At 40.4% G+C, this 121,079-nt stretch overlaps 3 protein-coding genes across 8 annotated transcripts; 1 reads left to right on the top strand and 2 right to left on the bottom strand.

The window, feature by feature from the left end:
* The first annotated feature begins 709 nt into the window (after window positions 1-709).
* On the top strand, window positions 710-29,912 carry gldc (glycine dehydrogenase (decarboxylating)). Its single transcript, XM_057831484.1, has 25 exons — window positions 710-2,123; window positions 2,235-2,313; window positions 10,961-11,096; window positions 13,017-13,181; window positions 13,249-13,326; window positions 13,398-13,545; window positions 14,720-14,916; window positions 15,030-15,126; window positions 15,210-15,315; window positions 15,381-15,520; window positions 15,954-16,034; window positions 16,128-16,225; window positions 17,491-17,575; window positions 17,720-17,761; window positions 17,849-17,991; window positions 18,447-18,522; window positions 19,864-19,989; window positions 20,048-20,197; window positions 21,592-21,704; window positions 21,781-21,922; window positions 22,933-23,044; window positions 25,551-25,646; window positions 25,710-25,882; window positions 25,952-26,032; window positions 28,477-29,912. The coding sequence occupies exons 1-25, from the start codon at window positions 1,869-1,871 to the stop codon at window positions 28,615-28,617; spliced, it is 3,060 nt and encodes a 1,019-aa protein (XP_057687467.1). The 5' UTR covers window positions 710-1,868; the 3' UTR covers window positions 28,618-29,912.
* On the bottom strand, window positions 28,922-86,157 carry jak2b (Janus kinase 2b). 2 transcript variants are annotated; one of them, XM_057831482.1, is made up of 23 exons: window positions 85,504-86,157; window positions 84,336-84,599; window positions 75,991-76,114; window positions 75,802-75,919; window positions 73,114-73,259; window positions 59,602-59,893; window positions 59,414-59,533; window positions 55,811-55,968; window positions 55,628-55,739; window positions 52,981-53,167; window positions 48,888-49,012; window positions 48,651-48,785; window positions 48,467-48,554; window positions 48,189-48,316; window positions 46,002-46,140; window positions 45,199-45,350; window positions 43,508-43,658; window positions 43,298-43,431; window positions 38,447-38,636; window positions 35,704-35,828; window positions 35,338-35,628; window positions 35,147-35,260; window positions 28,922-33,002 (listed from the first exon to the last, which is right to left on the bottom strand). In XM_057831482.1, exons 2-23 carry the CDS (start codon window positions 84,580-84,582, stop codon window positions 32,901-32,903), a joined length of 3,378 nt encoding a protein of 1,125 aa, XP_057687465.1. In that variant the 5' UTR covers window positions 84,583-84,599; window positions 85,504-86,157; the 3' UTR covers window positions 28,922-32,900. The 2 variants fall into 2 exon arrangements, with proteins under 2 accessions (XP_057687465.1, XP_057687466.1); XM_057831483.1 differs by lacking the exon at window positions 85,504-86,157 and adding an exon at window positions 83,201-83,400 and having other exon boundaries at window positions 84,336-84,445.
* An 11,168-nt stretch (window positions 86,158-97,325) lies between these two features.
* On the bottom strand, window positions 97,326-119,682 carry mfsd10 (major facilitator superfamily domain containing 10). 5 transcript variants are annotated; one of them, XR_009062831.1, is made up of 13 exons: window positions 119,267-119,679; window positions 118,183-118,324; window positions 116,953-117,049; window positions 115,608-115,711; window positions 114,134-114,292; window positions 113,710-114,067; window positions 113,216-113,327; window positions 113,033-113,141; window positions 111,962-112,052; window positions 108,210-108,257; window positions 101,054-101,143; window positions 98,113-100,983; window positions 97,326-97,991 (listed from the first exon to the last, which is right to left on the bottom strand). XR_009062831.1 is itself a non-coding variant. In XM_057832918.1 (13 exons), exons 2-13 carry the CDS (start codon window positions 118,321-118,323, stop codon window positions 100,898-100,900), a joined length of 1,332 nt encoding a protein of 443 aa, XP_057688901.1. In that variant the 5' UTR covers window position 118,324; window positions 119,267-119,673; the 3' UTR covers window positions 97,327-100,897. The 5 variants fall into 5 exon arrangements, 4 of the variants coding, with proteins under 4 accessions (XP_057688900.1, XP_057688903.1, XP_057688901.1 ...); XM_057832918.1 differs by having other exon boundaries at window positions 97,327-100,983; window positions 113,710-113,812; window positions 113,876-114,067; window positions 119,267-119,673; XM_057832917.1 differs by having other exon boundaries at window positions 97,326-100,983.
* Between the last annotated feature and the right edge of the window lie 1,397 nt (window positions 119,683-121,079).

Here is a 121,079-nt window from a genome sequence, read left to right on the forward strand (position 1 = left end):
GCCATTTATAGACCCTACTCACGTGACGTCACAGCCACGCCCCCGCGCCATGTTGTCCGTATACTCGTCATGTTAATGCATTAGCGCTTCGGAAATTCCTCCTATTATGGCGTGTTTTTCTGCTCGTTAACATTAATAATCAAAATGGTGAAGTCGTGTGTGGCGCTCGGTTGCAAAAACAGAGAAGATAGACGGAGAGACTTGAAGTTTTACCGTATTCCGAGAGACCCGGCGAGGAGAGCGAGATTGACTGCTGCAATTCGACGAGAAAACTGGGCTCCAAACGACTACCACAGATTATGTAGTAGTCATTTTATATCTGGTAAGATGCATTTAATATATATTTAGAGGGTTTTGGGCTGACAACCACAATTAAGATAATTGCTAGGCTAATCGCCGACAACATACACTCAGACGTTGTGAATGAACTACCTGAAAATATATAATTATAAGGGGATAATCAGACAGTTGTCATACAATTAATTTACAATTTCACTATTGAGGTCAAAAGCCAAAAAATAAATTCAACTAGGGACAATCTGGAGTACTGCTATCGCACTTCATATTTATTACATATTACATATGTATGTAGTGAGAGTGCTATCGCTAAACCATATAAACATTAAAAGCCCTAGCTCCATTGACAAATGACATGAAATACATTAGACTTGACAGTGGATGCAAGAACAAAACATTTTGAATTGAAAATTTTGTAACTCACCTTCCCGAGCACAAGATTCCTGCCGAATTTTCGTGTACGAGGACCTGTTTCACCCAACCAGCAACGTAGCATTTATAAGCCTCCAAGCTCTTAAAGTTTTTCAAACTTTCGTGAGAATAGGCTGATTTTGTGTGGACAAGATAGTTGTAAATATCAGGGTCAGGCAAAGACGGCGAAGACAGCGGGTCGAAAAACATCGATTTAGGCATCAAATATGGATCTGGCGAATGGATGAACTGAAGCTTTTCCACATAACGCCTTTTATGCAACGCATCCAATGAGTTTACGGCGTCAGATAACACCGGGGCTTCCATGAATTGCTCTATAACTTGCACGACTAATTGAAAACAATGAGAATAGGTCTAAAAAATACGGACAATATGGCGGCCGGATACAGCGACACGTCATTTTGTGACGTAGGTGAGTAGGGTCTATATCGTTATTGGGGAAAATACGTGGATAAAAAGAATATCCTGTAAAAATATTGGAGTCGAGAGACTGAAACAATGACATTTTGCGGCTCTCTTCGTCGCGTTTTCCTCGTTCTGAATAATTCCCCCTCAACGGGCTGAATAGTAAAACCGATGAGCCCAGTCTACCGCTGACGTCATCCACCTGTTGGGGACGCTAAAGCCCTATAATGGTAGGCGTGGCTAACCGGCAGATTAAAAAACTAATTTCTCGTCATCTTCTCTTTGCTAAATTGTTGTATATAGTCGAATCGTCTCAAAATATGATTGTAATTCACATAATAATGCCATTTAAGACTTTTTTCTCCTGTCGTATGCTCTTTAAGTGTGTTGGAATAATGCAAACAGTTAGACGGTGCCTACGAGAAAAGGTATTATGTCCTTCAAAATGAATATCACTTTGCTGCCCCAAACTTTCTGAAAAATCCAGTGGCAGAATTCTGTCCATCACGTGAGGAAGTCGAGCAGCTGTTTAACTTGGGCTGGCGGTGACGTCACTTCGCCGTTCCGCGCTTTGATTGGCTCGCTCTTGTGCAACTGCGTGCACTTGTATCAACTCTGGAGTCCGCCAGCAGTACAAGCAGCGGCGGCGGCAGCAGCGGCAGCTCCTCTATCTTCTTCTCCTCTTCGCATCGCACCACGCCGTCCTTCTCCAACTTTTCTTCCACAAACAAAAGATGCAACGCTGCGCCAGGTCGTGGGCCGTCTTTTCGGCCAAAGCCGTGCGGGCGGCCAACCGGAGCCGCGCCGAGTTGGACCGGGGCCGCTCCGGACTCGGAGCGTCCCTGGCAACGCGCGAAGTCCGGACCACGGCGGCCGGCTGCTCTCGGCGCATCGAGCGGATCCTACCCCGGCACGACGACTTCGCCGAGCGGCACATCGGGCCAGGTGAGCGGGAGAAACGGGACATGCTGGACGCGCTCGGACTGGAGGTAAAAAAAAAAAAAAAAAAAAAAGACGCGACGAGAAAAGCTCGTCCGCCACTTTTTTTCACGTCTTTTGAGAATTCCTTGCCATTTTTGATTGTTTGTTGTTTTTTTCAGTCTATCGAGCAGCTGATCGAGAACACGGTGCCGTCGTCCATCCGCATGAGGCAGAGCATGAGGCTGGACGACCCCGTCTGTAAGTTGCTTCTTGCTTATTGGGGGACTTGCATGATGACGGTAATAAGAGAGAGCAAAGTTTCTCGCCCGGTCCCAAGTCCAGTTTAATCTGGTTCCAGCGGTCACATTACATCACAGCCGAGGGGGCTCCTAATAAGGTGACATGGATGAAAGGATGGATGGATGAATGTCATCTGCCCCGTTGTCACTCTGCATGCGCAAAAACAACACTAAAAACAAGCAATTCAAACCAGTTGGAACCAGTTTCACACCGCCAATGAATAAATTAAATGCCCTTTCAAAGATCATAAGAATAGTGATGATGTTTTTTTTTTTTAAATTTATTTATTTTAGTCATGATTGCGGTTGTAGTAGAATTGAAGCTGTGTGTCTGGGGTTTTAAAAAATGGAGATCAATTTGTGTAAACGTAAATTATAAAGGTAAAAAAATGTTTACTGTTGTACATTTATTTTGTTTATTTTTAACCCTCCTCCAAAAAAAAAAAGAATACATAACTAGAAAATTGATGCTTTGCCCCTCCATGGGTGGCATAAGGGGCGCCGTATAGGGGTGAAAAGTGATACTGATTCTAAGGGCCCATGCCCTGATGGGGGCCCACAGAAAATTAGAACATTAGGTAATCGTCTGCAAATTAAAATTCTTTTTTAAAATCGGCTTGACTCCAGTTTGACATCAATTTATTTAATTTAGTTTGCCATCAATTGAATTTAGTTTGTTAACAAGAGACCTCGCTTCGGAAATGTAGCCTATAGTTGAGATCGCGAGTTTCCAGATGAGGCTAAACCTACTCCATAATGAAATACTGTAATTGTTTGCTAACTCGTGTTTGCTCCACTTTTAGCTTACATTTAATCAGTACAGCAGGCAAACCCTTAGCAATCTCTTCATACTAAAACAGTTGTATACTGTATACTGCAATGTGTATTGTAGTATAGTTAAGTTAAAACATTTATTCTAAGTCATTCATTATGGTGTTTGCTTTGAGAATATTCCTAATAAAAATACATTTAGATTGTAAAAGATGGCCCTCAGTACATTTCTTATAGATGATATCAGTCTATTCATTATTGCTCTAAACGCTGTATGTTTACATAAGCATATTTTCATCCTAAATTAATGCAGAAAATGCCAAAATTATTGTGTAAAGATTCCCCAGAATGCAGGAAATTACATAGTTGATACTCTAAATGTGTGTGTGTGTGTGTGTGTGTGTGTGTGTGTGTGTGTGTGTGTGTGTGTGTGTGTGTGTGTGTGTGTGTGTGTGTGTGTGTGTGTCCCGGCATTGGTGGTGGGGCCCAAACTGATATCTTTTCATGGGGTCCAAAATCCCTGGCAGCACCCCTGGGTGGCAATCTATTAATTTTGGAGAATTTTCAGGTCATTTTCAAAGCATTCTACTTCACGAGTTTAGGCAGCAATAAGCAATTGTTGAACACGCTACACATTTGGAAAGATCCCAATGACGTCATCACTGCAAGCCCGCAAACCATGGCGCCAACTAACGGTCAAAATATGGACTAAGTATTATAAAATATTGCCATTGATTTATCATTTTATGCGTTTTAGTACATATTTTAGTACAAGAGAACAATTGTGGTTTATTAGGGCCTACATGTATTTAAGTTAGAGGATCATTTTAACTTATGGGCTGCCATTGACTGCGCTATACATTCAATCCCTATGGTCAAAAAGGATTGGACATCTAGTGCTGTCAATGGCACTGAAAAATGAGCATTGACAGCCAGTCCACCCTGTTTAAAATGAATTGGATGTTTAGCAATCTCAATGACAGGCAAATAGTTCATTTAGTTTTTTGGGGGTAATTGTGGGCGACTTACTGTTGATTTTGTGTCAATTCCTAGACGTTTTGGATCATTTCCCATTGACTTTAGGTCACTGCCTTTTGATTTGGTGCATTTACAGGTCACTTTCTGTTAATTATGGTCACTTCCTGTCACTGTATTTTGGGGCATTCAAGGGTCACTTCCTGTACATTTTGGAATATTTTCCAATTCCATTGATTTTTTTGTTACTGCCTCTTGAGTTTGGTGCATTTACAGGTCACTTTCTGTTAATTATGGGTCACTTCCTTGTTAATTTTGGTGTACTGTACTTATGGCTAAATTCTTGTTGATTTTGCGTCACTTCCTCTGTATTTTGGGGCATTCAAGGGTTACTTCCTGTTCATTTTGGGACCTACCGGGGTCACTTTCCAATCCATGCATTTTGGAGCATTCAAGGGTCATTTCGTGTACATTTTGGATCATTTTTATTGATTTTTTTTGTCCCTGCATGCAGATTTTAGATTCCTTTCCGAGTCAACTTCTGTCAATTATGTGTCATTTCCTTGTTAAATGTACGGTTCTTATGGCTCATTTCCTGTTGATTTTGGGTCACTCTATTTAGAATGGGCCACTGTTTTGTTTCATAATAGGGTAGTGTACTTGGGTCACTTCCTGTTGATTTTGGGGCATTCAAGGGTCATTTCCTGTACATTTTGGGGCTTTCTGGGCCAAAACATTTTTGCCAACAGAAAGTGAGCCTAAATCAATAGGAAGTGATTGGGAAATACCCAACATCAACAGGAAGTGACCAGAAATTAACAGAAAGTAACCCCAAATTAACAGAAAGTGACCCAAAATCCACAGGAAGTGACTTAAATGCCCCGAAATCAACAGGAATGTGGATTTTTGCACCGGATGTGTTTTTGGCCCTACCGTAAACGTTAAAACGTTTGCAACGCTTGACCTGCATGAAACGGTGAAAGAGGCGTGTTTGAGGGCTAAGCGGTAGCACCATTGTTGTCCTCTCATTTTGCTTCTTTACAAAGCCTAAAAAAAAACAGCTGAAGCAGCAAAAAGACCGGCAGTAGCACCGCGCCTCCCCTGGCCCGACCAATAGAATATAGCCTATCGCCAGGTGACTCCGACAAACTTAGTTAATCATTCCCACTTTTGTATTTATGGTCCATACAAAAAAAAAAAAGGGCTACTTGTTGTGTCAGCACTCGTGCGAGCTCATCAGTAAATCATCAAGCGGTGACTTGTTAAGTACACAATTGCGCAAACAATGAGGCGATGATAAAACGTGCTGAACTAGCAACGTACCATTCATGTCAAGGAAAAATCATCATTACGCGGAAAGTATACAACTAAAAAATTGATCCATGTACCGCTTGAAAATAGCCTTTTTGTGTAGATACTTTGTATTGCTGCACAGAAACGTTTGAAAAATTACCATTTTTATTATTTCGGACAAAAACACTGCCTTATAGGGCTGAACGATATTGGGAAAAAAAACTGCCATTGCGACTTATGGGTTGTTTGCAATTTATATTGCGATATCAAAACTAGAAGAATTTTCACCAGATGACTTGAATAGTTCTGTTTGGGAAGACTTTGGTCTACTCACTATGACCACATTATTTTAATTTGAGATGTCCCGATACGACCACGTGATTGAAAATCAGGGTGATCAACCTGTTTTTCAGAGGATCGGAATCGGGTGAAAAGGATCGGGTTTTATGTTTTTTCTGCTTCTTAGTTGTGCAGCACGGCACGGTTGGCCGAGTGGTTAGCACATCCGCCTGAAGGGTTCAATCCCGGGCTACGGCCTTCCTGTGTGAAGTTTGCATGTTCTCCCCGTGCCTGCGTGGGTTTCCTCTGGGTACTCCGGTTTCCCCCCACATCCCAAAAACATACATTGGTATGCTGGTCGAACACTCTAAATTGTAAATAGGTATGGGTGTGTGCGTGAATGGTTGTTTGTCTCATTGTGCCCTGCGATTGGCTGGCAACTAATTCAGGGTGAACCCTGCTTACTGCCCGTTGTTGGCTGGGATAGGCTCCAGCAGCTCCGCGACCCTCGTGAGGATAAGCGGCATGGAGACTGAATGAATGAATAGTTGTGCAGCCTCTCAAACTTCCTCCTGTTAAGCAGTACGACCAAACAGTTTTTCTTGGAGGCAGTTTACATGGCGACTCTGCGACACCAAGGTGCGATGACTGTGTTGCGGAATGGCCTCACCTTCATATAGTGTCGGTGAAAACAGAGGGCGAAGATGCAAACCATTGAATCCGGGCTCCAAAGTGGAAGGATTCCATTGCGGGGGATTGCTCCTCATGCATATCAATGGAAAGCTCCCGTGCCGATTACGTCAGCACTTGCACACGTCACATTAGTAGCACCGCTGCGCACGCCCAAACATTAAAAACGGCAAATGGCGAAACATCAGCTTTAATTTACTGTTTTTATAATATTTTAAATTTAAATATGTTGAATGTTTCCATTTTTGTGCCTTTTGGAGCAAAAGAAAAATGCCATTGCTAGGAGTGGGCGGGTATGTTGTCTTCCTGGCTGAGGAGGTTGTTAAGGTCAAAGTGCATCATTGGCTGTCGCCTTGTAAATCTGCACTGCCCCCTGGGGCCTGGTATGAATACTGCATTGTTTTCATGCGGAATTGGGACATTGTTCGAATGGAGACAGAACCATATAAATGCAAATTTGAAATTTTTCGTATTCGTCACCATGTAAACGGCCCCTTGATCACCAGTGCAGCTGGCGGTTGGTATTTAAAGTTATCGATGACTGACAGGTTTGTAGCTTTGATCTGGCCAGTGACACCTCGGTAGCTCTACGGTCAAAGGCACAAATGTGTTAATCATCATTAAGCTTGGTAGACAGTCTGAAGTGTGCTGTAGCAACTTATTCAATGTGTATGTGAGCGGCTGTTCTCAGCAGCGTCAGCGTCAAGGCAAAAAAATCTAACTTTTTTTCAGTATCGGATCGGGACTCTGTATCGGCAGATTCTCAAAATCAGGTGACTCGGACTCTGGTGCAAAAATATGTGATCGGTACATCCCTATTATTCATATAATACCGTATAATCAAGGCTAAGGAGGTTTATCTATGAATGATGAGGATTGTTGTATGTAAAAGGGATCCAGGAAGCCATGTCTTTGCACAGTTGCTGCTTTTATGAAGAAAAATTAAAGTTTACATTAAAAAAAAAAAAAAAAACTACAATCGCAGATCCTACGATGGGACTATTGCGCATGTGACCATTGCGATGGCGATGTTCAAACGATATATTGTGCAGGCCTACTGCCTTAACTCGGAAATCTACAGGAAGTGACTCGGAAATGCCTAGAATCGACACAAAGTGACCAAAAATCAACACAAAGTGACCTGTAAATGCCCAATAATGAACAAGGATAATGAACAGTATGTGACCTAAAAATCAAAAAGCAGTTACCCAAAATCAACAGGAAGTGACACAGAATGGCCCTAAAACAGGATATCACCTATGAATGCCCCCAAATCCTGGAAATGACACAGAAATGCCCAGAATCAACTGGAAGTGGCTGAAAAAACAACAGGAAGTGTTCTGTAAATACTCCATAATTAACAAGGGACCAAAAATGAATAGTAAGTCACCGCAAGATCAATAAGCCCTGACCCAAAATCGACAGGAAGTGACCCTGGGATACCCCCAAATCAACAGGAAGTGACCCAGAAGGGCCCCCAAATCAACAAGAAGCGACAAATAAATGCACAGAACTAAAACAGAAGTGACCAAACATCAACCGAGTGATCCAAAATCAACAGGAAGTGACCCCGAAACACCCCAAAATCAACAGGAAGTGAAGTGTAAATTCCCTTAACATCAACAAAGTGACCCAAAATCAATAGGAAACGACCGGGAATGCCCCATAATCAACAGGAAGTGATTCAAAATCCACCGCAAGTGACATGTAAATGCCCCATAATGAACAAGGGACCCAAAATGGACAGAAATTGATCAAAAAATGCCCCAAAAATCATCAGGAATTAACCATAAATGCCCCAAAACTGACCTGTAAACACCCTAAAAGTTTACAGACCAGGAGAGCGCGATTTCTCCAGAAATGACATTTTGTAGTTCCCTGTAGAATCCTATTGGAATTTACTCCACTTGGTTGATGAGGCAATGAATCATCACGTTTCATCAGACGTCCCATCCATTTGAAGTGGTTTGGACGTCTATCGCTGTCAAATGCAGCCCGTCAGCTTTAAAGTGGGCTATTTTTGCATTTCTAAGGCGCCCCCAAATGATTCCACATAATGGGGGAATGTGGAAAGACCCCCTGCAGCCTGCTGATTGGCCAGCAGAGAATAATAGAATACAACCGCCTCGCACGGTGTGACATCAGCCTATTTATCGCGGCGGCCTAAAGTGAACCCTTTGAGGACAAACTCTCCGAAGCGAGTTTGATCCACTTTGTTTATCACGAGTCGACACGCGGCCGCTTAACCGTCGCGACGGGTGATGTTCGGAGCCGCGGAACAAATGGGATTTTCATAGAACTAGAGATTAGAACGTGGGCGAGAGCGAGGAAAGCGGGACATATTTTGTTTGCAAACATCTAGAGAAGAGCCCCCTCCTCATTTGACGAGAGCCGTGCCAAAGCCAGCGCCGAGATTCCTCCGGTAGCTTAGCAACGGACAGGAATGGGACAATAGCACCCCATCTCAACTACTACTACTGGGGAAAGGAAAGACGCTACAAAAAGTGGACATCTGTAGTTCATTTATCGTCGCTTCGGGTTTGTCTGAGCAATACATTGATTTCATGAATGAATTTAAGTTTGTTTTTAAATGGGGATGATTTACTTGGCTAGTCACTTGCCCTATAAAGGGTTAAATTCGGAAGACTATCTGAATGCTGATGTATCAGTGCTAAATTAACAGAAAGTGACCTGGGATTCAATTCAATTCAATTTTATTTGTATAGCCCTCAATTGCACTGAAATCATTAGAAAGTGACTCAAGATCATCAGAAAGTGACCCTTAAGTAGCCCAAAATGTAAAAGAAGTGACCCTGTCCTGGAAATGCCCGAAAATCAATCGGAAATTACCAAAAACGTATAGGAAATGACCCGGGAAAGCCCATAAATGTACAGAAAATAAACCGGGAATGGCCCAAAAATCATCAGAAAGTGTCCCATAAAGTGACGTTAAGTGCCCTGAAACCAACAGGAGGTGAAATGCCCCGAAGTCCACAGAAAGCGAAAATACTCTAAAATGCTTGAGAATTTACCAAAATCTTCAGAAAGGGTCCCTAAAAGTAAAAAGAAAGTGTCCTTAAGTGCCTCAAAACCAACAGGAAATGCCTCAAAATCAACACAAAGTTGTCCAGAAATGCCTCGAAATCAATAGGAAGTGGCCTGGAAATGCCCTAAAATCAACAGGAAGCAAGTAATGAACAGGAAATGACCTGATAATGCACTAAAATTAATAGGACATGACCCTAAGTGTGTAGGAAATGACCCCGCCATAGACAAAATGTACAGGCATGCCCAGCAAGTGACTCAGGGATGCCCCAAAATCACTAGAAAAAGATTCATTATTGCACCAAAACCAATTGAAAGTGACTCATTATCAACAGGAAGTGAACCAAAATCATCAAAAAGTGAAAGTGACCTTAATTGGCCCGAAACCAAAAGGAAATGACTAATGAACAGGATGTGACACACAAATGCCTCCAAAATCAACAGGAAGTGATTAAAAATCAACATGAATTAACTCAGGAATGCCCCCAAATGGAGAGAGAGTGAGAACGAAAAGTGGTAATTGGTATGTGGCAAAATTGATTTTGCCATGTGGCATTTTTTTTGGCCATGTGGCATTTTTTCATGGTATGTGGCAAAATTGTTTTGGCCATGTGGCATTTTTTTGCCATGTAGCGAAATGTATTTTGGCATGTGGCATTTTTTTGGTATGTGGCAAAATGGATTTGGGTATGTGGCATTTTTTTGGTATGTGTATTTATATATATATATATACACATACCAAAAAAATGCCACAAATAAATGTGTATTTATTTTATATATATATATATATATATATATATATATATATACACATACCAAAAAAATGCCACATACCCCCCAAAAAATGCCACATACCAAAATCCATTTTGCCTCATGGCAAAAAATGCGACATGGCAAAATCAATTTTGCCACGTACCAAAAAAATGCGACATGCCAAAAAATTGCCACATGGCAAAACATGCCACATGCCAAAATACATTTTGCCTCATGGCAAAAAACTGCCACATGGCAAAATCCATTTTGTCACATACCCAAAAAAATGCCACCTGCCAAAATACATTTTGCCACATGGCAAAAAAAAATGCCACCTGCCAAAATACATTTTGCCACAAACCAAAAAATGCCACATGCCGAAATACATTTTGCCACATGGCAAAAAAATGCCACATGGCAAAATCAGTTTTGCCACATACCAAATAACACTTTTAGTTCTCGGCCCTGCTGCCAAAATGTAGAAGAAGTGACCCAGGAATGACCCCAAATCAATAAACAATTTGGGGCATTTCCAGGTTATTTCCTGTTGATTTCAGTGCACTTCCTCTTGGTTTTGGGGCACTTTTGAGTCAAGTCCTTGTTAGCTCATTGATGGCATTAGACTTTAAATCCATTTTGACTGGAAGGGGGCTATAAAACATTGACACCAATAGACATTTAGTTCATTTAAATTGGGAGGACTGGCATTGAATGCTCATCTTTCTGTGCCATTGATGGCGCTAGACGTCCAATCCGTTTTGACTAAATGACCCTACGTACTTTTCTGTGATGGTCTCCAGGCGAGAACGAAGTGCTGGAGTCACTGCACAAGATCGCATCCAAGAACAAGGTCTGGCGTTCCTACATCGGCATGGGCTACTACAACTGCTCGGTCCCCCCGCCCATCCAGCGCAACCTCTTGGAGAATGCCGGATGGTGAGTGGCCGAACTCGCGTGACCTCAGATTATCAGATGACTGACCGCGAGTTGATTGGTTTTAACGTGACTTGTGTGACTCCCACTCGTGCTGCGCATTCATTAAAAAGGACATTATGTCTCACGCATGATTGCATCAAACTCCCGAGATTTTTGACATTTTACCAGGGAAGTGAAAATGTCAAAACAAAACAAAATTAGAAATGTTTTGCACGCTCACAGATCACTTAATTTTGGGGAACCTGCTTTAAATTGGAGCATTTTTGGGTCACTTCCGTGGCTGAAATTTATTGGCTCCAATTTACATTCCAAGTCACACATTTAAAACATGAAAAAAAAAAGTTGTAAGCCAGTTTTTGGCAAAGAAATACAAATTTAGTAAAATTTGACAAAAACATCCCAATACATTTTCAATGGCATGTTAAAATTACCCCAAAAATTTTCCAGTTAGTCCCATTAAGTTTTTAAAAATCTCCATTGGTGGTCACACCTTCCTCTAATTGCCCCCAAATTAACAGGAAGTGACACAAAAAGTACAGGAAGCGACCAGGGAATGCCTCAAAATCATCAGAAAGTGACCCAAAATCAACAGGGAGTGACCAAAGAACAGGAAATGACCTGGAAATGACCCAAAATCAACAGAGAGTGACTTATAGCTTCCCTAAAATCAATAGGAAATGACTTGAAGTGCCCCGAAACCAACAGGAAGTGATTCAAAATCAACAGGAAATGACTGAAATGCCCTGAAATAAACAAGAGATGACACAAAATGTACAGGAAGTGACCTTGTAGTTTAAAGTGACCCAAAATTCACTCAATACCTGCATTGACAACAATAGACATCTAATTTATTGCTCCAAATTCCCCAAAATCAACAGGCAGTGACAGAGAAATACCCTAAAATAAAAATGAAATGATCCAAAATGTACTGGAAGTAGCCTAAGAACAGCCTGAAATTAATAAGTAACCAAAAACTACAGGAAGAGACCCATGAGTGCCCCAAAATCGAAAGAAAGACCCCAAAATCAACAGCATGAAGTTTTGGCAAAATATTTTGTGGACTGATGAAACCAAAGTTGAATTGTTTGGGAGTAACACAAAACGTCATGTGTGGAGGAAAAATGGAACAGCTCACCATCAACACCTTATCCCCACCGTGAAGCATTGTGGAGGGAGCATCAAGATTTGGGGCTGTTTTGCTACCTCAAGGCCTGGACAACTTGCAATCCTTAATGGAAGAATGAATTAAAAGTTTATCAGGATGTTTTGCAGGAAAACCTGAGGCCGTCTGTCAGGCAGTTGAAGCTAAAAATAGGACGGATGCTACAACAAGACAATGATCCAAAACACAGAAGTAAATCAACTTTAAAATGGTTTCAGAAGAAGAAAATACACATTCTGGAGTGGCCAAGTCAAAGTTTAGACTTGAAACCCATTAAGATGCTGTGGCATGACCTAAATACAGCGATTCATGCCAGACATCTCCGGAATCTGACTGAATTACATCAGTTTTGTCAAGAAGAATGGGCCAAGATTAGTCCTGTGCCAGACTGATCTGCAGCTACAGGAAGCGTCTGGTTGAAGTTATTGCTGCCAAAGGGGGTGGGGGGGCACAAAATATTAAATGTGATGGTTCACTTATTTTTCCCCCCTTCTGTCATTGTTTGCATACTATCCTCATTAAAATGAAAATGTTTGGGTGGTTTTAGTTCAAGCAGACACTGTTTTTTCATCTGTGTGATTTTGACAAAAATCAGATCACATTTGATGGTGATTTTATGCAGAAATGTAAGAAATTCCAAAAGGTTCAGATAACTTTTATACCACTGTATGCCGCAACTAATCTCATGCTATTAAATTGTGACTCAAATTTGGACGGTCGCCCAAGTTCTTTCTTCATTGCAAGTGGTGTCCTTGCAGGGTAACTCAGTACACACCCTATCAGCCCGAGGTTTCCCAAGGCCGTTTGGAATCGCTCCTCAACTACCAGACCTTAATCTGCGACCTTACGGGCCTGCCCATGGCTAACGCCTCGCTGCTGGATGAGGGCACGGCGGCCGCCGAGGCCATGCAACTCTGCCACAGGTACTGCCGAACCGCGGCGACGCTCATCTCGTAGACTCCGCGGAACCGTCTGGCGTTCTTCTCCCAGACAGAACAAAAGAAGGATCTTCTACGTGGACCCTCGATGTCACCCTCAGACCATTGCGGTGGTGCAGACCAGAGCCAAGTAGGGAGACGCGCAAATCTCCTAACGGCGCCGGTCCGATATTGGCGCCCCGCTTGACTGTGATCTTCCAGCTACATCGGGGTCAAGACGGTGCTGAAGCTGCCCCACGAGATGGACTTCAGCAAGAAAGATATCAGTGGCGTTCTCTTCCAGTATCCAGACACTGACGGCCGGGTGGAAGACTTCACCGCCCTTGTGGATAAGGCGCACAAAGGAGGGGTAAGACCGCCACTGTCACCCAGTTTACTTTCATTGGGAAGACTGGGAGGGATCAGGGATATAATGTACATTTCTAGTCACTTTCTGGTCACTTGCTGTTGATCTGGGCACATTTGTGTCACTTCTTGTTCATTTTGTGTCACATCGTTTATGAGCATTTCTGGGTCACTTCCTATTGTTTATTAGATTCACTTCTTGTTGATTTGTTGACATTTCTAGCTCTCTTCCTGTTCATTTTGTGTCACTTCCTTTTGATTTGGGGACACATCATGGTGACTTGGTGTTCATTTGGTGTCACTTCCTTTTGATATGGGGACACTTCAAGGTGACTTCCTGTTCATGTTTTGTCACTTACTATTGATTGTGGGACCCTTTCCGGGTCACTTCCTGCTGATTTGGGACACTTCCCATTGATTTGGGAAACAGATCCAGACGTCAACGTCGCCACTTTTTGTTATGTATTTTCCCAATCTGAGTACATTTAATGCTGAGGCTTGAGTGGAACAACACTTTTTTATTCAGTGTGCTTCTCATCACACGTGCACACGACTCATCACTTAGGTTACTTTTTACCGTAATACCACAACAAAGGGGAGCGTACAACTATGGCAACAGCAGTGTGACATAAATATGATACAACATGCTGTTCATGTTTTGTCACTTCCTGTTTATTTTGTAGCCTTTCCGGGTCACTTCCTGTTCATTTAGTTTCACATCATGATTTTGGGCGTTTCTGGATCACTTGCTGTTGATTTTGGGTCACTTCCTATTAATTTGAGGACTTTTTTTGGGTTACGTACTGTTCATTTTGTGCCACACCATGTTTTTGGGCATTGCTTGGTCACTTCCTATTTTTTGTTGTTGTGTCAGTCCTATTTTTTTGTTGTTGTGTCAGGCTGAATTTGAAGGCCATGTTGGTAGGGGCGATGAAAGGTGTTTTCATGCTTCTGCTGTAAATTGAAATGACTTTGTCCATTTTAAGTGGGAGGTCTGGCAGCAAATGAACCAATGATAACAGGAAGTGACCTGAAATTGAACCAAAAATGATAGGGAATGATCATTCAATTGCTGTTAGTCCTCCCACTTCAACGGATTAGAAATCTATCAATCCTCCTTGCATCAAAAGCGAGGAGTTTCTTTGTCATTTCGTTTGTCTTCAATTGATCTGCTCTAGGCCCTTGCCTGCTGCGCGACGGACCTGCTGGCCTTGTGCGTGCTGCGCCCCCCTGGCGAGTTCGGTGTGGACATTGCGCTGGGAAGCTCCCAGAGGTTCGGGGTGCCTCTGTGCTATGGGGGTCCTCACGCCGCTTTCTTCTCCGTCAAGGAGAACCTGGTCCGGATGATGCCTGGCAGAATGGTCGGTGTCACTAGGTAGGATCAAGGATAAGTCAATTTTCTTTTTCACGCTGTTGTTATAGATACGTAAGTTATACCAGAACCTTTGTTTAGGTTTGATTTGAGTAAGTCCAAGTTTGATTATCTAGGGACGCCGCAGGAAAGGAAGTCTTTCGTCTGGCGCTGCAGACCAGGGAGCAGCACATCCGCCGAGACAAAGCCACCAGCAACATCTGCACAGCTCAGGCATGACCACACGTACCAAACGGCTCACGAGATTTGCTCTCAAGCAGTCTTCTGATCGGGCTCCTTTACCTCTCCGCCGTCAGGCTCTGCTGGCCAACATGGCCGCCATGTTTGCGCTCTACCACGGCCCTCAAGGACTCAAACACATCGCAGAGAGGACGCACAACGCCGCTCTGATCCTCGCCGAGGGTAAGTCTCTCGCGCCGCCTCGCGCCAGAAAAAACTAGACTGGTGAAGTCACGGTCGCGTTCCAGGTCTGAAGAGGGCGGGACATAGGCTGCACAGTGAAATGTTCTTCGACACGCTCAAAATCAGCTGCGGCGTGGCTGCCAAAGATATCCTGGAGAGAGCCGCCCAGAGGAATATCAACCTCAGGATCTACACTGACGGGGTGGTGAGGACTTTTTTTTGCTTCTAACAGGAACAGTTAATATAAGGACATCTGAAATCTAGAAAATGCCATTTCCAGAGAGATTGCTTCCTATTCTGCTCTGTAAACTCCTGTGAGTTACTTCCTGGAGATATTGGGCATATACAGCTCACTTGTTGTTGATTTTGGGTCACAATCTCTTCATTTTGGAGCATTTATGGGTCATTTCATATTGATTTTGGTTCACTTCCTGATGATTTTGACATATTTAAAGCCCATTCCTAGTTGATTATGGTTGACTCCTTAATTTTGGGGTGTTTATTTGTATTCCTGGGTCACTTCCAATTGACTTTGGGTCACTTTTTGTTGATTCACTTCCTTTCAAGTCATTTTATAATAATTTTCAATCACTTCATCACACAAGTTTGCCTCATTTTAATTTCTTTGCACTTTGCAGTTGGGCGTCTCGTTGGATGAGACTGTAACCGAAAGGGACCTGGACGACCTGCTGTGGGTCTTTGGTTGCGAGTCCTCTGCCGTACGTTGACACAAGGCTTTGGACCCATCTTGTTTTTGTTTTTTTAATTATTTTTCTCTCATCCCTGGTCTTGGCGCTTGATTTCCTTCTTAGGAACTTATAGCTGAGAAAATGGGCGAGCGGATGAAAGGCATCATGGGGAGTCCTTTCAAGAGGACTAGCAAGTACCTGGCGCACCAGGTCTTCAACAGGTGAGGTTAACTAACAATCTATGTTATATTTAGAATGGAATGCTAGCAAGATGCGTTAGCCGCCAATATTGATCCTAAACCATTGGAGATGATTCTTTTCATCCTTCTGCTGATAAATAAAATGACTGCCACCAGATGGACAGCCAGTCCATATGATTCAGACGTACAGTATATTGCTGTCAATGGGGGAATCTTGTTCAGTGTCACTTGTTTTTACATCAGTCAAATAGTGATCTTAAATTCCATTCAAAGCCAAAGTCAACTTTTATCAGTCCTGTTCACGATGAATTATTAGCAGTAGTTCAGTGAGTGAGTTCTTTCACGCTAGCAGTTAGCGTTTATTGACATTTATCTTTACGAGGGCCATAAATAATCTAGTCTTGGCCTCTAATATCTTTGGGTTGCTCGGGTTGCAACGTGCAATCACGTGTCTGTCAGCTTTTACTAAGGTGCTAGCATTAGCATGTTGCTAACTGTCCTGTAGCACAATAACACGTGTCTGTCAGCTTTTACTAAGATGCAAGCATTAGCATGCTGCTAAGTGAAGTGTCCATCATCACCGTTTTATAAAAGCATTAACAGTAGCGTGTTGCGTGTCCTGGCACGCAATGCCACATCTGTCAGCTTTTACAATGGTACTAACATTAGCATGTTGCTAAATGTCCTACAACATGATATATCTGTCAGCTTTTACTAAAGTGCCAACAGTAGCATGTTGCTAAGTGTCCTGGAACACAATACCACATCTGTCAGCTTTTACTAAGGTGCTAGCATTAGCATGTTGCTAAGTGACCTGCAACACGATTCAATTCAATTTTATTTGTATAGCCCTAAATCACAACAAGGTTGTCTCAAAGCGCTTTGCAGAGGCAATATGATACACAATCAGAAACAGCAAATGAAGCAACAAAGATGAACAAATAAAGTTCAAGTCCTGGGCATACCCCATCCTTAGACCCTCCATGTCGGCAAGGAAAAACTCCAAAAACTCCAGTTTTTGAAGCGACACGATATCATGTGCTAACAGTAGCATGTTGCTAAGTGTGCTGGAACACAAAATCACTTTTCTGTCAACTTTACCTATCACACTAACATTAGCATGTTGCTAAATGTCCTGTTACGAGATATTGTGTGTCTGTCACCTTTTACTAAAGCGCTAACAGTAGCATGTTGCTAAGTGTCCTTGCACTCAATACCACGTCTGTCAGCTTTTACAATGGTGCTAGCATTGACATGTTGCTAAGTCTTCTACCGATCTTCCGCAGTTACCACTCGGAGACAAATATTGTGCGCTACATGAAAAGATTGGAAAACAAAGACATCTCGCTGGTCCACAGTATGATCCCACTGGTGAGGAGTCTATTTAACTCATTGCCTGCCATTGACATTGCCAGACGGTGAATCCATTTGACCCTCCCAGTCAAAATGGATCGGACGTCTAGCACCGTTAATATCATTCGTGAAGTTTCATGAAAATCATGGCGACTGTTTTAGGGTTCCTGCACTATGAAGCTAAACAGCTCCTCGGAGCTAATGGTAGGTCATTTGCTTCTAAACGTATCAAACATGTTTCCTTTTTTAAATGTAGGATAATTAAAATATTTAATCGGGGGGGATTTTTAGCCAATCACGTGGAGAGAGTTTGCCAACATTCACCCGTTCGTGCCTCTGGAGCAAGCTGAGGGCTACCAGAAGCTCTTCAGGCAGCTGGAGAACGACCTCTGTGAGGTGACTGGCTACGACAAGATTTCCTTCCAACCCAACAGGTCAGCTGCTTCAATAAAAAAAAAAAAACATATTTTTTTTCATAGTCCAGTCAGGTCCGGAAACAAGCCTGGTGTTGGGCTCCGTTCAATGTCAACTCTCCCACTTCCAATGGATTGGATGTCTAGCGCCATCAATGGCCGTATTTCACCAAGTCAAAATAGCAGTTTTAATGTTCAGGCACTGACTTTGATGGCAATGTCACCTCAAGACGGCCATGTTGGTACGGGTATGATAGGTCTTTTCATGCTTCTGCCATCAATTGAAATTACTTAATCACTAGTTTGTCCAATCCATTTGAAGTGGCAGGCTGGCAGCGAATGAACTTATTTGTATTTATTTATTTTTTAAGAATTAGTACTGGGACCCAAAAAATGGTGCAACAATGATCACAATGATGAATGTTAGCTATTCGCGCAAACACTGTTTGAATGTGAATTGTCTATTTGTGTTCCAGTGGCGCTCAGGGAGAATACGCCGGCTTGGCGGCCATTAAGGCCTACCTCAACTCAAAGGGGGAGAGCTCAAGAAGCGTAAGTGGCACAAGACATGATGTCACAACTTTGACATTATTCTCCTACTATTAAAAAAGTACATTCAATGGCTGCCAATTAGTTTGTGTCATTTACTAGAAACTAGATAATTAATCTTGGCAAGACTTACTTTTTGCTGTGTACTCTAATTCTTTGAGTCATTTCTTTTTTGTGAGTGAGTATGTGAGGTGTTCAATCCTTATCTCTCCTAGTTTTTGATCGCACAATGGGTCACTGTGACATCACGCTTGCAGATTGGTTACAACGTCCCAGATAAGACGTCCCGGACTGGGACTGGTTTGCAACTTTACGCATGCCGGTTTTAGTCTTTGTGTTTGCGCGTCTTAGATAGGGAAGAGCTTGAAAGTGTCAAAGTCCAAATGGAGAAGATTCCATATTTGGCATTTACATTTGTTGTTTGCAGACATCAGGTACGAGTGCCCCCGGCACTCTTGTGCAATGTCATGTGTGCCACCCTAATAAGGCAGTGGATCAACACTCAGGTCATATTTGTGTCATTGGAAACTCTGGGGGGGAGGGAACAAAAAATTCCCTGCGGCTATGAATTGACATGATTTTGTCACTTGTGTACGTCCAGTCCATTTTAAAGGTGGTGCCCTATCATCTTCATGCTGTGAATTGAAACTATTTTGTCACTAGTGGACACCCAATCTATTTGGACGGTGTAGTCCAACCAATCCTCTGCTGTAAATTGATATGATTTTGTCACTAGTGAACATCCAATCCATTGTGAAGGTGGTGTCCAATCATATTCATGCTGTGAATTGAAACAAGTTTGTTACTAGTGGACGTCCAATCTGACGGCTATTTTATTTTTGCATGAGCAAGAAACAGAATCTCTTCTTTTTAATGTAACAATGAAAATAAAAGCTATTCTATTCTGCTGTGAATTGAAGAGTTTGTCATCTGTAGACATCCAATCCATTTTGACTATGGTGTCCAAAACCAATAGGAAGTAAACAAATACACAGTAACTGAACTGCAAATGCCTTAGAATCAACAGGAAATGACCCGAATGTACAGGAAGTGACCAAAGTCGAGTGACCCATAATTAACTCATTGCCTGCCATTGACAATATGACATCCAATTAATTTAAACAGGAGGGCTTTCTATGAATGCTCATCATCCAGTCCCACTGACACCACTAAAGGTCCAATCCATTTTGACTGGGAGAGTACGAATGAATGTTTAATCATTCGCACCCTCCCGGTCAAAATGGTGTGGATGTCTCCGGCGGTCAATGATTTATAAAAGGTCTACACTGACCTTCCACAAAACAATAGAAGGATAGGAATTGAATTTATTATGTGTTTTATTAGGTGTGTTTGATCCCTAAGTCTGCGCACGGCACAAACCCGGCCAGCGCTCAGATGGCAGGCATGAAGGTGCAGGTGGTGGAGGTGGACAAAGACGGCAACATCGACCTGGCTCATCTCAAAGCCCTGGTGAGTCCCGCACATGCGACGTTATTCTAAAGCAATCTAAATAATGGCATGACTCCAGGTGGACAAGCACAAGACCAACCTGGCGGCCATGATGATCACGTATCCTTCCACGTTTGGCGTCTTCGAGGAGCAAATCCAGGACGTGTGCGAGCTCATCCATCGGCACGGTGGCCAGGTCTACTTGGACGGCGCCAACATGAATGCCCAGGTGTGTATACACTACCTTCATGTGCGCCAGGAAGGATGATCCTTGCTAATTGTTCATTACGAGCGCATCCTGTTCATGTGCTGTGGTTATTGTAGCAATTTTTTAATTTTACTTTATTTTGTTTGTTGTTGTTTTTTTTTTTACGTGGGCAAAACTGCTCTAAGTAATTTACTACAACAAGAAGAGGATGCATCAAAATGCAACAGTAAAGTTAACAGTAAGTTTTTGCTTGTACAGTGGTACCTCTACTTACAAAATTATTTGGTTCTGGAAGTAGTTTCTTAACTTGAAAATTCTGTAAGTAGAGATGTGTTTTCCATGTAAATGCCCTAATCTGTTCCAAGCCCCTCAAAATTCAGACATCTGATATCAGAAATCTTTTATAATGCATCAAACCATGTAACAAATACATGTTACAATTAGATTATTGAACAATAAGCATAAAATCTGAGTTGTGCGTAATGTTAAAAAAAACAAGAATAGAGTAAAGAATAAAAGTTTATACACTCATGTAAAGCTGTCGGAACACTAGGAGCAAATGAAGAGGACGCTGGGATAAACACATACACATACAGTAGAGGTCCCTCTTAACCAATTGGATGCCAGGAATGCTAGGCAATAGCCAATCGCAGAGCAGCTATAAGTATGTTATGTTCAGTAAACTCTGGGATACTGTAATTTTGCCTTTTGTATCCTGAAATTTCTTTCTTAACAAGAGGCAATATTTTCCTGTTGAGGCATGTCTTAAACTGAAAATTCTGTATGTAGAGACGTTCTTAAGTAGAGGTACCATTGTATTTTCAATGAATTAGCATGACTAAAAATGCTCACATTTTTCAAAAACTGTGGACACTATGTTATGTGAGCGTCAAAACAGCGGGCAAATTGACCTCTTTAATAAAGCAACAACAACCTATATTTCTTTCTGTTACTAACCGATAGTGACGGGCTACCGGATTGCAGTGGATTACTAACACACATTCTTGAACGGATGTCCAAACAAAAAATTATGATACTGCATTGAAAATGTGTCAAACCCAGGCTGGCTCACCGGGATTTGTCCTGATCCTCCCGATTAGCCACTCCGGAAATATCAGCGAAAAGTAGTGACTGTTTTCATCGTGGGGCTGCCAGTATTCTATTGCCCTCTAGTGGCATCAGAAGGAGTGGCGCAAAGAGGGGTTTTGAAAACTCTGATTAAATTCCTTCTATTGTAAATTGTTGAAATTAAATTGTCTACAACACCTCATTTAAAATATTTTCTGGTAAAAAAAAAAAAAAAAAAATCATTGACAACGACAGACTGGCTGCGAAGGCTCATGTAGAGATCAAGATGGGATTGGATGTCTATACACGGTAACCTAAACAACTGTACCTGTGAAAATGCATTCCAGGTGGGTCTGTGTCGTCCCGGAGATTACGGCTCAGACGTGTCTCACCTCAACCTTCACAAGACATTCTGCATCCCTCACGGCGGCGGAGGACCAGGCATGGGGCCCATCGGAGTGTAAGCCTCGTGCCGCCTACTGACACATCCAGAGTCCTCTCAGTAAAAGCATTTTCCTCTTTTCTCGCGCTTCCAGGAAAGCCCACCTTGCCCCGTTCCTGCCCAGCCACCCGGTGGTCTCCATGGGTTCAGTGGACAGCGGTAGCTCCCTGGGCACCATTAGCGCCGCGCCCTGGGGGTCCAGCGCCATTTTGCCCATCTCCTGGGCCTATATCAAGGTTGCCCCAAGCAAAAAGCAAACAGCTCCACACTACAACAATTTTTTACAAATGTACAGGAAGTGATCCAAGGTCAATAGAAATTGAGCTGTAAATGCCCCAAAACCAACAGGAAGTGAACCAAAAGTGTCCCAATATCAACAGGAAGTGACAGGGGAATGCCAAAAATCCTAGGAAGATATAGAGAAGTGACCCAAAATCGTCAGAGTGACAAAAAAAAAAAAAAAAATCAATAGAAAGTGACCCGTAAGATCTCCTAAATCAACAGGATGTGACGTAACCTGGAAATGCCCCAAAAATCAAGAGGAAGTGACCTATAATTGCCCCCCAAATTAACAGGAAGGGACCCAAAATCAACAAAAAGCCACTCCTAAGCGCCCCCAAACAAATAGGAATGTAAAAAAAAAAAAACTCCAATAAACAGGGACTGACCATTGTACAGATAGTACACATGGTAACGCTCCAAAATAGACAGAAAGTGACCCAAAATCAACAGAAAATTACTTGTAACTCCCCCAAAACAAAAAGTAACTTGTAAGTGCCCCCCAAAAAATGGGAAGTTGACCCAAATCAACAGCAAGTGATCCAGAAATGCCCCAAAATCAACAAGAAGTGACATGGGAATGCTACAAAATCATCAGGAAATGACCACAAAAAAAAATCAGCAGAGTAACGCGTAAATGCCCCAAACCCAAAAGGAAGTGTACTGAAACCAATAGAAGTAGGCCAAAAATTTAGAGGAAGTGACCAATAAATGCACCAAAATCAACGGGAAGTTACAGTACCTGATATCACCAGAGGGTGACCAATAGGAAGTCAACCAAAATCGACAAGAAGAGACCCAGCAATGCCCCAAAATAAGCAGAAAGTGACCTATTATAGCCCAAAAATCATTTGAAACTAATCAGTGCAACACCATTAAAAAGTCTTGAAGGGAGCATGTCTGTATAGGCTGGCTTGACATTTTACTATAGCTGGAAATGTTGACAGGGAATTTTTTTCCCCGAAAGATGATGGGCGCCAAGGGACTGCTTCACGCCACAGAGGTGGCCATCCTTAACGCCAACTACATGGCCAAGAGGCTGGAGGGACACTACAAGATTCTCTTCAGAGGAGCCAAAGGTACCTTTGTTGCTTTGGTGCCCATGAAAACTCCATCATGCCTAAATTTACATATAACAAATATACATCAAAAAGCATTGGGCAATACATCACACACCCTAAATCAATTGCCAGCCAATCTCAGGGCAGAAGGATCAAAACAACGATACACACGTACACCCATATCCAGAGAAAAGCCATGCAGGCAACCTGCAAATTCCACACACCTTGACCCCGGAACTGTGAGGCAGATATGCTCAACACTTGTCCACCGTGCCACCTACATAAATACTATCCTATAGAAAATTAAATGAACAAAAATACAGAATTAGATGAAAATCCTGAACTAAAAAAATCATGAAAGAATAAAATACAGAAAATTAATTTTAAAAAGTATACAAATTTTGTAACAATAGGTATCTATTTTGGGGGGAGGGGGTGTCTGAATTAAAAAAAAAAAAAAAAATTGTATTTCATATTCTGGGTCGTTTTTATTTATTAGACTCTAACAGAGTGGACACTAACAGACATTTGATGGTAAAGTTAGCCCACAGCCTAGCTTTGCTAACATAATGACTAGCTAACATGACTTGATGAGAAATCTATAATTTTACAAGTAAACCTTTTGAAATTATTCATTTCCTTGATATATAGCTTCAACAGAGTGGACACGTTAGGATCTACCACACTGAATGTATTTCATAAACTTGCAAGATCAGATTTTTAAAGGAGGTAAAAAACAAAATTGCTTACCACAGTTGAATTTCCCGGCACTGGTGTGATGTCATCGCAGAAGAGTGATGTCATTTATAAATGAGGACATTTCTTAAATGGACACGAAAACAAATTAACAGAGTGGACAGTGACACTGGGGACGAACAGAAACCCTTTTTTTTTTTTTTTTTTTAATTAAATAATATATTCTAATTCAAAAACAACACATGATTAAATATAGTTTACCCAGGAAAATAAAATCATCACAACTATTTGGGACTTTTTTCCCCCTACTTTTTCTACTTTTTTCTATATTAGTTATTTTATGGACTGAATTTGAATGAAACACACTGTGGACACAGCGAAATTTAATAACCTTTTACCAGAAAAAAATATAAAAAAATAGAATTAAGGAGCCTTTGAATTTATAATGGATGACAATTGATAATATATATATTAGAGGTGTCAAACGATTAAAATTTTTAATCGAGTTAATTACAGCTTAAAAATGAATCGCAATTCAAACCATCTATAAAATATGCCATATTTTTCTGTAAATTATTGTTGGAATGGAAAGATAAGACACAAGATGGATATATACATTCAACATACGGTACATAAGGACTGTATTTGTTTATTATAACAATAAATCAACAAGATGGCATTAACATTATTAACATTCTGTTAAAGCGATCCATGGATTGAAAGACTTGTAGTTCTTAAAAGAAAAATGTTAGTACAATTTATAAACATTTTATATTAAAACCCCTCTTAATGTTTTCGTTTTAATGAAATTTGTGAAATTTTCCAATCAAAAAATAAACTAGTAGCCCGCCATTGTTGATGTCAATAATTACTTACACAATGCTCATGGGTGCTGAAGCCTATAAAATCAGTTGCACCCAAGCGCCAGCAGAGGGCGGCAAAACTCTGAAAAACACAAAAAGTACACCTTTCACTGTGCTATCATTTTAATCTGTTTGAGCTGGGCATTTGTGCGTTAATTGCGTCAAATATTTTAACGGGATTAATTTTAAAAATTAATTACCGCTCGTTAACGCGATAATTTTGACAGCCCTAATATATATATATATATATATATATATATATATATATATATATATATATTTTTTTTTTTTTTTTTTTAAGTGGAATGGGTATCTGTCCAACTTTAGTGAAAATACAACTGAATTCATACTGGGGACACAAATGGCACCCCAATAAAAAATAAATAAATAAATAAAAAAGACCCTACATATTTGTCTGTATTATCATGTACTCCTACTGCTTTTCGGCATACTGTATATATTAATAAAGGGTGACCCCCCAAAAACCAGGCCACAAATTTGGATAGGTGTCATTTATTTATTTATTTATTTATTTATTTTGTCGGAATAAAAAGAGACTGTAGTAGACTCCTGTATTTGATTTTTTTTTAAGAACATCATATTAAAAATAAACTACTTTTAGCTCTTTTTATACTGAAAAAAATCCAGAAATGACACCTATCCAAATTTGGGGCATGGTTTGTATTTTTTTGGAGTGTTTGTTTATCCGCCTCTCCCGGTCCAAATGGATTGGACGTCAAGTGCCGTCGACGGCAGCATGCGCATTAACTTATTCGGCCAAAAATAAACTGGTCCGGCCCAAGTGAGATCTAATCGCCATGAATGTGGCCCATGAACCAAAATGAGTTTGACACCCGTTCTAATGTATGCTTTGATTTAATTGTCAAATCAAACACTAAGAAAGGAAACTGGAGTCATTTGTTTGTTGTCACAGCTATCAAAATGACGACCTTTTTTGTCCATAGGCTTCGTGGCGCACGAGTTCATCCTGGACGTCAGGCCCTTCAAGAAAACTGCCAACGTGGAGGCCGTGGACGTAGCCAAGAGGCTCCAAGATTACGGTGAGTTATCGGCACCTTTTAGTGACGTCTGCTATAAATGATAGGGTTTTATTTTTTTGTCAGGCTTCCACGCGCCCACCATGTCATGGCCGGTGGCGGGAACACTGATGATCGAGCCCACCGAGTCGGAGGACAAAGCGGAGATGGACCGTTTCTGCGACGCCCTGCTGGGCATCCGGCAGGAGATCGCCGAAATCGAGGAGGGCAGGATGGACTCGCGCGTCAACCCGCTCAAGGTTAGTTTCAGCGATGACGCCGTAGCCCGGACGAACGACCGGAGTCTCACCCGGCGTTTGCCATTGCAGATGTCACCTCACTCGCTGGCCTGCGTCTCCTCGTCCACCTGGGACAGACCTTACTCCAGAGAGTTTGCCGCATTCCCCTTGGTTAGTTTTCTTTCTCCATTTTGGGACTACGGGGAATTACGATGTCTTTGACCTACGTTGCGACTATACAACGCCCGTGCCTCGTCCGCCATGAAGTCCCCTTCAACATAGCGTTTGTCTGTATTTGTACGCCAGGAGTTTCTTTGCCTATCCTGGCTTGATTATTCCATATAGACACCACAAGTAACCACCACATATCAATCTGGGATAGATCCAATCGAGACCCATTTCATGGGAGGAACGTTCAAAAAATATACCGGCTGCCGAATGGACGATGGCTCTACACACTCACACAGAGCACTCACGAAAACATCTTTTCCTGTCAACTTTTTTTTTTTTTTGGGTGACGTTCTTTGTTCCCCTTTTAAATAGAAAATTGAGTGTTAATTTTTAATTGGGATTTTGACATAAGTATCTACAAAAAGTGATTGGGAAGCAGACAGTCGCTTCCCAGTCCCATCTGCAGCTCCTACCTCTTTACCCTGATTGGCTCGCTATCAGAAGGCGACCAATCCACATGAAGCTACAGTAGGGTGTGTCAGTTCGCAGAAGAGCAGAACACCGTTTCCCGTAGAGAAAAGCTTTTTGTAATGTTCTTTCCTCTTCTTTCAATGAGGAAATGAAGTGAATTTATGAACCTCAGAAATTGAACTACAGTGGCACATCAAAATACGAAATGTATTCTGGAGTGGCTTTTGTACCATAATTTTTTCCCTTACCGTGTTTTACATGTAAATCGTTCTGAGCTAAACTAAAACACCACATTTAATTTGCTATCATGTCCTGATTGCGGTCTTTATTTCTCCATAGAGTTAAAAAATCTATGTTATGAAGTCTATGCTTTGTCACCCCCTAGACCAGGGGTCTCCAAACCGGTCCTCGAGGGGCGTTGTTGGTCCTGGTTTTTGTTCATACTGATCAAGCACAGACCTTTTAACCAATGTGGTTGTACTGAAACAAGCACCATCTGACTGCAATCAACTGATTACACTTATAAAACACCAGATTGGTGAAAAGGTGGTCTTGTTTTGTTGGAGTGAAATCCTGCACCCACTGCGGCCCGATGTGGTATAGTTTGGAGACCACTGCCCTAGACGCTGAAGCATAACTAGTTTGTTATGCTCATTCTACAGACATTCTCACATGACTACTCCAGCTCATGGCAAGCACGGAGTGCTAAAGATGAGCCAACTTTGGCAGCGATTGCTTGCTGTTTCATTTAGCTATTTGTTATGTACATGAAACAAAAGAACAATATGAGCATTGTTTAGCATATTTTGGTATATTTTGTTTGTTTACATATACCTGTATAGTCAAACGTAGTTGTGGTGTTAGGAGTTAGACTTCCATTGGCCAGCATGCAATGGGATTACCCATTAGGCCATGTTATTTACAAGAACGTATACACTACACTGCGCAATTGGCAATGAAAACAAAATTGTTCATTTAACGTTTGAGCATGATTTTCACACCTAGTCTGCTTATTAGAATATTAAACAACACAGTAGTTACATTATTGCAATGCTGCTTACGGAAATGATCAAGTACTGTACGTATTATCTTGCGTATGCTGAAACATTTTTCGTAACATGAAACAGGGGAAAAGAAAAACTTCTAAATACTTTTCGGAAAATGAATTTTTCGTGCACAAAAGATTTTGTATCTCAAGGTACCACTGTATCTACAAAAGCTGCTTCACGCTCCAACATTACTGTATATTCAAGCAGATAGTTGCTTCCCTGTCACGTTTGCAGCTCAAACCTATTTCTCCTGATTGGCTGGAGCATCAGATGACCGGGGGGAAGTGGTTGAGGTTTTTGAGGTACCGCATGATGGATCAATCAATCAGAAAGTACCAACTTGCTTGCAAGGCAAATCTGCCTCATTGGCCCTCCTCCCCCCCACATGATGGCCCCAAAGATGAAAGCTGGGTCTTCTATGGTCAGCAAAAAGCATAGAAATACCATGGAAACGAATGACTAGACACTGATGCACATCGGTAAAGATATGCTGCGTTCAGAACAAAGTTAAGCTGTTGAGCGAAAACTCGTTGACAAACAGTTTTGTGGTCACACAGACCTTAGGTCACCGACACTCAAAGTCAAACAACTTCCGGTTCACGTAATTTAAATAAGGGTCACATGTATGTGTCAGGTTGCAGTGCTGATGTACCGAGTGTTTTGTTTTCTGGGCTGCTGTCTGACTAGTGAAAGTGAGAGGGGTTGGTTTTGTTTGGACTGGCAGCGAATGAAAGAAAGTGCATTCCCTCCCAGTTCAAACAGATTGGAAGTCTACCACTGACAAACTAATTTTAATTCACAGTAGGATGTTTGCACATTTTATGATTGGACTTCAATCATTGTCGATGGCACTGAAAGAATTAAAAATAAAAAAGACTATTAACCAGAAACATGAATATTTTTGTCACCTCTTTTCTTTTGCAGCCTTTCATCCGGCCCGAGACCAAATTCTGGCCGACCATCTCTCGAATCGACGACATCTATGGCGATCAGCACCTGGTGTGCACCTGCCCCCCTATGGAAGTCTACGAGTCCCCGTATGAGGAGAAGAGGGCCTCCTCATAGGCCTTTTCCGCTCCTTAAGTCCAGAAAAAGTCCTCAAATCGTCATGAAAAGTCACATTTGGACATTGGAATCTTTTTTGCTTCTTTCAATAACTTTCAAATACGGAAGCGTATTGCTCCCATACCAATTTTTTTTTTTTTTTACACAAGTTATGTCTTCACATTCTATCATGTAAAAATGTGATACGATTATGTAAAAACATAACAGAAAAATTGGATTACCACGTAATGACCTGATAACACATGTAAAAAAGTGCTATCACATCGAAACGTGATAAATGTCATGTAAAAATGTTATAACTATCACGTGAAAATGTGATTAGCTTGTAAAAAGGTGATCCTATTGTGTAAAAACATGATAACTAGCATGTTTAAATGTGACAACTATGTTATAACGGGGTAACTATCACGTAACATTGTGATTGTTAGCATGTGAAAAAGTGATCATGTAAAATCAACATAAAAATTGGGTCATCATGCAAAAACGTGATAACTCATGTGATCCGGGATAGTTAACATGTTGAAATGTGATAACTACCATGTGAAAATGTGATCATTGACATGTAAAAATGTGACAATATAATGTAAAAACAACTTTAAAATGTGCTAACTATGCAAAAACTAGCTATCATGTTAAAACGGGATATGTGGTACAAATGTGATTCGCATGTAAAAATGGGATTGTATTATGTCAATACGTAACGTAAAAATTCTAATATGTAAAAACGTGCTAACGACGTAAAAACAAATATGAAATTAAAATGTGCCAGCTATCATGTTAAAACCTATTATGTAAAAACGTGCGATGTCATAAAAACTCTTGTAAAAATGTGCTATCAGATTATCACATAAACATCTTATCATGTAAAAATGTGATACGTGAGGTTTTTATTTTGTATGTGGCAGCAATACGCTTCCATATTCAAAGGGACCAAAGGTGCAACAGTTTTTGTCTTTGAAAAACAAAATCCATCGCACCCAACAACTTTGACATTTGTCCAGAACGACAATTGTTTTTTTCCTTGTGCCTCCCTTGTTGCTGCCTTGACCTTCCCTTGTTTTTGCTCCTAAGATAACATGATCTTGTATTAGCCTGCTTCATTTCATTGTTTTATCATCTCAATTTGATATAGTCTTCCTTAAGTTTGAGACCTTTCACGTACCTCCAAACACAGTACAACTGGACTACTGCCATGTGTTTCAATGGTTACTACCTAACCTCCATTTTTTTTTTTTTTTTTTTTTTTGCTAAGAAAACCAAATTATTAAATGAGACTCATGTTTTAAATGTCTTTCTGTTGGCTGATCATTTCACTACGTGAATATACAATAAATCGACGCTGTCCTGATATGCAAAATATCTATTCATCAAACGGTAAATCAAAATAAGGTCAGTCCTTTTTCTAGCCGGATGCATTTTATTGCCACGATTGTGTGTTAAAACTTTGGCTTCCTTGATTTTGGCGATGCAATATGCTGTGACATGACATGCTTTTTTTATTGCCATCTGAGTATGTTTGTTCTTCATTTGAGTGAGCAAAGAGAAGTGTTTTCAATCCATTAATGAGGCATGTGGGGCCGAAGCCCGCCTCCATAGACGACACAGACCCGGCCAGTAGTAGTTGAATTACAAGGCTGCAGTACACGTACTACACATACTTGTAGTACAAGTATACGCAAGTACACAAACTTGTACACGTTTTTGTAGGATATGTACTTGTTGTTATGAGCGCTGGAAAACTAATTTCCGTGAGGGAACCCTCCCAAGGGATTAATAAAGTGCATTGATTGATTGTAAAAGAAAGTACATGAAAGTACACAACTTTGTACAAGTACATGCAAGTGCACATACATACTTGTAGTACAAGCACTTGCCTGTAGTTAAAGTACACGTAAGTAAACCACTTTGGATAAGTACACACACTTGTAGCATAAGTACGTCCTTGTACTACAAATATACTCAAGAACACCTACTTGTAGTACAAGTCCATACAAGTACGAGTACTTGTCGTTTATGTACACATACTTGTAGTACTAGTGCACGATGTATTTGCATATCCTTGCCTTATTTTTGTAACATTAGTTTAAAATGCCTATGACAGCAAAAAGCATGCTTATTTCATATTTCACGCAGTATTTTATGCTCCTGAATGAAATGGACCGCTTGAATGTGTGTGGAAGCGATTGCTTTATTTATTAAATGTTTTATTTGCCATGAAAATGAGTGACTTCTGGCTCCAGTCTCGGGTTGAGGATCACAAGGGTCAGCATTTCACAATACAGCATTGCTTTATAACATGCAGATGGACTGCGGATTCAGCCGATTTTGTGGATTAATTAGTTTATTTTTCGTATCACGTCAGCCAAATGTACTGCAGGGTTTTGTTGCTGCACCAGGGAGAGGCGTGTGAGCCTTTTTGGGTTTTAAAAAGTTCCCGTTCATCCCGAGATTGGCCAAAACAAGTCCAACAACTGTGGGACCATTGGACTTACGAGGAAGCGAGTAAACATCGTGTTTTGTATTATGTCAAATACTGGGATGATGGCACACGTTTTAATATGGAGATGGCTTGCATTTTGTGGCCGACAATGCTCCATGTCCACAGAGAATGCCACTCGGCTGACGACCGGCGGCTTGTCGCACACACCCCTCGGTCCTCTTCGCGTGCCCGCCGGGAGAGCACTATACTCGGCTTATGCTCGTGCGGTTCTCCATATCATCCAGACCTCTATCCCCCTCTATCCTCTCTGTGCGCCCGGCAATAGACCACTATCCTTGGGTTGGGCTCGGGCAGCTACGCGCTCCTGTGACGTCGGCCGGTTTGTCCGGTGGTCATTCTCCAGCTGCTTCCCCTAGCAAACGAGCTCTCCTGCCCACAGCAGGGCGACGACGAGCTGTAACTCGCTCGCCGCCGGGGGAGTTGCCCATCTGTGAAGACAATCGACAACCCCGCCACCGTGTGATATAATCCGGGTTAGTTTTGTGTGATTTTTCACTTGGAAAGGCGAGTATAAGACTTGGAAACGCCGCTCAGTTCGTGTTAGCATGTCGGCTAATTTTCATGCATCCTGGTTTGTCTCCGTATCCAGGGGAGGGAAATGACAAAAGCCGGACCAACTCTGGTAGCATAAAACATCGTTCGGGAGGTGCAAGGAAGTCGACAGTTTTGACCATTATGGAGTAATTTTGCCATGTCGTACTAAATAAATTTATTTTTAATACTTCATATTCCATTTTGCACAAGAATGTTATTTGTCATGACCATACCATTTATTTAACAAGTGGGGAAAAATACTTAGATAAAAAGAATATCCTGTAAAAATATTGGAGAGACTGAAACAATGACATTTTGCTGCTCTCTTCGTCGCATTTTCCTTGTTCTGAATAATTCCCCCTCAATGGGCCGAATTCTAAATCAGATGAAATCGTGACCCTGCTGACGTCATGCTCCAGCTGGCGACGCTCGAGCCCTATTATGACAGGCAAGGGCTAGACGGCAGATTAAAAGACTAATTTCTCGTCATGTGGGCTTTGTCAAATTATTGTATATAGTCGAATCGTCTCAAAATATAATTCTAATTCACATAATAATGCTATTTCAGATTTTTTTTATGCTGTCACAGGCACTTTAAGAAGTCTACAGGTGACAAGTATGACCCCGGTGGCTTAAAAAAATGATATTTATGGTCACACGTACCGATGTTTCTCAGGTTGCTGGAGCCAAATGACCTTGCGCTTCCCCTCCACCATCAAGCTGCATGCCTTCAGAAGTACTAAGCTAGTAGGGGCAAAGGCATCAGTGCACTTTAATGCATTTTTGTAAAGGTTGCTTGGTCTTCCTGACAAATATGCTGAGTATGCTTGTTTGTTTCACTCCTAGAAGCAATAAAAGACAATAATTTACCCCAAAGCAATACATGGCACCAGTATATTAGAATAAGAAAAAAAAAAATCTGTATTTATGTACACAACTTTATACGGTTCGTGTCTATACATTTACATTGAACTCATTGGCTGCTATTGACGGCGCTGGACATCCAGTCCATTTGGATGAATGGATTGGACGTTTAGCTCAGTCAGTGGCGGTGAAACATAATGCCAGCCAGGTGGAGAAACACGTAGTGGTGGCTAGCCCAGCTAGCGCACGCAGAGGAACGATGTGCTTACATGTTGAAATAAAGTCTTCTTAGTCCAGAATCTGGCAACAAAGAAAATATTTAAGCGTCTGTATTTTGGACGAGTCATCAGTTTTCCTTTCCGCCCGTCTCCGGCGGGCTGTCCGCTTAATCAGCATCCCGGAGCAGGTCAATACGCAGGCCCAGCTCGTTGAAAGACGGACGCAGGCCGGATTGATTGTCCCAGCACTCCACCATGATCTCGTACATCTGCGCACAATCGTTGGTGGTGACGTCAACGCTCGTTGCATTTGAAAGTGGGAAAATTAAAATGACACTTTCCACAATGCACACTAGACATTTTACCTTCATTGCAGATACCTCAAATTTTCTGCTATGTATGTTAGGTTTTGCGTAGTTATTTAATAAATTAAGATTTCTGTTTGTTCTTGTCAAACATCATTTGTGCGTGTGTGTTTAACCCCTTTATGCCTGAATTTACATTTAATAAATATACATAAAACATTGGAGGAATACATAAGTACTAAGGGTGTAACTGTTCAAGTGTGTATGGAACTGTTTTGGTTTTGCATTTCGGTTCAGTGATGTTTTATTATATTGTTTCCCCTCATAAAATTTATTATTAGCGGTAGCTAATCGCTATGTGCGGAACCAGCTATGGGAATTGCGGCCGGCGGGATACGCTATACCTGATGGCAGCGCAAGAAACACTTTTTGGCTTCCCCATTAAACTTACCAACGGACAAAGGCAGATGGATGAATCCAAAGTTCTATCGACACTGCCACACGGATATTAGAACCCACTTAATACAGCAAAATCCAACAAAGAACGTTTAACTTTTAAGTAACAAAATCAGATATTGTCACTGCAACCAGATATGTGGATATGTTCATCTCTCAACAAACAAAAAAATAAAAAAGTTAAACTTAGATAATTACATTTGTCATTTTCAGGTTCTTGCTCCTAAGGATTCAATGCTTACACTTTTACTTGTTTATTCATGATTTTATAATTTTTATAATTGTTTAATTTGTTTTATTTCAGGAACTCAGCATGGCATTTATTTGAAACATCACCCAAAAACGGTCACTATTATTCATTTACACAATTTTACATTTTTTTAAAAAGTACCGTATTTTTCGGACTATAAGTCGCGTTTTTTTTCATATTTTGGCTGGGGGTGCGACTTATACTCAGGAGCGACTTATGTGTGGAATTATTAACACATTATGATATAATTTCACATGTTATTTTGGTGTTTTGCAGTGACACTGATGGTTTTGTGAAGGTGTTAGCATGTTCTTATGCTATAGTTATCTAAATAACTCTTTATAGCTATGGCCACGTTCGTGTTCTGCCTTTGGCTGTGTATGTTCAATTGTATTATTGACTTTTTTATCTTGAAATGGCTGCATTTAGTTTGTGGCGCTTTCACGCCCACGTGAGGGCGCACTGGCGCTTGTTTACGTGACATGCCAGAAGAAGACGGACAGCTACGTAGCTCTGAGTGAGTTGAGTGGGCGAGTTAGCTAGAGAGAATAGACCGCTGCGAACCTACTTTCATTGTTTATGCTTTTAAATCATCTCTACAGAGGCAACGCCTGCGTGTATCATCTTTTCTGTTGTTGTTGTGTGTTTTCCACCCGCGATCGGACACTTAGAGCCAGTTGTGTGTTTTTTTTTAACGATGTGCTAATGATAGCGAACGCATGCTAACCTGTTACTTATTGCTAATAGTACCTAATTATCATTTATTTACGTTGATGCGAACCTGTTTTCTATCGAGGACCAAATTGATTCAGCAAATTATACGGACGTCCAGCATTGTCTTTTGGGAGTTCGCCGTATAGCCACGACCGAGCCTTAACGTAGGACAGTATATTCACATTTCGTTGTTCATACACTGTACACTGTACATTTATTTAGCATGTTGTTCTCTATTGTATTTTTATATTAAATTGCCTTTCAAGATGACATGTCTGTTCTATGTGTTGGATTTTATCAAGTAAATTTCCCCCCAAAAATCGACTTATACTCCGGTGCGACTTGTATATGTTTTTTTTCTCTTCGTTGGGCATTTTATGGCTGGATCGACTTATACTCAGGAGCGACTTGTAGTCCGAAAAATACGGTATTTTATTCCTGCTTTTTTGTACTGAAATTGAACAGAACTAAGCACTTAAAAAAACAAAACAAAATTACATTTTAGTATAGCAAAAATACACAAAAATAGTACTAATACAAAAATACAACTGAAATTTAGAAAATCCCCAAATAAAAAAGGAGCACTTCAAATGGTTTGGAAAGTCCAAACCATCAAAAATTGCACATATTGGAAACAGCGGAACCGCGATGAAAAATGTTCTCCTGCCGTGACAGATTTGGCTCTTACCTCGGTCGGACAGAGGACGGGCTGCGGCAGCCTGCTGCCCGACTTGAGGAGCTCCATTAGGTGGTACACGATCAACTGGCCCTGCTTATCGTTGCCCATCATCGACATGAATATCTGACATGGAGAAGAAAAACGAGGACGCGTGATTATTGAGAAGTGATCGCAGGGCGGGCGTGCGACTGGCGGCTTACGGCTGGAGGGCTGCAATTCTTCTCGCTGTGGGTGAATAGCTCGTAGATCACCACTCCGAAGCTCCAAACGTCCGACGCCACGGAGAACCTGCTTTCCCCCAACGACTCGGGAGCGTACCAAAAGATGGGGCTCTCTCCGGGCTCCTTGACCATGTAGTATTCCTTGTCCTGAGGGAGAACTTTGGTCAAGCCGAAGTCGCCAATCTTCACCCGTTGCTCGCTTTCCACTAGGATGTTGCGCGTGGCCAAATCGCGATGAATGTAGCGCTTGCTGGACAGGTATTCCATGCCCTGCGAGAAGGAAACATGAGAATGAAGCTTGCCGCAGTGGCCTTTTAGTGGCTGGCGGTGGCTTTCTTTAGGGACCTTGCAGATCTGTGAAGTGTAGCGCATCAGCTTCCTGTGGTCCATTCTCTCCTTGTTTTTCACCAGGTAGTCTCGCAAGCTTCCAAAGGGAAGGTATTCCATGATCAGCCGCAAATTGCATCGGCCTGCCCGGAGGAAAATGGTAAATCTCGGTACAGGATTTTTGTTTTAGTTGTCATTTTGGTCATGCAATTTTTTTTGTAATTGTGGTGCACATTATGTTTTTCTGAGTAATTTGTTTTTTGGTATGGTTTTTAGTCTGACTTTTAGACAGTTTGTTGGTCATTGGCATTTTTAGTAGAGTTGATAATAATGGCCGATAAAAGCATTTAAAATAATATCCGAAAACATTTCAGCAACATTTCGTTTCAGTTTCTGGTTATAGCAGGGGTGTCCAAACTTTTTGCAAAGGGGGCCAGATTTGGTGTGGTAAAAATGTGGGGGGCCAACCTTGGCTGACGTCCTTTACGTAGAACAATATATTTAAGCAAATTTTAGCAAGCCATTCTGTGTGTCACATTTGCTTTATTATTATTATTTTTTTTTATTAATGATTCAACAATCTCGCAACTAGCCTTTGTGACGTTCTCTTTTGACTCTCGGGATCTTGCGAAATACTGCTGCTGTGAAATTAAACTACCTTCAAGTGGCTTCAATTTCTCGCTGCGTATCTTGCCTGTAATCTTGACGTACATGTCAGCGTGTCTTGTTTGGTAATATCGCCTCACATTGAACTCTTTAAAAACAGCAACTGTCGCTTTGCAAATGAGGCAGACACAGTTGTTGCGTATTTTAGTGAAGAAATAGTCCAATTTCCACCTATTCTTGAAGCGTCGGCCGTTGCTGTCAACTTTTTGTTGTTGTTGTTGCCATTTTAGAAAATTGGTCAAGGGTCACACGGGGTAAGGTTGCTTAGACGGCTGCTGCCTTTTAGTGGGTGAATGAGGAGCAGCATTTAATGTGTAAGCAGTACTGCTGACCAATTTAATAAATCTGTGTGCGGGCCAGACATTATTGATCTTATGACGGAGGCTGGGGGCCGGATGAAATTTGACCACGGGCCGCATTTGCCCCCGGGCCGCACTTTGGACATGTGTGGGTTATAGGTTAATACAGGGACCCCCAACTACCGGGCTGGGGACCGGTACGTGGTGCAATTGCTACCGGGCCGCAGGGAAATAGTAATTATTTGTTGACGACTGCTAGCCTGGAACTCTAGACTCACCGCTGTTCCAGCTATAGAGTCTGGCGATTGTTCCGCGGATCAAATTCCCAAGGAGGAGCAAGCCACAGCAAACAGATAGCGGAGTGGACCAATCAGCAATGTGCGGACGTGACGTTGGTAAAGCGATAAGAAACTCTAGCGCGAGGACGTAAACATATGAGGAGAGCGGAGAACGGAGAAGTTTATTCAACAAGGCAAGCGCGAGACAGACTGTTGGTTTTAACGACTCAATGTGTTTTTGGTCATTTAAGACTGAATTTACAGCAGATAGGAACATATTCTCGGCTCTCCCGTTCGCCATCTGCGTTGTTGTGGAGACGACTTCCGACGCGCAAGAGTGACATTGCTTGTTAAGAACACGTCACGCAAATAAACAAATCTGATTGCAAGGAGGTTTTCGTTCGGGCACAAGAAGCCAATAAGGAGCTGGGTCCCAGACTCTATAGCTGGAACAGCGGTGTGTCTGGAGTTCCAGGCTAGACGACTGCAGTCTAGGCTGTGCCTCTTGACTAATCCAAGTAGAGATTTGTGTATGTCGCCCTCTAGTGGTTGGACGCCATTACTGGGGTGTTTGCAAAGCTATAGCAGCCCAGCGTCAGTCAATATATACAGTAACGTTAGCTGCTGTTGGCTGCGTGCTGCTATATTCACCAACCTTGGCCAGAACTTATTCAAAATTGTGGATTTAAAGTACCACAAAAATAAGAACTGTAACCTGATTAAAGTTCTAAATCATTTTTCCAAATAATGGTTTAGTAAAAACGCATAGTTTTGAGTATGGGAGCAGTCAGAGAGGTCCACTAGTAAGAGTCACCAAACTTGGCCACGCAGCGCACATGTAAATAGAGCGGTTTTAAGATCAAGAGACTTTATCTTATTTAATATTTATTTTTAAACAAGGTCCTGGAACAAATTAACTTCTTACGTAGAGGTACCACTGTATTTTGATTCTATGTTTTGGTTGTGGTATTTTTGGGGGATTGTGGTGCGGTTGTGTTTTTGTGAGTGATTTTTGTCATGATTTTTGGTTGATACTTTTAGCTGTGCGTTTTAGACCGAGTTTAATGATCATTATTTTTTGGGGGTCATATTTCTGTTCTAGTTTTGGTTGTGGTATTTTTAGAGGTTCATAGAGTTGTTGCTTTTCAGGGTGATTTTTGGTCATGATTTTGGATATTTTTGATGTTGAGTTTTGGTCAGGAGTTTGATGCTATGGTCATATCATTTCTGCGTTTTGGTAGTGTAAGTTGTTTGAGATCATAGTGCGTTTCAGTTTTTGTGAGTGATTTTTGGTCATAGTTTTTGGTCCAATTTTATATTGTTTGTTTTATTTGATTGTCATGATTTGTTGGGGGTCACTTTTTACTAGTTGTGAGTTTTAGCATCTTGATACTTGTGCGTTTTTTTTGTTGAGTTTTGTATGGGCAGGATTTTGTGCGATTATAGATTTAGGGCTGAATTTCGATGTTTTTTTGTTTTGTTTTTTTGTGTGTGTGTCTTTTTTTTTGGTGCGCCTACCAGCACTGTAGCAGACGCCTTTGTATTTGACAATGTTGTCGTGTTGCAGAGACTTGAGGATGTCGATCTCGCGTTCGAAGTCGCGAATATGCTCTGCTGTGCTGTGTTGAAGCTTTTTCACCGCCACCACCTCGCCCGTGTTGTCCTGCAGGGGGTCATAGCGGCACATCTCCACACTGCCAAAGTTACCCTGAAATACAGCGTCAAGGTAGATTTGTGGTTTGAACTATTTCAGTACTGCTAATGCTGGACATCCAACTGTGTGGCGTCCATTCGTCATTCTGCTGTGAATGGAAATGAGTTTATCACTAGTAGATGTCTGATCCATTTGAAGTGGGAGGGTGGCAGTTAATGAACGTTCATTCATTTGCTGCCAACCGTTCAACTTAAAATGGATTAGAAGTAAGCCTGAACGATATATTGTTTAAACATCGCCATTGTGATGTGCGCATGCACAATAGTCCCATCACAAGGACGTGCAAGTTTTTTTGTTTGTTTTTTTATCCCACAAACTTCATGCGCTCGCATAGCCTCCCTCCCTCCCCCAGATCTTTGTTCATTAGTCACTGTGGCCCTCGCTTATTAAAGTTAACGATGTTGACAGATGGTTGTCTTGTATCTTACCAGAGAAGCTGACTTTACATGCGCCTCATACGTCAATCTTTGTTTAACTTGTTAAATAGTTGCTGCGCAAGGAAGCGTGCGCTGGAATGAATGTGTGTGTGTCGAGACGTTTGAGGCAGCCGGACATGCTATGTTGTGGCAATAAACGCTAGAAGTGATCTTGATGAATTTTTAATTTCTACATGTCACTCCAGGAATCCCAGCCAAGGTATGTAAACAGAAGCATTTAATAAAGCCAAGCATTTTTCTACTACAGTACTTTTTTCTTGTTTAAAAATTATTCGGTGGGAGAGTAATGTTTAAAACTGATCATAATTATTACATTTGAAGTGCTTAAACACAATTTATTAAAATATATGATAACATATATATAAATGTTTTTAAAACATACTTTGGGAAAAAAAGTGAAAAAACATGTCTTATATGTATCTCTTTCTAATGCTGAATCTGAATAAATACAATGAACACACACCAAAAAAAAATAAAAATAAAAAATAAAAAAAGGGGGGGATGCATTACTTTGCGGTTTTTTACTTATCGCGGCGGGTTCTGGTCCCCACTAATCGGGAAAAACGAGGGATCACTGTACACTAAGGTCACTGTGAATTATCCAAAGTCTTTCCAAACACCTATTCAAGTCATCTAGTTAAAATAATTAAAAAAAATATATATATATATATATATATATATATATATTATATCGCATTATAATAACGCAATATATATCGCAAACCCCGAATAAATCGTAACAATAGTTTTTTTTCCCAATATCGTTCAGGCCTAATTGGAAGTCTATTTTTGTCAATGGCAGCCACTGAGTAAAAAGCTGACACTTTGACATTGATATAATGCTCTTTTTTAAAAAGGCTAGTTATGACTTAATTTTAGTGTCATCTGTCAATGCGTTGACTTTGATGGGAAGGTTGCCCCTACTAGCACGGACGCTCGGAGGCCATTTTGGTAGGAGAAATGAGCTTTTCATGTTTCTGCTGTGAATTGAAATGAGTTTGTCACTGATAGATGTCCGACCCATTTGAAATGGGAGGGTGGAAGCAAATGAACTCACTGCCAACCCTCCCACTTCAAATTGATTGGATGTCTAGAGGCAGTAAACAGACATTGATAGACTTTGTCATAGATAAAATGATCTTTTTCAAAATGGGTTGAGAATTGGGGGGGGGGATCATTGTAATGTCAATGCATTGACTTCAAAGGGAAAGTCACCCCAACCAACAGGGCCATGTTGATAGGAGCGATGAAAGGTTTTTTTCATGCTGATGCCGTGAATTGAAATGAGTTTGTCACTGGTAGAAATCAAATCTATTTTAAGTGGGAGAGTGGCAGCAAATGAACATCCGCTCATTAGCTGCCAGCCTTCACACTTCAAATGGATAGATGTCCATCGTAGTCAATGGGAGCTACTGAGTAAATAGCATATGCTTTCACATTGATCAAATAAAGTAGTATGACTTGATTTTAATGTTGATACTGACTTTGATGGGAATGTCACCCCTACCAACATAGCCACCCTGGGGCCATTTAAGTAGGGGCGTTGAAAGGTATTTTCTTCCTTCTGTAGAGATTTGAAATGCGTTTATCACTAGCAGACATCCAATCAATTTTAGGTGGTGGTGGGGGGGGGGGGGGGGGGGGGGGCTTCATTCATTCCCAACCCTCACACTTCAAATGGATTGGACGTCTGTTGTCGTCAATGGCAGCCACTGAGTAAATAGCAGATGATTTGCCATTGATAAAATAATCTTTAAAATGGGTTTCGAAATAATTATATAATTTCTATTTTTATTAGGGCTGTCGAAATTATCGCGTTAACGTGCGGTAATTAATTTTTTTAATTAATCACGTTAAAATATTTGACGCAATTAACGCACATGTCCCACTCAGACAGTATTCTGCCTTTTGGTAAGTTTTACAGCAACGTTTTTTGTGCTGTTTAACAGCGAACTCTTGTGGTCGCTTTGCGACATGGTTTATTGCTTTCTTGCCAGTTCAATATGGCTGCACGACCTCTCGGGCTGACGCCTACGTTGTAATGTTGTGCTTATATGATCCTTGGACAAGATTTGTCCGTAAGTATGGTTGTTGTAAAGAATGTACATATTATGTTAGTAAGCGAAATGTTCTATTTTTTGGATGAGACGCTTTTTGTTTATGTTTAGTGAACCTTTATAGCGTGCTCAGCTAACGTGGTTGCTAATGCAATGCTTGTGTACTTTTTTTTTTGTAGTTTCATTACGGTCTAAAGAGGACAATGGTTTGAGGCCATTTTATCAATAAATCAGATGAGAAAGGAAGAAGTCTGATTATTAAGGCGTCGTTCACTAGCTGTCTAGCTTTGGAAAAAGTAGACGCTTCGGAGTGAGGACAGCATAGACAGATTTAAATGACAGTAGAGTGAAATGCCCACTACAGTCCTTATGTACCGTATGTTAAATGTATATATCCATCTTGTATCTTATCTTTCCATTCCAACAAATTATTTTACAGAATATATATATAATTTACAGAAAAATATGGCATATTTTATAGATGGTTTGAATTGCGATTAATTACGTTTAATTAATTTTTAAGCTGTAATTAACTCGATTAAAAATTTTAATCGTTTGACAGCCCCTATCTAAAATTCAACAGATGAACAGGAAGTTACACATATAGTGGGGCAAATAAGAATTTAGTCAACCACTAATTGTGCAAGTTCTTCCACTTGTAAATATTAGAGAGGCCTGTAATTGTCAACATGGATAAACCTCAACCATGAGAGACAGAATGTGGAAAAAAAAACAGAAAATCACGTTGTTTGATTTTTAAAGAATTTATTTGCAAATCATGGTGAAAAATAAGTATTTGGTCAATACCAAAAGTTTATCTCAATACTTTGCTATATACCCTTTGTTGGCAATAAAGGAGCCCAAATGTTTTCTGTAACTCTTCACAAGCTTTTCACACACTGTTGCTGGTATTTTGGCCCATTCCTCCATGCAGATCTCCTCTAGAGCAGTGATGTTTTGGGCCTGTCGTTGGGCAACCCGGACTTTCAACTCCCTCCACAGATTTTCTATGGGGTTGAGATCTGGAGACTGGCTAGGCCACTCCAGGATCTTGAAATGCTTATTACGAAGCCACTCCTTTGTTGCCCTGGATGTGTGTTTGGGATCATTGTCATGCTGAAAGACCCAGCCACGTCTCATCTTCAATGCCCTTGCTGATGGAAGGAGATTTTCACTCAAAATCTCTCGATATATGGCCCCATTCATTCTTTCCTTTACACAGATCACTCGTCCTGGTCCCTATGCAGAAAAACAGCTCCAAAGCAGGATGTTTTCACCCCCATGCTTCACAGTGGGTATGGTGCAATTCAGTATTCATTTTCCTCCAAACACGAGAACCTATGTTTCTACCAAAAAGTTCTTTTTTGGTTTCATCTGACCATGACACATTCTCCCAGTCCTCTTCTGGATCATCCAAATGCTCTCTAGCAAAACGCAGACGGGCCTGGACGTGTACTTTCTTCATCAGGGGGACATGTCTGGCAGTGCAGGATTTGAGTCCCTGGCGGTGCATTGTGTTACTGATAGTAGCCTTGGTTACTGTGGTCCCAGCTCTCTGTAGGTCATTCACTAGGTCCCCCCGTGTGGTTGTGCGATTTTTGCCCACCATTCTTGTTATCATTTTGACGCCACGGGGTGAGGAGGGAGTTGAAAGTCCATGTTGCCCAACGACAGCCCCAACACATCCCTGCTCTAGAGGAGATCTGCATGGAAGCATGGGCCAAAATACCAGCAACAGTGTGTGAAAAGTTTGTGAAGAGTTACAGAAAACGTTTGGGCTCTGTTATTGCAAACAAAGGATACATAACAAAGTATTGAGATGAACTTTTGGTACTGACCAAATACTTATTTTCCACCATGATTTGCAAATAAATTCTTTAAAAATCAAACATTGTGATTTTCTGTTTTTTTATCCACATTGTGTCTCATGGTTGAGGTTTACCGATGTTGACAATTACAGGCCTCTCTAATATTTTTAAGAGGGAGAACTTGCAGAATTAGTAGTTGACTAAATACTTATTTACCCCACAGTAAATATCCCAAAGCCATGAGGATGGAACTCAAAATAAACAGGAAATGACCCATATATGCCCCAAAATCAAGAGGAAGTGACCTAGAAATGCTCTAAAACAAACAGGAAGTCGCCTAATAACCGACTTACTTTTCCGAGCTGCTGTAAAAATATGAGGTGCCTCTCTTCAAACTGGGCCGGCTCCCGACTCTCGAAGCCTCCCGTCATCCAGGCAGACGCCGTCCGGCTGGGCAGGATGTCGCCGTCCACGATCAGCTCGTAGTCTGGCCGGCACAAGGACAAAGTTGGGACCTCGCGCCGTCTACTGGGAATGGGAGGGGTTCGAGCGCATTCACCGACCTGGCGTGAAGAGGCTGTTCAGGTCTCGGATGACGGCACGAAACGTCGGTCGGGATGTCGGCTCATAGTCGGTGCAGCTGATGATCAGATTGGCCAGCTCGATCCACTTTGGTGCGGGAAGATGGTGCCGGTCCTCGTAAAACAGTCTTTTCTGGAGGGTTAGAAAAATGGAGCCGTCAAAACTCTATTTCCTGGACATGCTTTTTGTTGATTTTTTTTCTAATGAATTTTGGAGGGTTGCTCACTTGGTTTTGGCTGCAATTTTTTGGGCACCATTCTTCAGTCAAGTCTTTAGGGTCATGATTGTTCACTGATTTGGGTCACAGCTTTGATTGCTTTTCTTTGTTATTTCAGTGAATGTAATAAGGTCACAGGGGTCAAAAATATGTTTGTGTTAAAAAATAAAGTGATTATTATCAAATTTGCTGGATATGTTTGCAATATGAAACAAAAGATTAAATTTTGGGGCAAAGAGGTCCAGATGTCAGAGGTCAGAAATTTGTGTTCAAGATAACTCAAGAATGGATAAAGGGATAATAAAATTTGAATGATTTTTTTTTTTTAAGATTAAATAGATGTGGTGATTACATTTTGGTTAAAGAAGTCAAAGAGTTAAAAAAATAATTTCAAGATAACTTGGTAACAGGCTAGCCCACACTGTCCGAAGTCCGGCCCGGGGGCCAAATGCGGCCCTTGGTCAAATTTCATCCGGCCCCCAGCCTCTGTCATAAAATCAATAACGTCTGGCCCGCACACAGATTTAATAAATTGGTCAGCAGTACTGCTACCAGCATATGAATTAGCTTACACACTAAATGCTGCTCCTCATTTACCCACTAAAAGGCAGCAGCACTCCAAGCAACATTACCCCGTGTGACCCATTACTTCCAATTTTCTAAAATGGCGACAATCAACAAAAAAAAGAAAGTTGACTGCGACGGCCGAAGCTTCAAGGATAGGTGGAAATTGGACTATTTCTTCACTAAAATACACAAAAACTGTGTCTGCCTCATTTGCAAAGAGACAGTCGCTGTTTTTAAAGAGTTCAATGTGAGGCGATATTACCAAACAAGACACGCTGACATGTACGATAAGATTACCGGGAAGATAGGAAGCGAGAAATTGAAGCAACTTGAAGCTAGTTTAATTTTACAGCAGCAGTATTTCACAAGCGCACGAGTGTCGAAAGAGAACGCCACAAAGGCTAGTTGCGAGATTGGTTAAATTATTTTTAAAAAAAATAAAATAAAGCAAATGTGACACATGGAATGGCTTGTTATAATTTGCTTAAATAGATTGTTCTACGTAAAGGACGTCAGCTGAGGTCGACCCCCACATTTTTACCACATCAAATCTGGCCCCCATTGCAAAAAGTTTGGACACCCCTGAGCTAGCCTATTTCATTCAAATTTGATGTATAGGCAATATGACGACAAGAGAACGAGTGTTGACATTTTAGGTTATAAAGGATGGGAGTTCACATTCTTTCAAATATGGTGATGCTTGGAATTTGGATGCTTAGTCAGACATCTGCTCTCAAGAGTGCTCTTTGAGTACCTTGGGTCAAGATTTTGGGTTGTGTTTAGGTCACTGTTTTTAGTTTTTATGTTTTCGACAGAATTTGTGGTCATTTCTAATTTTGTTGTGTGTTCGCCCATGCAGTAAATCAATCAAGCTAACCCGGGATTCACCTTGGAGTCATCCAACGCCGCTAAGGGCCTTTCGCCACCGCTGCAGAGTTCCCACAGCGTGACGCCGTAGCTCCACTTGTCTGCCGCCAGGCTCTGATTAGCAGGGTCCTCGATGCACTCGGGGGCGACCCAAGGGATCCTCTCGATCAAAACTAAACCCAAAGTAAATCACATGCATCGGCGTCATGTTTCTCAGTAAAATAAAATTTATGTAACATTTTCGTAATCCAAAAATCAGACAATACTTTTTCCCCTTTCATGAAATAAATTGAATTAAATATAAAAACACAGCAAATATTTAGTTTATTTAATGGTATATTTAAATCCAAAAGTGAAAAGAATGTTCACCGATGCACCCCTTTTCTAATTAAGAATTGTAAATAAAAGGGAAAAAAAGAAAAATGTAAAAATAAAAAAATGAATATTTTTATTAAAATAGCAATATTTAAATATTTACATTTGCTCCATTTTATTTTTTAAGAAGAAAATAAAAATGACAAATAAACTGTTAATAATATCCTCAACAAAAGTGATTTGAGCAATTTTGAGGTCAACACTGTCTCCAAGCAGTGTATCGACGATCAAAATAGATGAAAATCCATTCGCTAATCGATTAGTAAAATAAACGAATGCTCATTCACCCCTCCCACTCAAGATGGAATGGTCATCCATCGGCGTCAATGGCAGCTGAATGGGTTAAACATTTACTATATATGGATTGTCTGAGATAATGGCCCACCAAACCATATCTGCAACGTGGGTCGTGACAAAAATGGGTCTTGACAGTCCAGCTGTAAACTCACCATCTTTAGGCAGGACAGCAATGCCAACGCCAGGGTCACTTAACTTGATGAAGGGCGGGTTCCCGACCCGCCGGTCCTCCTCTCGGATCAGGAGCACGTTTTTGGCGCACACGTTTCCGTGGACCAGTTGCTTATCTTCCTGCGTGTCGGATGTGGAAAATGTGTGACAAGTAGAAGATATATATCAGCAAAAGAATATAAAACTTATAATATTGTCATTATTACCTAAAATAGACCTGTTCCTGCAATGAACATTTTGGCCAGCAGATGGCACCCAATTTGCTGTAGTGACTTGCTGCAGCAGGGGTTGGAAATCCTTTTTTGCAGAGAGCCAAAACACCCAACATATTTTAAAATGTGATTCCACGTAAGGCATATAGTGAGTGTCTCTCTCTATATAAAAAAACTTCTTTCCTCACTCTCCATTCATCTCCCCCTGGTAGGGTGGGTGGCTGTTCATCTCAAGCTCAGGTCCGCTACCAGAGGCCTGGGAGCTTGAGGGTCCTGCACAGTATCTTTGCTTTTCCTAGGACTGCACTCTTCTGGACAGAGATGTCTGATGTTTCACCAAGTATCTGCTGGAGCCACTTCTCCAGTGTGGGGGACACGGCCCTCAGTGCTCCTATGACCATGAGCACTACTGTCTCTTTCACTTTTCTGGCTCTCTCGAGCTTTCCCTTGAGCCGTTGGTATTTTTCTAGCTTCTTGTATTCCTTTTTCCTGATATTGCCATTGTTGGGGATGGCTACATCGATCTCAACGGCTGTCCTCTGCTGCTTATCCATGACATGGCATTTTATTAAGGATGCAACAATACCCGGTTTTATATTGAATCGTTCTATATGCCCTCTTTAATTCAACACGCTAAAACATTTGATCCCCCAAAATGTATTTTACGAATTTATTTTTGTTGTCTCTCGCTAAAATGTCCGGCCCAGCTTTGCCTTGAAAAACTAACCCTGCCGCTCGCACACTCCCTTCTCCACTCCTCCCCCAAACTGCATGAAAGGTGGGAGCTGTGGTGCACAAGGATCACTGCTCGTGAGGAAAGAGATACGTAAGGAGGCGGCTTGTCGACTTCTATATCGTACAGATCCGTTGTTTGGCAGCATTGTGGGTGAGCTGATATGCTATCCCCATTTATACATATTAAACAAAGACTGCCTTTACGGATACGTACTACAAAGTCCGCCTATATAAGGTTGCCGACTTGGCTGCTATAAATTACCTCACTTTGACAAAAGACAGGTTAAGAGCCGTGGGTCACAGAGCACTAACTCATGGTTATATGATGAACAACGAGTGGCAAATTAAGAGCGCTGTACTTCAAACTCGTCCTGTTTATGAAAGTTGATTGTCAAATGCTGGTGTTGTCCAGTAATAAGCAGACGTGACTTCTGTGGCGTTAATTTTTTTTTTTAATGCCTGACAACACTCGCGCGCACACACTAGATATCATCAAACAGCAACCTCGATGTGCTACGTTAGATCCCCCAAGTCCCATGCCATTGGCTGCGTGAGCTCAGAGTGATCATGGGACGCGTAGTCCATATACTACATCGAGGAATTAAAAACCGCCATGACTGAATGGAAGTTAAGCAGGCCAAATCAATCCATACCAGTGACTATACATAATGCTGCAAATATTGTTGATTCAGTATGTAACACAGATGGACTCGGACCACAAATAGGATGTCTTTCTCATGTGGTAAACATACCCGCTAAGAGAGTAATAGCAATCAACAGTGTGCCCCGCCTCACTTTACAAACAGTAAAGAGTGTTTTCAGCACTTTTATACAAAATTTCTTCAAATCAGTAAGACATAAGCACATAAATATTATGCACTATAATGTATGTTTATATGATGGCTTGTTATTTTTGCTTGTTCGGAAAATAAAAAACATAAAAAAATAAATAAATAAATAAATAATTTTTTGTTTCAGAGCATTAAATGTTTTGAATCGAATTGAAAATAGTGTCCCTCGTACCGAAAATCATACCGATCTTTCATCCCTAATATATATATATATATATATATATATATATTCTTTTTTTTATATGGTTTAACTCTATTTATGGTTTAACTCGACTTTTATTGCTTTGCCTTAGCACCAAAACAAAGTTGTGAGTTTATCAGCTGTTTGTATGCAGGGGTTGACATTGCATTGGAGGTTAGTTTGACATACCAGGAAGTTCATGGCCCAGGCCAGCTGCTTGGCCACATCCAGCTTCCACAAGATGTTCAGCGAGTTCTTCTTCTTCTTCAAGTAGGTGTCCAGAGAGCCAAACTTCACATACTCCTGCACCATGATATCTGGGTATAGACGACATCAATTAGCAGATAGCCTTGGAGAAGACCATTATCCTCTGAATGGAATGCAAACTTCAGAAGCTTTTCTTTTTGGGTGAGAAGAGTTTTTCTCTGGCTTAAGAGGTGAGTATTTGTTTGGTAGTGTTAACTTACTCTCCTCGCCACACACGCACACGCCGTAGTTGAGCACCAAGTGCTTGTGTGATAGCTGACTCATCATGCTGGCTGCTTCAAAGAAAGACTGTGGAAGTAGAAATCGTGTTTTTCTTCCCAAAACAAGGCAAAACTGGGTTTGATTTAAAAAAAAAAAAAAAAAAAAAAAAAGACTTTTACCCACCTCTGAGTAGTTCCTGTGGGCTTGGTCCAGCACTTTCATGACCACTTCAGTTTGGTGCACCTCTCCATAATCACCAAGCTCCTTGCGCACGCCTTTGAAGATTTTGGTAAATGTCCCTTGGCCGAGACTCTCAGTCTGAGGAATTTTGAAAAATTCGGGTTGGAGTAAAAATATTAAATAAATGTTCGTAACACGGGGGTTTAAAAAAAAAAAAAACAACAACAACAAAAAACGTACAAACTCCAAATCTTCCTTCTTGATGGTGTGAAAGACCATCTGGCTAACGTTGGGTCGGTGCAGTGATGGCGAGGGAGGCACCTCAGAAACCTTGTTCCGCCGGCAAATCAGCAGACTGGACTTTTCTATGAAGAAAAAAACTATATATGTACCTTATTTTTCGGACTGTATGTCGCACCTGAGTATAAGTCGCTCCAGCCAAAAAATGCGAAATGAAAAGGAAAAACACATATATAAGTCGCACCAGAGTATAAGTCACATTTTTGGGAGGAAATTTATCTGATAGAATCCAGCACCAAGAACAGACATGTCATCTTGAAAGGCAATTTAAAATACAATAGAGAACAACAAGCTGAATAGGTGTACGGTATGCTAACATTACATGACGCCAGAAGTTAAATCGGGCCTAAAAAATCCAGCCCGATCTGACCGGCCCGCGGGTATTAAAGCAAAGCGGCCCGAGCCAGATCAATTAACTTTATTTGCTTGCCCGAGCTTGAAAAAAAAAAAAAAAACGAAATTTTATGTATAATTTGTGAGGACTCAGGAGAGGGAGGAAATGCGGCGATGCAATGCGTGGTTGCGTTTTGTGTGATCACATTTACCGGTGCATGTATGCATAATGATAACAAATTAAAACCTGTCTTTTGTAACAACTTCTCCCAGTTAAACAAGACAGTAAGATGGATATTCAATAAATATTTATATCTTTTATGTTTGCGTGTCTATTCTAACAGGCGGATAGTGGATTTGACATTTATTTTAATCTCTTCCAGTTGGCAGAAAAAACTCTTTTCTCAATGTTTGAATAGTCTAAAATTATATATGCATTTACACAACAAAATAACGCTGGAAAAGTTTGTTAAATATATTTCTCGTGTGAGATCAAAGCGCCACATTCGTTTACATTCAGCGAAGCTGACGCAGTTTTCCATATAGCATTTTCAATAATCAATGTGCATCGTTTCCATATCCCACTCCTCCTGCAGTTGTTTGCTTTTCAATTCACCTGTCTTTAGTTTGTTTTTCACTCCTATAGCTGCTCCATATTGAAAAGGAAATACCAGGATGCTCGCGGAGGAGAAGATTGAAAAAAGAGCGGGGCCACTGAGTTCACGTGCGCAGGCATGCACAGCGCCTTCTGTTTTATCCAAATTATTTATTTTATTTAACATCCATACATCGTTTTAGTATAAATATATGAATATATATCAACCAGTCACACTCCAAACTCCACTACGGCCAAGACCAAAGAGCTGTCGAAGGACACTAGAGACAAAATTGTAGACCTGCACCAGGCTGGGAAACTGAATCTGCAATCGGTAAAACGCTTCGTGTAAATCAACTGTGGGAGCAATTATTAGAAAATGGAAGACATACAAGATCACTGATAATCTCCCTCGATCGCAATGAATGACCTACAGAGCGCTGGGACCACAGTAACAAAGGCTACCATCAGTAACACAATGCGCCGCCAGGGACTCAAATCCTGCACTGCCAGACATGTCCCCCTGCTGAAGCCAGTACACGTCCAGGCCCGTCTGCGGTTCGCCAGAGAGCATTTGGATGCTCCAGAAGACGACTGGGAGAATGCGTTGTGGTCAGATGAAACCAAAATAGAGTTTTTTGGTAGAAACACAGGTTCTCGTGTTTGGAGGAGAAAGAATACTGAATTGCATCCGAAGAACACCATACCCACAGTGAAGCATGGGGGTGGAAACATCATGCTTTGGGGCTGTTTTTCTGCAAAGGAACCAGGACGACTGATATGTGTAAAGGAAAGAATGAATGGGCCATGTATCGAGAGATTTTGAGTGAAAATCTCCTTCCATCAGCAAGGGCATTGAAGATGAGACATGGCTGGGTCTTTCAGCATGACAACGATCCCAAACACACTGCCAGGGCAACAAAGGAGTGGCTTCGTAAGAAGCATTTCAAGGTCCTGGAGTGGCCTAGCCAGTCTCACGATCTCAACCCCATAGAAAATCTGTGGAGGGAGTTGAAAGTCCGGGTTGCCCAACGACAGCCCCAAAACATCACTGCTCTAGAGGAGATCTGCATGGAGGAATGGGCCAAAATACCAGCAACAGTGTGTGAAAAGCTTGTGAAGAGTTACAGAAAACGTTTGGCCTCCGTTATTGCCAACAAAAGGTACATAACAAAGTATTGAGATGAATTTTTGGTATTGACCAAATACTTATTTTCCACCAGGATTTGCAAATAAATTCTTTAAAAATCAAACAATGTGATTTTCTTTTTTTTTTTCCACATTCTGTCTTTCATGGTTGAGGTTTAACCATGTTGACTATTACAGGCCTCTCTAATATTTTCAAGTGGGAGAACTTGCACAATTACCGGTAGTAGTTGACAAAATACTTTTTTGTCCCACTGTATAAGATGCATCCTCTGTCAAACTGTGAAAAAAAAAACGTGCCTTATGGTCAGAAAAATATGGTATAAGTGGCGGAAAACACACACAAGGCCTTGAAAAAGCAGTTTCTTCCCTTGCAGCACATTATGTCTATATCCTGCCATAGCAATTTCATGGCGCATTATGCCCCCGGACTATTTTTAATTTGTCCTGTTTACCTTGGAGACCCCCGTTTACAGACACTGCGCAACCGCTTTTGTTTCAATCCAGCCATAATAAGAAGGTAAGTAATTATATTTACTGTTCATCAATCATTAATTGACCTCTAATGTTTAGTTAAAGAAAAAAAATGACTTTAAACAATTGTTCACCCGCATATTTTCAAGTTTTACAAACTACGTCACAATAAAAATGTGTAATTAGGTCACAGAGAGCTACCTCATAACTATGGCTTAATTGTATTGTTTTTGTTACTGTCGCATTTCCCCTGATATTTTAGATGATAAATAATCAATCCAAACAAAGAAAAATTGGGGGGGAAAAAACCTTTAAAAGGTAAATATTTGAAAAAGAAAATCTCGACCACTCTTTTTTGTCTGTGAATTCGGTATCACAACCCTTGATATATTACCGTGTTTCACCCATAAAATCCCCACAAAGTCCGGCTATGGCCATTCACAGCTGTGTCTTGACACTCGGTGATACATGCTACACAGTTTTTGGATTTAAACAAGTATGCGATAAGATCTCATTAAACTCATGGTATCTTTCATTATGCTCTCTGATGCTCTCACCTCGAGTTACCGGAAAGCAACAAAAAGACATGCATTGCAGTCGAACGCTAGCGCGAGAATTATGGACACAGCAGGAACTGACTAGCATGCTGTTCATTATCCTTTCGACCCTTGTTGCCATTTGGATTGCTTATTATGGAATGATATCGATGTATTAGATACATTATTAGATGCTTAAATCTTAAAGCCTAGGTCCTAGGGTTCAAGACTAAATATAATAAATATGTTCACTTTATGCATATGGAGCTTTTTATTCTCAGTATCTCACATTCACATCCCTTAATCATAATTGAAAAAAATATTTTTAAAGCCCACTGCAAAAATTTAAATATTATGGTATTGGAATTTAACCCTTACAATTCCCCTGGAAATGTTTTTTTCTTTACACATATCAAAATCAAGCCAAATCAAAAACTGTGTGCAGTAAAGTTAATTATACAGTTAACTCCATGTTTATTTACAAAATAAAACACAGGGATAAATTAAATCTACATTTACTCACACACCAATTTCCTTTATTATTGTACATCCACCCAAACGTCTAAGTGCATGCATATTGATTATCAAAGACTTGAGTAGACAATGGGGCATCATCTTGAAGTGTTCCTTATTTACTATGGATGGGTGTCCAAAACCATTGTCAAATGAGAAACAAAGAAAATTTCAAAGGTCTCAAAAATGTGTATTTCTCACTCACCTGTTGACCCGTTCAAAATTTTTCCCCCCCAGAAAACTGAGGTTTTAAGCTTTCCAATGATGTAGCACACATGCATATAGGACAATTTTGAAATTTGGCCAAATTGGGGTCTCACAGCGGAATTTCATGTCACCTGAGTGTTTTCTGCCATTTATTTTTATTATCTAATATTGCTTTCTGGTAAGCACCATTAGTGCTGTGAGATATGAAAATAAATCTCCTTGTACACACCTTTGGATTTTGGGGCACAGCACTTGGCGAACTGGAAAACGAAGCTGTCGGAGCGCACAGTTTCCTTTTGGTAGTAACCCAGGAGATCCTTTAGTCTGCTGAAGTTTCTCTTGGTTCCGCTGAGGTTGAATTCGCCACTGGAGGATCTGGTAATCTGGCAGTGCTTGTACTCGAATGAGTCATACACCTGGTGGAGAGGTATATAGGGTTTTCCTTAGTGTTTTAGAAATCTGGCAGGTTACAGTTGGTCTCACGCAATTAACATTTTAAGTGCCATCTGAACAAGACACGGAAAAATTTTCTCTGTGCATTTGTGTTTTAGCAGACTGGATTATTCCAATGGGATATTTACAGGTCTTAACGAAAAATCAATCAAGGTGCTGATGGATGTTCAATCATTTGGGTCTTTCAAAAATTCAAATCCAACATTTGAAGTGGAAGTGCTGACAGCTCATTTGGTGCCAGTTAAAATGGCTTTGACGTCTATTACAGTCAACAGCAGCCAATGAGTTGATGTGAATTTAAATGAGTTGATCACTTATTTACCACTGTTAGTCACCCAATACATTTGAAGTGGAGTGTTGGATTTTCTGTCTATCACCATGGCTTTATAAGTGTGCTAAATCATAGGTCACCAACTAAATCGGAAAGAGATCCAGTAACTCGATCAGACAAGTGGCCCAGTGTCCGAACATGCAAAGGGAGGGTCCAGACATTTATACTATATATTAAAATATTTTTTGTTCTCAATTAAAAACATGGGTAAATTAGCGATTATACCATTATCTTCAGTTTATACAGTATGCATTTGTTTTGTGCAAATATTGACATTTCTCATCCTAAAGAAATAATTGCTAACTTGATACAGTAAGTACAAATATTTTAATCTGCTCTCAGAAAACAGAATCAGCTTGTAAGTGCATTATTCACTGCTCAAAAAAAATTTGAGGAAGACTTCGAAAACACATTAGATCTAAACGGAGGGAAATTATCTGGAGTATCTTTCCTGACAATAAGTACATTATGTATTAGCAACAAACTGATGCCACCAAATTTGACAGAAATTAAAATGGGTTTAGGTCAGGTGAACATAGGGGCTAGTCAATGGTATCAATTCATTCATCCTCCAGGAACTGCCTGCATACTCTAGCTCCGGGGTCCTCAATTAGTGGACAAAGTTCACGACCGGACCACGGCACACCTCTCTGTGGACCCAGAGCAAATGGCACGTTACAAAAACGAAAATAAATACATAAATAAATAAATAAAACTTTTTTTTTTTAAACCTATATAATATTTTTATTACTAGCCGATCTATCAATATGCGCTACTATTCTATCGCTAAATTATTTTCATTTCTAGTCAAATATCTTCCATGTTCCCACTTCTGTTGTCATCTCTATGACAACAATGCGCTGATTGGCTGAGAGAGCGAGCATGGATGCGCTGATTGGCTGAGAGAGCCTGCATGCTGCTAGCTAGAATGGACAGACCGCAGCAGTGTGAAACACTAGTCGCACCTAGCATTTTGCAATCTGTTTGTTTTCATGCTACCAGTAGAAGACTGAATCTAACAAAATGGCATGCTCAAAGTTGACCAAGAGAAGAAATGTGGACAACTAAAATCGCCGTTTCAATGAAGAATGGACTGACAAATATGTGTCCAATTTACCAACTGCAAGTACCAAACCTATGTGCTTTTTATGCTTAAAGACAGTTGCTCTGACAGTAAGTGAAAATGTGAAACTCCATTGTTTTAAAGAGCACAGCTCTTTTGAAGATAAGTTTCATCCTAAAGAAAGAGAGCAAGAAATTACCAGTTTGAAGCAGTCATATCAAGAGTCAAGCAAGGTTATTGTTAAATCTATGACACAACAACAAATTACAACGGAGTGCTCACTCAGAGTGTCTTTGGCCAAAAATAAGAAGCCATTCTCTGATGGAGAAATAATAACAATCTATGACTGAAGTGATGGCAGCAATGTTAGAAGGAAAAGAAAAGGATGAAATGACAAAAAAAAAAAATCAAACAAATCTCACTCTCAGATTCATCAACCACAAGACGCACTGAAGTACTAGCTGATGATGTGAGTAAACAGCTTTGTAAACCCCAAATGCCATTTCTTTCATTGAACAGGGTTTTACAGATAAAGTTACTGTCAAAAATTATTATGTTTACACCTTAACGACACAGCTTGGAGGCCGGGATGAAATGCTAATTTTCATAGGAATGATATAAAATTCTGCCCCGTTTGGTGGTCGAAGCCGTCCCCCACGAAAACCATGTTTTATTCATAATATTTTTACTTCGTTATGAAATGTATGTCCTCATTTCCTGTTCATAAAAGAGAATTTTTAAAAACCTGTAAAAATCGAAAATCGCCTTTTTTGTTCTTCAATCACAAGGGAGCTAACAAATGAAATCAAGTTTTACAGAGGTATTTTTTTAAAACTAACTTGTCTAAAAACTGATGCTGTTTTTAAGGACTTAAGATCATCATTCTATCTCGTTTCTCTTCGCCTCGAGCGCTTTTGCCAGGCCGATGGCAGCTATTTTGGGCCCGGAATGCAGGACTAATGCTTTCAGGACTTAAAACTTTTTGGCCAATTTCAATATTTCGAGCATTTCCTTCTTTTATGTGCATACCTCAACAGGGAACGTCAGAAAGTACTTGTTGAAGTCCTTGGGGCTGCACCTTAATATGTACAAGCCTCGCTTGTTGGGGCATCTCTGGAGTCGATTAATGGCAAACTCCATCCTGTCAAGAGAATCGCAATTCAAAAAAAGATCCGCGAATCCAAATAAAAGGCCTCATTTGCCGTCACTTACGAAACCGGGCCGTGGCAATGACAGGCGATGGACTCCACCAGCCTAGGGGGTGCCACGTCTTTGCAAAGGTAGTGATGCGCGTCCGCCGTCAGCCGGTAGTGGCCGTCGATGAGGGACACAAAGGATAGCGCTTCAGAAAGACCTGGAAATTCCAATTCCTGCAAAAGATTAAAACCATCAATTTAAAACTTGATATGAAAAAAACTTATAGAATTTTGGGAGTAATTTTGTGGGGATAATTTGCTCTCCTATTGAAGAATGAAGAAGGTCATTGCTCAATTCCTGTGGATTTTTGGTCACTTCCTATTCATTTTGGGGCATTTCCGGCTCACTTCCTTTCCTTATAGAGGTGTAAAGATTTGATTTGAGTCTGTTATTGGTTAGTGATGTGTGAGATCAGAGTTCCTTGATCTGTGAATGCCTGAATCAATTAAAAAACAACATCTCATCCGGCAAACCAGATTTACAATTACAAATCAATAATAACGTGAGAGCAACCTTAAGCAACACTGTAGCACTCATGAGGTAGTGAGGACCAATTTGCACTCACATTTAACAAGAAGTCTAACAGGCTTATAGCCACTTCAATGCAAACAACGACAAATAATAGCATGTAATGAAGTCAAATGTCATTCAAACTCATGGGATCATAGTGAAACTAAAATGATCACATAACAACCCAAATAACTAGCAAGTAATGAAACAACTGGAACAGTAACTAAAGAAATAATTAGTACAAAACATGAACATTGATTGTTATTTTACATTTGTAGTATGGCAATGCATGCTGGGTTGCATGAAGCACTACTTGCAACGCTGTAATGTTAGACGACAAGACGGATTAAATCTACAGCCTTCCTCACTAGGCATGTGCGATTACCAGTTTCAAGGGATACCATTGTATTAAAATATCAAGGTTTCAAAATTGCAAAAATTTTCCGTCATACCGTCCCTTAGGTATTAGCTATTTTTCATGTCCCAAAAATGCATGCAGAAATCTCTTGCTTGAAGCTGTAAGGCTCAACCCTCCCTCACCAGTTGTTGCTCAGTGTCAGTGAGTCAGCTGTGCTACACAATGGCTTTTTCCCCATCGAAGAAAACGAATCGCTAGTTTGGGAATACTTCAGCCACAGAAAAGTTAGACGCCCGCAGCTTAGAGGAGGGCCAACTGACATGTAAAACATGTTTGTGGAGGGTGGCTGCCGAGGACGGAATACCTCCAATATAATTTTGCATTTATACAAAATTTAAGGTAAGTAAACACTCTCATGAACGTTTCCCACCAGCTACGAGGGATAACTCCAGCGTGTTTAGTAGGGGTGTAACGGGACACAAAAATCTCGGTTCGGTACGTACCTCGGTTTTGAGCTCATGGTTCGGTTCAATTTCGGTACAGTAAGAAAACAATGCAAAATATAAATGTGCTAGTTGTTTATTACACACTTTTGTGCTTTCAACAATAGGAACATTAGCCTATACAAAGCTAGAATTCTGCTAAAAAAAGTAGCGGGTATTTAAAGATAATAATCCAACAACAATTTGCCTTTCAGACCCCGCGTATTGGTCAGCTTTGTTTCTGAAAGAAAGAAGAAAAAAAAGTCCTGTGCTAAAGAGAAAAATAGTCCCAATAACAAAGATTTTAACATGTATTTTACAAATGAAATGCCTCAATGAATCATTTTTTTCTTATGAACGGTTTTCAAAAGCTTTATTGGTGGATTTTCCCAAGTTAAAGCGCCACACAGAAATAAATTTAATTGTGCAAGCAGGGTCTTTTTATTATTCATATTATTTAATTACAGTTGTTTTAGTTCATTTCAATTTATTTTATTTAAATGGGCTATTATTTATTTTATTATGTGATTATATTTTACAAATGTGAGGTAGTATTCATGTATATTGTATATTTTATGTTGTATAACTTTAGTTCCTATGTGAATATTAATTCCTACTTGTTTTGTTGTGGTAGAAGGGTTTTGTATTGAACACGTGGCCCTGTTGGTTATTATTATAGCAGAGAAGACTGCAGTAAATCAACAAAGACAAGTCACCTGTGCCCCGATCTACCACTCAAGAGAAGTGATGGACTCAAAAAGTGGGTTACGATTGCATATTAGTTTGAAAATCAACCGGATCCACTGTATTTTTACACGAGTGACTGCCGGTCTGCCAATACTAGCTACCGGTAAGAGTGTTGACGCAGTAGGGTCGCGTCTCGCGTCAAATAATAAACTCTGCCATTCTTTTCGCGTGCGTCGTGTTGAGACGCTTCTGGGACGCGTCTAACACAAGGTTGACTTTCGCGTTTCATTGCGTTCTCACGGCGGCCACGTTGTCGCGCCATTGAAGTTTCTGTCCTACCATGTTGGTCCTCATTATAGTAGAGAAGACGGAGTAAATATAATCTATACATAGAAACTAACCCGATCGACTCACAGCCTTTACAAGTAAGGGTTACATTACGTCAGAAATTCGTTCGGTATGCCTCCGTTCCGAACCAAGCACCCCCGAACCGAAACGGTTCAATACAAATGCATGTACTGTTACACCCTTATTGTTCTCTAGCAACTGTCTGTGTTGAGAAAGAGAGTGTGTACATAATGTTAATATGATACGATTCATATGCACGTGTTTTTTATGGAAAATAATTCAATTATTTTTGTATTGATGGTAATAATGTTGAGCTGTGGCTATGGGTTTAGGCTAACCAAATGACTGCCTTTATTTTGATTTTATTTACAATATTTTAGTTTTTTTTTTTTTTTTTTTTTTTAAATTCATTTTAACATGATACCTATGTTCCAATTAGCTAATATGTTTTTAAAAAAAAAACAAAAATCCTGTACAATTGAAAAAAGTATTTTTAAAACCTACATATCTCAAAGTAACGCATTTTAGAGCTTGCATTGCAATACCTTGATACCGTGAAACCGTGATATTTTTGCTTAAGGTTATCATACCATTAGAATCTCATACCGGCACATGCCTATTCCTCACCTAAAATGGAAGGTTTGGCAACCATTTCGATTTTGTAAGAAGCATGGAAAGCTAGATAAAAGTACTGATGGCCAAAGGAAGCTTCTTGAAGCAATTGCAGCCAATTGGTTCCCACATGGTGCAAAGCTTCATGGTGGTTCATTTGCGCTATGAGTGATCTTGAAGCCCAAGCAGTCAACAGTGTTGATAATTCTATTTAAGAAAATGATATGAATGTGCTTGTGTTACGATATGAACTGAAAAATGGAAAAAAATAAGTTAAAAAAAAAAACTGTTGTATATTATTTTATTTTTTGTTTAATTAAATCTGTTGCTTAATTACAACCACCAGTAGGTGTGTTCGGCCCTTGATGTCTGTGTTCAAGATAATTCCTTTATTCGTTCTTCAATTATTACGAAACTCAACGGATGTGTTTGAAACAGGAAAGGGTGTGTTTATTAAATGTTGGGGTCCTCAGATCGAAGGTCTACAGGTCAGAAAACGAATTCCTGATGGAGGCCTGCTCTCTCAGAGTTCCTCGTCCCATTTCTTTTTATTTGCGTTTTAACATTCATTCCTTCAAAATACACTTGCTTTCTTCTTTCTAGCGACAAGAGAAAATTTACCAGGTTCTTGCCATCCTGCTTGTTGATAACAACGAGGCGGCTGTCTGAGGCGGCTTCTTTATTGGTATGTTTGACGCTGATATCAACAACCTCTGGAAAGTCGCACAGCGTCTGCAGCTCCTACAAAAGAGCATCCAAGTCAAAAGGACTTCTCGAATGAGAACAAAATACAATAAGGGTGGGCCGACCTGTTGTGAATCTTTGAGCTTGTCGCGACACCACTGGATGCCAGTGTCGGCCGCCACCAGCAGGACCAGCGGACCGCCGGCCGCCTCACGGACCCGGAAGGTCTCAGTGTAGAAGGCCTTCTCCAGCGACTCCATGCTGATCAGGTACTTGAGCTTGAGATCTCGCGCGGTGGTGCGGTACTGGCTGAACTGCTGCACGAAGCGTTTGAAACGGAACCGGATGCGCTTGCGCGTCAGGAAGCTGCAATCCTCGATGTGCAGGCGCATGTCCTTTGGCAGGAACGACTTGTAGCTGTGTGGACGAAAGCATAGAATGGATCAATGTACAGTAATGTAGGGTTTGCCATATAATCAATGAGGAATGTCCCGATCTGATCACGTGATCGGAAATCAGGTCAATCTGGCCATTTTTTAAGAGAATCAAAGTCAGGTGAAAAGGATGGGGTTTTTATCTATATATATTATAGGGGTGTAACGGTACACAAAATCTCGGTTCGGTACGTACCTCGGTTTTGAGGTCACGGTTCGGTTCATTTTCGGTACAGCAAGAAAACAAAGTGTCAAATATAAATGTGCTAGTTGTTTATTACACACTTTTGTGCTTTCAACAATAGGAACATTAGCCAATACAAAGCCATGATTCTGCTCAAAAATAGAAAATACAATATTCTGAAATGTAGATATTTTGAAAAAATAAAAACAAATAACTTTGGCTAAGACTTTAAAAAAAAAAATATCTGATGTGCAAAATTGAATAGTTGCAACACTGAACAGTTTCAAGTTTCTCATATTAACTTAATGACCACAGCCTCGAAAAATAAGGGTTATTAGGGCTGTAAAACTATTTTTAAAAATTTAATTGAGTTAATCACAGTTAAAAAATTAATTAATCGTAATTAATCGCAGTTCAAACCATCTCTAAAATATGCCATATTTTTCTGTAAATTATTTTTGGAATGGAAAGACAAGACAAGACGGATATGTACATTCAACATACTGTACATAAGGTTAGACTTCCGGGTCGCGTATGGAATAGACGTGGATTTTGCGAGCTCCCATCCACCGCTCCACATTTTCGCTTTTTCAAGCCTCAATACTTTTTTTTTTTTTTTTTTTGAGGTGGAACTTGATGACTGCATGACCGTTTGCTGATTTCAGCCTAAACGATTTTAAACATGGCAACATTAGCAACCAGAAAGAAGGGAGACACGCCGGCCCAAGCCTTACACGAGGATGGCATGGAGGCTCTTACGAAGCTACTCGAAGAGCATAAGACTGCACTTTCTGCAGAATTTAAATTGGCAATCGCACCGCTGGAGGCAAAACTGGACGTCGTGCAGACGACAATTATTGATCACGGGCACCACATCTCCTCACTCGAGGCGAATGCCCACGAGCTAAGTGACAAAATGGTGGTGCTTGAAGCCAAATGCGCGGCTATGGAAGACGGCTACAACAAGCTAAGAGCCAGAACCATCGACCTTGAGTCACGTAGCCGCCGTAATAATTTAAGAATAGTCAGCCTCCCAGAGTCGATTGAAGGCACACAGCCCACAGTGTTTTTTTTCCGAACTACTGAAGGAAATCATCGGAGAAGAGACTCTCTTGGATGCCCCGGAGCTCGATTGGGCTCATAGACTTCTTGTAGCCAAGCCAGCGCCAGGATCCAAGCCCAGAACGGTGATAGCACGCGTCCACTACTCCCAGACCAAGGCACTGATTAAACGGGAAGCCCGAAATAGGAGAGGCAAGCTTTTCTACCGAGGGACACCGGTTGCCATCTACGATGACTATTGCCCTGAAGTGGTAGAACAACGCCGGGCTAACCGGGAGGTGATGTCGAGGCTGGTATTAACAAGGCTACAAACCAGCGCTCCTGTATCCAGCCAGGCTGCGGATCTCGACCAAGGACGGGAGGAAAAAGTTCTTCACTTCTGTGGGTGACGCCTCGGCTGGAGAGTAGTGGTAAACGCTATTATTTCAGTTGATCTTCGTGTTGACATTTGACTGCCTCCTGATGTTGCTTTAGCATATCGAGCTAACGGTGTCAGCCACAGTGTTTACTCCGGTCACTTTTGTTTTCTCCCCCCACTCCCCGTTTTTTTTTTTTTTTTTTCATTATTATTATCATTTATTTCTATTTTTTTTCCCCTCTCAGAACAATTGAGTGATACGCCGATCCTTAATTTATTCTAGTTATGGAGTTCCTCTGTTTGCGTTTACGACTTGAAGGACGGTTTTTATGCTGTTATGCCAAAAATTCACCCGGCTGATGCTTTTATTATTAGTACTAGTATTATTTATCTTCCCTACAGCTTTTCATGCTGGGCAGAATAATTAGTTATGTGGGGATTTCTAATTTAGGGGCACTGTTGCATATATGGGAGTGGGAATGAGGTTAAATGAACAGGAAGTTCATGTATGGAATAGACCCTACCCACGTGACGTCACAGCTCCACTCTCCTGAATGGTACCGCCCACTTGTCCGTCAAAACATAGTGTTAACCTGTTACGGCTACGTACATTTCTCCTATTTACGGCGTGTTTTTCTGCTCCTTAACATTAATAATCAAAATGGTGAAGGCGTGTGTGGCTGTTGGTTGCACTAACAGAGAAGATGGAAGGAGAGACTTGAAGTTTTACCGTATTCCGAGGGATCCAAAGAGGAGAGCGAAATGAACGGCTGCAATTCGACGTGAAAACTGGGCACCAAAAAATCACCACAGACTATGTAGTAGTCATTTTATATCCGGTAAGATGCATTTAAGATATACTTAGAGGGTTTTGGGCTGACAAATAACCACAATTAAGATCATTGCGAGGCTAATCGCCGACAACATACGACGTAGTACGACATAGTTTCAAATTCAAGATGTTTGTGACTTCCCTTTCTTCCACCATCGTTATTTTTTGAATAATATTTAGCTGGTACCAAGTGAAAGAAACTGGCCTCGTCTACGGAGCTGACAAATAACCACAATTAAGATCATTCCGAGGCTAATCGCCGACAACATACGACGTAGTACGACATAGTTTCAAATTCAAGATGTTTGTGACTTCCCTTTCTTCCACCATCGTTATTTTTTTAATAATATTTAGCTGGTACCAAGTGAAAGAAACTGGCCTCGTCTACGGGGCTGACAAATAACCACAATTAAGATCATTGCTAGGCTAATCGCCGACAACATACACGTATGTATGTAGTGAGAGTGCTATCGCTAAACCATATAAACATTAAAAGCCTTAACTCCATTGACAAACGACATGAAATACATTAGACTTGACAGTGGATGTTAGCAATAACAAAAGATTTTGAATTGAAAATTTCGTAACTCACCTTTCCAAGCACAAGATAGATTCCTGCCGAACGAGGACCTGTTTCACCCAACCAGCAACGAAGTATTTATAAGCCTCCAAGCTCTTGAAGTTTTTCAAATTTTCGTGGGAATAGGCTGATTTTGTGTGGACAAGATAATTGTAAATATCAGCGTAGCAGATGTCAGGCAGACAGGGCGAAGACAGTGGGTCGAAAAACATCGATTTGGGGATCAAATATGGATCTGGCGACTGTATAGAACGAAGCTTTTCCACATAACGCCTTTTATGCAACACATCCAGTGAGTTTACGGCATCAGAAAACACCGGGTCTTCCATGAAATGCATTTTTAATTCCTCGATCAATTGAAAACAATGCTAATACAGAGACAAAATGACGGACAAGTGGGCGGAACCACACAGCGAGCACGTGGTTTTGTGACGTCGGTGGGTAGGGTCTATAGGTGAAGTCAGGAAGAGCTTGCAACTCACTGTTGCTATCTATATAGGGGGTTTTTGGAAGTTTTTTTTTTTTCCTTTTTCTGTGTTTTCTTATTTCTTTAAATGGCAGTGTTTCCCACCAAAGGACGGGACTGTGGCGGGCCCAAACGAGACTGTTTGCCCCCACCCCCGGCCGGGAAAAAAAAAGAGAGCGTGCGCGTGTGTGCACACACACAGACACACGCGCCAACAGGTCGCGCTCATAGACGGGACTACTAGCCTGGTACACCAGACTCATAGCTGTGCTATGCAGGCATGAAAATCTCTCACCTTTCGGCGAAATTCGCCGTTATGAAGTCAAAAAGGGCGACCTACGTGAATTGCGTAGATCCGAGGAGAAATTCTTTTTGGGAGGAGGGGGGATGGGGGGTCGGGAGGTTTTATTTAATTATTATTATTATTATCATCATGTGATTAACTTAGTACGTAAACTGAGCACTTAAGAAATCGGTTCTTTAAAGAAGTGACACTTGGACAGTCAGCAAATCCTTCTAGATGCTTCGCTGACGAGAACCAATCATCGGCCCAAGCTGCGTTCCATTATTCCAAACGCGCGCACTCCTTACGTGTAGCCTACATGGAGTGCTCGGAGAGCCTTTGGTTGCATTGCAAAGCTGCGAAAACAAAAAGCAGGCCTTATCCACACCGGGGCAGACCAGAGCGCAGCATACACACTTGCCTGTATTTGCCAGCAGATTGAATTTGGCGAGTAATGGTTTCAATCGTTTTCACATTTTGCGACATAAAAAAGTTACTGCCATTCGTTGCAGCTTGCATTGAACACTGCCAGAGCTAGCCAAATCTCCCATGAAAAAAAATAGCTCCCGTTAAATTGGCGTCAAGCTTGTGTATTTAACGGTAATATAAACGAAGAAACACACTGTTGAGTCAAATTAAGCGGCATGCTCTCGGATGGAGGGGGCGCCTCGCATCGCTCCCGTCTTCCGCCTGAGACGCGTTATTTTCGGCTGGGACTTGAGCTGACGGCCGGTGTCGGCACAACTCCGGCCCGACGAGTGGTGGGAATGAGTCCTGCTTCTTAAAGCTGTTCAGAAATACAGGGATACCTCGTTTTTCGCGGTTAATAGGGACCAGAACCCACCGCAATAAGTGAAAACCGCGAAGTAGCGCCCCTAGCCCCCATTTTTTTGTGCGTGTGCAATGCATTTATTCAGATTTTACATTGGAAAAAAGATACATATAACACATGTTTTTTCACTTTTTTCACCCAAGTATCATTTATAAATGGTTTTCAAACACTTCAAAATGTAAGAATTATGATAAATTTTAAACATGTTACTGCCCCACCGAATTATTTTTAAACAAGAATAAAGTAGTAAGAAAATGCTTGGCTTTATTAAATGCTTCATAGTGAGTCTACTCAGACCCTCTCAGGCTTTGGTAAACGGTGATTGACACATGTGCAAAGTTTTTCTTTTTATATATATTTTTTTGTTTGAAGCAACTTATTTGATTGAATAATAAAGACACAAATGTCCTAGCCAAAATGTGGCCCGAACGCAAAACAACATTACTTCAATGGAAAAATTTGTTTCAATCAAGAAAAATAGTTTTCAAATGCTTTTTTTTGTCTCAAATTTATTTTTGCAATCAAAAACAATTTTTTTATTGAAGTGACTTTTTGGGGATTAAAAGTATATACTGTATTTTGATTGAAGCAACTTTGTTTTTGATAGAAGTAACTTTGTTTTTTGATTGAATAATAAAAAGACAAATCTACCTCCATCGATATTGAGAGAAAAAAATTAAGAAAGCTTTAAAACTAAAAGCCACCGGGGAGTCTGTTTTTTTGGGGTTTTTTTATATTTATATTTCAATACATAGACATGCCTCGTAGGGAAGGGAGATTGAGGGATAAAAAAATGAGTTAGATGAGGCTGCTAAAGGCAGTGGATACCTCATCAGCTGGGTGAATAGCAGACCTGGTAAGAAGTTTGCAAGGATAGTCGGGTAATAAAAACAATTATAAACACAATTACAATGTTATTTTTCTATAAGATTTTATGTCATTGCTTTATTAATCATTAGGTGCTAGAGTTGTTAAGTATGGATAATAATGAAATAATAGTTTTAAGAAAACTGTGCTGTTGGTGGCTCAGTGACCATCTGATGTGGTTTGTTCTCAGATGAACAAGTTGAGGAAGGAAGTTTTCATGCAGAGGTTGAAGGAAGAAAAGAGGCAGACTGACTGAGTCACAGCCAGAAAGTGTTGATGACAGTTTTGATTTCTATTCACTGTTGCCCCCTCCCAATTAAAGTATGTCACAGTCGCAGCCAATTATTATCTAAAGCTGGTTAGAATTGAAGTCATGTTGTTTTAAGGTGTATTAAATACTTGTTCATGTGCCCCTTTTGATCTACGAGCACCCGCCCCTCCACCGGTCTCTGCACGGCCCTGCTGAAACACAGTGTGGGTCGACAGAGCTCAATATTTTGTTGGGGTGTACAGTGTACTGGAACATATTTCCTCCACACCCTTCTCACCTTTTTAACCCCTGACCCATTTTCATGCCTGGCTATGAGAGTATGAGTCTGGCCACCATTCAGCAGAAAAAAATTTCCAGGGCGGAGCCAGCCACAGCAAATAGACAGCGGAGCGGACCAATCAGCGACGGGCTGACGCGACGTCGGTTAAGCGACAAGAAACTAGCAAGAGACATTTCAACATATTCAACATGGCTAGCGCGAGAGACTGTTGGTTTTAGCGACTCGATTTGTTTTTGGTCATGTAAAACCGAATTTACCGCGGATTGGAACATATTGCCGCTGAGTCTGGTGTACCAGGCTACGGGACTACTGTCTGCTGCATTCTGCTGCATTTGGCGCGATCCGGCGACACCGCATACAGCAATTTATATTACATTCAGTGGTCTCAAAATGCCCAAAAGAGATACACCAGGCTTGAAAATGTACACATGCACCCTACCCCGAGGGTCAGAGACCCTCCCACCACAGTCTCCTAAAATCCTGTGGGAAACACTGAATGGGTTGGGGAATTGGGAGGGAGAAGCAGTTTTTCATGCTCTAAGTTGGGCACTTTAAGGGCTTCTATATTTTTTTGTCAGTACCTATATACTCTGCAGATTAGACAATATATGAACAGGGATCTTAATGTTGTAAACTGGAATGTCAAGGGCCTAAATCATCCAATTAAAAGAAAGAAGGTATTTAATCATCTAAAGCAGTTTAAACCAGACATTGTCTTCTTACAGGAGACACACGTACGGGCGTCCGAGCACCTCAGGCTTATGGCGGGATGGGCAGGGCAGCACTTTCATTTGAGGCCAAGGCAAGGGTGGTCTCTATATTGGTTGCCAAACATATATACTTTGAACCAGACAACGTCACAGCCGACCCAAATGGGAGATACATAATCGTTACCGGGAAACTATCTAATACAAAAATTATCCTAGCTAATGTTTACGCGCCGAACACGGATTATGTCTGCTTTTCTGACAACTTTTCCCCCCTACTTAATGGGTTAGATACACATTATTTAGTGCTGGGGGGGGGGGGACTTTAATTGCTGGCTGGACCAGAGTCTAGACCGCTCCTCTAGCAGAACAGAAGTAGCCAGTAGATCTGCATCATGCATTCAGTCATTCATCACTGAACCCTAAAGAAAAACAGTCCACCCTTTTTTCCAGTGTTCACCACACTTATACTAGAATTGACTATTTTTTTAATTGATAGCAGACTTATCCCTATGGTCAACTCCTGCACATACCAAGCCATTGTCATATCAGATCACGCCCCTATTGTGATGTCGATGTCATTTCCCAACATTCCAAGGCCTCTGAGGCACTGGCGTTTCAACCCTGTTTTACTTTCAAACCCCCCGTTTGTCAATTACATAAAAGAACACATTACCCTCTTCTTTGAAATTAATTGTACAGCTGGTATATCCGGTACATCCGGTATATCTGGTTTGGGACACATTTAAGGCATATATAAGAGGGCAAATTATTTCATTTACTGCAAGTCTGAGGAAGCAATCGCAAAAGGACCAATTAGATTTAATATAAAAAATTCAGGAGATTGATCATCAGTATGCTCGTGATCAAACCCCAGAGCTACTTAACCAACGTGTAGAATTGAAAACAAAGCTTGACCTTCTCACCACGTACCAAACAGAAAACCTCCTTTTAAAAAATAAAAGCGTGTACTATGAGAACTGTGAAATGACAGGGAAATTGCTAGCTAACCAATTAAAAGGCCAAAAAGCAAAACAATTTATAACACGTATTCAAACAGACAATGGTGATATTACTCTCAATCCTACTGAAATAAATGACACCTTTAAAAGTTTTTACTCCCGGCTTTCTACCTCGCAATTTGACAAGAACGCTGGTGATGATGATGATGCAACTATTGCTGCCTTTCTTGATCCTTTACCCATCCCAAACATGTCACCAACATTACGGGGGAAAATGGAGGGTCTGGTGTCCCAGGTGGAGATAACCCGGGCTATTGCATCCATGTAATCTGCGAAGACGCCGGGTCCTGATGGCCTATCGTCAGACTTCTTTAAGACATTCTCAGCACTACTCTCACCGCACCTTGTCGCGGTCTTCTCGGAGTCCGTCAGGCTTGGCTCACTCCCCCAGTCTATGTATGAGGCTCGTTTAACTCTCTTTGCTAAAAAGGGAAAGGATCCCACACTCTGTGCTTCATATAGACCAATCTCTTTGTTGAATACAGATGCAAAAATTTTTGCCAAGGCAATGGCACACCGGTTAGAGGAAGTTGCCCCCTTAGTCATAGCGCAGGATCAGACTGGTTTCATTAAAAATCGATACTCCTTATTTAATACCCACCGGCTATTTAACATTTTATACTCAAGCCCGAGTAATATTCCTGAATGTGTAGTCTCACTTGATGCTGAAAAGGCGTTTGATCGGGTCGAGTGGAAGTACCCGTTTAAGGTCCTGGACAAGTTCGGACTCAGTCCAACACTTGTAGCATTGATAAAATTGTTATACGTCTCTCCCATTGCAAGAGTTCAAACAAATAATATAAGCTCTCAGCCCTTTCCATTGGGTCGTGGAAGCACTAAGTCCCATCATTTTTGACCTGGCAATTGAACTGCTCGCAATTGCACTTCGGAAAAACCAGGATATTTCTGGTATTTGGAGAGGGGGCACTGAGCATAAGGTATCTCTGTATGCAGATGACCTCCTCCTGTATGTGTCAGATCCCGATACCTCTCTTCCAACTGCTCTCTCATTGCTTGGGCAATTTAGCTCAGTGTCCGGATACAAGATCAATATATCTAAGAGTCAAATACTCCCAGTTAATAGCAAAGCGTCGGATTTGTACCATAGCAGCACCCCGTTTATAATTGAAGAGAGACAGTTTACATATCTGGGAGTAGTTGTTACACGGAAATTCAAGAATCTACTAAAATATCACTTTACTGTTCTTTTAGATCAGGTTAGAACATCATTATCACAGTGGTATCCCTTAACATTAACGCTTGCCGGACGTATAAACTCAATAAAAATGAACATACTTCCGAAATTTACGTATTTACTGTATTCCAGAATGTTCCAGTACTTATTCCAAAATCCTTTTTTGCTTCTTTAGATGCCATTGTTTCCTCTTACATATGGCAAGGCAAAAGGCCTCGGGTCAGTAAAGTTATACTACAGAGACCCAAGAAGGACGGAGGTATGGGGCTCCCGGACTTTCGCCACTACTATTTGGCAACTAATATTCGTTGCATCGCTTTCTGGACTCACTTTTTCCTTCAACTGGATGGCCCGGGCTGGAAGTCTTTGGAGGTAGACTCCTGTGAAAACATCTCCCTTCCCACACTTCTTGCAGCACCACCCGACTATCATAATACAAACTCATTAAATCCAGTGGTACGCCATACCCTTAGGATATGGATCCAGTTTAGGAGATTCTTTAACTACAAACTCTTCTCTCTCCTGAGTCCGATTGTCTCCAACCACCTTTTCATTCCCTCTTCCTCTGATTATAACTTTAGGATATGGCATGATAAGGGTATCAAGTCATTTGCCGACATGTTTCAAGAGGGACAGTTTGTTTCATTTACCCAACTGACTGAGAAATATAACCTGCCCAAGACCCACTTTTTTCGTTATCTGCAAGTCAGGCATTATGTCAGCTCCAATGTGCCCAATTGCCCTTTACTACCAGCATCAATCCTATCGACCGTTTTCTTTCCTTTGACCCACTTCCTAAAGGTGCGCTGTCGAAACTCTATAAATACAGTATATCTCCTTGTCAGTGGGTTCAGCGACTGAGAAGGTAAGAGTGGCTAGGAAAGGGATTTGGGGCACATCCCTGATAATCTGTGGGATTCCATACAGTCTTCTATACATAAATCATCAATCTGTGCTAGGCGCTGCCTTCTCCAGTTTAAGGTGGTGCATAGAGCTCACATGTCCAAAGCCAAGCTGTCCAGTTTTTATCCGAACATAACATCTACCTGTGATAAATGCAAATTGGGGGAAGCTACATTGATACACATAGACTGGCTGTGCCCCAAATTGCAGAAATTCTGGTACGATGTTGTCCAAACTCTGTCCACAATAATAAATAAGAATATTAGCATCAATCTTATTCTTGCTTTGTTTGGTATGTTTGGTAAAGATAATGGTCACTTGTCACTCAAAGAACACCGTTTGGTCACTTTTGACCAGACGCAGACGCACAATTTTACTAAGATGGAAGGGTACTGCCCTGCCAATGCTTGACCAATGGCTTCGTGACGTGATTTCTTGCCTAAAATTTGAAATGCTGCGCCTCTCCATGGCTAAGTCAAGGAGACGTTGTCATATGACGTGGGACCCTTTTCTGGATTATTTACACAACACTCAAACAAAGCCTAAATCTATGCCTAGATCTGGTATGAGCTATGCCTAGATGTGCGGAGATGGCCCTCAAGTCGCTGTAAAGGCCAAGATATTTACATATACTGTACATACAGGTACATTAATACAACAGCCTTGATTTGTGATGCACTGCAAGTATCCCACTATTGCTATGTATGGTTTGCCTAAATAATATAACCACACAGGACAGTTGGGGTTGTGGGTTTGGTTGGTTGGTTGGTTTGTGTTTCTTTTATTTTATGTTTTGTTGTACATTTCCATGACTATTTTGTTTGTAATTTTCCATTTGTCTATGTACATTAAATTTGAATAAAAATATTTGAAAGTAAAAAAAACATACTGTACATAAGTACTGTATTTGTTGATTATAACAATAAATCCACAAGATGGCATAAACATTAACATTCTTTCTGTTGAAGACATTTAATTTTCCCTGCAAAAACAAACACACCACTGAGCCTTAGGACAGTAACAAAAACAGTATTAGTTATAATGTGTGCAAAGTGTGTGTAGTGTACACATAAATGTGGTCCTCTTCCCTACTCATCCTCTAGCCAGTCGCTGAGGCAAACCAACTCTAAATTCTTTTTTAATTTGAATTCCCCAACCTAGAGGGCCAACCTGATTTTCTTCCATGTTTACATTTAACCATTACCCACGCTGCTCACTGCACTTCTGAGGGGTGCGACGGCCCTGGCCGTTTATTTGTTATCTTTTTTGAGACTGTCAGTCAGCTGATCGTCACGTCCGCCAGCTGGCTGCCTCCCCTCCCAACGTGACTTACTCTGATTGACGCCGGACGGGCAGACGACGTCACTGCTGATGATGGGCCACCCGGGAAGGGTGCCAACTTCAAAAACTAGCCGCCGTCTGTCATGCATCCATCGTGCAGCGCTTTGTTTACGTTTGCGGCAATAACGACACTTGCTTTACGGCAGCTAAGCAGATACAAGGTAGTTTGAGCTCGCATCCCGGCGTGTGTGTTGTATTGTGCCTGAGTCTTGTTAACCAAATAAAGGCAGTGTTAACAAAAGTCATCTGACCGCTCGTCATTTTACAGTCAACACTCTGAGAGTTCGCAACTTCGCATTTGACAGCATACGTGCCGCGTACCTCATCACCAGCTGTTTGCACGCCATTCATTGACCTGTGCATTTGATCACTATTTTGTTACATTCCCGCTTTTTCGGTGAGGTATTTTGTGTTTATTCGTTATTGGATCGTTTTTGTTCACCACTGTAAATAAGAGCACCGCAGCAGAAGAGGTAAACTGCTGTTTTCGTTCAACCCGTTTTGTTTAGTGTAGAAGCCAGGGTAGTGGCTGTCTTGTTATTTCCTTTTTACGATCAGGGTTTACTTAGCGGGTGGGGTTTAAGTGTAGTTTCATTTTGTTTGTTGTTTTGGCCTGAGCTTATGCTGAAGCCAGCTTCTTCTGTATTTTGTATATTTTGTTCATTGCGAGTTCGACTTGCGTGAATAAATATGTGTCCACTTGCAACTTGTGTGCATGGCTCGTTTTATGTTACGCCCTTAGCGAGCCGTTCGTGGGACCTAAGAGTGGCATTATGGGATGCATCAGCGGGCATTCCACGCTCGCATTAAATGCGTCAAATATTTCAACGTGATTATTTCAAAAAATTAATTACCGCCAGTTAACACACCAAATTTGACAGCACTTTACATTACGTCAGAAACTCGTTCGGTACGCCTCCGTTCCGAACCGAGGACCACATACCGAAACGGTTCAATACAAATACATGTACCGTTACACCCTTAATATAGTACTATACATATCTATAGATATTTAATCTATCATGACGCCGTTTGATGTTCTCCCTGTGCATGCGTGGGTTTCCTCCGGGAACTCCGGTTTCCTCCCACATCCCGAAAACATGCATGGTAGGCTGATTGAACACTCTAAATTGTCCGTAGGTATGAGTGTGTGCGTGAATGGTTGTATGTCTCCTTGTGCCCTGCGATTGGCTGGCAACCAGTTCAGGGTGTCCCCTGCCTACAGCCCGTAGTTAGCTGGGATAGGCTCCGGCACCTCCGCGACCCTCGTGAGGAATAAGCGGCATGGAAGATGAATGAATGAATGACGCCGTTTGGAACAGTGTCATTCACTTTCACAGTACACACCCTGACGGTCGCATTGACTCTGTTGAGTGCTTTCTGTTACATTTCTGCTTGGAAACTATATGTCTAAGTATTCTACATCTATACCAACCTGTTACTATGCAGTATACATGTGTTTATGGGGAAGAGCTATGTGAACGAAATTTGTTAATAAGTATTGCTGAATGGAAGTTAACCTATACTTATAGCTTGTAGCTCACGTGAAGTGCAACACTCCCTGAAAAAGAGGAAGTGGAACTACTGTAAACAGTAGAATACTGTAACATGTTTGGAACTTTTGTCCACAAAAAAAAAAAAAAAAAAAAAACTACTTTTTTTTCCCCCTCAGTATCGGATCGGGATTCTTTATCGACAGATTCTCAAAATCAGGTGACTCGGATTTGGGTGCAAAAATATGAGAACGAGAGGGACATTCCTAAAATCAACAGGAAATGACCCGGGATCAACAGGATGTGACATAGAATACCCCGAAATCAAACGTAACAGACGCAAAATCATCACGGAGCGACCCAGAATATACATGATGTGGCTCGAAATTGAAAGGAAAGATGCTGTAACGTCCAAACCGCCATTTTGAATCAAACACCTAATAAAGCAGCAAACTATAACAACGAGTCTGCCTGCCCTCCATGTTGGTGGGGACAATGTTTAATTGAAGACGTGTTAAGTGAGCTACCTTATAGCGTGGTAGATGTCAAGCGGCGACATCTGCTTCTCCTTGGCGGTGCGCGTCATGTCCAATACGGCCATGCCCAGGCACTCCTCTTGGGTCTCGTGGGAATTGGAAATCTTCACCGCACCAGTGATAAAATCATTCCTCCACTAGGGGGAGTAGAGAGGTTCATCAAAATATGGAAAGTGTGGTAGCTCATTATATTTTCAAGTTACATTTTTGTTGCGTTTTGATTAGACATTACTTGTATAGAAATACTGATAAATGTGCAAAATAAAAACAAGCTTCCTCTAAAAACATTAAAAGTAGAGGAGTAGTCTAAGAAAGCAGACCTATGCCAGAGCAACCAAATTCATTAACCCCGTGACCTTCGACCTCACTACCCCAAAGTTTAATCACCTGTTTCATATTACAAATCTTTGGGCATCTATGGCTTTGAATGACAACCACTAAGTATATTTGGGGGCATTTCAGATTTCCTGTTGATTTTGAGTCACCTCATTTCGATTTTGGGCCATTTATGAGTCACTTCCTGTTGATTTTGGGTTACTAAAAAAGAGGTTATCCAGGAATGTCTTCAAATGAATACAATGCGACTCAAAATGAACAGGAATGGACCTGTAAATGCTCAAAATGAACAGAAAGTGACCTGAAAATGCCCCCAAAATCCAAGACTGGCTGTGAATGTTCTCGTTTCAGTGCCATTGATCGCGCTGTAAACCTAATTCATTCTGACTGGGAGCCATTAAACGTTCACCCTTTTGATTTACCATCACTTCCTGTCGATTTTTGGTTATTTCAGCGTCACATGTGATTTTGGGGCATTTACCGAGTCACTTCCTGCTGACTTTGGGTTACTGAACTGGAAATGATCCAGGAATGTCCCCAAATGAATAGGAAGGGATAGGAAGTGACTCAAAATCAACAGGAAGTGAACATCAAATGCCCCCAAAACCTGGAAGACTGGCTATGAAAGCTCTGGTTTCAGTGCCATTAACAGCGTTAGAGCTAACATAGAAACTATTCTATCGGAATATTTTGCTAGAACCCCGCTGGTTCCTGTTCTTGGAAACAGTTACAACTTTTCAAGCATATCAATAACCTTTTGGGATACAAAGTGTTGCAATATATTGTCACTAGGCCTGTCGCGATAACAAATTTTAGTGTGCGATAATTATTCTCATAAATTATTGCGATATGCGATATTATTGCGCCCCCCCCCCCATTTTTTTTTACCAATTTACAATAACACAGTGCGAATACAGTATATATTAATAGATCAAGTACACCTATTTAAACACGATAAATATTTACTCTTAAATTCAAATATACTTTTTAAGAAATCACAACTAAAAACAATAGACCCTGCCTCTTAAGTAAAAAACAACAATATTGATACCGCACAGAAACACAGAATAAATAACATGTGTTTAAAAAAAAAAAAAAAAAAAATTGCACTTAATAACTTAAGCATTTAGGAAAATGAAAACATTTCCCGTCATAGCTTCTGCAATGGTGTTCCATAGGGATGCAACGATACAGTTAAGTCATGGTTCGGTACGAATTTTGATACGGGGGACACGATTTTCGATCCGATTCAATACATTTAATGCTCTGTAAAAAAAAATAACAATTGTATTTTTTTTTTTTTTTTTTTTTTTTTTGCTAACGAGCAAAAATTAAATTGCCATCATATAAACATGCATTTTAGTGCATAATATTTACGTGCTTACTTCTTACTGATATGAAAAAAAATTGTATAAAACTGCTGAGAACAATCTTTACTGTTTGTAAAGTGAGGCAGGGCACACCGTTTATTGCTACAGCTCTCTTAGCAGCTAGGTTTACTACATGAGCAAGACATCCTATTTATGGTCCGAATCCATCTGTGTCACATACTGAATTAACAATATTTGCAACATTATCTATAGTCACTGGTATGGATTGATTTGGCCTTCTTAACCTCATGTGACAAATGACAGTTTAGAATTCATCGATGTAGTATATGGACTACATGTCCCATAATCACTCTGGGCTCACGTAGCCAATGGCATGGGACGTAGCACATTTAGTTTGCCATTTCATGATATCTAGTGTGTGCGCGCAACCGCTCATTAAAAAAGTTGGCAAGCGCCGCTGAAGTCACGTCTGCTCATTACTACACAACACCAGCATATGACGGCTTTCATAAACAGGACGAGTTTGAAGCACAGCGCTCTTAATTTCATTCAGCTGTTCGTTGTCAAAGTGAGGTTATTCGTAGCAGCCAAGTCGGTAACAATGTTTTGGCGGACTTCGTTGTAAATATCCAGCGTTGTGCTGAAAAATAGCCGCCCCGCGTGAAATGTCACTCCTGACGGGAGCGCCCACACGTCAACAACACCGGCGCGCCATAGATGGTCCACAGTCACTCCGGAGCACTGACGCGGCCGGTATACGTTGAACAATAGGATATAATGGGAACGATTGGCTCTGGCGCTAGTTTTTGCCGGACCTGGAACGAAGATGCATTTTGCGCAGTTGGTAACGAACTTTTAACAGCATGTCTGCCGCACGCGCGCACACACGTGCACGCGAGGCGATAAATCGCAGCGGAAAAATTACCGCCTTCATTTTTATATATCGCGCGATAAATGGAATTATTGCATATTGCAACAGGCTTAACTGTCACACCCCTTTTTATGACCTTACCTGATCAAAGAGGTACGACATGACATAATCATCCAGAACAGGACTTTCGGATCCTTTAGTGACGCCGTATCGGAAGGCCCGGGACGCCCCACCGCTGTACCAGCCAGGGTAGTAAAACCTACAGTGAATTGAAGACATGCAACATGACCGGATTCATTTGGAACTCCTGGCTAAATTGTCACACGCTACCTTATTCGAAAAAACAAATCTTCGGAGGCAGATTCGTCCAGTTGGAAAATGTGGTTGGGCGAAAACCATAGGCAGTCTCGCTCCCTGAAGAGGCCAAAGAGGCTGCAGTAAAGAGGCGATATACCTGTCGACCCAAAAGCACATTACTATGGTAAAATCTTAGCATGCCAATAAAAAATAAAAAAAACATATGCATGAAAATCACCTATGACCCATACAATCAATTGTGTTGGCTATATTTTCAGGGTAAAGTTATTAAAACTAACCATTACATGTCAATAATTGTACAGAACAGCAACATTTGTAATCCAGCAGCTCTGCATGAAGCAGGCCAAGTGATACCACATCGTTTTTTTCACCGTCGATTTTTTATGTCGTAGCCAGCTTCAAGTAACTGCAGTTTACATTGTTCCTTGTTCTTCATAGGGAATTTGTGGGAACTTTCCTTTGCTGGTTTCTTCTGTCCTTTTTCCAGGGTTGCCACCTGTCAGAAATAGAAATAACGGACGCCGCCAGCCTCTAAATGCACATTTCCCCATGTTGCCGTCCTTCAGTCAACTCAGCAGACTGATGCTGCATTCGAGGAAGGTGGGAAATTGGACTTTCAAATCTCTGACCTAGAAATATATCATTGGAATGCCACTCTAACTGGAAGGTCCTAGTCATGAAGTCGAAAAAAAAAAGTACCCAGACATCACGAGTTGCTGCACTCTGACGTCACTCAACAAAATGGTGCTGCCCGTTGAAAAGCAGACCGTCGATAGTAAAACTGAATAAGGCAGTTCATGTATGCTATTTACATCCGCTGTCGTATTTCCTCCACTATTTGATCGCGTACGAGCAGTGTTGTTAATTTTACTTTAAAAAACGTATATTAATTACAGTTACAAATTACTTCTCCCCAAAAGTAATTGCGTTAGTAACTCAGTTACCTGAATGTAAGAGCAATTAGTTACTTGGCAAAGTAACTAGTGATAATTTTCTTTTTTTTTTTCTCAAAAAAAAAAACAAACAAAAAAAAAAAAAAAAAAAAAAAAAAAAAAAAAAAAACAGGTCACGCAATGTGAAGTTTAAAGGGTTTGGGGGACAATTGGCCCTAGCCCAATTCTTTACCCTCCACTTAACTAGACACAAGGGTATTGCGATAACTAGTTAGTAACCTTTGCTATGTGTGGAAGTCATTTAAAGTTGTGAATCAACCGTTAAAGTCGTTAAAATTGCTCCCGTTATTGCATTAGTTCCCTTCTGTCTACTTTAAACATGTGTAAGTTTTAAAACTGTTTCATCATTTAAAGATAGATTCAAGTAGATTTTGCCGATTTAGGAGCATTTTAGATTTAAAAAAAAAAAAAAAAAGTTACTTAGGTTTGCTAGGAAGGATCTCTACATCAGAGCCTTCCTGAGAGGTCTACTGCTTTAAGATGGCTGCTGTTTACTAACGCATGTAGTCCTTAAAACATGTTGCCAATGCAGCTGTGTCTGTCATTGGCATCTAGTTCTATAATATGATATCTACCGTGTCATGTGGGCGTAGTTTGCGACTATGGCTAGTCAGGTATTATTGGAGCCACCTAGCATCGCGTTTGCAACGGCGTCTTCCCCACTCCTGCTCTGCTCTCTCGTCTCCGTGAGTCCGTTTCTCTCAGACTTTTTTTATTCAACCAACTTAGTAACGCAGAGTAACGTACGCCTTTCCCGCCTCAGTAACGGTAACGGCGTTGCCAAGATGAGAAAAGTAATTAATTAGATTACTCATTACTGAAAAAAATAACGCCGTTAGTAACGCCGTTATATTCTAACACCGTTATTAACGACACTGCTTACGAGAAGGCAGGTTTACTGGAGGTGAAAATGTCTTTTGATGGCCAAAATAAAAAACAACATCTCATGATCAGGAGCACGTGTGGCCAAAGCACTCCTTAAAAAAAAAAGTAGTCCTGCAGAATGAAATTGATTACGGCAGTTTGGTGTGACATTGTTTTGGCCGAATGGGCATTTCTAACAATGATCTGCATTTTGAATGTATTTGCCTATCTTAGATCTCTTAATATCTTTTATATTGTCATGCTAAGATTGGACCATTGACTCGTGCTAGCTTAGCCACTCCGGACCCCTGAAACTAACAAATATCTGACAAACTGCACGGAATTTGCTGAAATCAACTCCACTGACTAATTAAACCCCCCGCCACCTCGAAGATAAAGCTTAATGTCAAAAATTCTGAATTTCCCCTTTAAGGTGCTGTAATGTCAACGCTAGCACTAGAATATGGGGGGATGGGACAATAGACTTAAAGGGGAACTTTGAAGTAAGGTTGCCCAACCATGTTTTTGAATAATATCAATGGCTAAACAATTATAAGCATATTTTCAGTATTTTTTTAACGCAACCCTTCCAGATTCTTTGTTTAACCCATAGCAACGAAAATGCTTTTCTTCGGCAATCTTCGGAAATCTTCGGAAATTACGTCACACCTAGACGTGCGAGGGAAGTCCACCATAGAACAGTATTGTTTGTTGCATCTCTTCTCGGTAAGATGCCACAGCGGTGTGTGGCGATGTTTTGTTCTCGCTCAAACGAAAAGTTGTATGAGTGGCCAAAGGATAGCAGGGCACGTAAATGGACATCTTTCGTTCGCACGAAGCGAATGAATTTCACGCCATCATCGAGTAGTGTTCTCTGCTGCAAACACTTCGAAGATGCCTGCTTCCTTAACCGGTCTGCTTATGATCAAGGATTTGCCAAAAAGTAAGTGTGATTTTTGGATAGATGACTGATGACTTTGTCAAAGCATACAGTGCCTTGCAAAAGTATTCGGCCCCCTTGAATCTTCCAACCTTTCGCCACATTTCAGGCTTCAAACATAAAGATATGAAATTTAATTTTTTTGTCAAGAATCAACAACAAAGGGGACACAATCGTGAAGTGGAACAACATTTATTGGATCATTTAAACTTTTTTAACAAATACAAAACTGAAAAATGGGGCGTGCAATATTATTCGGCCCCTTTACTTTCAGTGCAGCAAACTCACTCCAGAAGTTCAGTGAGGATCTCTGAATGATCCAATGTTGTCCTAAATGACCGATGATGATAAATAGAATCCACCGGTGTGTAATCAAGTCTCAGTATAAATGCACCTGCTCTGTGATAGTCTCAGGGTTCTGTGTAAAGTGCAGAGAGCATTATGAAAACCAGAGATACTGTTGTGGAGAAGTTTAAAGCCGGATTTGGATACAAAAAGATTTCCCAAGCTTTAAACATCTCAAGGAGCACTGTGCAAGCCATCATATTGAAATGGAAGGAGCATCAGACCACTGCATATCTACCAAGACCCGGCCGTCCTTTCAAACTTTCTTCTCAAACAAGGAGAAAAACTGATTAGAGATGCAGCCAAGAGGCCCATGATCACTCTGGATGAACTGCAGAGATCTACAGCTGAGGTGGGAGAGTCTGTCCATAGGACAACAATCAGTCGTACACTGCGCAAATCTGGCCTTTATGGAAGAGTGGCAAGAAGAAAGCCATTTCTCAAAGATATCCATAAAAAGTCTCGTTTAAAGTTTGCCACAAGCCACCTGGGAGACACACCAAACATGTGGAAGAAGGTGCTCTGGTCAGATGAAACCAAAATTGAACTTTTTGGCCATAATGCAAAACGATATGTTTGGCGTAAAAGCAACACAGCTCATCACCCTGAACATACCATCCCCACTGTCAAACATGGTGGTGGCAGCATCATGGTTTGGGCCTGCTTTTCTTCAGCAGGGACAGGGAAGATGGTTAAAATTGACGGGAAGATGGATGCAGCCAAATACAGGAACATTCTGGAAGAAAACCTGTTGGTATCTGCACAAGACCTGAGACTGGGACGGAGATTTATCTTCCAACAGGACAATGATCCAAAACATAAAGCCAAATCTACAATGGAATGGTTCAAAAATAAACGTATCCAGGTGTTAGAATGGCCAAGTCAAAGTCCAGACCTGAATCCAATGGAGAATCTGTGGAAAGAGCTGAAGACTGCTGTTCACAAACACTCTCCATCCAACCTCACTGAGCTCGAGCTGTTTTGCAAGGAAGAATGGGCAAGAATGTCAGTCTCTCGATGTGCAAAACTGATAGAAACATACCCCAAACGACTTGCAGCTGTAATTGGAGCAAAAGGTGGCGCTACAAAGTATTAACGCAAGGGGGCTGAATAATATTGCACCCCCACTTTTCAGTTTTTTATTTGTTAAAAAAGTTTAAATTATCCAATAAATGTTGTTCCACTTCACGATTGTGTCCCACTTGTTGTTGATTCTTGACAAAAAATTAAAATTTTATATCTTTCTGTTTGAAGCCTGAAATGTGGCGAAAGGTTGCAAGGTTCAAGGGGGCCGAATACTTTTGCAAGGCACTGTAGCTGCCTACTGTTGTGGAATTGAACAGTATAAGCTGTGAGAGTCGCTGACAGGTGACAGCTGAAAAATAGCGTGTTGGTTTAGCGTAGCCATTGAGTCAATCTCGCAGCGAATCAGCGAGCGCGCAGGTCACGCAGTGAATCATGGGAAATGTAGTCTCGGGACAACACTGAAGTGGTGCTTTGTAATCTGTTCGCTTGTGTGAAAAAACTACATTTCCTCACGCCATTAGACGCCAATTCCTGCCGAGAGCTGTGCCGAGCTGTGTTCTAACTTTTCCATAAGAACTGCTCCATGTGTTAATAAAGAGACAAGGTTGTCAGCGCGTCGTGTGTTCGATACATTTGTAAACAAAAAGCTCATAACAAGACACTATGCACAATCCGTTTAAGAGACGCTGGAGTGGGAGGCGAGGAGGAGATCGGCGAGAAGCAAAACTTCGCGGTCGAATGTGGCGGCAGTCCACTATTATTTTGTTTTCTTATTGTTGCCACAATAAAGTGGAGAAAGCCATCGAAGACTCATCTCCTTCTTTCCCCCCAACGTTTTTATATTATTATTTTATATGCACGAGAGCTGCCGGATCTGCCAAAATGAACATGAAGTCTGATTATTATTTTTTTTAACAATGTCATCAGATAGACAAAAACATAACACTATGTGCAAATGCCTGCATCTTCAAATCATAAAAATAATAACAGCCTATATCTTACCAATGTTGTAATCTCAATGGGTCTTGTATCCATTCCATGTCAGGTAGTCTAGGTACATTGTTTGCATTCTGATTAATGTCTGGCTAATACATGTTAGATCCAACATAAAATTCCAAGCTCCTCTTCTTCCTCCAACTCTTCAAAAACTTGGATCTCCTCCCTTGCGCTCGGTCTATCGCTTATATCGCTGTTTGAATCATTGTTTGAAGGGCTTTGTTTGGTGGCCGTATGTATGGAGCTGCCAACGCTGTTCCCGGTGTGACGTATCACTTCCGGGTTCGTCCCCTTTCAGGCTCGAACTTCGGAAACGCGATTATTTTGTCAAATATACAACATATAAATTATTTTTTCATGCTTTATTTGGTGGACAATGTTTAATTACTTTACTTGTGACCCTATTTGGCATGTGAAGAAATTAGTTCACACTACAGCTTTACCCACAATACAGGAACATCGATATGCCCGACTCACCATACGCCCCAATATGATATCAAGAAATGTAAAAAAACAAAAACTATGTGATTAAAACTTATTTTTCTTTCAGTTGAACATGCTACGGCGATCGCCTGTCATCTCATGTTTTGTGGATTTCGGGCAATGGAAGAATGTTATCTAGCGCTAGTGAAATACTTTCCACAGAAAAAAAAACTTTTTAAAGCCTAACTTTGTGGGAAAACTATCATTTCTAAATAAACATGAATATGTTTTTTCCTTATTATCTTTATAGCACTTGTTGCATATTGTTCATGTAGAAACGCAAGCACAGCCTCTTGGACTTTAAGACCTCTTGATAGCGCTATAGAGCAAATTAATGAAACACCATGAAGCTTTGAACCAATAGGCTTCATAGCTTTATTGCTTCAACAAGCTTCATTTTGCCAGCACCCTGCCCTTGGGAAACATCTGCTGCCACCTGCTGTCGACACTGTCATCGTCTAAAATGCCACATGCCTCCCAGCATGCATTGCAGCGTTACAAGTGTCAATAATATTCGAAGTTCATGTTCTGTGCTAATTAGTTCTTCAGTTAGTGTTCCAGTTTTTTCATAATGGCTGGTTATGCTACATAATTTGATATTAAGTGATCATTTGTTTTACATTGAATCAGTGAATTGGAATGACATTTGATTTGATGACTTGCTGTTACTTGTCATTAAAAATGGAGAAAATGAGGCTTTCGAAAAAGGAAAAAAAAAATTAACCACTTTTGAGACAATTGCCCTAAACGGATTCACTGTTCTGAGCCATTTGACACACTGCAATAGAGATTTATCTGCTGGATAAACCAGTGTGCATGTTTCTTTTTAAAACTAAAGCTCGCAAATTCATTCCATGCTGTCACGTAATGAGCCTCAGTGTTACATACTGTATGTTCAATAGAATTCAGGGAATCTCATTAATCTCCAGCGGTAGACAATAAGGGAAATTAGCCACGGGCCAGTAGTAGTAGTTCACTGGCCCCACGATCAAAACCACTGGCCCAGGTCATCATTCAGTTATTGATTCCAATAATCACAAAAAAAAAGAACAATTTGTTTGAAAACCATAAATAACATGACTTATTTTTTTGATGATCTAATTAAAAGTGCAGCAAAACAGTGCAAACAATCCTACTCAAATTCCATAATCACATCCAAAATCACTCCAGTATAGACAATTACCCGTTTTCAACCTTACGGGGTGCACCAACCCGAAACACAAAGAACCCAACCAGAAACATGAATAAACCCAAATCGATTCCACTGACCACTTACACATATATTAATGTTTTCGGTAAACAAACACACACAATAAAACATTTTTTCTTAAGCGCTTCGGGGTAGGCGTGCCCGCGGGAGAGCCCTGTGCCTGGGCGAAGCTTTCCAGTCTTCCCCTCACCGCCAAAGTCTCCCCCGGCTCGGTTGTCGTGGCAACAATTTAGAAGTCAAAGAGAGGACTAAGGCAATTTGCTGCTGACAATTTTCAAGCTAGACCATTGTTATAACGATATTATTTTCTAAATAGTCATGCGGATGAATTATCACATTATGCTCATACAACCCTTATAATAACCCTTGTAGCCCTCCATACTCGTTAAATTTTCTCTAACTTACTTGTCTGCGTACGTGGGCAATGATCCTCACAGTGAACCTTGTTTTTTGTCTCATCGTAGCTGAGCCAATTCCAGCAGTTTCGCGACTGGGGTGGGACTTTCTCTCCCTTCTCTTGTCACATTGGATTTTGCTTTCCCTCAACTCCTCCAGTGACTTTCTCTTTCTTGAGGGGTCTTTTTTTCCCGGTGCTTGGCCGGGTCCTGGGGGTTCCAGAAACATGTTGTCTTGTAGTATAACGTTAGGTGGGTAATGAGATACTGACAATCAATTAGCAGCAGGAATCAGGAGCGAGTGAGCGAGCGAGGCGTGTTGACGCCCCATGGAGAGCAACGGCTGGTTACATAGACTGTAAGGTTGTCTTTGATTGGGGTTAGGGTAACGCCATCAAAACATGGAACCACTGGGTATTATTGTTTATTGGATTTTTTATTTTTTTTTTAAATCGACACATTATTTTTACTGGCCCCACCGGGCCAGTGGTTGGAGCATTCTGGTGGTCCTGACGGTTTTAAAAGTAAGTCCGAGCCACTTATATTGTCGACCCCTTATTTCTTTCAACCATGGGAATGTGTGGCCATCAGGTGTGATTGACACAATTAAATTTGACCTTTTAAGCTTGTGTCATTGCTTTGTATGTAAATATGCGTTCAAAAGTGTTTGTGGGGCCTGAACAATATTGGAAAAAAAAAATGTTTAGCATTTTTGGGGGGTTTACGATATATTGTGATATCAAAACTAGAAAAAGACTCGTTCACCTGGATGGAACTTCTTCCACCTTAAAATCACTCTAGCACAGGGGTTCCCAACCTATTCCACTAAGGCACACTGTGGGTGCAGGATTTCATTCTTACCAAACAAGATGACAACACTTTTTCCCCAATCTGGTGTTTTACAAGTGCAATCAGTTGATTGCAGTCAGGTGTGGCTTGTTTTAGCAGAAGCCTCATTGGTTCAACTGTCTCTGCTGGATCGGCTGGAACAAAAACCAGGACCCACAGTGTGCCTTGAGGACTGGGTTGAAAACCCCTGCTCTAGCACCTAAACAACTTAGACACCGGTGTATTGGCATACCAGCTTTGTTGTAGCAAACTGTGATTAGCACTGGACTTGAAAGTAGAAAAAAAAGGTTTCTCACTGCACGCTTTGGCGGCATCAATGCACAGTTCCTCAGCTATGTAATCGCCAGCAGTGTAGCCCAGGAATTTGCAGTCGGACTCTCCCTGGTCGCTGTGATAGAAATGAAGCCTCAGAACAGTTGCGCCAGTGGTGCCGTAATTGGCTGGGTTTGTGTCTGAAAACTCCCGATGAGCATTCCCGTTGTGGTTCTGCACCGCCTCAGGGCACGTGTCCGGCATCGCATCCATGGCTTGCTGGGAGGCCATCAGCAATGTAACAACATCTACAAAAATATAGATGATATAATCTATCAGTGGTGACGATGAGTGGGAACCTCTGTGAACCTAATGATACGATTAGGGATACAAGGCTCACTACAACAATCTCACGATCTGCTACGACCTCACTAGTAAACATTCAAACGAATCGAATTGTTGCATGTTCTTTGTGCTATAGTTATCTGAATAACTCTTAATAGCTACGTTACGTTAACGTACCTGCCACGTTCGCATTTTGTTGTTCATGCGTTATTTAATATTATCATACTGTACACTTGTTCAGCATGTTTCCTATTATATTTTTATTTTAAATTGGCTTTCAAGATGACATATCTGTTCTGTGTCTTGGATTTTATCAAGTAAATGTCCCCCCAAATTGCGACTTATACTCCAGTGCAATTTACATATGTTTTTTCCTCTTCGTTGGGCATTTAATGGCGAGTGCGACTTATACTCAAGTGCGACTTATAGTCCGAAAAATAAGGTAATTGAACGATTGCTGCCAGCCACTCCTAGTCAAAATCGATTGGATGTCTATCGTTGTCATTGGCAGCCAATGAGTTAATATTTAAAAATAAATATATTTCAAAACCCAATCTATTTTACCCAATTTTGATCCTCTGAAAATGACGTAATTAGCATGATTTCCAATCACGTGATCAGATCGGGGACATCGCTATCATTTAATATATCAGTAAGAGGATGAAGAGGAAAACTAAAGCTTGATAAATTGGCAACCTTTGCCATTCGCAAACTGCAGAGGTCTCCTCCCATTCCTGTGGTTGGGTATATGTGACGTCAACCTCAACATAACATCTCTTTACGACAGATTAAGTCACTTTCACGTGTTTTGCTGTGTTGAAATTGTCCAGCTGGATGTTATTTATATACGGGAGCTGAAAGACTTACTTGACAAGATGAGCCGCCAGCGGTGCAGCTCTCCTGCTAGTTGGCGGCTAGCTTCCCCGTAGGCCAACAGCTGCAGTCCAGACGACTTTGACAGCTCACTCTTCACCTTCTATGTCGCTTGAAATGAATTGGTCTTCCGGCGAATACGCTCCAAAACGTCGCCACGTACATATTCCTGCCGCGTTGCTTCAAATGTGCCTGCTTTATGGAGGCCCAACACTGCAGTTCCCCATGTCGCGTCCCCCGAGACACCCCACCCCCGACGAGCAACTTTATCCCGTTGCTCTATTTCGTCAACATAACTTGAAAAGGAATAGAAGTTCCCGCGGTTGAAATGGGAGAAATGTTGTCCCGGTTTGCGGGCTACGACCGTACGAGTGGAGTGACGGTGGCACCATCGAGGTTCTATTCGGGTAACTTGTCCACTTGTTGCTCAGTTAGCTAGCTAGCTAGCTAGCTAGGAAGCGACACAAGTCAACAAGCGGCCTCTTCTCTAAAGTCTCCCGCCCCTCGCTCAAGGTTGCCAGATGGGAAAGTCAGTCTCCAATCTATTATCTACGATTGCGCTCGGCGGGTTAATAAAATCTGGGATACTTTTGACCAAATTTGGCTGTTTTTGAAGGAACCGTTTTAACTGCTTTTAACAGTTGAACTAGTATGTCTTGGAAGTTCAGCTACATTGCTTTCTTACACCGGCAATTTTTGCACTAATGATATCTTGCATTTTAGCGCCTCACAGTGAATGAATGAATGATGAATGAATGCTTTATTTGGACATGAGAGAAAAAAAATAAAATAACCCAAAAATAAATTAATTAGAAAAACGATGTTGAGGGGAAAAAAATTAATTCAAAAAACAAACCCAAAAATAAATTACTCAGAAAAACGGAGGGTTGAAAAAAAATTAATTCAAAAAACAGCCTCCCATTTTTTTATTTTTCAAGTGAATGCAATACGCTTCCGTACAAAACAAACGAAAAACAAAATAAATAAATCAAACAGGAACAATGATATTCTCGAGATAACAGCAACAATAGTTAAGACAATAATAATGATGATAACAAACAAGATCAGAATTTATTCATTGTGTCCAAAAAGGAGTAGGATGAACCATTTGCTTATTAAAACCTACCCCCCATTTCTATTCCTTAATTATATCTAGCCGCCCTATGTAACTAGTCCTCATATTAACAAAGAAATAAACTAAATAACCATATACATAAGATGCTAGATAAACAAAAATAAATGGGATTTAGCCCATAACAGATATGTGAAAACCCCCTATAGACCCTACTCACATGACGTCACAACCACGCCTCCGCGCCATATTGTCCGTCAACTCGTCGTGTTGACGCATTACCGCTACGTAAATTCCTCCTATTATGGCGTGTTTTTCTGCTCGTTAACATTAATAATCAAAATGGTGAAGGCGTGTGTGGCGGTTGGTTGCAATAACAGAGAAGATAGACGGAGAGACTTGAAGTTCTACCGTATTCCGAGAGACCCGGAGAGGAGAGCGAGATGGACTGCTGCAATTCGACGAGAAAACTGGGCTCCAAACGATTACCACAGATTATGTAGTAGTCATTTTATATCTGGTCAAATGCATTTAATATATATTTAGAGGGTTTTGGGCTGACAACCACAATTAAGATCATTGCGAGGCCGACAACATACGGTTTCAAATTCAAGATGCTTATTTCTTCCACCATCATTACATTTTGAAGCTGGCCTCGTCTACGGATCATCAGTTAAACAGGTGTATCCAAACCTTTTGCAAAGGGGGCCAGATTTGGTGTGGTAAAAATGCGGGGGGGCTACGTTGGCTGATTTACATAGAACAATATATTTAAACAAATTTTAGCAAGCCCTTCTGTGTGTCACATTTGCTTTATTATTTTTTTTTATTCATAATTTCAACAGTCTCGTCTTTGTGATGTTCTCTTTCGACACTCGGGCTCTTGAGAAATACTGCTGCTGTGAAATTAAACTAGCTTCAAGTTGCTATAACTTCTCGCATTTGACCTCATTGTTTGTGATTTATTATTGATATTTATGTTATTTATTTATACGTTAATAAAAATTTAGGTGTTCCAAAATGTTTTTTGTGAATTAATAAGCTTTAACAAAAATTTCATTATTAAATTAGTAAAAAAAAAAAAAAAAGTGATTAGATTAGTTGACTAATCGTAAAAATAGTCGGCTGACTAATCAGGAGCAGACCCGGCGGCATGGGCGGGCATTAGGGGGCCGTGCCCGCCCTGTGGGACGGTTGTGCCCGCCCTAGCTCGATTAAACTGTACTGTGTAATTTTTTTTTTTAAATCTTCCACAAAAACACACACACACGGGGAGAATGAACCCTATATTCCAGTGTTTTTCAACTGATTGTGCCGCCACCGTGAGAGATCGTCAGGTGTGCCGCGAGAAATTATCCAATGTCGCTTTTTTTTAACATTGTCGGTCAAAGTTGCAGTAGGAAGGAACGAATGGGGAAAAAAAGTTCTCGGTTGTGTGCAGATGAGTCATGTTGCGTTCAAGAACTGCTCGGATTTCTAGCCATCAGCCACCTTGCTCTCTGTAACAATGTGGACCCCAGCACTTCTACTGTTCATTATTTGACTCGTCAAGTGTCGATATATACAAAAGTGTCCTTTCCATTTTATCCATATGTGACGACCGTTAATCCTCCCTCTTTGTTTTATTCCAACACATTATCGAGGACAGCTAGGTGGGAGATGCCTAGAAATCCGAGCAGTTCTTGAACGCGACACGAGCGGCTATCTAGCGCCATGGCGCCATACAACCTTAAACGTCATCTCCAAATGAACGCCCGTCGCTTCAGAACAAGTCGATGGATTATTTTGTACGCCTTCGTGAAAACACAGAGAAATGGGCAACTTTTTTGAGAAAAACTACAAAGGTAAATAAGAACGCCCTGAAAGCCAGTTACTTTGTTGCTAAATCCTAAAAGTCCCAAACTGTGGCAGAGACGTTAATACAACCTGTCTGCAAAGCCATTGTCAGCGAGACGACCAGCCCTGATGTGCTTAAATGCATTGCTCAAGTCCCCTGTCTGATAGTTTTTCAAGCCTAATTGCTAAACGTTTCACACTGAGTAAGTATAAATACTGAGAAATTATTTTATAATTAAATATACTATACAGAAAGTAATTTTGGAACATTTTGGTGTGGTGTGCCGCGAGATTTTTTCCAACGTAAAAACGTCCCGTGACTCACAAAAGGCTGAAAAACACTGCTCTAGTCATCCTATCTTGATCTGTCGTCATTCAATTCAACCAATCAGAGCAGCGAATGTAGGCAATTTCTAGCCAATCACAGATAAGGGGGGCGGGCTGAGTAGCCGGCCATTGTGTACTGCGATTGGATAGGGATTGCTCCGGTTACAGAAATGGCGATTGAGCGGCTCCTCCGTTGCTAATTCAAACTGGAATGGACATCCGTGTTTTTTTCAAGAAACTAAAGACGAACTCAATCCATGACAAAGACGCGGCCGAAAGTCAACATGAAGGGATAGCGCTGCCACCTCCTGCAGTTTCACTGACTGACACGATCATCAGAAAATATAACGGGTAAAAACACCACTGTTACGGCTAAATTTACATTGAAGAAGTGTGCCCCCCCCAAAAAAATGTAATGCCCCCCCCTGTAATTTCTTTCTGCAGCCGGGTCTGATCGGGAGGAAATTAGTCGTTTGGGACAGCCCATCAAAGTATAACACAATGTTTTTTGATGAGTTTACCAAAATACTGTCTTCTGTCTGCATGGACTTTGATTGTGTTGTTTTAGTGGGTGACTTTAACATTCATGTTGATAAACCTGAAGAAGGATGTGCTAGAGAGCTTTTAAATATTTTGGATACATTTGGTTTATCTCAGCATGTCACAGTTCCAACACATAACAGAGGGCACATACTGGACTTAATAATATCCAAAGGTCTTAACATCTCTGAGGTCACAGCGAATGATGTTGCTCTGTCTGATCACTACTGCATTATGTTTAAAATGACCACCCCTGTCCATAATCTGAAAAAGGAAACAGAGGTAATTAGGAAGCGTTACATAAGTGATAACACTTGTGCGTTATTCACACAGGCCTATGCCTCACCATTAACCCCTACAATAGCTCCAGTGGAAGAACTTGTAAATAGTTTCTGTTCCAGTGTGACGACTGTAATTGACACTATTGCCCCGATTAAGACAAAAACTTGGTCAAGAAAGAAGAGGTCACCCTGGAGAAATGCCATACTAGCTATAAAACAAAAGCAAGTTTGTAGACGAGCAGAACGCAGATGGCGAAAAAACAAACTCATAGTTTTTTTATGATATCTATAAAGAGAGTCTTCGCAAATACAAGCAGGAACTGAAAAATGCTAGACAGTCATATTTTTCAGAGATCATTAGTAGAAACACCAACAATACTCGCACACTATTTTCTGTTGTTGACAAACTGACAAACCCACAAGCATCAATACCTCAGGAATTGGCATCTGAGGTGTCCTGTAATAATTTCGCAGCATTCTTTACACACAAAGTACTAAAGATTAGACGGACTGTGTGCAACTCCAAATTAACAAATATTACACTAAATGCCTCCCAAAATGTCCCCCACGTCAATCTTAGACAGTTTAGCCTCTTGGACTATGCCACTTTAACAGAAATTGTGTCAAAATCAAAGCCCGCAACATGCTGCCTTGACATCCTTCCTTCAAACTTTTTCAAAACTGTTTTTCATTGCATGCACCAGACATACTTCAGATTATAAATACTTCTCTCCAAACAGGAGAGTTTCCTCAGACTTTAAAAACTGCAGTAATAAAACCTCTCCTAAAAAAACCTAATCTGGATGCCTCAACCATTAGTAATTACAGGCCAATATCAAATCTGACATTCCTGGGGGAAATTATCGAAAGTGTTGTGTTCGAACCAGGGGTCACGTTAACCGAATATTTTCCGTCGTTGACCGGTTTTTTAAAACGGTGACGGAAAAAACTGAAGTCCATCCGTCATTTTGACCGGTTGCAATTCACACCCCAGACCACAGGGTGGCCCGGTGGCGAATCAGCATATTAATTAGCTATTGTCTCTCTTGCCGTTGGCCTTACTCGGAAAAATGTCAAGGCAACTGAGTGTCCGACGTTTCTTCAAAAAGCCCCAAAACGACGATGGTGTTGATAAAAGAGGTGAAAAAAGAGGGACTGATGCACTGGTGGATGAAGGATGACAACGAATCAAGTGAATCGCCGGTTCACTCCTCACTGCGGCGAGCAGTTGAAACACCGCCAATTACCAGGAAGGGCAGAATTGGTAACACGGTGAAAGCGGCATAAAGCCAAAAAAGCGGACCAGACTAGCCAGAGCCTGAAATTATTTCAAGGAAAATATGGAGGGTGCCACCACTGTGTGTACTCTTTTTGCTATGCTAAGCTCGCATACCACGGTAGCACGTCGGCTATGGACGAACACTTGACGCGCCGTCACCCTGGTGTATTTCGGAAGACAACAGGAAACAACAAGCTAGCGGATTGTAAGTCCATACAACTTTCTAACGGTTAAAAAAAAATAAAAAAATTTGCCTTTATGTGTGTCGTATCAACGTGCATTTTTATTTAATAATAATAATAAATTTAAAAACAAAAATGGAATTATATAATTTTTTTTTATTTATTAAATATATTAGGATTATGGACCCACTTGGGGGGGTGAAATATATATATATAGCCTGTATATACATAATATAATAAAAATATATATGGAAACACAGCACTGGCCTGCTTACTGTAATCCATGACTGCACTAATGTTAGTTACTTTATATTATAAAATATTATTGTATTATTGTGTATATACATAAAGTGACTGCATCAAGATATAGTCATTTTAAAAATTTAAGTGACGGGTAAAAATAGATTATGACCGGATTTTTATGACCCTGTCAGTCAAAATGACAGACAACGAAAAAGTCTAGCGCAACCTCTGGTTCGAACAGATCCAAACTTTTATGATGCAAAACAATATTTTTAACTAATTTCAGTCTGGATTTCGGCCACAACACAGCACCGAGACCATGCTTATCAAAGTCCTAAATGATATTCGTCGGAATACCGATGCAGGCAAATCATCTGTTCTGCTACTATTGGATCTCAGCGCCGCATTTGACACGGTTGATCACAACATACTACTCAGCAGATTGGAACAGTGGGTAGGGCTTACTGACACTATTCTTCAGTGGTTCACATCCTATTTACATGATAGGGATTTCTTTGTGTCAATCGGAAACTATCAGTCAGAACAAACCAAATTCACGTGTGGAGTCCCTCAAGGGTCAATTCTTGGACCACTCTTATTTAACATCTATATGCTTCCGTTAGCTCAGATAATGGAGCAGTATGACATCTCCTATCACGCCTATGCAGATGACACACAACTGTACATTTCTGTGTCCCCACATGATTATAGTCCCTTAGTCTCCCTGAGTAAATGCATTCATCAAATCAATGAATGGATGTGCCAGAATTTTCTCCAGTTAATTGTGGAGAAGACAGAGGTGATCATTTTTGGGCCAAAAAAGGAAAGGTCAAAGATAAGCAGGCAACTTAGCACAATGTTACTTACAGCTACAAATCAAGTCAGAAACTTTGGCGTAATTATTGACTCAGACCTAAAATTTGATAGCCATCTAAAGTCCGTCACTAAATCCGCTTATTACCACCGAAAAAATATAACCAGAATTAAGGGGCTTCTGACTCAACAAGACATGGAAAAACTTATGCATGCATTCATTTTCAGCAGATTGGACTATTGCAACGGTATATTTACAGGTCTTAATAAAAAATCAGTCAGGAAGCTGCAGCTAGTACAGAATGCTGCAGCCAGAGTCCTCACAAATACAAGGAAGCTGGACCACATTACACCGGTTTTGAAATCGCTACACTGGCGTCCAGTGAGTCAAAGGATAGACTATAAAATACTACTGCTCGTCTACAAAACACTTAATGGCCTTGGACCAAAATACATGCTTGACTTGTTTGATTCCTATGAGACATCTAGACCCCTAAGGTCGTCTGGAACTGGTCTTCTGCATGTTCCAAGAACAAGAACCAAGCAGGGTGAGGCAGCATTTAGTTATTATGCTCCTCACCTCTGGAACAAGTTACCCGAACGTCTAAAGTATGCTCAAACTGTTAGCTCTTTTAAATCAGGGCTAAAAACGCTTTTGTTTAGCACTGCATATCCATAACTGTCTATATATTTCAATCTACCTGCTTTCTATTCCTCTTGTGCTTATCTCCATTGCTGATTTCAATTATTATTATTAGTAGTAGTTTTTGTTTTATTTTTATTTTTGTTTTATTTTTATTTATTTATTTTTATTCTGTGATTAAATGCGATCTTTTGTCTTGGTTTTTACGTTGTGTTGATTTAAATGTGATTTTTATGATCTTCATGTGATGTAAAGCACTTTGAATTGCCTTGTGTTGAATTGTGCTATATAAATAAATTTGCCTTGCCTTGCCTTCAGGTAGTTCAGCCCCTTCAGTTGATATCACCTTCCCTCATCTGGATACCATTAGCCCACACTTATCTAGTCCGAATGACATCCCGATGTCATTGCTGTATATTCTCGTGAGGTGGATCAGGGAATCGATGTCACGCCCGTTCTTGGCATACAGCTTGATGTCATCCATGTAGAGGAGGTGACTGAAGGTTGTTCCACTTCGGAACTGGTACCCGAAACCACTCTTGGTGATGATCTGGCTGAGGGGGTTTAGGCCTATGCAGAACAGCAGGGGTGACAGAGCATCTCTTTGGTAGATACCGCATTTGATGCCCACATGTGCAACCGGCTTCGAGTTGGTTTCTAGAGTTGTCTTCCACAGCCCCATCGAGTTCTGGAGGAAGGTCCTTAGTGTCCTGTTGATGTTATACAGCTTCAAGCATTCCAGTATCCATGTGTGTGGCACTGAGTCATAGGCTTTCTTGTAGTCAATCCAGGCAGTGCACAAATTGGTGCTCCTAGCTTTGCAGTCCCTGGCGACTGCCCTGTCCACCAGTAGTTGGTGCTTGGCTCCCCTGGTGTTATTGCCAATCCCTTCCTGTGCCCTGTGCATGTATTGCTCCATGTGCCTGCTCATTTTAGCCGCTATGATGCCTGATAGGAGCTTCCATGTGGTGCTGAGGCAGGTGATAGGCCGGTAGTTGGATGGTACCGTCCCCTTCTGGGGGTCCTTCATGATGAGGACTGTCCGACCTTGGGTTAGCCACTCTGGGTGGGTCCCCGACCTCAGCAGCTGCTAGGCGTTCATGGAGTGCAGTTAGCTTCTTAAGCCAGTAGGTATGAATCTTGTCGGGCCCTGGAGCTGTCCAGTTCTTCATCTTGGACAGTCTTGTCTGGGTGTCTGCTGTTGTGATGAGTACTGGGTCTTGTTCTGGGATTTTGCGATGTTCTGACTGCAGGTCTGCCAGCCATTGGGCGTTAGTGTTGTGAGACGCCTCTTTTTCCCAGATACTCTTCCAGTATTGTTCAGTCTCAGCCCCGGGTGGGTCTGCTGTGGTCTTGGTACCCTGCCTCTGAGAGTAGACCTTAGCTGGATTATTGGAGAACATAGTGTTTATTCTCCTGGCCTCTACTTCTCCTGTGTACCTCTTTAGGCGGCTAGCTAGGGCTTGCTTCGTTTCCATGGCGGCTCCTTCTGGCTACTGGCGCTGCTTATCTTGTAGCCAAGTGACTCTAGGATGACTGATGCTGCTGCATATTTCAACGGATTGGTCTCAGTGATGTTTACGGTGGGGATGTTCAGCAGTGCTGTGTTTACATCTTCCAGCAGAGATTCTGATGGTACTTTGTTTGTTAGCCTTGGCAGGTAGGAGGTAGTTGAGTTCCCCCAGGACTTCATGATCTTCTCTCTAAGGTCTGCTGCTCTCTCATTCTCTTCCGCTGCTCTTGCTTGGTACCCAATCTGGATGTTGGGGGGTGATGATGAACTCACCCCCCACTTGACCTGGCGTCCTGGCTCCCCCTTGCCGTAGCATATTTGAACCTTGGATGAGACCCATTGTGCCTCATCAATCTCTAACTGTGATAGCAAGTTCTTCTTGCGGATATTAGAACACTGAGCCAGTAGTTGTTTCTTGGTCAGTGTGGATGTAGGATTTCGAAGTAACCATTCTTCCCACATTCTCTGCATGTACCCCCTTTTGCAGTGGTTGCTGCTGTAGCAGCACTCCATTACCACCCTGTTTACCGTCCTGCTCCATCTGTGTCTTGTTCCAGTAGCCCACTTGACATCAGGTTGTCCGGGTCCCCCAACACCTGATGCGAACCTTGTTAACCCAGGCGACGTTCGAGCCGGTAGGACTCTATCATTGATTGTTCCGCTCATTGTGAGGTATAGGCATATAGCATGAAGGGCCTTGCCTAAGGACCCACCTGGATATAACTATAGTATCATTGTTGCCCGCTCGTATTTTGTGATGGGCAATATCAAAAATATAAGATTGATAATTTAAAATAAATTGTTTGAAATTCTTTCTTTCTCTGATTCACTTATCCTCACAATGGTCACGGGGGTGCTGGAGCCTTTCCCAGCTAACTATGAGCAGTAGGTGGGGTACACCCTGAATTAATTCATTTATTTTAAATTATCTATATATTTTTGTTATTGCCCATCGCAAAATACGTGCAGGCAACAATGATACTATAAATGAATGTCAAATGAGGGATGCAAAATATTGTCTCTTAGGCAGCATTCGGGTTCTGGGCCGGACCGCTGTACTATGAGTGCAATTAAAAACATTTAAGAAAAAAAAACATAATTCTTGCATGAAAGGGTTAACTATTGTTTATCAAAATGAAAAGATCACTATAGTTTTAAACTTTTTTAAGAACTTCATCTTTCATGATGTTTATCATCAAAAAAAGAAATGATTCCACTACAATGTGTCAACCACTACTGTTTTTTCTTTCTTTCTGGTAATAACATCAAAATATAGATTGAGTTGTATAGGTGAAACCAGAGCCGTATGGGTGAAACGTCTTAAACGGAAGATTGTCATTTTTCCTGCATTTCACTGAATTGGGGCGGGGTTTTGGGCTGGAGACTGTCTTTCCCATCTGGCAACCTTGATCACAGCGTAAAACATGCCCAGTTCAATTTAAAAAAAAAAAAAAAAAAAGCAGGGCAAATGACATTCTCCTGTTCTTGATAAGATGTTTCCCTTTATAGAATTCAGTCTATATTCTGATATTACAACAAGAAAAAACAGTGGGAGACACACTGTAGTGGAACTGTTGCTGTCTCACCAGTAAGCATCATGGGAGATGTAGTTTTTGTAGTATGTAGTTCTAGAAAAATATAAAACTGTGGTTCTTATGCTGTCTTCACATGGTCTGGGAAAGATAATCCTTACCATTTACTAATTGGTAAATATGAGTACTGTATTTCCTGTTCATGTGCTTTTGTTTTCGTAGCAGACAAAGCTTTATTGTGGTTTGTTACATAGGCAAAACTGTTAATTCATTTACTATAAAAACAAGATGCATGAGGTAAGTTTATGTTTGTAACTGAACATTTTAGCAAACACTACGTTGTTATGCTGTGTCAAACAAACGTTTAAATTGACAATAATTGTTCTTAAGTTTCTGACCATTCAGAACTCCTTGATCCATTTTGAAAAGTAAAAGCTTGGCTATCTCCAATAGAAAATACGACTTCATGGGGTGCTCAAATTCAATTTTACAGTCAAAAAGTGTTTTTCCCATTTTTACCATTGGTTTACCACAGACATGTCCAAAGTCCGGCCCGGGGGCCAAATGCGGCCCGTGGTCAAATTTCATCCGGCCCCCAGCCTCTGTCATAAAATCAATAACGACTGGCCCGCACACAGACGTAATAAATTGGTAGGCAGTACTGCAACCAGCATATGAAGTAGCTTACACACGAAATTCTGCTCCTCATTTACCCACTAAAAGGTAGTAGCTTTTTAACCCTTTATTGCCAAATATATCACATTTGCTACACCTAAAATTTCATGATTTTGAGACTAATTTAGAATTTTGACATTTCTTCTTGAAAAAAAAATGATGGATGCAATTCAACAAATGCATCTGCAGGTTCCATGAGAAAAAAAAAAACATGATTTAGCATGGGTTATAGATATTAGAGCGCTTATATTACACATATTCATTTTGACTTTTCTTATTACAAATTTGTAAAAAAGGTTTCATTGGGACTTTATTTTTCAAATTTTGGTATTCTCTGATAATTTCTTCATGTTGCAGGTATTTAAGGGCTAAGCAACATTACCCATGTGACCCATTACTTCCATTTTTTAAAATGGCAACAATCAACAAAAAAACAAAATTGACTGTGACGGCCGACGCTTCGAGGATAGGTGGAAATTGGACTATTTCTTCACTAAAATACACAACAACTGTGTCTGCCTCATTTGCAAAGAGACAGTCGCTGTTTTTAAAGATTTCAATGTGAGGCGATATTACCAGACAAGACACGCTGACATGTACGACAAGATTACAGGGAAGAAACACACCGAGAAATTGAAGCAACTTGAAGCTAGTTTAATTTCACAGCAGCAGTATTTCGCAAGAGCCCGAGAGTGGAAAGAGAACGCCACAAAGGCTAGTTGTGAGATTGTCGAAATTGTTCATGAAAAAAAAAAAAAAAAAAAAAAAAAAAAAAAAAAAAAAAAAGCAAATGTGACAAAACTGAATGGCTTGCTAAAATTTGCTTAAATATATTGTTCAACATAAAGGATGTCAGCCAAGGTTGGCCCCCCACATTTTTACCGCACCAAATCTGGCCCCCTTTGCAAAAAGTTTGGACACCCCTGCGTTAGCGTCTCGGTGAGGACAGTGCAGTCGTATCTAGTGATGGGTCCGTGAGACATCTTGAAGCGTGTCGACACAGTGACACATTGTGTTGACGCAGTGTGGATACTGTGTCATTGAACAGTGACACCTGCTGGACATAAAAAATCCCTACAGGCAACCCACTTGACAGATTGACACTGAATTGAGACATAGTATGTAAAATCAAATCATTTAAGTCTTTGCATTCATATTGCATTATTCCATATCTTTAAATTATGTGAACACATATATTATCATGTGAAAATGTAAGTAATAATGAATGAGGATGCTTGAGGACTTTTGTAAATTTTATTCAAAAACATAGTTTTTTTTATGTTAAATATTAAGTTGGTTCCTTTTTATTTATTTCAATTTCACCTGCTGTGGACAACACACACTCGCATGGAACCAACGATGCCAGCATGCTCAAGAATTTCTTAGCCAGTTGAAAGAGGTTTGGATAGGTTGTCCTTTGGCTCCTCCGGTATTGAAGAAAATCTGCATTGCGTGCAATGTTGGGCTCAGCCATGTGTCGTTGCACTTTTGCAATTTCATCTACAGTTGCATTGTCTCATTGACTCCCCACTTCATCATCTAAGTGCTACCATAGCCCATCAGAAAAAAATTGAAGTGGACAGTAAATAAATTATAGCTTAATTACCGATTTCTAATAAATTACCAAAAAAAAGCTACTGTGAGAAAGTAAAGGAATGGGTCTATACCTGTGTTTATCTTGGGATTATCAGAAACTTCATTCTCATGCTTGGTCCAATAATGCTTCAGCATTGAGGAGGTGGCTACTGTTTGAATATGACAGGTTGAAAGCAGGGCCATTTGGGGGCCCTAAGCAAAATAATGCAAAGGGGCCCATATTTTTGGCCCACCATTTCCTCACAGTGTACTGTAAAACTCATACATGCAATCCAAGCCATACGTCTATATTTTGTATATTAATCAGATTTTGTTGCACAGCATACTTCAAACTTCTCACCCCAAATGATTGTCAGTACTTACAGTAGATAGCGCCAAACCTTTTTCTAAAAGAGGAAAGAAAGAAGTTAAGAACTTTTTTTTTTTTTAGGCTTGTAATCAAGTATCAAAACTCACAAAAGTCGAATAAAGCAAACTGTAGTAAACAAAATAGAATATAAATTAAACAATTGCCAGATTGGGGGCCCCTTAGTGGTCAGGGGCCCTAAGCAGCTGCATAGTCTGCGTATAGGCTGGGCCGGCCCTGGTTGAAAGTACAAATGCGAAGTTTCGCCTGCAAAAAAAATAATGTTAATAATAACATATCCGATATTCTTAGAGCCGCGCCGTGCGACGCAATCCGTTTAACACAGTCAGACCAGGACTCGTACCCGCGCGCCCAACTCGTCGCGGACGAAAAGTGAGTGCTCTGACCACTATGTTAGCAGGTTAAATACAGTTTAGTTCCTTGAAGCCATCAAAAGGGACATTTCCACGCACCGCAAACGACGGACCTGCGTGTAACCGTAACACTAATAAACTAAGAGTTACCTTAAAATCAATTGTATTTTAAATGGAAGATGACAAGTGTGTTTTCCCTGTGTTACGTCCATTTCCTAAGCATGTAGACAACGAGGAAGTAACCGTGAGATGTGGATTGTTTCAGCAGCTCCATCGCGTTGACAGACACGCTTCCTTTTGAACCAGTTAGCCGCGTCATGACTGTGTCGACACAGTTCAATGAGTTCATGCATCGTCATGTGATTTTCCTACAGCGATACGCGCACCGATGCAGGGGTTGCTCCATGAGCTCGGCGCGCGCGCCGGCACGTTACTATCACTGCACCCATCACTAGTCGTATCCACTCCCAAAGCAGTTTTCTCCACCTTCCCTCCCGATGCAGTTATCTCCACCTTGCAAGACTGCAAGTCGTTTGGTTGTAATTTTTCCTTGTGAAGTGAAGACACTCTTTCGAGCGTTTGAACCTACGTGCTGTCATTGTTATGTTTACGGCTGCAATGTTCGTGCTAAACCATCGTAACCTTTCATTTTCACCCTCTTTCCTGGTGAAGTCTAGCCAAACTTTGGAGCGGGTGGTTCTTGGCGCCATGCTAGTTTGATGTGTCTGGACAACAAGACACGTCACGACACAATATGCGTCTTTAGGAATTGTTAAAGGGATCGTTCAGGCTTTTTCATTGTGATGTCGAGGCCTCGAAACACAAGGAACCGGTTCGGAATTGGATTTCGATTCCCATCCCTATTCGCAGCACTTTTTAACATTACGCGCATGCACAGAACAGTTTATTTTTTGCGTTTCTGGATAGTTAAAAGATGATTAACAAGTTTGTATTTCTTGTGTATGATTGTTAATATAATTTGTGTTCGAATATTGCAATTTAAATTTGCTTTTAAAATCCAGACACTTATTCTGGAAGTTTTCAAAATGTGTCTTTGGTAGTTTTTGAAAACAAAGGTTTGAATTGAACGGTGTACCACCTAAACCAAATACATGTACACTGCTTATCTGCTAGTGCTTCAAGAAATTTTACTCACTTAGATTTGTTGAAATAAAATAGCTAGCTGAAAATAAGCTTAACAGACTTATTTTAAGCAAAAAGTGTGTATTTAATACTTTTTAAAAAACTTGTTTGTCAGAAATGTTCTTCATTCAAAAATAGCTATTGTTGAAAACATCATTTGAAAGCATTTTTATCTTGGTTTAGGTGAAAAATGACCAACATTTAGATGTATGGGCTTAATAAGAACAAATACGTAGTAATATTTACTTAAAGTTGGTGAAAGAATCTGACGCATTAATCTGTTAACTAGCTTTTAACACTCAAAACAAGATGGAGAAAATATTTCAACTAGATTTAAGAAAAAATATCAGATTAAGAAGTTATACTGTAAATTTGCAGTGTGAAAGTTAGTATAAATCAATACAGATTTATTTTACATTAATCATTTAGCCTATCAATTAATTAGGTTCATATTGGTGAGAAGTGTAGCCCTGACCCGCGTTCACCCAATCTATTTGATCTTATTAATGACCCATCTCCAGCAAAAAGTGTACATGCAGTTTATGCTGTTATATCGTCCCTACCAATATTGAGACCAAACCTACGCCATGGTTCAAACCAATCAAAACGGTTCATTCTGAAACCCGAATGTGAATGTTGTTGAAACATAACAACGATGTATTGTAATGAAATTAAATGTCAATGATTTATTCAGTGCCATTGACGATGACAGACGGCCAGTCATGTGGCTCTTAAAATGTAAATTCAAACTCTTTAAATGAGTTTATCACTACTAGACGTCCAATCCATGTGAAGTGGAAGGGCTAGCAGTGAATGCGGTTTACATTTGTTCATTCGCCCTTGCACTTCAAATGGATTGTATGTCTATTGCTGTCAAAGAATTAAAAGTGACACAAACAAAAAAATATATATATAAAAGTATAAAAGCTTCCAACTCTCTCACAAACATCCATCCCAAAGGCATACATGTAAAGAGGGAGGCGCCCATGGCCATCAGGCTGTGCTCAGCAGAATTAAAGGGACGAGAAAGGAGGCTGACGTGACCAGGAAACACGTCTGTGCGCCGGCTAGCCAGTAAACTGAAAACAAGAGGAAATACAACAGTTAAACATGTACGTGACACATGCATGCGGGTGAGTTTGCGGCTACCGGATGATGACGTCACAGGCCCCAGGGCTCTGGCCAAGGCGCCCAGACTGCGTAAGATGCCCATCACTGTTCCTTTCTGACTAGCTGAACCTAGAGGTGAAAAAAAGGGCCAATAAATCATTAATTCGTTACTTATTCGTACTTAGGGTGACTTTTGGAGGAGCTGGAGTTGACTATTATCCCACGCAGGCATGGAGAGAAAGCGAAAAGATGATACAAGAAGCCAAGAGTGTTAAATTCTATTTAAATAAATCTAAAACATTAAACTTGTCTCCAATCTCTTTAATTCTCTAGTCATTTCTATATTTATTCATACCAGTTTCCATTTTATTCAAATGGTGATTAAGTTTTATAAATGTATTTAAAATTTGATGTATTTGGATCATTTGAGTTTTTATTGATTTTAATTTTCATTCATTTATTTCAACATCATTTCAACACCTGTTTATTTCAATTTTATTGAAACATTTATTCAAACGTGTATTTTTTCTTATTTATGTATAATTTTTTAAATCATTATTTTTATCTGTATTTAAAGTTTGAATTCTAATATGTATTGTTTTCCAATGTTTTAATAAAGTTGAAATAATTCAATAAAACGGGGGGGGGGGGGGGGGGGGGCATTTGTATTTGTTTTTATTTATTTATTTCAATGTTTATTTTATATATATATATATAATTACAGTATATTATTCATCTACTTCAATTTGTCTTTATTTCAATTCATAATAAAAATGGAAACAAAACAAAATAAATACAGTGGGAATATGTGAAGAAATGCTGAACTTTATAAATCTTGAAATGAATCGATAACTATATATATATATACAACTATATATATATATATACATGTATACATATACATTAGGGCTGTCAAACGATTACATTTTTTATTTGAGTTAATTAAAGCTTAAAAATTAATTAATCGTAATTAATCGCAATTCAAACCATCTATAAAATATGCCATATTTTTCTGTATATTATTGTTGGAATGGAAAGATAAGACACAAGATGGATATATACATTCAACATACGGTACATAAGGACTGTATTTGTTTGTTATAACAATAAATCAACAAGATGGCATTAACATTATTAACATTCTGTTAAAGCGATCCATGGATAGAAAGACTTGTAGTTCTTAAAAGAAAAATGTTAGTACAATTTATAAAAATTTTATATTAAAACCCCTCTTAATGTTTTCGTTTTAATGAAATTTGTAAAATTTTCCAATCAAAAAATAAACTAGTAGCCCGCCATTGTTGATGTCAATAATTACTTACACAATGCTCATGGGTGCTGAAGCCTATAAAATCAGTCGCACCCAAGCGCCAGCAGAGGGCAGCAAAACTCCATAAAACAGAATTAACAAGTGAGCGTTTCATTGTACCGTCATTTAAATCTGTCTGAGCGGGGCATCTGCGTTAATTGCGTCAAATATTTTAACATGATTAATTAAAAAAATTAATTAACGCCCGTTAACGTGATAATTTTGACAGCACTAATATATATATATATATATATATATATATATGTATGTATGTATATATATATATGTATGTATGTATATGTATTATAATTATTCTATTAATCTACTTCAATTTGTCTTTATTTCAATTCATAATAAAAATGGAAACAAAACATAAAATAAATACAGTGGGAATATGTGAAGAAATGCTGAACTTTATAAATCTTGAAATGAATCGATAACTACTGAAATAATTTCATGATCTATCTATCGATTGAATTTTGCCACTCTTGGTCAATCATACTACGCACTAGGGGTGTGTATTGCCTCATATCTGACAATACGACTCTTATCACAATTCACAGGTCACGATTCAATTTGATCCCGATTAGTCACGATACTACACACGAAGATGATTATTGCGATATTTGTATATCCCTTTCGAAAAAACAAATCAAAATGGACGTAAAAGCATAGGCGGAGTTTAACGTGGGGGGGGGGGGGGTGGTTAATGGAGACCCAAAAAAAAGAAATTTCAAATATCCATCTTGCCTCTTCGGGTTTAGTTTTGGCTAAGCAAAGCAAGGGACTATCTCTAAGGTGCTAGTTTTATTATCTGTTCAAAAAAATAAATGACCCTTTTTGAAATACTTTGTAGGACTCTTGCTCATTTCATTCATTTTTGTTGTTTTATGGCTTTACAACTTTTACAGACAATATTTTACCAGCTAGGTTTTTATTTTAAATTTATTTCCTAGTCCTTCTAAAAAATTTGCATATTGTGATAAAGTTAATTATTTTGTACTGATGTACTGATAAACATTAGACTTTCATATATTTAAGATTCATTAGATACAACTGAAGTAGTTCAAGCCTTTTATTGTTTTAATATTGATGATTTTGGCAAAAAAGTCAAGAAAAACCAAAAATCCCTATCTCAAAAAATTAGCAGATCATGAAAAGGTACTCTAAAGAAGCTACTAACCTAATCATCTGAATCAACGAATCAACTCAAAACAACTGCGAAAGATTCCTGAGGCTTTTAAAGGGTATGACAACACCTGGGGAAATGCTAATATTCCATCATTTATCCATAAACGCATGTTTTTGGATTCATATCGTGTATACCTTCGTGTAATTACACACATCGTAACACCAAGAAAATGATAGAAATTTGGATCGATTGTCAAGCTAAAAGGACCCGCCCACGAGATCCCGGAAATCTAGCATATTGTGTGCGTGACGTCACTACGAGGAAACAACCGGCTCAGTGCTTAGTACTGAATGGCTGCGATGATAGCGGACAATTTTGTTTCTAGTTGCAGCGACGAATCCGACGCAACGAATATTCTTCTAATGGTGACGAGGAGAGTTATGAACCTTTCTTTGGTGTTTTGGGTTATCATTTTGAGCCCAAACGAAAGCCAATGCAGCCTAATGAAAGGATCATTGAGAGGAGCAATCACACTATGAAACACCGGCAACATCGGCTGGGAAACACCGAATGGTTTGTTTTGCATTTCTTTTTGTGAAGCTGATACACCGTGACCGCAAAATAATGTAATGTATAGAATAATTATCATTTATAGTGCTATCATAGGTTTTCGCTCTGCCAACAGACACAAATACGAATGGGACTCGAGGATTTGTTCTATATATTTTACGAGCAATAATTTATACATGTGTCCAGTCCTATATCCAATGCGTGATATGTTTTTATTATAAAAGAGTACTCACTCTGGCCATTTCGAGCTTGGCTGCTCCGCTCCTTTGGTTAGCCTGGGGTGGTCTCATCAGAGCCAGTCGTCCTCTTTCTTGATATCGCGGGACATTTAGGTGGCTGCGCGTGTATGGTGGCTGCTTTCATCAGCAATTTCCTAGCAAAACCTGATTTCATTTGTCCATAGTTCAAATAGCTTTCAGGTGTAAAATGCGCACCACACAAAACCGTGCCGGAGGCTGGGTCTGCAAAATTAGCCCTCTTAGCACGGACGGCTTTACTCATTGTCTGCGTAGTCCAGCTCTTTTTCTCGTGTTCGGGAACTCATGGTTACTACATATCGACAAATGGCTATTTGTAGAACACATAGCATGACAGGTTTGAACCATTTTAGCGATTTTTTGATAAAACACGAACGCAACTCTCTTGTCCATAAACAACGATAGCACCTGCCTCGACCTTTCGTTTCCCTGTTATGACGTCTCCGCCCCATTCGGCTGTTTCCGGAATACTTTCGGAAATGTTCGTCATTTTCGATCTATTTTCGATAATTGCTCATGAATGCGATTTTTTTTTTTGTTAACTTTATTAATATTTGTTATCTTGCCACATAACGGTTCTATTGATATCTCACAGCCCCTTAGTGTTTTAATACCCTTTAAAAACTCCCAACCTGGTTCATTACTCAAAACCGCAATCATGGGCAAGACTACTGTCCAGAAGCCCATCATTGACACCCTCAAGCAAGAGGCTAAGACAGAGAAATTTCTGAGTGAATAGGCTGTTCCCAGAGTGCTGTATCAAGGCACCTCAGTGCGAACTCTGCAGGAAGGAAAAAGTGTGGCAGGAAACGCTGCACAACCAGAAGAGATGACCGCACCCTGAGAAAGATTGTGGAGAAGGTCAATTCCAGACCTTGGGGACCTGCAGAAACAGTGGAATGAGTATGGAGTAGAAACATTCATAGCCACCGTACACAGGCATGTGCTGGAGCCACTTTTGAACCTGAAACAGCGGTAGAAGCGCCTGACCTGGGCTACAGAGAAGCAGCACTGGACTGTTGCTCAGTGGTCCAAAGTACTTTTTTCAGATGAAAGCAAATTTTGCATGTCATTCGGAAATCAAGGTGCCAGAGATTGGAGGAAGGCTGGGGAGAAGGAAATGCCAAAATTCCTTAAGCCCAGTGTCAAGTACCCACAGTCAGTGATGGTCTGGGGTGCCATGTAAGCTGCTGGTGTTGGTCTACTGTGTTTTATCAAGGGCAGGGTCAATGCAGCTAGCTATCAGGAGATTTTGGAGCACTTCATGCTTCCATCTGCTGAAAAGCTTTATGGGGATAAAGATTTCATTTTTCAGCATGACCTGGCACCTGCTCACAGTGCCAAAACCACTGGTAAACTGTTTACTGACCGTGGCATTACTGTGCTCAATACCACTGGTAAATGGTTTACTGACCATGGCATTACTGTGCTCAATTGGCCTGCCAACTCTCCTGACCTGAACCCCATAGAGAATCTGGGATATTGTGAAGAGGAAGTTGAGAGACACCAGACCCAACACTGTGGATGAGCTTAAGGCCGCTATCGAAGCATCCTGGGCCTCCATAACACCTCAGCAGTGCCGACGGCTGATTGCCTCCATGCCACGCCGCATTGAAGCAGTCATTTCAACAAAAGGATTCCCGACCAAGTATTGAGTGCATAGCTGATATTATCAATTAAAGGTTGACTTTTTTTGTATTAAAAAACACTTATTTGTATTGGTCGGATGAAATTTGCTAATTCTTTGAGATGGGGATTTTTGGTTTTTCTTGACTTTTTTGCAAAATCTTCAATATTAAAACAATAAAATGCTTGAACTACTTCAGTTCTGAGTAATGAATCTAAAATATCTGAAAGTCTAATGTTTATCAGTACATTACAGAAAATAATGAACTTTAACACAATATGCAATTTTTTTGAGAAGGACTAGAATATAGATCCTACTCACCTACGTCACAAAATGACGTGTCGCTGTATCCGGCCGCCATATTGTCCGTATTTTTTAGCCCTATTCTCATTGTTTTCAATTAGTCGTGCAAGTTATAGAGCAATTCATGAAAGCCCCGGTGTTATCTGACGCTGTAAACTCATTGGATGCGTTGCATAAAAGGCGTTATGTGGAAAAGCTTCAGTTTATCCATTCGCCAGATCCATATTTGATGCCTAAATCGATGTTTTTCGACCCGCTGTCTTCGCAGTCTAAGCCTGACATCTGCTACCCTGATATTTACAACTATCTTGTCCACACAAAATCAGCCTATTCTCACGAAAGTTTGAAAAAACTTTAAGAGCTTGGAGGCTAATAAATACTTCGTTGCTGGTTGGGTGAAACAGGTCCTCGTCCACGAAAATTCGGCAGGAATCTATCTTGTGCTCGGGAAGGTGAGTTACGAAATTTTCAATTCAAAATCTTTTGTTCTTGCTAACATCCATTGTCAAGTCTAATGTATTTCATGTCATTTGTCAATGGAGCTAGGGCTTTTAATGTTTATATGGTTTAGCGATAGCACTCTCACTACATACATATACTGTATAATATGAAGTGCGATAGCACTACTCCAGATTGTCCCTAGTAGAATTTATTTTTTGGCTTTTGACCTCAATAGTGAAATTGTAAATTAATTTTATGACAACTGTCTTATTATCCCCTTATAATTATATATTTTCAGGTAGTTCATTCACAACGTCTGAGTGTATGTTGTCGGCGATTAGCCTAGCAATGATCTTAATTGTGGTTGTCAGCCTAAAACCCTCTAAATATATATTAAATGCATCTTACCAGATATAAAATGACTACTATATAATCTGTGGCAATCGTTTGGAGCCCAGTTTTCTCGTCGAATTGCAGCAGCCCATGTCGCTCTCCTCTCTGGGTCTCTCGGAATCCGGTAGAACTTCAAGTCTCTCCGTCTATCTTCTCTGTTACTGCAACCGACCGCCACGCATGCCTTCACCGTTTTGATTATTAATGTTAACGAGCAGAAAAACACGCCATAATAGGAGGAATTTACGTAGCGGTAATGCATCAACAGTGACGAGTTGATGGACAATATGGCGCAGGGGCGTGGTTGTGACGTCATGTGAGTAGGGTCTATATAGAAAAGTCAATTACATTCAATGACATTTTTCGGCCACTGGGTGGGGGCAGTGCCCTGCCTGCCTCCCCGCAATCTTCGTGTATGCATATAAATACATTTCTCTTAATGTATTCCTTAATCTCATCCATCACTCAAGTAAAAATGTTTTTGTTTTATGTTTGAACATATGGCTTTCATTATAACATTGTCTCTTTTTTAGTGCAAACCTGCTTTAGTCCAAACCTGCTTAAATGCAGGATTCTAAACACTCCATGCCTCCGTTTTTGCAGTAAAAGCCCAAATGAGCCCAAATTTCAGACTTATATGAGGACCAGTCTGAGTAAAACAACCAGAAGTACCCCGTCCGCCATTGCTGATGTGTGCCGCCATCAGAACACATCCAACAGCAGCTAATGTTACTGTTTACATTGACTGACGCTGGGCTGCTATAGGTGTGTAAACACCCCAGTAATGGTGGCCAACAACTAGAGGGAGACGTACACAATCTCTACTCGGATTAGTCTGATGTTGTTGTTACTTCATTAGACTGCAAGGCAATGCTGCTGCACCCTGCTAACTACTAGATGGGAGTACGAGTGCAGCCACTGAATTATTTCTTTCCACTAAAACTTACACATGTGCAAAGGATCAATACAGACGGATTTTGAATCGATATGAGAATCTCATGATGTAATATCACGATATATCTCAGAATCTTTTTTTCTTTTTTTTTTTTAAAGGAATCTGACTAATACAATGCAAACAGTAATACAAATAGTGAGACGGTGCCTACGAGAAAAGGTACTATCTCCTTCAACCCCTACTACACACCCCAAAGAAAGAGGCTCACCGTGGTCAGAGACCAACGTGGAGAGGCACGGGACCACGACTGCCGCTGCTGTAATGAAAAGAAGTGGCGTTAACTCATCGGCTGCTGTTCACGGTGACAGATGTCAATGGCGTCAATGGGAGGACCAAAGCTGCTAAAATTAAAAATTAATATATGAAAGTGAAAGTATAAACAAGTATAAATTCAAAATAAGAGTCAACAATTGAAAATAATAAATCAGGAAAAAAAGAAATCATAGATGGAGTCAACTGATTCAGTGTGGCGACCCCTGAAGGGAAACGCCGAAAGGAAAAGAATATAAATAAAAGGTCTCGGCTCTTAATAATTATTAATTTCATTGTCAGCACGAACATGCAGAAGGAAATGTTATTCAAATGAGGGGGTGGTCCTAAGCATGTTGAACTATTCACTGATTGGTCAATGGACATACAAGTGTAGCGATCGACTACGTAATGCCTGCCTGAACATGACCAAGGAAGTCCAGAACGAGTAATGAGCTAGTCTTCACAAAATCCAATGAGTAGCAAATTCTAGCTGCTGAACATGACGATTAGCGTTAGCAGTTAGCATGTGCAGAATTTGGAGCCGGAACTCCCTGACATAAAATTTTGGCTCCGTGGCAACCTTTATTTTTTTTTAAGGGGGTTGGGGTTGAAATCTAAAACCACCGAAATTCAAAGTAATTGCTTTTTGCACAGTTATACCTATAAAACACAATCACGACAGGGTTTACACATTCATTGGACTATTTCATGTTACAAGGCATACACTAGAAATAGAATTTTTTCAATGATGTGCAAAATAACAGTTGACAAAAACACTAGTAAGCCCAACCTCCATCTCTTATTTTTTTCCCCCTGATTTCCTCACATCTAAATGCAAAGCCTCAATTTTAACAACTTGAGAACATAACTTGAAATCATAGGGTGTACAGAATATTAAAGAGCATACGACACGAGAAAAAAAGTCTTAAACGGCATTATTATGTGAATTAGAATCATATTTTGAGACGATTCGACTATATACAACAATTTAGCAAAGCACAGATGACGAGAAATTAGCCTTTTAATCTGCCGGTTAGCCACGCCTACCATTATAGGGCTTTAGCGTCCCCAACAGGTGGATGACGTCAGCGGTAGACTGGGCTCATCGATTTTACTATTCAGCCCATTGAGGGGGAATTATTCAGAACGAGGAAAACGCGACGAAGAAAGCCGCAAAATGTCATTGTTTCAGTCTCTCTACTCCAATATTTTTACAGGGTATTCTTTTTATCCAAGTATTTTTCCCCAATAGCAATATAAATGGCTTGAGAAGGACCAGTCAGCCCGTCGAGGGGGAACTATTCACAATGAGGAAAACGCGACGAAGAGAGCAGCAAAATGTCATTGTTTCTGTCTCTTTACTTCAATATTTTTACAGGATATTCTTTTTATCCAAGTATTTTTCCCCAATAGCTATATAAATGGCTTGAGAAGGACCAGTCAGCCCGTCGAGGGGGAACTATTCACAATGAGGAAAACGCGACGAAGAGAGCGGCAAAATGTCATTGTTTCTGTCTCTTTACTTCAATATTTTTACAGGATATTCTTTTTATCCAAGTATTTTCCCCAATTGCCAAATAAATGGCATGGTCATGACAAATAACAGTCTTGTGCTGAATGGAATATGAAATAATAAAAATGCATTTATTCAGGACGACATGGCAAAATTACTCCATAATTGTCAAAACTGTCGACTTCACCTTTACTGTCGCACCTCCCGAACTATATTTTATGACACCTAAATCGAACATATGTCATTTCCCTTCCCCGGCTTCGGAGAATGTAAACAAACCAGAAGGCGTGACAGCTAGCCGACATGCTAACCCGAACCGAGTGATGTTTCAAAGTCTTCAAAGCGGAAAATCACACATAACTATCCTGGATTATTTGACATGACAACCCGGTTGTCTATTGTTGTCGCGGATCGGCAAACCGCCCGGCGGAGAGCAATTTACAGTTCATTCCCCGGAGGAGGGTGGCTGGAGTTATTGTGCCGCTAACGTGCTGCCGCTAATGAGCATTAGGACAGCTTTTTACATGCCTATCAATGATCAAACGTAAGCAGTCCTTCATTTAAAGGAAGTTTGTAGTGTTTACTTTGTAATCGCTGTATTCGTATTTGACATAATACAAAACAAGATGTTTACTCACTTCCTCGTAAGTCCAATGGTCCCACAGTAAATATCCACGGTGAATGGGAACCTTTTGAAACTCCAAAAAGGCGCATACGCCTCTCCCTCATACAGAATGATTTTTCTGCAGCCGTTTGGCTGGCGTGATGCGAAAAATAAACCTATTAATCCGCAAAATCAGCTGAATCCTTCGTCCCCATACACAACAGTACGCTGTATAGTGAAGAGGACGTCTTCTACCGTACACGTCACAGCGCCCTCCTCCTCAATGCAAGACCGAAGCCGGCCGGAAGTCACTCATTTTCCTGGCGCGGGATTCAAAAAACTAAATAAATATAGCGATCGCTTCCACACACATCCAAGCGGTCCATATCATTCAGGAGCATAAAATACCGCGTGTATTATGAAATAAACATGCTTTTTCATGTCACAGGCACTTTAAAACTGAAGATAATGTAGACAATGACTCTTTAAAAAATGTATATAAGTGACATACACCAACAAAAATAAGATTCTTTGATTATGCACACTGACAAACAAACAACATCCTACAATAAATATTGACCTTTAAATTGTCAGGAAATAAATAAGTAGCTTAACATAAATAAACAACTGTCCAAATGTGCACATTAACATGGAAGATGTTCTAAACCTCTAAAGTAAAATAAAATAAAGTTAAAAAAAAATAATAAAATGAACCTCTTCAACGCTCTCCTTTCTCAGAAAAATCTGATCAATTTTCTGTGGCTTTGTCCTTTTTTAATAAATTAAGTTGTTCATTACTACTCTGCTTTGTTCTTTTTTTGTTGTTCCAGAAACGTGCATTTGAACCCATCAGCGCTAACGATTCATGCTGATCACGTCAGTCTTTCAGCCAATTGAACGGACAAGTGAGTCCAGGGTAGTTTGCATGCGTACATTGACGCGACTCGTCAGACTACGCTGAGACAGAGCCGCTGGGTAAAACTCCATGGAATAAATAAATGATAAATATCGGTGGAAACTGATGCCGCTGCACAAGTACTTTATTAGGCTTGTTGTTTACATTTGTATCCATAAATCTGATGTTAGTAGATTGTTTTTTCTTGGAGATGCGTGTGTGGCAGCCTGGCAGTTTTTATTTCTTCATTTATTTTTGAACATGGGGTCTTGACAGTTGCAGTCATATTTTCACGGTCAAAGCACTGTTCCGGCCCCGAATCTTTTACCAGAACGATGTACCGGGCCGTTCCAGCTCACTTTCACCACTGATGTTAGTCAATTCCATGAGCAAATCACGACCCAGTTAGCATAGCGCTAGCTGTTGGCAACTACATAACCAACAAATAGACGAACGGTTCAATTGTGTCTAAGGCACATTTAAGACCACCCTCTCATTTGACTGACAAAGAAATGAATACAAGAGTAAAGCACCTTTGATATTTAATTAAATTTTGATATTTATTTCCACATTTACTAATATTCTTTTAATTTTATTTATAGTCATTTTTTATTTTCACCTTTATCCATTTCTTTTTAATTTCGGCAGCTTCGGCCCTCCATAAATGACAGGCAATTAAGTGTTAATATTACTCACCAAAGGAATAGAGTGCCAAGCCCACATAAAGCATAGTGACGTTCCACGAGATTCCGATGAGAATAAATGCTGGAATGAGTGCGGCGATGGCCTGGAAAGCATCACCCAAACAAATTGTCAAATAATCAATTTGCTACTCTTCCCTTCCTTCAGATAAATCTTTGATGCCTGAATTGAACAAATATAAATGAAAAAGCAATGGGAAAATACATAAGTACATGAAAAAAAAACAACAAATAAAAAATTACAGTAAAATCCCAATTTAAAAAAAAAAAAAACCCATTCCTCGTGAGGTAAAGCGGAATGTAAGATGAATTAAAAGAAGCACATGAATATGAAAAAAACCCTGTACAAAAAAACTTACAAATCAAAAGATTTGAAAAAACTACAAAGAAATGGAAGAAAATATAGAAAACTAATTGAAAATAAACATTTAATAATCAAATTTAACATATTGAAAAAATAATTTGGGGAAAAATATAAAAATCGTAGAAAACTAATTAAAAAAAACATTTAAATATATATTTTTTTCCAAATTTATTCAAAAATAGATTTTAAAAAGAACAAAAAAATAGAATAGATGGAAAATGTATAAAAAATAAAAAAATGTTAAAAAGTAAAATATTTGGGGGGGATATAAAAATAATAAGTAGTTTATTAATAAATTCCTCCTTTCTAATATTTTATGATTTATTAATTTGTTCAAAATTGTTTATATTGATTTTTTATTGTTTGGTAAAACTGTTCGGTCATTTAAAATGTTTTTTTTTTTTTTTTTATCAATACCATTTTTTATGCACTTATGCATTCCTCCAATGCTTTATGTACATACATTTCCTAACTCATTGACTGCCATTGACGGCACTGGCTGTCCCATCCATATGACGTGGGAGCGTTGGCAGTGAATGAACGAATCTGCCAACCTCCCATTTCAGATGGATGGGACGTCTACTAGTGATGAACTCATTGACCGCTGAATCTGATTGCACGCCTAGCGGCATCAACAACACCGAAAGAGTTAAAGGTAAATTCAGGCGTCGAGGCGTTAAGAAAGTTTCTAATTCCTTCTACCATGCGGACAGCTTTGACATGATGTCCAGGCTTGATTCGCCGTGCGTATCCGCCCTGGATGGATGCCATGGTCACGCCGATGAAGAAGAACATTTTCCCTTGCTGCATGCTTTAGAAAAGGCAAATCCAATGTCGTTAAAAAAAAAAGGAAAAAAAAAAATTCATGCGCAACAGTGCACGCACCTGGTGAAGTGGAAGCGTTGGTGCGTGAGGAAACTCAGTGTGAACTCCAAGCCGGAGAACAGGAAGAGGTAGCAGAAGTAAACGTGGCCTAACAGTTTCAGCCGCCGCATTTCTATTGAGACAGCACGCAAATTTCGTAAACAAACGCTCACTGAAAAAATGTGGCGGACCAAAAGTACTTGGAGCATTTATTTATATAGCTCCACTTGTTTACTTAAACATGTTTTTATTTCCATTTTTATATCGATATTAATGCTGAACTGAACAGGTTAAACTAAAAACATTTACATCAAAACCCCTTCCCGTTTCCACTGGCGTACCGCAAGACTCAGAGCTTGGATCTCTCCTGTTTATCTTTTATAAAACTTTTATATCATTTTTTTAAAAAACATATATACACAGTATATCGTCACATCGTCAAGCACTAATATGTACCATTTACATAAATGTACAAGGTGGGTCTGAAAAGTTGGGGAATATAGTATAGTACTGACTTTGTTCTGAGGGCGGAGCTTTACTTCTGGTGACGGCCGAGAAGTTAAACAAAGCCAATGGACTGAGCAGATCTCTAAAGTCCCCAAAGCCAGAATGGGAAGCCTGGAATGGAAGAAGAAACACTAAATGGAATGATGATCGCCGACTTGCATTTCTCGGGCTGACCTTAGCATTCATGCTGAGTGTTTCGGGAAGCATGAGCCAAATGAAAAGGAGGTCGGCCACGCTGAAAGCCAAGCTCAGCAACGCCGGCGTCTGGAAGAAGAGGTGTCTGGTGCTCTGCGAGCCGCTTGACAAGTAGGCCCCCATCAGAGGTCCCGCCGTGAAGCCCACAGAGAATGCCACGCCAATGGCAGCCTGGAAATGAAGCATGGGAAAAGGGCTAGGCTTTGCGGACGTATGCAATCCGGCGCGCGCACCCACCATCCCGCGGTTCCGAGCTTTGGGGTCGGCCAAATCGGCCACAATGGCGGTGCAGAGGCTGACGTTGCCTTTGAAAACGCCGGCCATCACCCGGAACAAAAGAAACATGGCGAAGCTCCGGGACAGAGCCCACACAACGTAGCCGCACGCGATTCCCACCTGCGGCCAACACACGGCTTTGTTACTTTACTTGCTCCAGATCAAGTCGGAACAAGATCCAATTATTTCATGCTGTGCAAGAAGAGAACAGCAGTGCCAAATGGAATCCGTGAAAAGAGAAATTAATAAAAGTTCCTAATTGATTTTGCCATTCTAGGATTTGGATTTGAAATGGATTTACACTGTGTTGGAGTCGGTTTCGGTTGTTGAAAGGCCGAAACGAACAGACTCAGAAGTAGGGGTGTCTAATACATCAAAAAAGGGATGTATCACAATACTTTGCAGCCCAAAAAGGTTATCGATATGCTCCCACTAAGAATCGATATATTGGTTTTAAAAAGTGCCAGAAATAAAACAAAAAAACAAAACAAAACAAAAAACAAAACAAAAAAACAGTTTTTTACTGGAACGGACATCTAGCGCCGTCAATGGCACTGAAATCCGCATTCACAGGCAATCTTTTGTGACAATTTCCAGGTCACTTCCTGTTCATTTTAGGACATTTACAGAATGATTTCCTGACCATGTATCGTAACAACGCGGAAAACGAAACTAAAAACGAGTTTACTTCCTGATCTCACGCACACGCGCACATAGGCCGCTATTTTCGACAGCACAATACGGCAACCCCACTTGAACAGTGTGTCTGCCTCATCTGCATTGTCTATGCGACTGATAGATAGACACAACGACATGTTTGCCACTTTCCCACTAAAATTACTGCGAACCGGCTTTCTAGTCGCCGGTTTAGTATATGGACTACGTGTCCCGTGATTACCCTGGGCTCACGCAGCCAATGTCATGGGACTTAGGGGGATCTAACGTAGCACATCAAGGTTCCAATTTGATGATATCTTGTGCGAAGTGCGGGAGTGTTGTCGGAGAAGTAAAAAAGTTCAAATACGCCGTAAAACTCATGTCTGCTCATTACTGCACAACACGAGCGTATGACCGGTGACCGTCGCTGTTTCGCGCAAAGCGCAAATGAGTATGACGAAAATTATTATTATTATTTTTTTTAATAGTTAAAGATTTGTCTGCGAGCCAGATATGGCTCGCGAGCCGTAGGTTCCCGACCCCGGTCTACATGATGGTGTTGTGTTGGGAAATAAGCAATTCTACATTTTGACCTCTAGATGGCGGCAATTCTAAATTTTGACCTCTAGATGGCGTCAGTGTAAATGCATCATGATGAAGTGTTGGCATATGTTCCGGTACAGTTAGCTGAAAGTGTTACTCATCTGAACATCACTAGCTTTTGTCGATGAGTTCATGAAACATTTCTCGATTGGTACAGTATATTGTCTGCACTCACTGTAGTAAGTAGAAGTAAAGGTCGCCTGCCGTAGCGATCCGACAAAGCTCCAGTGATGGGAGAAGCGAGGAACTGCAGCAGGGAAAAAACGGAGCCCATCAAACCTGAAAAGCACAAAGAGGAATTTCTAGGAATGGGCCGCTGAAGCCTCCACAGGGTTTATCTGAAGGTGCCCAAAGAAATGAATCAAACTTTCAGGGTTTAGAAACAAGACAGATGCAAGTGTTCCATCTGCTTCAACAAGCCTCCTTCTTGTTTAACTGAACACAGTAAAAAGTGTCATTTAAAACAACTTGCGTAAATGGATGTTAAAAGGGCCTCTGTTGCATTGTGAACAATAATCATGAGGTGACACAAGGGCAGAGGTGGGTAGATGAGCCAAACATTTTATTCAAGTAAGAGTAGCATTACTTCAAAAATAATATTTATATATTGATATAAAAAGTAAAAGTAGTCATCCAAAAATGTAATCATGTACAAGTAAAAAAGTATTTGGTGAAAAAAAAAAAACTCAAATTATGAGTAACATTGTGAGTAACTGCTGAGAATGATAATTTTGGAAACAATGTTATTTTTTTTCTCAGGACGTCATCTATATGAACTGTTTTTATTATAGTGTACTATAACCAATTACACGACCATATTAGGCCAAAAATACATTAAAAAATCATTAAATTCCGACTAACATCACCCGTCCAAAGAGCATGAGTGCCCTCTAGTGGAAAAAAACCAAAATATTTCCTACCGTGAAATGAATACGATTATACCACCGGTTTGATCAAAAATATGTGATTGAGACATCCCTACTTAGAAACAAAAATTGACAAACATCTTACTTCACACAACAGTGATTTTTTTTACGTGATTGCAAGTCACACATCATGACAGGGCAACAGAACAGGTCAAGAAACGTTGTTTGGGATATACTTTCTACAGGGTAGCACAGCCGATTTTTCCAATACATTTGTGACGTCGAAACAGGTGGTTCTGTCAAACAATGCAGCTTCGGAATTCATTAATCATGTAAGTCATTTGACAAGTTCCCCAGAATGTTGTGCCGGCTTCACAAAGACAAAAACAAGCGCCAAAGCGTCCGTGTCTAACGGGCCATACATAGGAATTTCTAACTTTTTCTAAAACTGGAAAAATTCTTAGAAAACAGTTATGGTTTAAAAGAAAAAAAGCATTGGTTTTCTTTTCCATTGATATTGTACACGAAACAGTCGCAAAAGTCAAATATATATATATTAAAAAAAAAAAATCAAACAATGTTTCAATTGAATGAATGTTTTCGGACATCAATAGCAGCCAATTAGTTAATTGTCTTTATTATGAGCAGGCCTACCTCCGAACAGGACACTGTTAAACTTCTTTTCCATAGGAATACCGAGGGCCTCTCTGAAGACGTCCACGGAGCTCTGGAGTGTCTGATAGACGGCATCCTTTGGCGTAAAACACATGTAGAACGGTTAGTTTTGTTGCTAGGTTAGTATTTTGAAGGCTAGGTTTGAGACATTGTGAGAAAGCATGTTATTTCAAGTTACATGCCAAATTGTTTTCAAGGAAGAGCCTTGTTGACACTGGAGGAGAACCATTTAAGGCTCACCATGGGTGATTATAGATAAAGAAAAAAACAACATCTACAGTTTGCTTAGACATAGCTGCTATGCTAGCACAATGATAATCGAGTTGGTTAGACACTATGGGGATTTCATCGCTGAAGAAGGTGCCGTTACAGAACAAGTTATGGCAGATTCCAAAACAACAGACTTCCAAGGTGAACTTCGACTAATCTGCTGTGTTAGGGCTAGCGCCTATTAGCTCTCAGTTCATCAAGAACTCTGGGGATTTGAAGAGAACTCGTATATTGATTTGTTTTTTTATTAGTTTTCAAAATTGTAGTTTTTAAAGTGAAGTGCTTTGTGATATCAAACTGGCTGTGAACACACCGCATATGGAGTTATGTACCGTAATTTCCGGACTATAAGGTGCACTTGACTATAAGCCGCCACCCACCAAATTTGACGCGAAAATGGCATTTGGCAGTGTATCAAATACTTGTTCTCCCCACTGTACATATATATATTTATATATTTTCTTTTTATCAATCCAGTTGTTCTTTGTAACATCGTTGTCCATAAATATTCCATCAATCAACCCTCAATTCATGTTTTGGCTAAAAGCTAGACTAACAGAAAGCAAATAAATAACTAGCTAGAAAATCAAAGCACTACTTTTTTTTTTGGTAACACTTTAATTACTAAAAACCTATTGCGTAAAAGCTCATAAACGTTATAATGAGGACTTTAAAATTTTGATATTGACCTTTAAAAATGTAGTTGCCTAATATGGCAAAGTTAATTAAGATTTTTTTTTAATTGGTGCAACTCTAATCATTTCAATACTGATATTTCACCACACTGCTTTCTGGTGGTCGAGTTATGGCAAGTGTCACTACCAACCAACGAACCAGTGTGACAAACAACCCCGCTTTCCGCAACTACTGGGAAGGCTACATGTCCTGAAATGATCATTTCTTTTTGGAAATGATGATTACACAATTTGAATGAGCCACCTCAGTATGCGCGTAGTGGTCCAGGATGGAGGGCAGCAGCGGCAGGATGAGGGTGAACCCGAGAAGGTCCAGCAGCAGGAGGATAAAGACCACGAAGATCACCCTTGACGAAGACGGTGCTGCTTTCCTCTCAGCTGACATGCTGAAATGAAATAAAATCAAGTCAAAAGGCCCTGCTGAGAAATCCAGCTGGTTTCTGTGCAACCTAGACCAGTACCAAAACACAAAAAAGTTACACAGCAGAGCTGTAGCAGCAAAATCAGTACCTAAACACCACAAATCCTGTTCTGCTGGATTTGTTGGGTTCTGGTAATAGTTTTGCTGTTGGTTGTTGGTTTTGCTGAATCTGGATTCTGCACCTCAAAGACCACAAACCCAGCAGAACCTTGTTCGATTTGAACCACAAAGACCACAAACCCAGCAGAACCTTGTTAGATTTGCTCTGTACCAGCAAAATCAGTGCCAAAACACAATTTGATTTTGCCGGTACCAGCAAAATCAGTGCCAAAACACAACAATTTGATTTTGCTGGTACCAGTTTAGCTGGTAAATGCACAATCAGTACCAGAACACGACAAATCCAGTTCTGCTGGATTTGTACCACCCTCAGCAGAACCTTGGGTACAGCTGGTTTCTGTACCAGCAAAATCAGTACCTAAACACAATAAATCCAGTTCTGTACTATCAAAATCAGTACGTATACACAACGAATCAAGTTCTGTAATATCAAAATCAGTACATAGACACAACAAATCATGTTCTATCAAAATCAGTACAGAAACACAACAAATCCAGTTCTGCCGGATTTGTGTGCTTTAACCCATTTGGAGTGCGTGTAACCCTGACTGCCTCCTACACTCCAGATGGATATGACGTCTACCGCAGTCAACGAGTTAAAAAAAAATTAAGGCATTAGTTTAAAAAATGGACGACGTGCCATTAAAAGCAGTCCACTGTATCCAACTGACAGTAAACTATGCTGTAATACCCCTCTAAAAAGTTTAAACTACGACGTAGAGCGACGTCACTCAGCATCCCCGAGTGGGGGGAACAAAAATTACAAACAAGCATTTCCAATACTCACACTACTGACGTGAATGGACGAATGAATTCCTCCTGCAATCCAATTCTTCGCGTTTCTTGCTCTCATGCATCCACTATAATAAAAAAAAGTCCGCTCCGTACCAGGAAGCGGTGTCGGTTTACATTCGGACATCAGTGTGTCGTCATAGTGCAAACTCAAAACGCGACATTCAAGGAACCTTGGAATTCCGAGTATTACATTAATAGTGAGTTGTTTTTTTAACTAAATGTTTTATAAACCTAATGGCAGCTATTGAAAACTAAAGACATTCAATTTATGTCATGTTGCCCACATCCATTTTGAATGGAAGGAGCCAATGAACATTCATTCAATCCATTTAGCATGTAATGGACGCCTAGCACCGTTGATGGCAGCCAACGGGTTAATTTTTTTTAGTTTTTTAAAATATAGTATATGTCACAGACAAGACTGAAAAAGCAGTTTCTGCACTTGCACTCCTCTTTTAAAGACACTGCTGTATTTTTTGCCAAAACAACTGTTGTGTTTGGTAGCACAATATGTCTATATGCTGCCATAGCAGATTCATGGCACATTAAGCCCCCAATCTATTTTTAATTTGTCCGTTTTACCCCAGAAACCCCTGTTTTCAGACCTCGCGCAACCGCTTTTGTTTCAACCCAGCAATAAAACGAAGGTAATTTATTATTCAAAATGTCTGTCATTTTTAGCTTTGAATCATTCATTGATGTCAAATATTTAGTTTAAAATAAAGACTTAAAAAAATCATTCACTCGCTAGGCTCCAGCACCTCCGCGACCCTCGTGAGGAATAAGCAGCATGGAAAATGAATGAATTAATGATTTTAAACTTTTAAATGACGTCACAATGAAAAAAATGATGTCTGTAAAAAAGTCACCTCATAACTATCGCTTAATTGAATTTTTTTTTTTTGTTACTGTCGCATTTTCTCCGAAATGTTAAATGATAAATAATCGATTCAAAGAAAAATTGAAAAAAAAAGTTTAAAAGGGTAAATATATGAAAAAGAAAATTTTAACCACTCCTTGATGTCTGCGATTTCTGCATCGCGACCCTTGTTATATTACCAAGTTTCACCCATAAAATTCCCCAAAAATCCAGCTGTGGCCATTCACAGCTGTGTCTTGACACCCAGTGATACATGCTACATGGAGTTTTTGGATTGAAACAACAAGTACGCAATATTTCGTTAACGTCATGGCATCTGTAATTATGCTCTCACGTCCTCTCACCTCCAGATAGGGTTTTGCTGTATAAAAAAAAACTTTTTTTTTTTTTTTTTTTTTAATGCCCTCTTGTTCAAAATGTTTCTTTCCCCAGAAAATTGAGGTTTTAAGCTTTCCAATGATGCATCACACATGCATATCGGACAATTTTGAAATTTGGCCAATTTGGGGTCTCAGAGCAGAACTCCAAGTCATTTGAGTGTTTTCCGCCATATGAATATTAGTAGGTTTGTTTTATTTTTTTACTAAAAATTTTAATTTGACATTTCAACATGTATTAATATCGACTGATTTAACCCATTGATTCTTAAATTTACATTCAACACCAAAAAGCATTGGGGTAAGGCATAATTACATGAAATAATAGTATTTTATTACGAAACTTGAAAATCTTAATTTACAAAAAATAAAAGATTAAAACAATTTAAAAAACTATAGAAAATAAAAATAAACATTTTTGACTTAAAAATTTGCATTTTTAAAATGTACAACTTAAAACGTTTATATATATTTAATTGACCTTAAACTTATGATTTTCCGTATTTAAGGATTTTCAAAATTGATTATTTTTTGTTTAGTATTTTTTT

This window comes from Corythoichthys intestinalis, chromosome 3, assembly GCF_030265065.1.
Source record: "Corythoichthys intestinalis isolate RoL2023-P3 chromosome 3, ASM3026506v1, whole genome shotgun sequence".
Taxonomy (NCBI): domain Eukaryota; kingdom Metazoa; phylum Chordata; class Actinopteri; order Syngnathiformes; family Syngnathidae; genus Corythoichthys; species Corythoichthys intestinalis.

Bases quoted from the DNA above. Each gene is read 5' to 3' on its own strand.
- mfsd10 (XM_057832917.1), bottom strand. From the start codon at position 118,323: ATGTCAGCTGAGAGGAAAGCAGCACCGTCTTCGTCAAGGGTGATCTTC. The intron at 108,258-111,961 runs GTGAGTAATATT...TTTTCATTACAG, and splicing joins CTTGGCACTCTATTCCTTTG to CAGCGGCAGTCGTGGTCCCG. The intron at 100,984-101,053 runs GTAGCCGCAAAC...TCTTGTTTTCAG, and splicing joins GCCTGTGACGTCATCATCCG to TTTACTGGCTAGCCGGCGCA.
- gldc (XM_057831484.1), top strand. From the start codon at position 1,869: ATGCAACGCTGCGCCAGGTCGTGGGCCGTCTTTTCGGCCAAAGCCGTG. The intron at 18,523-19,863 runs GTAAGTGGCACA...GTGTTTTATTAG, and splicing joins AGGGGGAGAGCTCAAGAAGC to GTGTGTTTGATCCCTAAGTC. The intron at 21,923-22,932 runs GTTGCCCCAAGC...TTTCCCCGAAAG, and splicing joins TCTCCTGGGCCTATATCAAG to ATGATGGGCGCCAAGGGACT.
- jak2b (XM_057831482.1), bottom strand. From the start codon at position 84,582: ATGGCCTCCCAGCAAGCCATGGATGCGATGCCGGACACGTGCCCTGAG. The intron at 59,894-73,113 runs GTAGCTCACTTA...TCGTCCACACAG, and splicing joins GACATCTACCACGCTATAAG to CTACAAGTCGTTCCTGCCAA. The intron at 43,432-43,507 runs GTCGGTGAATGC...TGTGCCGGCCAG, and splicing joins GAACAGCCTCTTCACGCCAG to ACTACGAGCTGATCGTGGAC.